At 40.6% G+C, this 103,259-nt stretch overlaps 1 protein-coding gene across 4 annotated transcripts; it reads right to left on the bottom strand.

The window, feature by feature from the left end:
• Positions 1–10,261: 10,261 nt before the first annotated feature.
• ANO5 (anoctamin 5) lies at positions 10,262–72,115 on the bottom strand. Of its 4 annotated transcripts, XM_056353389.1 has the most exons (22): positions 71,871–72,115; positions 60,164–60,208; positions 57,355–57,425; positions 50,643–50,690; positions 43,451–43,564; positions 37,766–37,834; positions 36,363–36,647; positions 35,894–36,007; positions 33,693–33,808; positions 32,747–32,881; positions 31,437–31,542; positions 31,287–31,347; positions 29,527–29,678; positions 25,444–25,518; positions 24,533–24,755; positions 21,871–22,040; positions 20,641–20,738; positions 19,192–19,322; positions 17,289–17,494; positions 16,032–16,213; positions 14,805–14,910; positions 10,262–13,960 (listed from the first exon to the last, which is right to left on the bottom strand). In XM_056353389.1, exons 1-22 carry the CDS (start codon positions 71,929–71,931, stop codon positions 13,739–13,741), a joined length of 2,790 nt encoding a protein of 929 aa, XP_056209364.1. In that variant the 5' UTR covers positions 71,932–72,115; the 3' UTR covers positions 10,262–13,738. The 4 variants fall into 4 exon arrangements, with proteins under 4 accessions (XP_056209364.1, XP_056209366.1, XP_056209365.1 ...); XM_056353391.1 differs by lacking the exon at positions 50,643–50,690 and having other exon boundaries at positions 71,871–72,114; XM_056353390.1 differs by lacking the exon at positions 60,164–60,208 and having other exon boundaries at positions 71,871–72,114.
• Between the last annotated feature and the right edge of the window lie 31,144 nt (positions 72,116–103,259).

Raw genomic sequence — 103,259 nt, 5'->3', positions numbered from 1 at the left:
AGTGGTCTATTTACAAGACTTGGAAGTTCAAACAGTTCAAAAGACTTATGCTGAATCTTCAGCTCTTACCAGGCTCAGGGGTTCCTTGTCTGTCTCTTAAGTTGGCGTCTTCATTGTAAAAGCCAGGACAAACTTTTCTGTCTTTTGGGTTTCAGCCCAACAGCCCCCAGCTTAACAGTTGACATCTACTGGGCCTTCACCATGGATTTCACTGTATTATGTCTGATTATTACAAATCATTCTGTAATTGAGGCACCTTCCGGCTCCCCTTGTGCCAAAGATTTTCTGTTTCCCTTTTCTATCTAAAGGGCACTACTTCATGGGCACTTCTTAACTGGCTTTATTGCCCTCCCTCTCCCTCCCAGCTGGAGAAATGATCAGTATTACCATTAGTTCTATTTCTGTATGCTGTGGTGTATGATCCATGAATCCCACTCTGTTTGCCAAAGCCACGCACTAAAGTGTAGATAGAAGGTCTTATAAGGCAATGCTACTTATTCTCCTTTTTAGTGCTGCAGAAGCTTCTCACACCATTAGAAAAATAACAACTTAAAAGAGGAAAAAGACAAATGTCAATGTCCTTGCTTGGGCTGTATTCCTACCTAACTGAGCAAGAGGCACGTCTCTGCAGAATAACAAGAAAGGAATTAGCGATTTGGTCTTCTGTACGGAACTAACTTTAATGTGCACATCCCATTTTACCAGCGGTCTGTCTTAGCTGAGAACCCTTCCACACACAGCTTCACATCCTCTGTGCTTTCCTTTCAGAATTGATGCCAGTTCCTCAAAAATCATCTTACAATTTGGTTGTTCTAAAGCCCTGTTGAGGAACAGGTATTTCTTAGATACGAAGCCTGCTTTATCCCTGGAACATATGCATTATGCTACAGCCAAGCAAAGATCAAGACTGAGATGTGTATAAATACGTAAGAAAAGGTAGGTTACAAGCACGGTTCTATTGCTATTTGCCAGATGTCCTGAGATCACACCCTGGGGGCTGCAGCTGGGTAATTAATTTCTGCAACACATAACTTGTTAAATTTAGTTGTTTGTTTTCTTGTTCTCTCTCACTTAATATTTTCTTACAGTTCCAAACTGTAGTTCTTACTTTATATACAATTCCAGTAAAATCACTGGGGCTATTTCCAGAACAAAGGATCTAAGTTTTCTTACAAGGATCTGAATCGTGGCATAAATTTTCTGTGCCGATCATTTTTTTCCCCTTATCATCATAGGCTGACTTTTAACTCAATAAGGAAGGTACTAGTTGCACCTACTTTAGTTGTGGTTTATTTTATTTTAGAGTGGTCCGTGTGTCCAGTAAGTGGTCTGAGATTGCCAATTCATTCACCCCTATCATGTTGTCATAGATTCATTTTTTTCTGGATGTCTTCTGCTTTCTGAAGGGCTGACCACAGCACAACCATTACGAAGGCTAGCTTCTTTGGCCTTTGGAACAACAACGTTCACAGTTTTTTTTTAATTTCTGTTAGGAATAATCATATAATAATCAAAGGTCTGAAGTAACTACATATCCCAAAACTGAATGGCTGGAAAGCAAGTCATCCTTAAAATCCATTCTGTCAGTCTCATCTTCTTCACTTCCAAATTCTCCTTTACTACGAGGCCCCCACGGCTTATGGAAACACCTTTCCCTGGAGGTAGCTTATCTTCACGAAATATCTCCACTGAATCCATGAGGTCAGTCAGTCTCGTATTACTGAGTCACTCTTGGTGAATTGAGTTGGTCTTCTGCTTTCGCAGACAAATTTATTTGGCAGGCTGCCAATTTCTTTCCGTTTATGACAAGAATATTAATCACTCTCTGAACGGTGCATGCTCCATCATCAGTGCACATCATAAATCATTGAGAGGTACTTTTGCATCTGGTTAACATTACACCTAAGGGCTTCGTGCAGCGCACGCTTTCCTGGTCTACATGGGCATCTTTCCTTTACTCATTTCTTCTACCTTTAGTGTTCTCCAAAAGGCTTCATAAATCAATTGCTTGTCTTTCAAAAGCTGCCCCATATTCTCCAGCACTTCTAATAGACTTCAAAATGATCCTCATTAATCCTTCTTCACTAAGAGGATGGGTGACCAACCATACAGCCTGACGGAGATGGAAAAATATGACCAGTGAGGGAAAGAGAGAACAGGATTCTCTCCTAAGTCCGTGTGGGGCACAGGGGAGGTCAGACAGTATAAAAAACAGCCCAAGTTTCTCTACTTGAACTTGGTCTCAAGGAGTAGGACTTTAAATACAGTAGGACTTTCTCACGAGAACTAGCATATTTTGCAGGAAATCTCACAACAATTCATGTTCTGGAATTACTTTCCCATACCACAGGCAGGTTATCAGCCTGAAAGCAGACCACAGCCAGGCCTTTCGTGGTGGGTGGATGGGGTTTCTGTTTCACATATATTTCTTTTTTCCAAAATATTCTACGCCTCATCTGCCCATGCCTCAACTACCCCATTCCCTCCAGTAGGGTAACAAGGAGTTTATGGATCCAGTGGTTCCCAGTGTTTGAATTAATGTCTCTTTATCAGCAGAAGTGGGATGGCAAATGTACGGGACAGCTGAATCACCTTCTCCAAGTTTTTTCTTAATTTCATCCTCATTATTTTACAAAAGGTTAGAGGGACTCAAATAGGAAAAGATCACCTTCATAATTAAAATAATTAAAAACAGTTGATCATGTTGCTAAACATTTGGGCCCAGTTCCGATACTCTTTTAACAAATACTTGACCAGAGTGTAACTTCTTCATTTTTTTCTGCTAGCAGCTGCTGCAAGAGAAATCGGGCTCAGAAGTTCTCTGCTCTCTGTGCATCAGGAGGGAGGGCTGAGTAAACTGAGCATGTGCAAGAACTGTTTTCTTCTTGATTACATTCAAATACCTGATACTTGTCAGGATTTTTACTGATTAATTACCCTGAGATTAGTTCTTCAGCTAATATGAGTAGGCTACTAATCATATATGTAATCTGTCTGATATTATGGCCACATGACAACCCACGCATGCAAGTTGCTGAAATGCGATGTGGATGGGGGAACTGGTAACTCAGTCTTGCAGAACAAGCCGGAAGATCGAGAATCTCAAGAAGCAGAAAACTTTTTGCCTTTGATGATAACAAAAAATAACAAGGACTCCTGTTCTTAATATTTTAAAATATTCCCAAGAGCATACTTAACAACCATTTAGAAAATTCTGCATGATTTAAAGCTTTTTCAGATTAAAAACTGTCCACATAGAAGTTTGTTTTTCATGAAAAATGCTAGTTTAGAAACACTGGGTTAGCAACCAGGAAATAAAATCAAGGGAATAGTTTCATTTGCCAAAAATATGGGGTCAAAATGTGATAAGTCTTTTCACTGGTGTTCTTAATAGTACATGGGATGTATTAAAGCAACAGAAGAAATAAAGGAACATACCTTGATGGAGAGATCAGTTGTGAGTCTTCAAAAGAAAATTTCAAAAGCATAATTTTAGTCAGGGTTTTAGTTTTTCTGCTATCTCAGTTCATTGCCTACATCGCTTCATGCAAAATCACTGAATATTCAGGGTTGGAGATAGACAGTTGTGGTGCCTAAAGCCATTTCACATGATCCCTCAAGCTGCCCAAATAAATAGGAATATAGCATGAGTGTGTCAGTATATTTTCTACATATATGGTGTAATCCCATTTTAGGAAGTCGCTGGACCTTTGCTATTGGTTACAATGGCATAAAAATTCCAAAATTCACAAAAAATTCCTTTCTTCAGCTAATACTGTGGGAGGCTGGAGTTATACTGGTTATACAGATGCCCTCTGCTGCTGACTTCTTGGAATTGTCTGTTACAAAATGAAGAGGCTACCCTGAGAGCAACCTGTTCTCAAAAATCCCCACCAGCTAAGAAGCAGAAGAAAGAACTGATGCAAGTACTTAGGCTGCATGCCGCTGTCTTCAGAAGTATCCACCCACCTACCGGGCCTCCTGGCAGTGGGCCACCAGGATCTCAAAAAGACGCCAGTTTTTCTTCACAGGGGTTAAGGAAAACAAAGGCAGGCAATAACAATCAGAGTGGAATACCTAAATTTGGTGATTGTATTCCTCTTAAGAAAAGGGAAGGAGGGCATCCTTCTGGTGCTGCTGTTAACCTCAGCAAATACCAGCGAAGGCCGGTAAGCAGCCAGAAACTACACTGCTCAAGGAAAGGGGGCAGGCTGAGTGAAGCTGAACACTACACAGAGGCAACAAATAGTTGCAAAACACGTCTGAGCACTGACAACAGGCAACTGGCACACTGGTCAGGGTAGTCACTGTCCGTACAGGGAGACAAATCAGAACCCACCACTGTTTAACACCCTCAAGGATTTAATTGAATGCATCAGGGCCAAATAGCAATCCATGCTCCAACATGTGACAGAATAGATGTTACTGTAGTAGCAAACATGGTGACTGTCCGGGTTATGCACACAAAACATCTCAAAAGATACAGTGCAGCTGGCTCAGAAGGTAGTCAGAGAGGGAAGGGTTGGGAGCAACATGGTTTCAGGTAAAACCAGGCTGCGAAGGAAAATCATGCTCTCCAAGTCCAGCATCTCCCCCTGAAGATGAAAATCCATATAACAGAGATGTTCACTCAGCCTCACGGGTGGGATGTAGAAAACGTCCTTGGAAGGAGAGTCTTGTGAACAGTGTCCAAGATGGCATCTGCATTTCCACAAAAATCTGTCTCCGTTTTCTATCCAAAGGCAGAGACATAAAGCACGATGCTTCCACTTTACGTGAGAGACATCTCCTCTCTGGGCTACAGTTCACATGAACATCTTGTGAGTGCTTATATCATTATTGCCAGTACAGAGAAGACATTTATGTGGAACTGTCTTCATTTTTTAGGTGTTTGACATTTTACTGACCAATCACTATGGTCTGATTAAAGGCGTTAAAATTGACAGAGAAATTCCTACCTACTGCTTTGGATTGGCCCTATCAGAACACCTCAAGGCCCAGATGCTGTTCCAGCATGCTTTAAAAATGCAAGGAACATACTCTTCAAAGACAGTGATCCCTTATCACTGGCTTCTCTTATGCTAAATAATATCAACCTTCTGCAGGACAGAGGTTTGATTATAAAGTTTCAGGATGACTGAGAACTCTGTGCCAAACACATGCCAAAAACTGGCATTTATTGCAGAATGAAGAAACTCGCCAAGGTAGCCTTATAGGAAGTCATAACTGTTCTCTCCAGAAAAGAAACTGAAGTTACCTTGGCTAGCATTCGCCCCATCCTCAGCAAACATCCCGAGCTCTTTGGAAAAGAGCTTGCTCCTGTGACCGCCTTTGTGCCCAGGAATGAGTCAGGTCCCTGCAACGACAGATGCGGGGATAAATCACTGCCGAGCAGTGCGTGCGCAGGAGGAGGGGAGGCTGTGCTGTGCACAGGGAGGTGTCTGGTTATGCTGGATCGACATTTGAAGCAGGGTTGAAAGCGAAGCAAATGCTCCAAATGATTTCTTTGCATTTAATTTTTTCCAGGTGCAAAAGCAGAGGAAAGCCCGCTTTTTCCTTCCCCACAGAATCAACCTCTTGGATGGCCCATTTCAGTTCCTGTATTAACTGCTAATAAAATTGGCTCCTCTCTCCTAGGCAGGGGAGACTTGCTGACAGACTAGCATTTACATTTAAAGGCTTCTTCTACAGATCTGAGTATTAGCAAGTCTCTATAGCAGTTTCTCTGCATGGTCTGGCTTCAGGCCTGTCTGGTGCCTCAGTTTTTCTATCTTCTCTGGTTCGTGAGCCCTTACACTCCCATTTATTCACCCATCTCCCTTTTGAAGATAGTCATTAGAAAGGACTTCATAGGTCCTGGCTAAATGCCGCTCCCTCCACATACTCAGCAGGTAACTCTAGCACTTTGAACTTACAGTGTAAGTACAAAGCAGGTTTCTTTCTTGCTTTGATTTCCTCTACCCATGTCACCTCCTTCAGCGTTAATCACAGTAGTGACCACATTAACTAGGTCATCACCCTTGTACCAATTGCAGAAAGCACACTTCCATCTGATAAAAAAGTTGGATGTCTGTTGGTACATGGTGACTCAGCACATTGCGGCACCTAATTAAAACACGACTCATTGTGACAGGCTGGTTGTAGCCACAGTCACTTGCTATTTTCACATGAGTGCACAGCAACAATAATATAATGAAAAAGCATTGAGCCACGTATTGCTTACCATAAAACACACAGGATCTTGTTGTTCCCTTACTCAAAACATGAGATTTTTTTACATAGAAATTTGGAGAAAAATCCCTTCATGATGATGTATCAGACTGTCCTATATATATATAAAAAAAATAATAGGTAGAGTGCTGGGATGTTTTATCTTTTCCCAAGGAAACACCCCTGGCACACCCCACAGCATCACATCTCCTTGTTTCTCTGGCCTGAACTTCCACACACCAGCTTCAGTGGAGCTAAGTGGCAGGAACCATCACTGACAGAGCACCCTGAGTTCTTGGCTGAGACTGGAGGAATAATTCTTGAAATGTTCATGCAGTGTGGCATCAACACAAATATCCTTCTTCCCAGCACAATGCTCTGTTGGCTGTCATGTGCCCCTTCACACTCTGCAGCGTCTTGGGAGGATGTTCGGGAGGCAAATGAGTCTCACTTAGAGCTGAGAAACTGAAACCCATGCAAGGCAGCCACTGTTCCCACAGGAGTGGAAGTGTGACCTGGCACCTAGGATTGGGTGTTTGGTACTACTGCCACGTTACCTCCTGCACTGCTTCTGAGCAAGCCAAAAAACCTGTCATGGCACAGAGGCAATCCTATGTGAAAGGGGAAAGCAAGGGAATCCTTCCTGACTGCAATGCACTTAGAGCAGCATAAAGTCCAGACATCTGCACGGAAATTTCCCAGCCCACCTATTCCAGCTGGTTTTTTTGGGTTTTTTTTACCCGGTTCTTTGTTACAGAAATGCTGAAGTCTTGGCCCCAACTGAAATTATCAGTACAGTTTCCATCAATAGAGACGGAGCCAGGATTTTGTCTGAATAATACAGATACCACAACCAGAAAACAGGCTTAGCTGTAGCAATAGTGTTTGCTGACACTCTACCAGCGGGCTAATGTCAACAGAAAAGTTTATTTAAGAGAATCTAATAGTAAAACTGGCTGTTATGATGAGGTTGTAACATGGCAGAGAATCCAGCTATCAGTTTCCCCTGCTAAAACCTTCTGTCTGGACTATTTTTATTCCTTTTTGAAAACTGATTAAAAGAGCCAGTAAGCATGCAGAGCGTGCTTCTTGAACACTGGCTTCTTAATTTGTTGCACCGAGCACTAGCCAAGAATAATTAGTGAAAGTCATCAGCATAGGAGACACACGGAACTAGAGGCCCTCCGAGACAGAACTTCTCCACCGAGGCTTTTCACTGCCGAGGAGGGTACGGTTCAGATGTGCTAGCAACATCAAGCATTTCAAACCTACTGTGGTATGGAAGGGACAACATACCAGAAAGGCTCATTTATTTCATACCTCTTGACTACAGAAGTAGTTGTGATGTTCCCTACATCTTTCAGTACCAAAACTGAAATGCTGAATAGTGCTGGATGTTTGGAACACCCAAGGTCAAAGCTAAGTCAGTCAGTAATTTAAATACAAATGTGGTTCTGACTAGCTAACAGCACCCGTTTGCTGAGGAGTTGAAAAAAAGAATTCAGAAGCATCATACCCTAACTACATGTTTCAGACTGACTCATTTCTGACTGAGAAAGCATAGTCACAAATTATTGCACAGGAATGTGCATATGTGCCTTCCAAAAATTGATATGGCTGCTGAATTTCACATCCTACTCATCCCCCAGCAGATTTCTCAGTATGCGTACTTACATAAAAAAACCCTTCCTGAGCTGCATCTGAATGATGTAAGTGCTGGGTAGAGACAACTGATTATTTAAAACCAGAACAAGATTTAATTTAGCTATTCCTTTTTAAGGACACCAAGACTATGCCGCAGAGTTGTTGTGACCACCCTGCGCCCGCAGGAAGACAGACAAGAAATAGTAGCTGTGGCTTAATGAGGTTACAACGGAATTTAAACGTTGTGGAAATTATTTTGTTACCGTTCCCACAGTAACGATCACCATCTTACCTCTTTCCATCTGTTTAGGGAAGGAAGGATTATCATGTCTAAATGAGCCCTTTGCGAGGGCTGCCTTGGCCCACTCTTGGTACAGTTCTTTGCCACACCAGCCATGAGGAACCCCAACCCCATCCCGTGTCTCGCAGCTGTGTGTTGCTCTAAACCTTCCAGTTAGAAGCCGGGCTCTCAGATTGCAGGAGCTGCCATTCGTACAGTCATGCTGACCTCAATGTATTTTCAGTGCCACATTTAAGGTGTTTTCAGAAACACTGGTTTTCTTTTCATTTTGAACATTTTGAGAAACATTAGACAAGATTTGTTACAGAGCCCACACTTGCAAAACAGACATGAAATGTGCAGACTTCAGATGTTGGGATATAATTTCTTCCACATCTTGCTATTCTTTTCCACTGATCTACCAGGGAAGGGGGTAAATACTTTTCTGCTCCTGTAAGTCAATGTATTTTACACCAGTTTGATTGAGATGTCCAGGTTCAAAACATTTCTTCTATTTCAGTGCTCCCTACAGTTCTTTGCATAGAGTGAACACAGATTTATTTTTAGAAAGACCCTTTCAGCTGGGTAGATGAAGACACTGAGAAAATCAGATGCCTTACCTATTTTTCCTATTTTTACCAGCCAAATCTTGGTGCACCTCTTCATTTACTGCAGAAGATAAATGAGTTAAGAGTTCCGAAGGGTAGCTACAATTTCTGTTCACGGGGAATGCCAAGTGTGTTCCCAGATTTGTGAATGTCTCACAAGCGATCATGCTACTTGTAAAACTTACTTGGCTTTGGATGAAGTTGTAACCCCAAATAAACTTTATTATCATTTACCCCAGGCCTCAGTGGCAGAAAGGTTTAAACTCCAAGAGCAAAGCTTGAATGCACCTGAATGCTTTCGTAATACATAAATATGCCCTATATCCTGCATAGCAACAGCACCTTCCTTTGCCTTCCTCCCCCTCTCCTCCCTTTTCTCACTTTCCTTTTGTACCACTTTCTTCTCCGGTTTTCTTAATGCTTCATTCCTCCTTTTGATACCTAAGTAAGGTATCTCACCTCAGTAACCAGCACAGTGGTAGTAGCATTAATACATAATTTACATAATTACACCTTGCTTGTTTTGGTCTTTTTTTTTTTTTTTCATATAGACACGATCTTTTTAATCATATCATATGTTTCTTTAATTTGGTTACTGCTATTGCATCTCTTAATTTATCATTTCAAAGTTACAAAAGAAATGACCTACCAAGTCTAGCAGGTGATCCTGTTCCCAGAGAAGTTCTAACACAATGTAACAGGAGAGGTAACATGTGCTGATGCTGTCAATTGAGAACAAGTCATAAACTTGAATCCAGATTCTCTGTGATTTAATTCAAAGCCCTGCACTGGTGCCAATACTGAGTTTTAAGAAAGATTAAAATATGCAAAGCTATCTACAAACAGTAAGACTTCACCGGTCCCTCGGAAAAGCTTTAGCTCTGCCATATTTTCCAATGCATGCGCTCAACGCTATTTGAGTGTACATGTGAACCACTCGCGCTGCGTGTGAAAACTGCGTGTGTGACTGACTGAGAACTTGAGAAGTCACCTCAGGCCCTGGCATCGCAAGAATGAAAACTGTATCCCGAGAACGAAGAGAAAAGCTGCCTGGCTGGAAATGAATGTGTGTTAATATCCTGTTTGCACCGTACGGAAAGGAAGGTGAAAGTCCTGGGTCTGTTACACTGAACTGTGGTCTTCTAACATAAGGAATCTGCAAAGTTCAGTTCCCTCATAGGCTCTCACACACCTGTGCCATCTCGCTCCATGTGTGCTGCCTACAGCACATCCAGAGCTCAGTACAGGTTTTCCTTGGTAATTTATTCTTAAGAAAATGCAGGAAGACAGAAGAGACAGTCACACTGTGATTATCAAGTGGAAGACGGCAGTCAGATTGAGGCTTTCTTCAATAATCTGAATAAGAAACCTGTAAAGTTACAATTGGAGGAAACATACATACAACATCCAAATATCCTGCTGTAGGAATAATTTTCTCCATGAGACTCTGGGCATTTAACTTCTAATACTTCAGCTCCTCTCTGAATTCTTGAGATTTCAAAAGCAAGTTGACAACACATTAAAAATAAACACTGCTTTATTTGCCAGATTTAGATCTTATTAAATGTAAATATATGTTAGCTGAACACAATGTTTACAAAATTTATTCCAACATTAGTGTATCCTATATATCAGCAACATACATAGAAAACAACGCCACTGAGATCGCATGACGGTGCAAGTCAAAACAAGCCAGGACACAGAGAACAGTAGGAAAGTCCATCTATTTTCATTCTGTTCTGTTGTCTCAAACTGACAGTATTACATAAAAAAGGAAAAGCAGACTAACAAAATCTTCTAGAAAAAAACAGCATAGCATCTTAAGAGTAGCACTCTTACTTTGCAGTCATTTGCTTAGAACATACCACACTAAATCTTTCCAAGGTAAAATTACTAAATTTTAATGGGGGAAAAAAAAAAATCCCTGATTTTATTACACTTGAAAGGCCAATTTTCTTTTTGTAATTCTAATGAAGCAATCTACTCTTGCTTACAGTAGTTCCAACCCAGAACTATCTTCACTTTGGTTAAAGGACACTTTCAGATACTTATATTAAACAGATCAAAATCAAAGTATTACAAGAATAAGCACGTCCTCAAACTGACCAGTCCATTTCTCTTATTTTTGCCACTTTCCAAGAACACTTCAGAGAATGAGTATGTATGTGAACCATTATCATCCTAATCATACCAATAATCTCTTGTGAAAATACTGCTTAATGACAAATAAAGCAAACTATTATGTAAAGAGGTGTTACTTATTTTGTTAGGTGACATTAGCTCTTAATATGAAACACATTCTCTTTTCAACAGTTTCTATATACAAAGTGCAATGATATATTTTTAAGATATATATATTTCTTTTCAAATAAGCTGATCCCAGATTTTTTCCACTTTCTATTGTATGATACATTTGCAGAACATCTGTTTGTATAGCAAAGTACAAAGTGATCTCAAAAAATAAGTTTGAAGGAAGCAAGAAGTAGGGGTCAAAACATCAACTGAAATTCAGAGTCTGCATGGGGAGCTTCTGCACATCAACGCCGTATCCCCAACTAAGGTATTTCCTTGTTTTCCTCCATCTTGCTGTTATATAGCATTGTTCATTCACAACACAACTGTTTTGCTGACATCTTTTCAAGTGTAGTGTATTAGGACACTTTATTACAGGACCTGAAGAAACTAACATTCTGTACGCAGAAATAGTGCATCTAATGCTGAATTTTCCGATCGGTTTTCAGCTTCAATTAGATTGTACATTTTGCATAGAAACGTCACTTTGCATCACGTGACTTTACTGTTTGAAGCAACTGCTTGCATTGTTAACAGCAGCAAAACCATAATATCTAAGTTAGTTTAGTTAACAGTATATGTGTAAGAAAGCAGCAGCACAGTGCTTGCATTGTGTTAATTCTGGTGTTGCACAGACAATTATGGTGACTGATACTCTTCTTTGGCTTATACATTAAGCAGCAGAGCTAATTTATTTAAACATGTGTTCCTCCAATTAATCCATTACTTCAAATATATCCGAATATTCAAAAACACGGTCAGTTCATCACAAACATGGATTGCCAACAGGCTTGCTTTACCAACCAAACTTACAGAATGAAGCTGAATAACTTACAGTAATGAGAAATGTACATCTGCCTCAACTCCTTGACTGGCAGCCAAACCATGCGATGTTTGTTCGAGGTAGGCACTTCAATATTGAAACTTTTGCTAATAATGACGGTTCTACTCAAGACATCGGTTTTAAACTCTGTTACAACATTAAGGTTACTAGCCAAGTATTCCAAGATGTAGGCTAGGTGTGCAAAAACAGGACACAAGAACCTTAAGTTGTGGATTCAGTAAACAGTACATCATTTGGCTGATACGGAATACAAATATATTTTTTGTGTGTGTGTGTGTATACTTGCAAGGAAGTATAACTTTCAAAGTGCAAATATAGTAAAATTTCTAAACTCTCCAGCTAGTGTACTTCAGCATGAGAGAGCTCAATAGCCTGGTGCAACTTCATCTAAGCAGTCCAGGTACGCTCTGCTCTCCACGAACAGTTCGCATACCACTAAAACAAAAGCGTGCCAGGGCAGGCACCGTTTGGCTAACACTGTACAGCTCCACGCGCAGGTTCACAGTATCACAGTGCCTGCGAGCACGCCTTGGAAACACACATTTCCCCATAGTGATCGTTTTCACATCTTTTGCCAAATGCAAATAAACAAGGCACTAAGCATGGAAGTGTTGATATGTTTTAAATATACAGCAAAATCATAAAAATGCCTAACTGCTTCAAATTATAAAATGAGGGCACATTCATTAACAGCTGATAGCTACTTTGCACAAGTAGTTATTATATATTTATAAACTTGGTAATTTTGTAGAAAAGCCCCATGACAAAACAGAAAAAAAAAATCCTTCTTAAAAAGAAAGAAACACCCCAGAATGAAAACAAAACTCCCAGGATCCTATGTATAAGGACAGTAACAGATTATTTGGCATGCTTAAAATCTTCTGATTACAAATCCAGGTACAAACCATCCTGCTAGATCAACCAGTGTGGCGGTCCAGCTCCCAAGGCACTGCACCACACCACAGTGTGCAGCAAGTACAGCCGCACAGCTTCAGCCCTTTGGTGGCACTCACAGAGAAACCACACAAAGGAGTAGCTTTGGCCAAAACTAGTATCAAGCACTACCTTCCAATGGCAGGTTTTGAGACTGAGAAATAAATAAACTATATTTCTCCAAACTGTATAGATTTTTTTTTAAAAAAATGCAATTAGACGATTCCACAATACTTGCATTTAAAGAGCAAACTCTTTGGCAGATGAGATCTTTATGAAAACAAATTATGGAGTTCTTTTCCTTTGTTAATATGTATTAACCAAATTCTGTGGCTATAAACAATTCCAAGTGGAATTAAGTCAGTATATTTTTTAAAATCAATTCTTTCTAAAAAAGTGTATAGAAGTTCAAAGCTGCAAACAAATGTTTCATAAGACATACTGGACAAAAAAAGCCCCAAACCCTTGTATCTGGAGCGTTCTCCTATTTAAATGATCATGTCATAAAAATAATAATTCTCAGCATTTTCCACAGCAGGAGTCCTCTATGTTATCCTTTTCATTCAGCTGGGATACAGCCTGGAGCTTTGCATTTAGCAAGAGGGGGAGGGCTTGGTGGTAATGACCTTATATCCTGTCAGCCCTTTGAAGGTAACATTCCCCGTAGCTGGAATCCAAATTCTAGTATTACAAGATTACACAATATTAAAGTGGCGGGTAAATAGAAAACAGTGCTGAAGTCATACAGTTAAGTAGACTTATTAAACCTAGAATGCTCAGTAAGACTTTTAAAGAAAAGTCTAAAATCTTTGGACTGAAAGCAAAGGGTTGAAACCATCCTATAGCTTTCAAGATGATGCATACTGAGCAAATCACAGATAAAAAAGCTAAACCAAGTTAAATCCCAAACAGCTGGGTTTTCTTCAACTACATTGCTCTGGATAACTCCATTCTCCCTTCTGTGGCGATGAACTCTTTTTCCGTGGCTCCTTTATCACCTTGACACAGTCTCTCCTTCAGTTTTTCAAGTTCATACTCATGCAGGATTTTCTGTGTTAAATATTTCTCACGTTTTATTTTTGCTTTTACGTCTGCAGGGACATCAGGAATCATCCATGCTACAAAGAATTTGACGATGAATACAACATGCTGGGGGGGGAAATAAAAAAAGGGGAAGACAGGGGAAATGTAACAGCTCATTACTGAATTAAACACCTATTGTTTTATCTAACACAAACCAGATCACAAACAGAACACATTGCCCTTATCTGTCCTGGAACAACACGTAACAAACTAATGTGTATCTGGTATGTGCATGAAGACTAAAACGCTTCCTTTCACGCAGAAACTTTAATTCCAAACCATTTATGAATTAGCAAACCCAGGAGGAAAGGCTCTGAATCATTAGCATCGCTTTCTGATACCTCTGTGTGATTTCTTAGAGAATTCACACAGCTGTGCTGTAACGCTCAGCTATTCAAAAATGGTAAGATACAGTAGGAAAAGTGAAGAGCACTTTATCAACTCCCTTTTCCCTTCAGAACTTGCAAGCCAGTGGCTTAATACTGAAGTGCTCGTTACCCAAATAATTGATTCAGCTATTTTTGGCCAATATGCATCGCTGTAAAACGCTTTCGGGATTTTGAATAGAGTCATCTCACATACAGCTTTTTAATGAAACCAGTAGGAGTGAAAGCACTACTCTTGGTGGTTCATGTCTCTTCCATCTGCATAAAGACCTTTTTTATTATGCTGTTTCGTTTCGATCAAATTTAGCCGACTCCTCAGCTGTTTTCACGGTTCTTACTCTTGAGGTTAACTCCCTAAAGTTAAACGACTTAGTTACAGTAACCACTTAGGACACAAATACTTGGTATTACTTAGGGAAGAAACTATGTTATACTCTCAGCAATTCTGTTTTCTGTAACATTAGCGACTACCTAGAGAAACTACAAGGTACCAATTTCCGAAGGAAATTTTGTAGGGAACATACCTCCATAATAATGATAAAAGCCAGTTTTGCAGCAAGAATGTGCCAGAACTGCATGGTGTGTAAGTATTTCCTCTCATGGTCCGGAGGATATCGATAGTCTCTGTACCTGTTGGACAGAACAACATGCAAAGGTGAAACGTCACATTCAGTCTGAGACAGACTACAAGCTCAGTGACACTTACAGGCAAATACAGCTGTCACTTAAAGAACCTTTTCATCTTGTTTTTAATGGTCTGTTTCTTTTGGCAGAAAAAGGTTGCCTCTCAATTTGTTTCCATCCTATGTTTAAGCAAACACCCTCACGTTCACAGCAACAGAGTAGAAAGGAGGATGCGTGAGGAGTGAAATTTTGTACATAGGTTACTGTTTTTTTTTCAGGCAATGATCACATCATACAGGACAGACTGATGGAATGTATCACACAGCAATGGGCAAGTGCTGAATAAATGTGACACACGTTGACAGTTTATACACTGGACAGATGCAGGGTTTAATGGAAGGACAGTCTTGAGTACGTGTTCTACACTTAAAGGTACAAGTAGGATAAAGACTCCTGGGGCTTTAAAGATAATACATCATACAAATGTAGCTGCTTCTTAAAGTGTTGGAGATTTTTCCTTTGGATCATTTGTTTTGGGAATATTTTTTTTCATGAAATCAATTTTTTTTTTTACCACGGACTTCTCCAAAGTTCTTCTGCAATTATTCTAGAACCTCCAATGCTTCTTCTAGCAAGAAAGGGCTATTTTTTTAATGAAAGCAGGATAGCCCAGATCCTTGGTGTTATTTAGCACAACAACAACTGATTTTAGATACTACCTCTCATTTTCAGCTTTGGAATCTAAACATCCCCTTAATAACACTTCTTGGTCCACTTAGGCATTACAGCCTAAACCCCTTTGAAAATATAGGCTGAAGTTTGCAACTTTAGGGACATAAATCTCCTCCATCACTCAAAGATTAATAGTTTGATTAAGTAAAAAAGCAAAACCAAACAAAAAGACATTAGCAATGAGAGTCTCAAACAACAAAAAGGTGATTTTTATTACTGGCATGACCTCTTACCATCTCAAGCGCTGCCTTGTTAATAGCTTAAATATTACCTCTCACACTTTAGAATGATGAGAACAACGTAATTTAATTTGTAGTACACTAAGATCTGCCTTGATTTCTTATGCTGTATTCTAAACAAAGTGGTAAAATATTTATTATTACACCAACACCAACCTGCATATGACAAAGTTTTCCGGATTCATTTTAGGCTTGTTTCTATATGGAAAATCTGAGATTTGAAACACTGACAAACTATTGTTTATGTATCCAGACATAGGTGAGTCTTCACTTTCAGAATAAGCATAGTAGTAAACTAAACGAGGAATCATATCTGATGTGAATGCAACAATAAAAGCCTGAAAAAAAATCAGAGAAAGAGATTAAGGAAATGGTGCACAAAACTTGTGCTGAGCAGATTCATAAAGAGACTTTGGTACCGTGACACTGTGGCATAACCCAGGATCTTTTAAGCAAGGGTGAGCAGCACGATTCGGGCACTTGACCTTGTAACAATGCTGACTTGCAGCCTCTGCTGCAAACACCAGCACTCAGTGAACAAAATACGTGAATGGCCCTTACAAGGGGCACCTAACACCAAAGATCGCCTCACACCAAACTGCCTTTTATCTGTGATAATGGCATTCCTTCGTGAAAGGGGGGACATGGCTTTGAGTTCTTGTGAGAAAGGATCAACCCAAATCCAGTGTGCGATCACTTTAAGAAAGAAGGGGTGGCATGTTCTCTGGCTGTATTTAAAAAGGAAACATGGCTACCAGCACGTTTTGCCAGGAAACCTGAGACACTGAAGATGCTCAGGCACCTTGCTCACTAGGCAAGTGAAGTGGGTTTGTTGCCTCAGATACTTGCCGATCTGATACTGCTGAATATTCTACACTAAAAAGAGGCAAGTCTTTTGCTCAGCCGTCTACATTATACTTAAGATGAAATAACCAGCATAGCACTTAGTTTACAGTGTATAAAAAGCACTCTGAGACACTGGCCCCACACAGGGGCATCCAGAAGCAGATGAACGAGCAGAATTCCCACAGAACAGGCCTCATAGCGACAAGACAGAAATGTCATCTGGCTGACAGAATTAATCCACCTCTCCTGTCCCCTACGGTCCCCTCTGGGCAATCAAGTGTGCTTCATCAGACTAAGCTTCAGACCGGCTTGTGCCATTCCAAAATGCTGGAAAACACAGACAAGTGAATGAAAGGTTATTGTCCAGCGCAATGTGGACTGGGAGCTGCGTGTCGTCCACACACGGGACAAGCTGAATCACCCAAAGGTTACTCTACAGAGATACGGTCAAACCTTGTGATAACGTGAATACTATTGATGGAGAAAAAGCATCAGCTGATTTTTAAATCTGCAAATTCCGAGTACACGGAAGAATCAAAATTGATGTAGCACAGTTAAGGTACTTACATTAGTGACAACAGACAAGATGGCCATTCCGTTCAGGATCTCCTGCCAAACTCCTATGCTGTGCGCTTTTGCAGCCACCGGTCTCCTGTACTGAGTGGTTAATTTCCAGGAGTCTACTCGAATCTCCAGGATATTATTCATCAGAGCAAGAAGGGGAGCCAGGGGAAAGGACGCCACAAAGAGCGTAATGAATCCAAACTGAATGACTGCAAGGGAGAAAAGAGAAGTGCCAAAATCTGCCCCTACAAAAGTACCCTCAGGACGCCAATGAAACACGCAAGTTGCCTCTAGCAGACTATGGGCAAACTTCTGCCAGGCTGCACAAGTCACCTCCAGCCCTGGCATGCGCTAAGTGGTGACTTGTCCCCGACCCAAGACTTTAGTCTCTTAGGGCTGCCATCCTGCAGCACCCAAGGGACATCTGGGTCCTGTCAGACGATGCTGCCAGCAGTGCTGGATACTGATTCTTTCACGGTGCTGCAGTTCTCTCACGAATGGCCCTAACTGTAGGGGAATTGGAATGTACTCATACATCACATTTCTGCATTATGACAGGAACAAAACCAGGCTATTTTTCCTCTCCTGCAGTTTGTACAGAGCAAGCCTGTTCTCCTTTTACTTACCAGCTACGCTCCTAAATGAAAAAGAGGAACTACTTTTACTTCTATGACAACCTTACCTCCACCTACTGTTAATGCTTCAGTCAAAATATTAATACCAATTCCGTATTCAATAGTTCCACTGGGGAGCCTTAACATTAGTTTAAGAATTGCAAATAGAATACACGAATGATCTCTTTAGTGGGATGAAATGTTTCTGGGTACAGAATGTGACAGTACTCGGTGCCGAGCCAATACTGCCACTATATGTTAAAGATAGGAAATAGAACATCTTATCTGGTTTAGGCAGTGAATAAAAATAAATTCCCATACACCAGTCATCAGCTCTTCCATGATTTCAGTGATGAGTTCTTCATCTTAGACAAGCAACAAAATTCCTGTTAGCTTGGCAGCCCCAGGACATTGCTGGAGCATACTGCTTCAGTGCTGACTGAGGAAGAGTAAGGACATCTATTAACAGGCATGGCTGACAACACTGATTGAGTGCATTAATTTTGTAAGATCCCAGCCCTGTATGAACTACCATGTCCGAAGTGACAATAATAAAACTCCACACCTCTAGGCAATCTAGAGCATTTAGAATTATTTCTGTAGAAATAATACAACACAAAAATCCACTTCTCCACAAATTTTGTCCTTGTAATGGACAAATACTATTTTATGGGGTTTAGTGTCTTTTAGATTTAGTTTGGATTCAGTTTCTAGTTTTAGTTTCTCAGGTTTTGTAAACTCATTCCATACGCTGACGTGTTCACATTACCTTTGAAAAATCCTATTCTGTTACCCATGCTCCCTCTGCTGGTCTGCAGGACTGCAGCAAGGCACTACGCAGTGCAAACCTAAAACTCAGCGGATTCTCCCTGATCCAGTTTGTAGATCTCATATCTGCAGTACCCATCCTTACAGCCTATTTGGCACCCATCCCATACTTACAATTTCCACTGACATCAGCTGAGAATATGCCTGGGAACAAGAACAGAACAGACACCGAGACAGCTGGCTGCACCAAGAAAAATGTTCCCTGTTTAAACAAGGGAAACAAACGGTCTTTGCAGCGTTTCTGTGAAATTCTCTGCAGTCGAAGATGCAAAGGCAGCTTTTTTTGTTTTGTTTTGTTCTTAATCAGGCTGACCTATTTAATGATTTCCAGCAGTTAACTGTCTACTGTTTACCAGATGAAAGTGATGGCATCAACCCATAACTATTAATTGAGAAGCTTTTTTTTTTTTGTGTCAGCACAAGCCGTCTTGTCCTCAATTCCAAATGTGTATTTTTAAACTTACCCATTTCTAGATATTCATAGAACAGTCCTAAGGCTCCAAATATCTGCAAATCATGGTCTTGCTCCCAGCGACTGTATAAATTTTCTGGATTATTTCTGGCTTTCCGACGACCCCACCAGTTACAAATCCAGCTGTATATGCAGAAAAAAGTTACAAATGAAAGAAGCAGATCAAGTAGCCCTTTCTCTAAGCAAGCTCCTTGCAGCAACATGCTTTTACAAGCATGGCTTTCATAAAAAGAAGCCAAAAGCCTCTACAAAATGACTCTACTCAGAATTTGTGCTTGATTTACAGGGTTTTTTTCTTAGCCTCTTCATATGGCAATAATTTTGGTGGAACTCCAGGAAAAAAGGAGAGTTTACCACCTCTGGAAGAAGAGGCAGGCAACGCAGAATATAGCAGGCAACTATAAGGATGTTGTGAGGTTATGCAGGGTGAAGGTTAGAGAGGTGAAAGCCCAGCCAGAACTCAGGCTGGCCACCGCTGTAAAAAAAACCCAAAAGGTGTTTTTACAAATACAGCAGCAACCAAAAGAGGGCCAAGGATAATGTGCATCCTTTATTGGATGTGGTGGGGAACTTTGCCACAAAGGATGAGGAAAAGACTGAGGTACTTAAAGCTTTCTCTGCCTGTCTTTAATAGACCAGCTTCTCTCTGGGTACTCGGCCCCCCGAGCCGGAAGACGGGGACAGGGACGAGGAGCAGAATGAAGCCCCACCGTCCAGGAGGAAATGGTCAGTGCCCGGCTGCTCCACTTGGACACGCACCAGTCCACGGGGCTGGATGGGATCCACCCGAGGGTACCGAGGGAGCTGGCAGAAAAGCTCGCCAAGTTGCCCTCCCTCATTTATCAGCATTCTTGGCTAACCGGGGAGGTCCCAAAAGACGGGAGGTCAGCCCATGTGACACCCATCACCGCCGAGCGGGTGAGGGGAGGCCGCGCGTGCTGCCCACCCGGAGCCCAGCGGAGCCTTTGGCCCGTCTCCCCCAGCACCCCCTGTGCCAGCGGCTGCTGCCGGCCGGGCGGGCGAGCTCTGCGCTGGGGTCAAAGCTGCCCGGGCGGCCGAGCCCGAAGCGCGGGGGTGGATGGAGCCACCTCCCGGGGGCGCCGGGCACACGGGGTGTTCCCAGGGCTCCGTGCTGGGGCCAGCCCTGTGCCATGGCTCTGCCCACGGCCTGGGCCAGGGGGGCAGCGCCCTCAGCCAGCTGCAGGGGACCCCGGCCGGGGATGGGGCACAAGGCTGGGGGGGCAGCGGGGGGGCTGGGCAGGCTGAGCCCATGGGCCGAGGCCAATGGCACCAGGTTCAACCCAGCTCTGTGACCAGTTGGACTTGGTGGTCTTAAAGGTCTTTTCCTACTGAAATGATTCTATGATTCTGCTTGTTACCACTCATCCCAAGAATTTCTTTTGTCTATAACACGGGCATCTTGCTGTAAGGGATAACTTACGGTACAATGGCCTCTTGGATATTTCCCCAGATCTGTTTGCCAGCCATGACTATGGTAAGCTGTGTCGTCAGTTCTATCAAACAGCCCGCAGGATCGCACTGGCAGAGACAAATTGGGGGTTAACAGACAGGAATAATGGACACTACCCACATAAACTATATTCCACTACTGTATAAATTAAAAAAAAAAAGAGTTCTTCAAACTTATTAGGACAGTACTTAATTTTCATCTGGACTACCAACTAAGATGTCCTCTCAGGAAGGCTGTTATAGAAGGGCTTTCAGTGCTCAACGTGCTTGATAAAAAACACACCAAAACGTAATGGCCACTTAAAAGACAGTGTAATGTAATTCAGAGATGCTTCAGGCTGACCACTGTGCAGATACACAAAGACGGGGCAGCAGCATCTGCGTGCAGCAGCCACCCTGCAGCCCCAGCAAGGTGAATCTATGGCACTCATTCAGCTCAACACCAGACCAACCTGGACCTACCAAGCACCCAAGCTCTCTATTCATAGCCGTACACCAGAGGTATTCAAATACCAGCCAGTATCTGGTCTCTGCTGTTTGCTGACAACACTAAAGTTTCAACTCTTTCTTGAATCCATCTTAAGAATTCAGCAGCCAGACCAGTATTAGGAGATAATCTACGAGCAAGTGCACTGCATTACTTCATTGTGTTTTGCATTAAGTTTTTCCCGTACTACTGACTCCCAGGCAACACTTCACATTAAGTCCTGCATTTCATGTCTGTGCCAACAGCACAATTAGCAATGAGATGAGGAAAAAAGCAAAAGCTTACAGATGTGCCTTTTATCACACCATTTCTCTGAAAATGTCGTCCCTCACACAGCTAATGAAGACACCCAAAAGCCAGAGACCATTTCCATTTACATTAGCTTTCTTCAACCTAGGGGATCACTTTCAAGACTTATGGCAAGATCTACTGGTATTTCAGGAGAACTGAGGGCAAGAAAAGCTTTACGATTTTTCACCCTTATGACTGACAGCCACAGATTTTCTTGTGCACAGATTTGCTGGTGCTTCCTTGACTAGCAACAGCAGGAAGAATCCTTGGAAGCCCCTCCATCAGCCTCAGGACAGCCAGCTGAGGTCCAGCTCATTCCAGACCAAACCTGCAGCTGGCAATTTAGGACTGGGCAGGTTGGAGGCGATAAAGAGTTTAACTAGTTTATTATAATTCAATCAACCGTAATTGACAAAGTCCTACCTCTTCATTTCGCCAGCGATTAAACATGTATGTGTAGGCACCTGGGTAACCAACAAACTTCCCTTTGAAAAAGGCAACGTAGAAGCAGGATGAATAGTAGTTGACGAACTGGAACAAAAACATTTTCATCGTGAGCCTGTTCTCGTACTCCATGTGAGTTCTGGGAATCTCTGTAACGGTAATTTTGTTTTCCTTTACTGTCTTTAGAAGGATACAGATTCATAAATACTCATCATGCACTGTGCCCTTATATCCCAAAGAAAAAGAAAACACCTACAAACATTTGAGCAGATGGTGTTCCTGCTCTCAGATACCCTACCCTTAATTTACAATGCAATTCTCCGAGTAGGCAGGCAAATGAAATTAATTCTTGAAACTTTTATAAAAGCTCCAATTTTCCCTTCTTTGTACTGTCCACTAGCACTTGTCTATCCCCAAATCTTCTGCTATTTTAGCAGATCCAAGATGAATCTCAAAGAGTAACTAGCAGCGTCTCTTGGAGTATGAAAATTTCACTGTTAACAATGCACATCATAAAGATTTTTTTCTTTGTGGTACAGAAGTATGTTATAGTATTGATTTTTTCAATATGCTGTTTGTGTGTAACATTGAAATCAGCAGAAAATGGATGGGCCCTGTGCCCCTAAAAGATCAGGCTCGTCAGGGGGGGAAGAACAGGGAAGGATACAGGCATCTCAACAGTACTGAACATCATCACCAACATCATCATTCAGCACTTTTGCTTAGGGTTTTGCTGCCTTCGTAATCACATTCTCCACAATGTTTACATTTTTAAAAGGTAGCAGGAAGCCCTAAGCACCTTACTGGTAAAATGTCCTGTTAAATGGTAACATATAACCAAGTCAAGCTGGGAAAAGGGGGAAGAAAATACACCACAAGTATTCCAGGACCCTCTGATTTGGTCATGACCTGGCAGACGTGCTGAATTCACCTGCCCTACAGTAAAGTTATTTTATATATACGAGTAAACTAACGTTTCCAAGCTTGGTGTAAGTTTTCATGACAGAAGAAAGTACATTATTTGCTGGGAACATAACATGACTGCACTATAGAGGAGGCAGCACTCAGGTGAGGCAGTCTGCTTAGGCTGTAGTTCATTAAAACATCTTTATTGTCAGTGAGCTGTTCAAAAGTTTCTGTCAGACAGACAGACAGTTCAGAGCACTGGAGGTAGGTTACACCTGCATGTCTGAAAGCAAAATCTGGCCTAACATTTCTAAGGAATTCAAATATGAACAGAGTTTGAACATTTCTTGTCATTGAACTCCTGCCATTTCACGCCCTGGCCCCAAGCACATCTCAAGCCTGAGCCAGGCACGGCTGCCGGGGCCGCCAGGGGAGCGCAGCAGCCCCCCGATGTAAAACCTACTGTCCCTCGGTGACGAGAACCGCAGGTACCGCTGACACTCCAGAAATCAATCCTCCACACTTGGAAGCAGCAAAACAACAGTGCTGCACCTTCTTGCTTATAATTTGTGCTCTTGAAGGAAGATTAAAAAAAAATTACGATTTTCTGTTTGGTTTTGGTTTTGCTAGGGGGAATTTTACTTATTACTTGTTCTGTCTTTCTCTAGTCTAATCTGGCCAAGTGAGATAAGCAATACAGATCTCCAAGATAGGAGATGGTCCATGATAAATCAAAATAAACCCAGCGCAACATCCCATTAAGTGTCTGCAAGAAACACCTTTCAATTCTTGATTCCACTTGTAAGACCTCAAAAAAAAAAATAATCACCCAACCGTTTTTATGACAGCTGTACAAGCTACAAATACTTAATACTCTCAGCTCTCCCTGCCCTCAAGCTAAATATTCTGTGATTATTTCTTTCTATAAAGCACCTGCAGGGACTTGTACATCTAAATCATTAAGGGCAAACAAAATCAAATACTTCAGAAGAGCTCTAGGGAAGGGTATTTCCAGCAAGCAAGCAACATCAAAACATAAAATCTGCTACAAAAAAAAGTAATAGATCTTTCTGGGCCTGCCTGCTGGCTCCTCCAGCTCTGGAGTGAGCCTACTGCAGGCAACGCTACCAACAGCGACAATAATGTATCTCATGCCCAACTTCTCAGCTTGCTCCATCTCTGTCTTCAACCTGTGGAACTCCAGATCTGTAAAGCCATAGCTAAGGGAAATGGCTCAGAAAAAAAAATGAAAAATGGACTGTCCTATCCCATCCCCCATCCTCCTATCTTCCCCCTTAAGCAAGATATTATTCTGTAGTCTTTTTTCTTGTAAAGATGGCTGTGAAAGCTGTGATAGATTTAAAAAAAAAATACATCTTCAGGATTTCTAATTGAAATACTGCTAAATCAAGAGTTTGATCTTGCTTTAGTGGCTCTAATATATTAAAGACATGATAATTTTTAATTATGTTCAGAATTGTGGTTGTCTCTGTAGACTAGTTTGGATATAAGCAAACATACTAAGAGAAACCAGCTTGTGGTAACTATTGAAATGCAAGGAAAAAGTTCGGTATGGTCATGGATACAACTGAGTCACTGCTGCAAGCTACAGACTCGGTAGTCTACAGTCCTAGCGGTCCCATTGTGCCTGAGTTGAGAGCCACGTAGTGCATCTCTAGATGGGTTCTCCCTGTAGTCATTCTTTAAAAGCTTAGTCTTCAAGTACACTGCTTACCCATATCAGTAATCCAGATGGCTATTCTCTCATATAAGAAATTCAATATCATGATGATTACAAAATTCAGGCACGAGGCTGTGACTGAAGTTGCCAGCTGAGGGGTCAGCAATCCGCTGATGGGCTGTAAAGTCTGAGTGTTCTCCATGAGGCTGGCAAAGGCAGCGTACACTGCAAGACGGTACACAATCACAGCGATCATGCTAGCTATAATAAGAGACACCTAAGAAAACAACAGAGATTTGAAATACACTTAGCGCTTAGTACAGCTACAAGCACGCAACATTTGAAAGAAGTTGTAAACCACCACGCTTTATACTTTCTAAATTTTATTCTTTATGGGTATGAGTTCAGCAGATCTGAAATGCAAAGTACACAAGCACATTAAACTCAATAAAATTATTTTGTTAACACAAGCAGAAGATCCAATGCCAACAGGAAAAAAAAAAAAAAAAGAAAAAAAAATAGTGCAGAAGGATACAGACTCATAGAAATGGAGATGGAAGGGTGAAGTTAGTTTATATTGTCCACCCTGAAATTCACTCTGCAGATATTTCAACTGAGGAATGTATAATATATATTTAATGGTAGTTAATAATACTTTTTTTCCCCTCTTTACTACAATTCTTTTCAGTATGGTTTGTTCAGCACATAACCCAGAGAAAGAATTCTTCCTATGCTAAAATGTCCAATCAAATTACTGATTAATAACATATTTCCAAGGTCTGGTCTTTTTTTTTTTTTTTTTTTTAATCTGAATTGAAGTGCATTTTGCATTACAGCAAAAAATCTGCAGGACAAAAATAAAAGCATGTGTTAATATCATTAATAAAACCAGTTTGTGTTAATGTCACAAGTGATGATCAGCAACTCTGATAGATGTTAAAGTGATGATTCAAAAAGATGCTCACCCAGAACAACACTGTAGTTCCTGAGATGCAGAATCGCACAGCCTGGCTAGTTATAGGCAAGTAAGGCTCCATCTCCTGAAACAAGTCAAGCAAGCACAGCACAGTTCACAGATCTGTAATCTTATTTTAACATCAAGCAGCACACAGCGCGCTCATCAGCTGTGTGAAAGTGCCCACATCCAAAGAAAACCATTCACAACCCCGCTCTCTAAAAGAGCAGACAAGACATGATTTTGAATGTGCTGGGGGCGGGAAATAAGGTCAGGACAGAAGTGGCCATAAAAATGCTAAACCTAAAGAAAGTACCTGGAAAGAATGGTTAAACCTTTGCAAAGATCAATCGGTAGCTGAAGGAAAAAGATCAACTTCTTCATCAGATGAGCAGGCCAGAACTGTTTCTGTAGGGCTAGGGCAGCTGCCATTCAGCTCTGAGTCCAAAACCGGACTCAATTTTAAGAAATTCTTCATGTTGAGGTTTCTTAAAATGATCATTTACTTGGATGTGCCATGCTTTTCCACACAGCCAGAGCGCCTTTTCCTCCACTCCTTCAATTTCATTTTTAATTGAAGAAATGGCTGTATTAGTTGCTGTTCTCTGCTACAGCATCAGGCAGCTAGGTCTTACCCAAGAAAGTATCCCCATATAGCACATGAACAACTTTCCATGTTCGTGTAAAGTTCTCTTTTTCACAACCAATTCTAATTCCTAAAATACCAGATTACATGTGTTAAAAAAGGATTATTTAAGAACTAATGCTAGTGGAATAAGACTCAGTAAAAAGTAATCTGAGTTTGATAAATCTTTGGGACAAGGCATCATAGCATGCTTACACTTCTCTTGGACAAAGGGGCATCCACTACTACAGATGGGGACAATATTAAGTATATTATCAATAAGTATATTGAACTAGAAAATGCTTGTTTCGACAACAGAAGATATGGAACCTGTAAAATGGTGTTGAAGGGAGTTTATTTTCTGTTGTACAGAAGTCCAGAATGTGCCAAACACACTGGTATAATGTGGTGTAATTATGCTGAACACAGTTGCTGCCCTGAGCTGTACGTTTCTCCCTGGCACCACCATGCAGGTGCAGTTGTTCTACAAGCGTTGTTTCTTGATGGCGACACCCCTCAGTCAAACAGCGTGCTCAGACCACCCTGATTTCGTTTGAAGTGTAACGTGCTATTCTCTCAGGAGAGACGCACTGCCTGTATCTGCCTCAGTATACTTACTACACGCAATTACCAATACTGCAGTCTCAAGTCACAACAAGTTTTCTGATGATAACAGTTAAAGGCTCTATTAACAGACCTATAAAAACCAGCTGCAGATAAGATACGAGCATAGATATCAGATGGCTTTACAGAAGCTCATAACATTTTATCCCTGTTTTGTATTAACAAATAAGACATATATTCTGTATTAAGAACAAATGTTTCACATATTCTAGGCTATTCCACAAGTTTTCTACTTTAGAACTGTAGGCACTAATGTGCAATGACAGAGCTCAAGTATAAATGGAATGCTTCATTATTTATGTAAATTACAATTGTACTGTAATCAGCAAAACCAGATTTTAGCCATGACCTAACCAGATATATTAGCACCACGAGCAAATGAGGTGTTAATTAAAGCCTCAAGATGGGCAATTTCTGTTTCAGTGCATGTAGAACTTTGAATCACAGCCAGGAATAATGAGGAAATAATTTTAAGAGTGAAACAAAGCCAGCCTTGGGACGCAAGAAACTCAGTGACCTGTGTCCATATTACCTTATCAGTCTGCAGAACTAACTCATTTGGAAGCACTGTCCTTTCATGTGTTCAGTATTGCACATTAGATAATGAAAGGAAATTGCACTACCGTGTGGCTAACCTGTACGGTTTGCTGCAACTGCATATTGGTAAGGATCACTGCTAAACCCTGCCACACAAAAGCTTCTGAAAATCCACCAAGGTAATAAACTGATGTCTCATAAAATAAAGGATTGTACAGTCATAGCATTTTTATGGTAATTGTTGATGCCTGCTTAGAAAGCACAGAGCAGCGCAGTATCTCACTCTGAGGTAAGAAAAATGCACTAAGGTCCAATTTCTGTTTTCTAAATGAAGTCCAAATAAACCATTCTACCTAAGACATCTGCAAGAATTTTGAGAGACAAATCTTCTCCCTCAGGACAATTATACAAATACATCTAACCCAGGCCATCTTGGGCCGTGCCCTGCTCCAGCTGATTCCCCTCGCCAGACAGCAGGTTGTGGTCCATGCTGTACCTAACCACCGTCGGAGTCAGCCCATGACTTCCCCGTCCTGGCACGCTTACCCTCTGCTGCAGCCCGGTACTTCAGAGCACACAGGGGCCGTGAACTGCCCGTGTCACTTCCCCCTGCTCCCTCCTTCAACTGCGGCAGAACCGCCGTGGTTCAGCTGGTTTTGGTCACTGTGCAGCCACATAAGAAAGGGGAGGTTTTGCACCTGAGCGTACACAGGGATGCAAGCTAGCAAATAACACACAACAGGCAGGTATCTGTTTTCAATTAGCAAAACTAGCTAATGAAAAATTGATTTACCTGAAACTGTTTTCCTGAGCCTGCAGAAATCAGTATCTCAGCAGAGCTACATTCAAAATCATGGCTCATGGTTATCAAAGATCTCTGTGTAATCTGTACAGCGTACAAGCTACAGGTTTACGAAGAACTGCATTAACGCTGTATGTGCAGAAGGGGAAGGAGCGACAGAAAAACTGTTTCTCACAAGAGATACCATTACTGCATAGGTTTCCTGCTAATTAAGGAGACAAGCCCTGAAAGACAGGGCTACTCTTATATAACAATGATTCTCCCCATGTTCTGGCCAAGCTTGTATTTCTTTTCTGTTACCAAAGTGTACTTAATGACTAGTGAAAATAAGTCATTTATAGGATGAGGAAGACTGATTTAAAAATACATCAAATTGAGGTGGTAGATGTTGTATTGCAACGTAACCATCTGATACTTAAACTTGTCAAATAAATCCTACCTAAATTAAATTTAAAGACAGACAATTAATTCTAGTAAGTATTTATATAGAACACTTAACAGAGTTAAATAGCGTGGTTAATTGTATCTCAATTAGATTTCAGACAAAAGGCTGCAGCAACCTTCATCTCTCTAGCATTCCCCAAAGCGGTTGTATCAGAAGTAAAAGCACAGCTAGTCCCACTACGGTATCTTCAGATCAAGACAACTGGTTCTGCATATGTTATATGCATATGCATACATATGTATAGGGATGAGAATGTGTGCTTTTAAAGGTGCGAAGATTTCAGAGACTGCTACCTTGAGATGTGAAGGACACTGTAAAGATGGTGTTAGCCAAGTGAAAGCTTCAAACTTTCCCTTTGTATTCCTGATTTAATGTATCAGTTTCCAATGGAAATTAAAAGCAGAGGATAACCGAAGTTATGCGCACACCCCAGGGGCAAAACCCCCATTTCTCATTTATTCTGTGTCAAAAGCCTAGATGACAAAATACATCTGCAGAAGAGAGCCACGGGCCAAGAGGTGGGGCATGGCTGTCACCTGCAGGAGGCCATCGTGCTGATGGCCTCCACTCACTGCTACCTTCAGACTGGAAAGCAGGACACCCACCCCGCAACGGCTGCGCCAGGGTAAACAGACCCCTGGATTTACCGACGCTAGCACAGCTATGCTGCTTTCAGCAGGTGAAGTGTTTACCTCTGATGCCAGTCAAAGGGCACACACCTCAGCACTCATCAACTGGATGCCTTCAGCAAGAAAACCATGTGCTACCAAATTCTGCTTTGATATTCAATGCAATCTGTTGTGTTCAGTGAGGGTGTGGTTGGCATCACGTTCTACACGTTTCAGCCAAACTCCCTGCTGTCACAGACACTGCTCCGTGGAGGTGGAAGAGCTGAGGGCCTGCCCTGCTCCAATGTAAACGCAGTATTGCTTAACGTGTGTCACACAAATCTTTACCTAGCCATGAGATACAGACTTGTTCCTGAGACAGAACTCACACGTTACCAAAATGTCAGTGCACAATTACATTTGCATGCATGTCAACCCAGCAGGCTCGTTACCTGAGTTACAGGATTCTTCTTTTTTTGGGTACATTTTGCCTCATACTCAGGCCTCAGCTGGAGTTGTTGCTGTTCCTCTTCAAAATCAACTAAATCCCACTCATATTTCAGTCGAGCTTGGCGTCTCTTCCAAAACTCCAAGAAAAGCGTAACTGCAGTATGTTACAACACAGTTAAGGGAGAAACAAACGAAGTTAAACTTACTTCTGCACTGGCTTCTATTTTGTGGTCTATTGTTTACCCTCACAGTGTGACCCATCTGTTTTTGACTACCTATTAACAGTTCACAGCCAAGACCATAATATGGATTAAGTAACTTATTAGCTAACTGAACTTCCAAAGTGGATGACAAGAGAGATGCCAAGACAGGATACGAGCATTTCCATGGCTGCAACAACCATGTTCAATTACAGTTTAACTACTTTTCATACGCAAATAGAAAAACGGAATTAACAAAGGAACGTGATAATTCAACTAATTGCTTGTGTATAAACCTGTAACACATGGACAACTATTAAAATAAGCAGAAATGTTTTCAAGTAGTAAGTTTGAAGATTTCTGTTGCTTTTTGATGATTATTTGATATGACAGTCATTTTAAAGACAGCGAATATCTGATGCTTTTCATATGATCAAGAATGAGGCTGGCTTAAGGCATTTTTAAAACACTAGAGGGAACTATTTCATACATAAACCAAAAAACTATAAACATTGTAATACTATATAACATTTACAAAGCCCTCTATAAACTACTTTAACATGTAAACTTTTAGTAATCTGATTGTTCTTGTTTGAACTGGAGAGGCTTTACAGTTTTACACAAAGACAGGAAAGCTTATCTTCTGCGGTTCCAAAATCTTTTGCTGGTACTTCCTGAATGACTAATCCCTGTCACTCAAACACTAGTGCTTAAAACCAAGGAAACTTTAGTAAACAATCATACAACATCATCCGCTTTGATATTTTTTTTTCTGAGAATTCTCCATGAAAAATGTCAGTATCTAGATCATGCGACAAAAAATACACAAATAGATTTTCTATTAGCACACGGATGTCCGTGTGCTAACAAAGTAGCTATAGTCAAACCGAAGAGTTAATCGGGATATTTCACACAACTGGTATGAAACAGGATACAAGGTATTTCAAGAAATAAGAAACAATAACTACAATATCCTGCATCTATGAACCTTCGCAGACTTCAGGAACATGTATTCAAGACAGTACGATCTTAAGCCTGAACAAGTATCGCATGGAGTGAAACCATGCTCATAGACAGAGTCAGGAAATCCACCTATTCCTGCATCATCCAAACATACTACAATGTATGAACTTCTTTGGAATAAAAGCCAAATAATTCTCATTCTAAAAGCGCTGCTAATAAAGTGGCAGTGACAGACCACCATCCAGTGAAAGGCCTCTGCCCCCTCACAGGGACACTGATAATGTGCAGGGCTTAGTAGAGAGGATTCTTATAAGGACTGCGTAAGGTCAGACTGCTCCATCTTAGGTTACGAAGGAAAGGAACAAATGTTAGTAGTTAAGAGTATGCAATGCTACGATATCCTAGATATCTGCTGGGTTTTGTTTGGGCTTTTTTTTACTCTGTAAATTCCTATTATTTTTACTCTTTTATCACTTTTGCATCTGTGGCAGGATATTATAGCAAAGTCATTATTCCCTTTCTTCCCACTTCCAGTGTCCCTCAGCAGTTTGGCCAAGATCTCTTTATTGCTTGACGTAAATCTTACCAGATGTACTCACCCCATATGCCCATGAAAATGGCAAAAAAAAGAGTTGCCACGTTGTCAAACAAATGGGAATACTGTAACAGAATACACAGGAACAAATCAGTACCAAAGCAGCTTTCAGTACGAACAAAAATGAGAAGTGGCTGGAGAACCAGATACAGACCTCTGAGGATGCACAGGTGGTGTTTAGCCTCCAGTACTCACACTCTCGGTCACAAAGAGGGCACATGATGATCTCTCCTCCAATTGCAGGGTCACAGATTTCTTTGCTGAGGAGGAAAACATTGTACAGTATCTGTTTGCACAGCATCTTAAGAGCTGCTATAAGAAATTTTTTTTTTGAAAAGTAAATTACAAGGTTCATTTGTTCAAAGCTCAGCATTTGCAGCTTCACAAAGAAGATGCCAAGTCCTATCACATTCACCAGTGGAAACCTGTGGCTGGTCAGGGCAAGCCAAGAAACGTAGCAGTTGCCAGAAGGAGAACTAGCAGCTCACTTGGTGTGGGCTTTCTGATTCTATCAGTAACGAATCACAAGTCTCCAAGGAGCTGTACTGCACCTGCACTGCTTCCAGGTGAGATATAAACCATCTTATTTCTCATGAGGTTAGTAATGGGTTCAAAACACCTTTTCTAAAAGTAGAGGTATTAATTCAGCTTTCCTATCTACAGTAAAATGTGCTACTTAAATTCCACTACTACAGTGGGCTAAGTTCTCAATCCTACAGTCGTCCTCTAGTATCCAGAGAAATATGAACATGTATAGCAGTATTCCCGTATGAATTCTGACCCTAGCTAAAATCAAAGTCTCAAAATTACATTATTCAATAGAATGGCTGAGAATTTTAACCTGTTATTCACCTTTACCGGTTAAAATTTCCTGGAAGCCTTCTCACAAAAAACAGTGAGCAATGAAATGTCAGCCCTCTTCCCCACCAAACCCCTGAATACAGTAAATCTTGGGACCCTTGAAGAAACAAATACAATGCTTATTTAAAAAGAAGCAAACTCTGGCTTCCGAGGTACCCGATCACTCTTTGATGGAAGAACACTGCTGCTCTGTCCTGTACTCATGTTTCTGGTAGCTAGTACAAACGATGACGTACACAAAATGGTCAATGGACTACTCCGTAAGACAGATTAAAATAGAAAAGCTTAAGGCAATAATAAACACTTGAAACAAACAATTCTGAGATGTCAGTGGTACTCTTTAAGACTTTATGTATTGCAGGTACTCCAATATAAAAAGCTATTGCCAAATGGCAATAAAATACTGCTTTTCACCTACAAATTGTCTGACTAATTAATAGTCACAAGTTCTGCATTAGCTGTCCACCACCATTTTAGTTAAAGATAGCTGAAGAACAAATTTGTCAGCTCTGACAAGCTTTAAAATCTTGTTACTTGCTTTTCTTTCTACATTGCTTAGCTTTTCCCATTTTAAGTCCAGGAGATTGTCAACATTACACTCACCTGCTCATATTTTCATCCATTGTAAACAAGCCATAAAGAAAACAGATTAAGCCAACTACTGCTGCAAGGAATAACATCTCAGTGTAAAATCCTAGCCAGGCAAAATAGATCCCAATCTTCTCACCATAGTACTTCCTGAATGAAAAAAAAAAAAGAAATTGCAATTAATAGGAATACAAAACAAACTTTAAGATTGCAATAGAGCAAACTGGCCAGAGTCAAAATGAAGAATGGCAAAATTCTCATTTAGCAGAAGAGTAAATACATTGATGTACACTGGAAAAATGAGATTTGAAGCTAGCTGTGAGAAGTTACACAAGCTGAATAAACAAAATACATGGCCTCTTCTGACTCTTTTTTTTCCTCCCAGCAGAAGCTCTAGTGCAAAAAAAGTCTATAAAAAAACCAGTCACTCTCCTTCCCACAGAATAATATAAACAAAGATTAACTTTTTGATTTCCCAAGGAGTTATACCAATTATACAGTTCTGATTATGTTGTTAGTACGAAAGGGTAATTCACAGAAATACAACTGCTTGTGTACAGGGCAACTGGAGCCTGTGAATAAACCAACGTTTTTGTTGTATCATATGAGCTGAATCAAAGAGATCTTGGGTAAGGTCAGTTTAAAACTGGGTTCAGCACTGAATTAAGAGACAGGCTTCAAAATGGATTCTATCAGTGTTTTTTCATGTCTATGTCGAAATTTCAGAATTAAAAATAAATCTTTAAAAATTGTGGCAAATACTGGTTATAAAATGCAAGGTATTCTACATAGGTGTTCCTTTATAGCTGAATTATCTGTAATGTACCTGACCCCAGGAGCACTGGCTAGACTGAAAGATGCTGCTGAGAAAACCATTTTTCCAGCTGCTAGTAAAAACCTCTGGTGGGTCGTATTACAGTGAAAACCAAGAAAACATAAGAAAACACAGTCAGCATTTTACCTGATAAGGTCCAAAGGCTGTTCTTTGTAGAACCGCAAGAAACGGGCCCACTCCATGTACAGCGTATACCTCTCATTGTCACAGTTCGGATCGTTTGCCTTTTTCCAGTACTGGCACTGCGAGCAAATCAGAGTAAAGCCAAAACAGCTCATCGACAGACTCAAATACTACATTGAAAGAAACAAATATTAATGATGACGCATCCCTCTTAAGATTGCGCCGATGAAACTGATTTGAATTTCAAAGTTAGCACTCTACTTCACTGCTTTATTTAAGTAGAACCCTCTTTTATATGTGTAATGTTTTAAGTAACATACATTTTCAGAAAACATCTATCCGTCTTAGACATTAAGTTAGTCTGGCCTGTAACCACATTATGTTGCGTTACACCAGTGTTGTGGTGGTACAACATACTCATTTGCACTGGTAAATTACTGCAGTGAATGGTTTGTTCCTTCACACTGGTGTAGCGTATGCAATTGCAGAAGTTCAAGCTTCCCTGAAGTAGAAACCACTATTTTACTCGAGTAAAAATAATGCAGATTTAAATTCTGTTCTCTGTACTTCAGTCTCATTGCAAATTGCACAGCCAAAAGCATTTTACTGAGAGATGTAAACTAGGGGATATAAATTAAGTTTCCTGACTCCAGCCATAGCACTATATATACTCCATGCTGTGGCTTCTCAAACTGTAAGGTAAGGACATGTAAAATTAAATTGTGACACTAATTAACTTCAGTAGTTAATCACCATCATGTATCTACCTGTCAAACAATAAGAAAATTTTGGAACTTCATCAGTTTCCTAGAAATTGAACAGCACAAAATAACCACAGTTTCTGACAGCTCTTGTGATTTTATTTGGTGTTGCAGAACTCTGCCTTTACAAATATTTGGCTATGTCAAATATTCAGCCTGATCTTGGTTTTCATTTTTTTCTGAACGTCTCTAAATCACAAAGAAAAGCACGAAAATTGGTTTCTAAATGGAAATCAAACAGCCTAAAGCTTACCATTTAAAAATATTTTAAAAGATTAAATAGTTATTCTTTAGACAATGATCTGTGAATCTGTCTCATGATTTTTGGAATTTTTTTCATATGATTTCTTAACATTTATGGTTGGTTGTACTTGTATAGAATAGATTCTTGTACAACTGTTTTTTATTATCTGTGGTTTTGGTAGTTCCAATAGTATAAAGTACTTTCCAGCTTAGACTAGTCTTCTACAGTGTAGAGACTGATCAGCTGAACTTCCCCCTGAAAACCTAAAAAGTTCATCTGTTTCTTTTCATTCTCTAAGGAAGGAAAAAATTTTAAAAACATTTAAAATATGTATCTATATAAAGTTTTTTAAAATACCTTGTGGTAGAATTCACAAATATAAATAAGCAATTTAAGGTCTCTAAAGCATTGTGAGAGATCTGAAATAACTATTAAAAACAAGCAGAGAAATTAAGATTTAAGCAACCACTTAAAAACAATATTCAGAAGAAAAATAAAAAAAGAAATATGAGAAACCCCTGTAAAATACAGTAACCCATCTCTCTCTTGTTTTCTCCAAGGGATTTCAGGGTCAAATCCACATTCGTTGCACTAAAAAATTGACCCTACAGTATTTACCATCCTTATCACACTTCCAATATTTGCAGTTGCTCAAAGCTCACTAGGAGACTGACAAGCAATCACCCCACGCTGAACACGAGGGCTCACGCAACTCATCTGACTTCAGTCCAAACATGGTATGATCCCAAGAGTATTTATCTAACTACAGGTAGTATGCACTACTGTGTAACTACAACATATGTATGCACACACCCTGTATACACACACACTGCCGAATGAATGCATCTACAGTAGGCATTCACACCTTATTATAATCTTTCGAATGTGCTATTGGATAATCTGTACCATAGACATTATAGGACTATACTATGGAATAAGTCTCTTAACAAACTGTGTGACTGACACATCAGTATATCCTACAAACTCATCCACAGGAAGAAACATTTCAGCACAAACATCAAAGCCAAACAGGAGGGCTGGCAGATACATCTTGTGTATCATCAACAACAATCTACGTCTGGGACAAATGGAAGGTTTGAGCACATTTTCATTTCTGCTGGAAACAGCAAATGTCATAGTAGGTAAAAGAGAAAAAACATTTGGAAATGCTCAAGGGACCAGAAAGCTAAAATACTTACATCATGAAGAGGGTATGCAGCTGAATAGGTGCCATTATTTAGCAGTCTCTTAATCCCGAATTTTTTTTTCCCTTCTTCTGTTCCATATGGGCAACGTGTAAGAATATAATTAACCTGTGATTCAAACACAGAATTTCAGACCTTTCCTGCTTTAAGGCCATTTAACAAAAACCTAGAATGGTTGTGCACTGCGTGTAGTCTGCAGGAACAAGACACAAAGGCAAAAAGCATTTCTCCAGAAGGCCCTACCCTGTACGAGACCGCTGAGCGGACACTTACCTTGTAGACATCCAGAAGATCCATTACAACAAATATTATTCTAGATTTCTAGTAAAGATGTCCAGACACCTACGCTCCCTCATATTTACCCATGGATATCACAGTTTATATACTCTTTCCTCATATAAATATTCCAACAGGACCATGTAAATCCCCATGTAAATATAAAGTAGGCAAATTCACTACGTACTATTCTGTTTCTCATGGATGGTGAGAAGAAAGTGCTCTCATCATTAATGAGGTACAGCTCCTGCTTCTCCTTGCTGAACGGTGCTGTGAAATAGTCTGGTTCAGGGTGCATCACCTCCTTGGGAAGCCTGAGCGGTGCAAGCATACAGTCCAGGGGGTTCTCCACCATTGAGGGAATGTCATTTTCTTTGATCGGAACTTTAATGTTCAGCACTTCTGCATACGTGATCAGAACCTCCCACGGGGCATGGATCTTGACAAAGTAAATCTTGCCATCTTCGGATTCCTGCCCCAGGAAAGGTAAATCAGACATCAAACTAAACTGTGTTTTACGGCAAGATTTATAAAAATAGTTGTTATACAAAATGTATTGCCTTTTACATACTTCTGAAAGCTTTTTTTAAAAAAAAAAAAAAGAAGGGGAGGTAGGGGGATTTTTTTGTGTGTGGGTATATATAAATATTTTATTATTATTATTATTACATATCTCTGAGTGCACTGGAAACACCAGGGTTTGCAGTGCAGGGCTGGCCACCTGGCAGCCCGCGCATCCTGCAGGCCACCGTGCTGGACTGTCAAGCTGTTCCCTGTCCTGGAGGCGGCAGTTTTCATCCAGCAGATCAGAGATTACGAACCTCCTTGCAAAAAGGATTTGCCAACAAGAGCCAAGATCCATTACAGCCTCACACCTATAATAAGGAATAATCTTATCATAGGCCTCACCCAACAGTGCATGTTCTTCTAGCGTCCCTTTTCACACGCAGGAGAACACAGCGATCCAAGTATTTCTAACGTGTTGCTCAGTGAATCCCCATCTACGGATGTTACAGAATCTGAACCTCATCAGGGCTTTGCCCCACTCGGGCAGAAAAAAAGAGCACGCTGACTGAGGAAGTCAGCGTCCCGTGTTCTCCAATTATTAAACGAAACAGTAACACTAGTCAAACATCCTCAAGTTGTTACACCAGGGTCCTTCCTCAACATGACAACATCCAGCGGGCATACGCTAATCCATTCACTGACTTCCAAACATGTTACCAGTTGCTAGGTGGGATTAAATTCAGCTGTGAGCATACTTCCCATTGACATGGGTTTAAATTAAGTCACCACTGTTTTGGAACTGCTTTCTTTTTGTGCTGAAATCAAAAGCCCTCACTCCCTCCTGATTCAAAATTACTTTGCTTCCACAATTCTTATGAACATATCTGGAAAAATAAACACATTAAGCTTGTTTCACCTAAATTAGTCATACTCCGCTGGAACCCGCTAGAATAATATATAATTCTTCTCAAAGAAACAAAGTGGTATACATTAATTAGTAATTTGCAGGTCTATTTCTTTGGTCCTGATTTTTCTGGGGTTTGGGGTTTTTTTTTGGTTGTTGGTTTGGTTTGGTTTTTTTACCTTCTTGTCTTCTGTTTCTAGTTCTAAACCAGCCTTTTGCAGATTGCTCTCAAATTCTCTTCTTCTTTCCTGAAGAGAAATAAACACATTTTATTAACTGATGAAGTCAGCAACTAACTGATCACTTACTGAAGACTTCACTGAGTTACGGAGTTTCACTCCTCCTAACTGCCCTGATGACAACCCCTTAATGCCATGTGACCTTTGTAAAAGAAAGCAGACCAACAGACAAAAACCAGCTGATGCACACCCTGCCGCTGCTGAGTGTGGGCCAGCCTAGTGAGGACAACACGTCGGGAACTGCATTGAAACAGGAAACCTATTTGTTAGGAATAGGCTCAAAACCTGTGCCATCTTGTTAACCAGCGAAGTAGACGAAGTCATGCATCTTGAGCATTTCTGACTCATCAGGAGGCAGTGTCTGTGGTCTGTTACCGTTCAAGTTTAGCTATAATTTTAAGAGAAGGTTAAAACTAGATGAAAAAATCTGGAAGCATGTGGTAGGCTGACCGCTTGTAGTGATGTCTATTTAGCAGTTTAATAATCATGCCCGATACAGATGTTCAGGTACTGATTACAGACAGTTCAGTGTGCTTCACAAACAATGGAACTGTAAAACTAGGTAAGACTAACAAGTCATCTCGTGTAAGCTTACAAATGTGTGGCTTGCATAAAGTCAGTGTAGACTCCTTACAGACATAAATGAACGTGCCCGTGGCAGTGAACAGTGGTTGCATGACCTCGGTAAATTTCAGACTCTCCTTGAACTTTGTATTTTGCCAAGTAATTCCTAGGTGGTGTCTTCAGGTAAGAACATTTTCTTCCCCTTCTTCTCTGCAGAATTTTTGCTCCTATTGGGAGACTGAATTAATTTCCTTTTAATTACATAACATTTGCTGAAGAATTGCCAGAATAACTACCAGTTAAGCAAAATATTGTGTCCTAGCCTCTTCAGAATGCACTACCCTAGACTACTGATTTATTTCTAGCTAAAACCTGCAGAGCTGTGTAATGTTTTCTCTACTGAAAAGTCTTACGTGACACTTTTCAAACACACTGTAGTTTTCAGCCAATTTTTTTTTCCTGCATGTCTGTGAGGAGCAGGCTATCCTATTTGCATTTCAGTTTGCATAAACTACTTGGATAAATGAATACAGACTGAAGAGTAGCTTTCAGGGCCCTTAAATCTACGTTAAGATGTATTGATATATTTTCCTGTGTTAACAGCCTTGCATTTTTACCTGTCACATCTGATTTTCTAAACGTTATTAGATATTAAATTAGATGCTGGCCTAAATAAACTTGCAAATGTGATAATCCCTGAGTTCTAGCACATGCTGGGGGCAGATGCAATCCCATGCACTATTTTTTAATTCACCCATTCCACAAACCTGCCTACAAACACACCACAGCACTCGTTTGCAGACCTGCTCGTCTAATAGAGAACAATACAATTAAAAGGTGATTTGTGATTACATTTGAAAGTGCTACATGAAAGCTGAAATTCAAGCCTCGTATCCAAAGCTACGTGCTATTCTGGATTACATTTTCTCCAAAGAAAGCATACTGGCACGTGTTCTTTCCCCAGCAAACACTGGAGGGAGCCAAGTGAGTCAGCTCAAAGGGTTCTGTGCCCTGCTCCTCCTCTAGCTGTGCAGCTTAATAACAGACAGAGCCAAAGGGTCAGGCCTCATCTTACTTATCTTTCCTTACTATAGACTTGGTGTGATAAATCGCAGTGCTCTAATACAAATTACGCTCATTTTCCCACCTTGCTCTCTTCCCATAAACCACCTTCTCTGAAACCATGAGAACGCACTGTACTTTCTAGTCACTTAAACCAACCATTTTAAAAAGGAAATCAATGTACCCCCCTTTCCCTGCCAAATACTGGATACCTTCGTGATGCCAACAAAGGCTTAAAATGGACAAAACGTACCCTTAGAGCAGTACTGTTTGTTTCTTGGTAGGGTTTTGGTTTTTTTTTTTTTTTTAAATATGTACTTGTAAGAAATTCAGCTTACTGTCCAAACCTAAAAGGCTAGACCTGGTGCATAAATTTGTGACACCACCGTAAATGCCACTATGCAGTCACAGAAGGAAGCGGGAAGCAACCTAAGTAATCACATTAGTGAAGACCAGTAATAGCAGCCTAATGCCCTTCCTCGCATTTTAAGTACAGTTCTTAAGCCTCTCCAAAGCACCTGCACAAGGGTGAAACCGTATTTTCCAAGGCCGCTGTGGCCTGTACAGGGAAGAGGCCAGCAGAGCATTCACCTCTGCAAACACTACTGTGGATATCCCACACACCTTTACAGAGTAACTTTACTGTCTGTGTATGCTTGGCTGTAACAAACCATCCTGATAAGATTAACAAAGCCAGATCCAAAGTCCAGCGGTACTAACATGCCCAATGCAGATGCAACACTGCATAATTAGGTACCGAAGACAGACAACTGATAAAAACCTGTTCCTTGATAACAATGTAATTAGTGCTAGTGACAACATTCCATAAACAGGAGAATAAAATAATTTTAAGTTTAGAACATACTATTCCTGAAACTAACTCTTCCTCCTCGCTTTTCCCCTTCCTTTAGGAAGGGAGCGCCAAGCTTACAAAAACCTTTTACATATCAAGATACTTGAGCTGCTTCTAACTACAGTCACGCGTAGGATATTGGGAAACAAATATGGCCTTTAGGAATAATGCCATGGTACTTCAAAGCATAAAGAACTCTGCTGTACCCTAAGAAAACACAACTCACTTCACAGAACTAACATAGCTGGGCTCAGTTTGAGCTCAGGTTGCTCACACAGCTTCCTAGCAAGAACATTCCAGGTGAGATGAAGCCTGTGTAGATAATGCCTCTTGTGCTCTCACCTGGCTGCAACCACAAGAGCGGGCAGCTGATGAGACAAATGAGATGAACTGCCCTAACTGCAGCACCACAGGGACTGCCCACATGCCCTCCACTTTGGAGGAGATGCCAAACACCTGCCTTCTGTACATACCAGCCAGGCTGCTGTAAAGCACCATGCAGAGGTGCCCAGTTCGGATCAAGCCCAGTTTTCAGCTGCTCCTGCAGGGCTGGGGACACAGCTTCTCACAGTCAGCAGCCTAACTGCCTGCAGCAGGAGCAACAAGCATCTGGTTTTTTTGTTGCCCCTGGCTCCCTAACATTGGGCTATCTGGTGCCTGTTAGAAAGCAGAAGTTTCTGTCTCAGCTGATGAGAAGTGGGAAAGGGCTAGATAAAATTTCTTTCTGTACCTCCATGACCCACTAGGGTCAGGGGGACTTTGCTTCCAGTAAACACAGGAACAAGTTACTTTGCACAGAGAACCCAGAGTCCTAATGCTCTGGAGTTTCTTTTGAAGAAATACACTTATGGACAAATGAAGATCATGCCCTGATAATACTCGAGTAATTTGTTTGGTATTTTTAAAAATTGTTATTTATTTTCCCATGTTCACATGTATTTCACATGTGGGTAAAATACTTCCACTTGTCTGCTTAGACGCTTAGAGGAAAAATGTAAAGAGACTTGGAGGAAGAAATGTGAAGTATTGTCTCACAAAAATATAATCCTCATTTTTTTTTGGAGACACTTTGTGGTTAGGATTCATTGATGCAGCTTAGAGAAGGCAAGTTCAAAACAGTGTTTTAAGCTGGAAAGCTTCTGGAGAACATCAAAGAAGTTAATGCATTTGTTCTGCATGAAGCTAAGGGGGAGAATATGAACAGACCATCCTTTCATCTGTATCAGGGCTATATTGAAACACAGAAAGAAGTTATTCATCCCTTTCTTAGGACGCAGAATAAAGCCGTTTCCTTGAGACAAGAAAACAAAACCCTCTGTCACAACTGTTGATCTCTTCCTATGAACGTTTCTATTCCTGGCTGTTTCATTTCGCTGTGTCATCGTACTACAGTGAAAGAAATTCATGTTTCCTGCCTGTGATGACTGTACAGCAGCAAGGACAGTATGCCAGATGAATTCCAAAAGCTGCAGTGCATCAGTATTTAAATCTTGTTCCCACAGACAACCACACGGTACTTCTATGCTAAGAAGTCTGTGTTAATTTATGGGTGTATTCTTTGTACAATACAGGGCAAATTTCATTTTCTTAACAGATTCCTCAGCAACCGTGTGAAAACTGACGTGCTGTAACATTGACATCTTCCCCCCCCCATCCGTTCTGAGATGGCAGAACCAACCTACAGGGCCACAGACCAAACGCCTCCTTCCAGTGGGCCATTAACTCTTTGGTGAGTAACAGACATATACGGAATCGAATCTCACAAAACTTGATGCAGATGTTCTAGCCTTTTGCAAGACACGGATGTTTCTTCCTAAGTGCATTTTTACCTCAAAGAGAACCTACAATATTAGCTACTAACTCTTGGGTTCTTCCTGACATGAACCCTTCAGCCAATAATGACACCCAGGTACATGGCCTCTGGCCTGGCAGAGATTCCTGCTACCCCCTAATGACCCATAACACCATGAGAAGAAAATCACTGCACACAATGCAAATGAGTGACTAGACTGAACATCTGGTTCATTTTCCTTCCACTGGAAAGATTACCTAAATAGTCTCCATTTCTTTTCTCATGTTGTTCCATTATGACTAATGGAAAAGTTTATTTTAAGATTTGCTTTCACATATTTTGCATGGCTATCGTTCTTCTCTCTGCAGTGACTGCTCTCTTCTTTTTTACATGCATTTTGCTTTATGGGAGAAGAAGAAACCTAGCTAGGATTACAATCTGATGAAGAGTCAGTGTGTGTTTGAAAACGCATGCCTTGACATAAACTTCTGGTACCATAGCTATAATATAACCCCTGTCTCCCAAGTAAGGCCAGCTGAGCAAAGCTGACCATGAGATACTTAAGCTGGGAAAAGCACCAAACAGAGAAAATGAGAGATTATGGCTTTTTTAAGGTAACACGAGTAAGATGCAGGGGCTGTGTTCTACACTGGATCACACTTGGATGCAAGTACAGGCAGCATGTCCTGCACGAACACAGTGCTTCCTTCATAAAGGAAGGAAAGCAGTAAGCAATTTTTTTGAACAGCCCAATCTTGCAGGTTTTGTTTAAAGGAAAGTTTTAATTACGAAACACTTTAATATGACAAGATATAGATACGCTGTGTTTGTTTTAATCAGAGTATATATTTAATGAAAAGTTTTAAAAGGAAAACAGCATGGATTCTTGGATCCAAAAATCTACTTCTGCTCTAAATGAAGTCAAAGGATGGGGGTGGGGGGTAAGTTATTCTTAAGTCTCATTTGGATAATGCTGTGTTTATTTAGAAGAAACATTCCTTTAAGAGTATTTACAGATATCCCCCCCAAAGCCACAGCTAACTATAAGACTGTTAAACGAAGAAAGCAAAATCATTTCAATTACTTTGCATTGATTGTGTAATATACTGACCAACCCTAAGTAATGGAGAGTGATCAATACAGTAAACAAAGCCCCAAAAATGTAATAAAATTGGGTCACAATGTACAACAGCAAATAACACAGAGATTTCAGTACATGGAATGGCTTTTCACACAGCTATAAAATGTTTAGCAGAGTCCTACTCCAGCTGAGTGTAGTGATTTGAAAGGCTTTGTAACTGATACACAAGTTAAATAGACAAGAATTAAGAGCACCTCAAAAAGACAAACTTACCAACTTCTTTTCCCAGTCCTTATTAAGATCATCCACATAGGAGAGAACAAAATCAATTCTCCTAACACCATCCCTGAAGAAAATAGAATCTTTGCTTTGATGTCTTTTATCAATCTGTGGAAGATACAGGCACATGATTAAAAAAACCCAAGTACTGCTGCTGTTCTAGAATTTAACAGAAGACAAAGAAGTTTCCCCAAACTGCCTCAGTTCTTCGGTTTCTTCATAGCTGAAGTTATAACTTGGGCAAGTTCTCGTAAGGGCTGTATCCATTTACAGTAACTTCAAAATTAACTGCTTATATCCACAAACACAATATGTAAATAACTGGTACACGATGAACAAATATGTTAGCGTAGCATACCTGTGAACAATGCTGCCATTTATTCTTTCACAGTCTTTACAGTGCATCATAAATCATCAAGACAAGCATTAGTTTACAGCATGATTTTTTTCTGCAGTTAGTCAGAACACCACTCTACACAAAAGCCTGCTAAGGCACAGTTCATTGACTCAAAGCAGGTAGCATGCATTTTCTGCTCCATAACAAGATTCACTAAACCAACCGCACAGAGGAATATGTCTCAGCAATGTCCACATACGAAAATAGCACACAAACAATACAGGGGTACTGGGGAAAAGAAAAAACAAACCAAAAAATACTAATAAAAGGTATCAATGCAACAGAGTTATTAGTATTCCAGTTGATCTTTTAAAGGTCATATTTTTATTTATCAGCATGCCAGAATGTCATAGTAACAACGTTCATTTTTTTCACTGATTAGGCTACAACAAGTAAACAAATATAAGACTATTACTTCACCCTCCTGCAGAAGTTAACATAATATGGTAATATTGTTTATTAACAGCTCAGTATTCAGCTCTACCAAATTGTTTACAAGACTAGAGGATCATACAGCAAAGTGCTCCCCACAGAAGCTAACACTCTGGTCTAAATTTAACTCCGTGCTAAGGAAGGCTGGTGTTGGCTTTTTTAACCACACCCATCAGCAAAAGTGTATTTGTATAGGACTGAATTAGGTTTCCATTGTATTAAGAGTAGAAACAGTAAGAACAGTCATTCAGAGGGTTATGTCTCTGTCTTCTCCCACTTAATGCAAGAACGCACATGAAAAAGTTCTCGGCGAAAGCACAGAATATTTATCACTGTGAACCTTGCTCCCAGTTAACAAAAGGCATCACACAGTGAAGCATGTTATTACTGCAGCCATCCAAGCCACTTGCAATATCATTCATCACCGTTTTACCCTGAGACGTCGCTTCAGGAACAGATTGTATCTCCTTCCGCTCTGCTGAAATAATCAACAAGTAGTTAGCAAGCCCACCGGTCCTCTCCAAGAGCCAAACAGACTGCTTCCAGCACACACCCCCAGGCAAGAAATCCACCTCCTTCAAAAAGCCAGGAAAAGCCTCCAACAATTACAAAAACACAATCACCCACAAACTTCATGACTATAATGTCTTTTTTATTAAAGGCATAGCTGTCCGGGCATACATTTTGATAATAAACTCGGGTGTTTAAAAATGACTCCTATAATACTAATTGCTGTCACTTGGATACTTCAGCAGATTTGAAAAAACCACAAGAAAGTTCCTTTGAATATAATGCAAAGGCAACAAACAAGCACTGGCTTATGAGTAGCGCACATGTTTGTTATGCTCATGTTAGACCTAAGGGGACACAGAAAGATGCATGGCAACCACATCATTCCAGAGCTGACAAAATTACGAGCAGTAATAGCCACAGTTTCCAGCACGTGTCTATCTTCAAAGAGGTTCAAATTTAAAAAGAAAAAAAAATAATTGAAAATCTCTATTGTTCCATAGTGTTGCACAACTTTATGCATCTTCACTAGAGACACTGGTAACGGCTGAAACCAGACAGCAGCCTACTTGGACCATCCATGCATTGTGGAGAACTCCTGTGCTTCTGAAGCTATCCTACAAATCAAAGTAACACAAAAAAGGTAAAAGAAATTATTTCCTTAAAATGCTGCAATCCTCTCTTCGCCTTTCCTCTTTGACAATTCTGTTGTATTTTCTGTTGGTTTTCTTCTTGAGAAATACTTAGAGCAGACCAATTAGACTAGACTACTTTGTAAGACTGAAATCAGGACAGTTCCCTCAGAAAATGTTTTTGCTATCAAATGCGGTACATAATGATGCAAGACTTAAGAGGCTCAAAAAAATCAGGGAATCCAACAGAAGAAGCAAAGAGTATTTTCCTATTCTATTACAAGCTTACAGGGGGTTGTGGTTTGTATTTTTTTTTTAATATGATTGTGACTACAAGCGAACTGCAACTGTTAAGATAACAATTTAATGAAATTAACATAGTGCATAGAACCACACCGACATCTACACAGCATCTACAGTACTGCAATTATTTGACTTTACAGTAAGTGAACCCTAAAGCGCATTCTAACAACTTACAATATTGGGAATCTGCCTAAAAACAGACCACCACAACCACTAATTGAAAAAGACAGAGACTGTGTAAGCACAGATGTTGTCTTAGTGAGCTAGGAAAATCCATATACAGAAAGCAAAGAACTTTTTTAAGAAAATCAATAAATAACATTTACTTCAAAAAAAGCTCCTGCCAAAGGAGTGTCCCAAATTCTTTGCATAGCACAGTTATAATTAGATTATTCATACAATTGAAGTAATACTTTATCTTTACTGCCATCAAAGTTTGCTCATTTTCTAGGACTTATCGGAATGTTGCTCAGTCTTTAGAGGTCTGACTATCAATTTAAGATACAGTAGTCATCTATGTCGGATTATTCATCATGGATAGCAACAGGCCTACTTATTAAATCCATAAATTATTCCTTTCCATTTTGCTGCAATTGGAATTTCAAGAACAAGATCAGTCTTGCACCATCATGCATTTCTGTGCGTACATGTGCACCGACAGGTTTAAAATACATAAAGTGTTAGTAATTTGCATTGGTTGCATCACTGAATCATAAAACACTACGGATATAGCACATTTTATTTCTTAACAGCTCTTTCCAGAACTGTATTCAAATGAATTAAACTTAAGACAACATGCAATTATTAAATGAAGTCACACCTCATCAGAGCAGCTGTTTTGTGATACGTACCTTCTGGAATACAAGTAACTAATCTAAAGCTTCTGAATAATTGAGTAAAATCCAATAAGGAATTAAAGGAGAGATGGCACCCCAAGGCATACGGTGAAAACTCAAATGGCAACAGCCACAAGCTGCAACAAGGGCAATTCCTACTGGATGTGAGGGTGCGGTTGAACAGGAACTGGTACAACAGGTTGCCCAGAGAGACTTACATAATATGCACCCTCAGAGATCACACAGCTCCACCAAGCAAGGCCCTAACTGAGCAACCTGGTCTAAGTTCAAAGTCAGCCTTGCCTTGAGGAGGAGACTGGCCAAGGAAACCTCCAGAGGTCCCTTCCAACCCAACTCACTGCATGGTTCTATGAAATGGTGTTACTGCAAGCCTCCAGCACGCACCAGCACTTCCTAAGAGCTGAATAAATCCACCGGCTACAAAGGAAACCTACAAAACCTGCTTGTTCAAAACCAACTACTACCCTCCTGTTGTAAGTTTCTGGTTTTAATAGTCTAATCATTTCTATAAGAACTAAGCGACTTCATAGCCTGCGGACAGATGTGCTGACTGAACGCTGTAATGGTCTATCACCAAGAGCTGAATTTTCACATGGTTACAGAAGTGCAAACTTACTGGATTTGTATGAAATTACATCAATATTTGGGCTCAGGTGGCTAAAAAGTCCAATAGCCTCCTGGCTGGTAGCCGGACTGGCATGGCCAGCTGGGCTGGGGCAGTGCCTGTCCCCCTGCGCTGGGCACTGGGGCGGCCGCCCCTTGAGCCCTGGGCTCAGCTCTGGGCCCCTCGTGGCAGAGGAACACAGAGGGGCTGGAGCGTGTCCAGAGAGGGAGAACAAAGCTGGGGAAGGGGCTGGGGGTCAGGGGGGAACCTGATGGCTCCTGACAGCTGCCTGGCGGGGCTGGGGGGCGGGGGGGCAGTCTCTGCTCCCAGGGAACAAGGCATAGGGCAAGAGGAAATAGCCTCAAGTTGTGCTGGGGAGGTTTAGATTGGATATTAGGAAAAATGTCTTCACTGAGAGGGTGGTCAAGCACCAGAACAGGTTGCTCAATGAAGTGGCAGAATCACCAGTCCCAGAAGTGTTCTAAAAACATGTGTCTGTGGTGCTCAGAGACATGCTTTGGCCTACTTGGCAGTCCTGGGTAAACAATTGGACTTTGTGATCTTAAATATCTTTTCCAACCTAGGTAGATTTCTAGTTACCTCAAAATTAACAGCTTCTCTCTAGACATCCAGCAGAGGCCAGGGTAGTGGACCATGTCCAACCCAACAACACTCCCCGTACCTAGACCTGTAATCCTCATGTTAGACATGAACTAAAGCCCTGCAGGAGGAAATCCCGACTCAAACAGGACACGTTACAGGAAAGATCAAGATGTCACTAGGGAAAGAAACAATGCACAGCTCAAGACAACGTAAAGCTAAACGAGCCCATTTTCAGTTCTGCCTAGACTAAGTTGGGTAAAGCGTGGAAGTGCTGGCTAGTGATCACACGCTACATTTAAATCCATCAAAACTCTCCCATGCTGTTAAATACATGGGTGACTCAGGCATCCCTCTCCATGGCCAAAGCAAACAAGTCAGTCACCACGAACAGGAGAGGGGAAAGCAAGCTGCTGGATGTGGCATCGACCACTAAACACTAACTGAAAGTGCTTCAGAGAAACGACTTAGGATTGAAGCTGAGGGACCAAGTCTGTGGTAAGCATTTCTGTGGCCTTGCTCCCCCACCAAAGCACACAGACAGCTGACCTCAGCCAGTACCGTCAGCCAGCCCTCGGTGGTCTAACGATATCACAGTACTTAGAAGCAAATATATTTTGCAGATTATACCTGAATGATTTAAGCCAGTATATTTTCACAGGACAGGGGGATTTCTATTTCTGGTTACCCACCTAACAGGAAATTTATGTTCTTACAGGCCACAGAGCGCAGCCCTCTCCTTGTAGGCAACAGAGCTTCCTCCAAATACACCTTACTGCTATGTATCCTAGCACTCTCCAAGTCCATACTTCAAAGACAGAGGAACTTGGCTTAGAGCAATACTTTTCAGATGAATAATCAGTCAGAAAAACACAAGTTGCTTCGGGGCCTACATTCAGAAACACCCTTGCCAAATTCAATTCCCCGGACCTTGAGGTTTCACAAGTGTCCAGCTTCACAGAGCTGGGACTGCAGGTTCACACCTCCGCAGCCTTCCCTTTCTGCTTTTTGTACCTCAGAGTGGGAAGGTAGTTTTGAAACCCAGTACATGCGCTTCATTAGAGTTACAGCACAGTGAAGACCTCTGGCTGTGACCAACATGTATGGTGAGAAGTACATTAATAATATGATCCCCATTAGCACATCTACATGTTGTATCACCACAGTCCTACATTCCCAGACAAGAAAACTGCTTGAAATTAAAAAAAAAAAAATTGCAACATTTTACTTAGAAGATACGGTTTGCAAACCAAGTATTTATTTTATTTACAGCTTACCTCTGATAATCATACAGATATTTTTTTTTTTAATCACAGACAATGTAAAAAAAGCTAACTACATTACAAAGCAATTAGTTAATTTACAAATTAACAATCCACTGCAGAAGAGTTTTCACAATACAGAAAAGGACAAAAATACAAAGGTTGGAAAGCTGAATCAAAATACAGTAAGTCTCCATAAATGAAAGGGTAGGAAACATTCAATGGCTTAAAACAAAATTATCACCCTCACTTTGATCCCCAGTTTGCACAGAGTATTTACATGCCCCCCCCTTTTCACGGAGTTAAATGTGCCTACAGCTGTAGGAAAAAAACATGCCAATTTAAGTGATGCTATGCTTAAATGTAACTGTTTGGTACAAATTTCCCAAAGCAAAAAGCTCCTGGAAATTAATTTATACAACATATGCAAATATATAGGCACTTTACTGAAAAATAAGAAGGCAAGCTCCTGGCTTATGCACCATAAACTCAGCTCCCATTATATCAGAAATCCCCTTTGCGTGAAATTCTCTTCAAAATTCATCCTTGGAGGAATCCATGCAACTGAAGCGCTTCCTAAAGAAGTGTATTACCACCACACAACCCAATTCCCAATTATGCTTCATGCAGGCTACAAAGTTGCATACAAAACTATAATCTTTACCATTCAAACAAACACAAAACACCACATATTTCTTGTAGCTAAACCTTGCAAGCTGCGTTTTGCACCTTTACCACACTCGTGTTCCAGTTTTGAACCACATTAAAATCGGAAAGCTTGAAAACATGCATTTCAAAGCAGTTTAAGACACCAAGATATTTGCACTCAAATTTAAATGCGCAGAAAAAGCCTCTCTGGATAAAAGAACACATTAAACAAGAATAGAACAAAGAAAAATTAAAAGTATGCTAAGAGAGCATATGTGTTAATGTAAGACACCAGAGCTTAATGTAAGCAAGCAGACAGTTTTAATATACCTCAGCATGTACTTCTTCAGTTATCTTGAACTTTTTAAATTTTTTTCTCCATAAAAGAATAATGGCTATTTTAAGTTTTCTGATATATTAGACAATTAATACAATTATCTTGTCTGAAAATTTCACTAAGTGGATATTTTGAGCATTTCCTTATTACTTACTACAATAAGAAAAAAAGGCAACACATTTCAAAATCTGTCAATGTTTGTTTCTTGCTATTTAAAACTTTTTAAAGTATCATGCTGACTCACAGAGCCTCCCACATTACCATGATAAAAGAATCCCACGTTTGTTAATAACGCCACAGTCAGAATATATCCTATAGCCCACCAAACCAAAACAATGATAAAAAAAGCAAACTTTCCAGTTTTCTCCACCAATCTTTTCAATTTTGTCTATTATCCTTTTTATTTGAGTTTATCATTTAAGCCATCACGAGGAACAAACGCAAAAACCACATATGTTTTTATAAGTAGAAAAAAACGATTCGTTTTGGAAGGATGGCATCCTTGAAACTGGAAAATTTTCTGGTGAGGGACTTTTTGGCATAGGGTAATAGAAGACGCCACACAAATTCATGCAAGGAAGCATGAATATTGCTCACTGCTTACCACTTGATGCTCAGGGATGAGTAAAGTAGTCTCAGTGCTGTTTAGGCCCTGCCAGTGTCATCACGGGAAAAACATAACCTTGTTAGCAATGATGCAAAGGATGCTTTAAAATAAAAGGCTATTTCAGAAGAAACAGTGTAGCTTTTGGTTTAAGCTGCTGAAAAACTATTCTGAGTGATAGCTGGATTTTCAGTCTAATAACTCAAAGTTTAAACAAACCTGTATTTCCTCAGCTGAGCTGGGTCTGTAGCCTGTACCACTGACTTTTACATGGCCCATATCAATTTTTAAATGTTAATAACAACTTTTGATAAGAGCTGTACAGTATTCCTCAGCATTTTCATTATTAAAAAAGTAAAGTCTAAATAACTTGGCACAGATCAGCATTTACAAGCTTATGAAGAACAACTTCTAACAGTACTTTTTTTAATATCAAAGAGAGAACACATACATAGCATAGACAGCTGCACTTGCATTCCGAACAAATGTGACTCCCTATATTTCACTATTTTTCCAATACAAACTGAAGTTATACTATGTGCACTGAACAAAACCAAATGCAAACAGACAAATCATTAATCTCATTGTGTAGGCAAGGCAAATTGGTATCAGAAATTGTAGTAGTTATGCCTAATGAGACTAGCGAGAGCTTCCCAGCTTCCAGTCTTGATCCATGCCTGGTGAGGCCCTACTCCGATTTTAATTGCACAAGATCTGGGGGTGCTCATTATCTTCCTGCATGTGGGCCTGGACGGTGCTGCAGGTCCTCTGGCCAGACTCCACACAGGGATGACAGGAACACCAACAGCAGGGGACTCTGCTATCCTAGACAAACATGTCCATATGCTATCTGGGGTCCTGGCCCACACCTGTGGGATTGCATGAGCAAGGGATTTGGGGACCAGGCTTCACTATTGGAATGAACAACGGTTTGCAATACTTAAGATCTTTTGCACTAATTCTGTTAGCCAGTAGTTTCTCACACTCCTTTTATTTTGCTTCTGAAAACAAATGACGGGTTTAAAACAGCACAAACAAATCGTGCAAGCACGTTACAGAAATATGACAGCTCTCTATGATTAAATTAATTTTCAAAAGAAGCAGAATATAAACTTCATTTCGTTACTCAATCTTTATTTGTTGGTTTAGAGCTGTAATACTTCAAAAAGTATATTCTTAAAATCCACTTTTCATGAAGTACTGTCTGTGATTTTTTTAAAATTACAACTGAATATTTTTCACTTTTACTACAATTTTATTTGAGACAACCCACTGAGGTCCATTCCTACAATTTCGTCAAAGAAACATGCTATTTTAGTTCCTGTTTACGTTGCAAGTAATACATACACGCATCTTGATGTTCTTTCTTAATGCTGCCTCTCTGAGTGTTTGCTTACCAAAGTAAGATTAAAATGTCCTTTTCAGAACTCAGTCAAATAAGCACATAAAGAATGATCTGTTTTTTTGCAAGGAACCCACATGAGAAATGATGTAAATATAAATAGCTGCACTCTGCTCTTAACCCTGAGATAGTCTGAACTGGGTTTAGAAGCCTAATCCTCATGTCACTGAATGCTACTGGAAAAAACTGTACTGTTTTAAAGAACTAAGGGCTGAGACACTTAAGCAGAAAGTTTTTCTCCAATTATACACTGAAAACATCTGCCTTGTACTGTACAAATCTTACATCAATGAGAAGTGCAGCCTTGCTTTTCATTGCCACCGTACAGCTCCTGACCTCTCCACTGCACACCTGCCCCCTCATCCAAGCTGGTGCCCTTACACCTGCTTTTCTTCCACCTCTCTACCCTGTACTACTCCTACCTCCTCCACAATTAAATGTAAATATGGGGTTTAACCTCCCACTGGTCCTCATATGCTGCCTGCACTGTTTCACTCGGAGATAAAATACAAGTAATTTTAGTGAAACATTAAACTGTGAGATGAAGGCACATCTAGCAGAGTCCTTGGTACATTCCCATGCATTTTGTGAAATGCTTTCCTGTTACTCTAGGGAACTTCTGCTCTCAGTACAACTGCCTGAAATTAGCTCAAGTCACAGGGGTAAGTAAGGGTAACTATTGTAATTTTGGCCATCAAACCTTCTCCTGCACATGTGAGGTTTAACAGCTCTGGTAGAGAGACACCACTTTTTCATTACGTGCTGTGCATAGATTTTGCCATAAAGGGGCTCCAATCTTGTTTGGGGTGGTCATACATTATCAAGAGCTAACCAGTGTTTTCACGAACACTCGAACAGTCCAACTGTGATGAGTTCAAAGCCAAAACCAACGAAGGCTGGCAGCAGTGGAAGCAGTGTTGTATGCGTCATTCATACTTTGGAATCCCCTCTGGTAACTCTTTGATGCACTCTCTCCCCAAGAGATCCCTCAGATTGTTTTGTAGTTACACTTCTTTGAAGTCTTTTTGTATTTCCATCTAGATTTTGGAACTGATTTGGTCTGTCTTCACAATACTAATAACAGTGTTACATTTCTCTCTCCCTGAAAACCCACAGAACTGAGAAATGAACAAGCAAGGAAAGGAAACTTACACTATGATGGTGTTTCTTCAGAAAAAAAACAACAAACCAATTAATTTCTAACACCTGCAGCACCTGCTGCTCTCCAAAAAAACCAAACAACAAACCCCTAAGTGTAAATATCCCCGATTGTGGTAAAATGCATTTCTTTTAATACATTTTATCAAGCTCTGTCAATTTACTTCTGCTAACCTGGCTTAAATACAGACAGCTTGTTCTCAGGTTTTCTCACTGTCAAGTTACAACATAGAAAATGCTGATAAAGAGGAATTTTCAGTGAGCATATTTCACTGGTGTGAAATTCGCAAGAAAGGTGAAAATTTAGTATTTAACTGCAAAATTAATTCCTACCGTCTGACAGCTAGAATAGGGCACAACCCTGCAGCTTTACTCACAATAGTGCAGCCATCTGCCTTTTATGAGGGTGAGAAACTAAGGGTATACATATGTACAAAGCAAACATTTTAAGTTACTTGGTAATTCTTAACTGAAATAGCAGACAGACAAATAGTCCTCTGTATATCTAAGAGGTGTAAACTACCAACTAGTGACATTCTTCCACAAAACACGTACTACTTTTACAGTTATCCCACTTCAACAGTCTACAATGTTACTACCAGGAAATTTAATATGGATTCTATATTTTAAACTTTTCTTCAGATCTTGAATAATTTAACTGATCTCCTTTCCTCTTAAGAATGTGAACTCTTGTCAGTGGGCCTCATCCTCATTTGCTTTAGAACTGGAACAACTGACTGAATAGAGATGCACCATGCTATCAGAACAGAATTGTGCCATTACATATTCTTCTAGCACTCTCCGCATAAATATAAAGCACAGAGGAAAAACAGATTCTCAGGTTTTATTTAATTTATTTTCCAATTTGCTTGAAAAGACTTTCAGAGGCATTTATGTATTTCTTCAAACAGGAACTCCACTAAGATTGATTCAGGTAGATTCTACATGGAGGCTCAATTAGGACAGTTGCCAATCCCTAACAAAGTGACCGTCTGTGAATTACTGATTTAATTTGAAGCTGCTATGAAGCAGCACCTATTTAGAAGCATCCTTCTCATAGCCTTTTTTTCCCCTCTCCAGTAATGCTGTTAGCTGAAAGTATCTCCTTGTCTCCCTGCATGACAAAGCATCTAGAAACGATTCATGCTGTAAGGCTTGTAATAAGAAAAGCTGTCAAACTCCAAGTGATCTTTGTCCTTGTGGGAAATTAAAAGAAGAGGAAAACTAAGGGGACTCAACAAGCAGTACATAAAATAAAGAAAAAAGCACAGGGTAAAACAGTCAAGAAACAGTGGATTAGAGCACAAATGCAAAATCATGGAGGAGGAGCAAATGCACCATTGATGGCAGACTCAATCGCTTCACGAGTCCTGAACTTCACCTGACTTTTGCATACATGTTGGCAGGCTTCACTACAGATTGGTTTTCACCTTTTTTTTTTGTTTGTTTTATTTGCATCATTCCTTATGTCCAAGTCACAGACTCCTTTACATACCACAAAAGAAAAAAAACTAAAAACCCACTGAAATTTGGATAGGTAATGTTTTCCACTTTCTGTATTTACGTCTAGATTTCGATTGTTCCTTCCTCTGTTGCTACATCAGTGATACGGCCTTCACTTTTTCTCGCTACTGCTGAAAAGAAGCATATTGCTATTGCATGTTATGCTGCTTTTCTGTAAAGAAAAAAAACACAAAAAAGCCAGCCTAAGCATAATGAAGTTGTGACCTGAGTGTACATTCATTTAACTCTTTCCCAATGGTCCTTGTACAAATGAATTCCAACTTTGCTTTAAAATTACTTGTCTTAAATAGTTTTAAGAATTCCAAGTGCTCATTATTTTCCAGCTACAGAAACAAAGTTAAGTACATTGCTAAGTAACAAGAAAATTACCAACCTATCACAGGAATGAAATCATAAAATGAGGGAAATGTGCTATGTGACAAAACAAGAACAAAGCACGTTGACCTGAGCTCAGAAGGGTCTTGGTGAAAGTAGGAGAAACCATGGCTTGTTTTTCAAGCTAGGACAGATGACCCTTGTCAATTCCTTGATGTGTTCCCAAAGGATGACAAAAGGCAGCCTAGCAAAGAACTGAGGGAAAAGGAATTCTTCCAGTTCATACAAAACTGAAGTCGTGACAACACACGAAGATAAAGGATTAGCACTTTAAGAAGAAAAAAAAACACACACCCCCAGGGCTATCTTACTGTTGGAATGAATTAATGGAAAAACTTGAAGGATAAACTTAACCTGAATATCTAGGACATTAATCATCAAGAAGTAAGCCCGTCACAGCTGACAAGAATGTGAAACTGGGCAAAAAGATTAAGAGTAATTCTGTAACTTTGTGTCTGCCTAATGCATAGAAAGCAAAAATCAGATAAATGAGACTGTATTAGGGGACCTAGGGTAAGATAATGCAAAGCACAGGAAAATACCAACTTAAACGTAAGCAAACATCAGATAACCATTGATCTGGAGAAACAAACTAAAGCCAAATAAGCCACCTCTTCTAAGAAAGAGAGGGGAAAAAAAATAAGAAAATCAAAGCGTCAAGTCAACTACAGACTAATACTGCCAATATGACAATACTGTGTGATATTTAAGAACAAAAATTATGTAAGGAACATGTGTAAGTAGAAAATGAGAAAAGGCAGCATTAAGTTACCAGTGAGAGATTTTTGTGGGTAACCAAATATATTTTTCTTAAGGAGACTACCCCCTCTCAGACAATGAAGTGCTGAAGATCAAAGCTGCCTTTCCCACCCCACCATGAACCCTTCACCCTTCAAGCAAAAGTTCAAATCTACATATACGACACGTGCATTGCACCCTTTCTCCCACGTTTCCTGCCTTTTCCTAAGTTCTAAGTCATGAAATGAAGTCTATCAAGCTTTGGTGAAATAGGTCATCTACATCCACTTGGACATGCCCTAAAGGAACTCAGAATAAGCTCCAAACTCTGGTACTTATGGTATGATGATTCATATGCTGTAATTGGTGATCACATCTATTCAGGGTTCACAGAAGTATTTGATATGGCTGTTCATTGAAAATTTTCCTGGAGAAAAAGATTACTACTACTGCCACAACAGACTCAGAAAGTAGCTGGTTAAGCATACTAACAATTTTTAAGGTGGAACTGGAAGATTTATGAAGACGTTACACGATATGGTTACATGTGCTGACAGAGTAAAGATGTGTGTAATCTAGGAAGCACTTCTGAGTGCTTCACATGACCATCTCCAAAATTGCCTCTTCAGAGGTAGGTGAGGACAAGCTTTACTCTTAAGAAGCTCAGTAGAACAGCTACAGTTTTTCAATACTCAATTCAATAGACATCTTTCTGATGAGTGCTTGTGGCCTGTATGAGACTACTTCAGAGCAACTCTTTCTTTTCCTATCTAAAACTCTTTCTGTCTTCCCCTAAGCATACCGTAATAAAGAAATCAGATAATAAAAAAATAAAATACAAATTTCAAGAATGCATATTTTCAGTGCTCTTTAAATCTGGTTCTTAACGGAGTAATAACCACACCCACCACTATTTATTTAAGATATCGTGTGCTGTATATAGTAAGCAATGAGGTACTGTGAAAAAACAAATAGCTGATGATGCTCTTTGTATTGCTCATGTTGCAAGGAAGAGGTATTCTTATAACACAAATCTTCACCTGTTTTGTCATAAATCTTGCTGCACTGTCAAAAAGTTACTAGAGCAGAGGAAAGCATGAGTGCCTTGATTTCCCTATGAAGCCAGCAATATAATACACAGCATAAAATGAATTGTTGGGTCCATGCAGAAGCATTATGTTTCTCCAATTGCCAAAACAATAAATGATCGTATGATTCTCATTTCAAGACTGATACTGGAAACACTGTTAAACCCATACTGTTTTCTACTACTACTGCGGTGTACTACTAACACTGGTAAGTTTCTTGTAAGACTCAGAGAGTATTGCTGTTATATTCATGGTTTTGCTCCTTCAAAACACTAGGGGAAGAAAATGTTTACATGGATAAAAAAGGAGGTATAAGGCAATCTCAAAAACCAAAATACTGTTTTTTAAACTAATTCTCTCTTTCCAAACCACCGTTCCTCTTTCCTCCTTCCACTAATATGTTAACGCCATCGGTACTGTACCTTACCTCAGAGCTGCTTGGGACTTCTGATCCTGAAGTTGAAATAGTTTCACATAGAGGTCCATTGCATTCTTCCCCTAAGGGACATAGAAAGAAACACAGATTCACATAAATACATTCCGTATTTTAAAATATTATTGTATCTGAAAACAATGTGAACCTTGAAGGCACGGAACCATCAACAAGCAAAAGCAAAAGCTGGCAAATAATGCTCAGCTACAGAAAATCTTCAAAAATGGCACTTTGAAGGGAAAAAAAGGGCTGTGAGATAACATACTCAGTCTGTACTACCTAGTTGTAACCTTGCAGTCACAGAAACACATTCTTAACAGAGACAAACAAAAATTTGTCAGCATCACATATCTTTCTTGTCTCAAGTGTCTGCTAGGTTACTGTCTGCGAGGGTCTCACACCTAGAGCTTTGCTGCCTCAGCTGTAAAAGTTTAATTATCTCTGAGGTTGCTTGCTAGAAATTGAAGAAATTGAATTAGTTTCTGTGTTGCTAAGGGATTAATGATGCATAACCTCAAGATTACAGATGCTCACATACCAGAGATATGACAACAGGATCCAAAATAGCAGTATCTTAAAATTACCAAGCTTCTTGATCTTTTTTTTAAAAAAAAAGAAATCCCACAAAACCATCCCACCTCCATTTTAACAACAGCATTCTACTCCAGCATGACTTTCCCACAAATATAGTCAGTTCACCAAGGGCACTTACTTAAATGTTAACATTACAGGGAAATATCACAGAGAGTATCTTCAGATCCCTCAATCATACTGAGACATTGGCGGGGTTTGTGGCTCTGAACTTACTCTGTCACCAGTTTCCTCAAGAGAGCAATTCAGAGCCCATAAGCTAGGCTCCTGCTCCAAGAACTTTTTGTAAACAACCAACCCTCTGCTGATCAGACAGACTGGTTTAAATCGGGCATCTCCGTAACTCTACCACCAATGGAAAAAAAGTGGTTTTAAAAACAGCTCATCACAGTCTAGAGCACGCATCTAACAATGGTGCCATTTTCTTCCAACAAAACTATTCATCATACTCCCTTCTCCATCAAGGAAGTGCTGCTGTGTCCAGCTTAGACTGGGCAGACGGACTAGCACATTTTAGACTGGACTGCTGTTAAGACAACTGCAATATGATTATTCCTACCAATGAAACAAACCTACTCTTTTTTTCCTTTTTTTGGTAACCTGTAAATATTTCATGTCAAAATTGCATCCAGGCAGGATATAAACTGGTTCTTGAAACATCTGTAATAAGCTACTTAACTAGAGCTTGAGAACATTTCATTTCCTATAATTTCTTTGTCTAAGTTCACTTATAGAAAATGGTATCTGTAATTTATAAGTGTACATATGATATTATGATAAACTGGGCAATGTTATATAATGGTATAAAACATAAAATGAAGTTTCTAAATGCTAAGACATTTTCAAATGTTACGTGCCATCCTGCTAAAACAAACTATGCCTGCAAAATCTATATTAGTAGATAGAAATTGAACACTGAAATTCTACTTTATGCACTCGTAGAAAGGTGCTTCCATATTTTGATACAAGTGTAGAGACCAACATTAAATTACCTCTAAAAAGCTGGCATGTAAGTAACTAACTTGGGATAATTCTTCCTACCCAAATGCATCATAAATGCTGCAGGTACTACACCGTAAGGGAGAACACTAAACACAGGAAAGCTTTACAGGAACAGCTTCAGCACAGAACTGAATTCAGTTCACATGCCAACGCAGCAAAAGTGTTTGAGATGCACAAGAAACAAACGACACACAATAGCAGAGTATCCTAGTAAGAACACTTAAGTCTTGACTCCAAAAACAACAGCTATCTAAATATTCAGATGAAATTACATGAGAAACTGTTTCTGCAAGGACAGAGAGGCTCTGTCTCCATACAGGGCTGGCTCTAAGCTTACGCAAACTCAGTAGCTGCCCAGGACAGCAGACCGCTGCCTGATGAAAGAAAGGCAGCATCACCATCCCGCTCTGCTGCCTGCTCTGCCTGCAGCCCTGGGGAGCAGGTGGCTGTTGCAGCTTTGGCCAAAGGTAGCAAGCCCAGGGCCCAGGAGCATAAAGCCCAAATGTTCTGTCACACAGCCTTCCGTGGCACAAGTAGCCTGGCACCTTTTGCCTGGAGCAGTAACTTTCAATTTGCCTATGCTGCTGAGAGGACTTGAACCAATTCTGTGGCCTAACAGCCGCCTTGGTGTTTGACTTTTCTGGATTGTCCTCTCTGTACTTGCAAAAGCTTAACCTCAGGGACAAGCACAATTCAGAGTTCTGCATTTAAAATTTTCTTCTAGTACCATAGCTGATTACTTATGGAACTAGGGGAAGGAAATTCTTTCGGTATCTCTGAGGATCCAGGGGAATAAAACTGAAGAACCCTAGAGAAGCACAGAAGATGACAAAGAGAATGAAAAACATATTAACCAAGAAGTACCACATACTTAATACATTCACTCCCTGAAAACACACAAACAGGTTCCTGAGCAGGAACAGCGCAAGAAATGCACATCCAAGTCCTGCAGGAAGGCGTGAAGGAGCCACAACCCACAACTGCAACAAACACCAGGAAAGGAGATGCCCAATTAATTCTTAATGAAGAGAGCTGCCCGCGGATAGCTAAGAACTGACTTGCACATCACATTGCAAAAAGCCTGGCTCATATGTGATACCAATGACTCATATGAACCTAAGTCTAATTTCCAAGAGGCTCTCAGCAGAGAAAAAAAGGACACAGGATGCACACAAAAGGGAGGAAGGCATAACACTGGCAAGTACGATACCTTCTGACTGCGATGGCTTGAACTTGGTGAGAATCACAATGTCATCTTTAAAAGGAAAAAAACACTTCAGTAAAAAACAGAAGTAATATCCACTTCTAACATGAACTTATTTAATAATTCCCCTCTATTCTTTACAATACAGCCACTGTACGCAGCAAAAGAGTAAGCCCTGGAAACCAGAGACTGTGACCTAGACAGAAAGCACAGAGCAGGTTCCTCTCAAAACACCAACATTCACCTTTTTGTCTGGGCACCTTATTTGACACCACAAAGATCTACTTTGCCATATCAGCGGCAGAGAGACCCGTAGTTTCTGCTAGCCAAGAGAACACCTTTAAAATTCTTCAAGAAATTACAACTTACCTAAAGATGGAGGTAAAACAACATTCTGATAAAACCAACGTATTTAAGGCAATGGTTTTGTTCTTCAATACTAGATGCTCTACTGTATGTACAGATGTAGAAACATCTGCACACCAAGAAGAATGAATGAGAACATCTAATAAATATAAGTGGCCCTACAATACAAAATTCATTTGCACAAACTGCTGTCAGCCCTTGCAAATGTTTTATTCAAAATTAACTCCAGAACAACACTGTGACCATCAAAACTCATTGTTTCAGACATACGATTTTAATGGTTATTCAAATCATTGGCCTTTCATGGGCAGGCACATACCCTAGCTGAAAGAAATTCCTCTTTCCTAACGTAAATATAATCTCCAACAGCCTTACAGTTCTGTACACAGCTATTTGTAACTCCTTAAAAATGTGTGTCTTGGGGTTTGTATATTATTGGAAAGAAGCGAGCTTAACACCGCCTATAATTTTGTGGTATTAACATCTGCTGTCCCAAACTACACCCTGCCACAGGGCAATCTATTTACAAACTTTTGGTATGCCACCCCTAAGAATTACAGACTATTTCAATTACAGACCAGGATGATCAAATTGATAGTAATCCTAACAGTTCATAAAAATCAACACTCAAAACTGAAGACTGCAAAATGTAATTATGACTGATTTTGCCTCTTAAAATACAAGTAGTTTATCCCACAAAAAAGGTCATTCTATTAGTGCAATCTTATGATTTCTGCAACCAGCATGAAAAATGGCTTTTTGTGTAATGAAATGATTAGTCACTCTACAATAGTTTTAACGCTGTCCACAGTGCCTGAATCACTTTCTTTTTCTACACGGCAAAACTAATGATTTAACTAAAAGATGAAAGGAATTTAACTCCACATCTGGACCCATTGGTTAAAGAAGCACTTCAATACGATGAATATTTCAGGAATCAAAAAAACGTCTTTCAAAAGTTTCTTATTCATTCCATAATGAAAAATCCCAACCCTTAGTGGTCTAGACACCAACATGTTCAGTATTTTTCAAAGATGCTACCATATCTGCCGTTTACAGAACCGCCATGCAAGCTGTTCACATATGACTGGCCATCACATATTTAAACTCGGATAGATGGGTTGGAGACCATATGCATGACCTAGTGACCAATTCTCTTCGATGCCTACCATGGTAATACAGACTTCATAAAACTAAAAACAGACATTGCCTGCAAGTAAAGCAGCAGTGCAAAATACCTTGTTTATTTTGACAGCTGCTGTTTTAATTTAATTGTCAATGATCTCATAAAACACAAGTCAATGTATTCAGTCCTGTCACAAAAAAAGTAATGACGCCTTTGTAAATCAAGGTCCTCCGTAGCCCATTTTCCAATAGCTGGGCAAGGTAAGCAGCACAGCTCGATGACACCACAGGACTAGTGACACATCCCCCTGCACCAAACACAAGCCGCACATTCTCTGAGAGACACACAGCCTGACACAGGCCATGTCCTGCTCATGACAGCTGTGCCTCAGCTAGGCAAATACAAGGTGCAAATACAAGCCCAGCCACAGGACTGCTCACTTGACTTCATTAGTAGTGCACGTTGTGGAATGGTTTTTGGCTTCTAGCACTCTCCCGGACAGAGCAGAAACACACTCTGGCAGACACCACAGGCCAGGTGCTGGTCTTCAAAACAGTATGGAGAAGTCTGCCCTGCTTGGGAAAGAAGGGAGTTTAGCCATATGGACATGGCTGGACCATGCTACTTGTCCTCCAAGGACAATGAAAAAAATCTTTGGTCTTTTTCATTACTAGCACAAGCACAGCCAGGGATAATCGAGCATCTTAAACCATACCTAACCTGCAATTTCCCTGGAAGATAATGAACTCTGTCACTTCAGCATCCTCAGTAAGCTGGGATCTGCTGGCAGATGGGAAGAAGAAAGCTTGGCCGATGACACCACACTCAAGGTACAGCTAGGCATGGAGCAGCTGGCGTGCTGCAGTCTGGCACTGTGCAGAGCCACTCCACATCAGGAAACAGCAACAGAAAGCAGCTCAGTTTTCCTTTCTTTCAACTGCTGTCACCCTGATTCAGCTGCACCAAGCAGAGCTCTTTGCTAGCTGCATTACTACCAGTAAAAATGTTAATATATTAGAGGCTTCTAAAGCCAAGTGGCAACTAAATAGACATTTTTAGGGATCAAAATGTTCATTTTGCTACTAAAACTAGAAAATCACCTGCACTTGCACACTTTAAAGACCTCTGACAGAGCTATTCCAAAGGCCAAGTCAGAACCAGGACTCTCAGGCAGCTGTTGATAAACTGTTTATTGTTTAGCTGCAATAAGACAGTATTACTATGGGTCCTGCTATTATTTCTCAGCATTGTTTCCAAACTACTGCTTCCATTTATTTCCACCATTTTCTTAGACACAGTAACAGCATCCTTTTCAGCCAACAAAACCAAGCAGGTAGAAAGAGCTTCCAGAACTGTCATACTGTTCTGCATATGTCTGACACCTTTGATGTATCAGTTTATACACATACATATCCCCAGAGGAAAAAGCTGATGGTCCAGGTAAAATGAAAAAAAAAAAACAAACCAAAAACCAAACACAAAACAAAAAAACACAACAAACAAAAGCCACCCAAACCAAAACCCCTGAAACTTACATTGCAGTTGTTATGAGGCAGCTACTTTGTACTATAAAGAAAATTCCTAATATTCATTCTTACCAAGTAACGAAAGAAAATTTTATTCCTACATGTCTTGATGTTACCATCATAATTAAGCTCTGCCATTATTCAATAACCTCTCCTGTCTGACAAAAAAAATCCATTTAAAACATGATTATTTATCACTAAATCAATGTGCTATTTACAGGACTGTATTCTTTGCTCCTAGAAGATCACCATGGGATTACTGTTGTGGGATCGACTCTGACCCATTTCCACCTTGATAAGGAGTCTGATTTTGCCCTGAGTCACTAACAAAAACGCAGACTGAACAAAGGCCTCTCCAGAATAAGGTCACTCGTTCCAAGTAAACGCCATAATGACTGTATTCACCAGTTCCATACCTAATAAAAACATACCTTTAAAATGACATATTAACCAATTTATGTGTATGTCGACCGTAACCTCCCAGAGCTGGGTGACTGAGTTACCATGGGGAACTGAGGACCCACCTAGTATGCTGGCTCCTGAGCAAGTAAAATAAGTATTATTACTTCACCTGGCATCGTCTGAAGAGTAGTAACTGTGCTGCTGAGCCAAAGATTCAGTCTCAAGATTATCCTTGAAGTGGTGGTTTATGCACACTCAGACATGCTCCTAAAAATTTAGAACTATTTCTTAACAATGAAAACATTAAAAGTTTCAGTAAATCCAATAAAATTTATTGGGAACATGTTAAAAGAATGTTATTATTCCTTTAATAAAAAATATTAATTCAAGTATAGGCTGTTTCATGGACATATTAATTCTCAGCATATGTTTAATTTTTTAAAAAGCGATTCCGCAGAACAAATATTTATTAACAGGTAGGAAGTAAAAGAAATAACCCTGTTATATAGACATAAATATATACAGATGAGAAATCTGCTCCTAACAAGAAGAAAATCTCATTTAGCATTTGGAAAACACATTAAGTCCTCAGTTCTGTTCTCTATTATAGTAAATGGATATTTAAAATCACAGCTTGAGGTCTACCCTCAGCTGCCTTGCTTCTGAAGAACCATAAACCTCCCCTTTCAATTAAAAGCACTGGGCTAAAAAAAGGGGGGGGAGGGGCAGCAAAGAACTGTGTAAATCTGGTTTTAGCAAAAAAGCACAAGCATAGTGTTGTAACACAGAACCTGAATGACATTTTAACGTGGGTAAGGCAATAACCACTACCATATTGCATGTACCAGCACAGACAATACTTAAAGCATGCTATGAGCACTGAAGCTGACACTTACACCTTTCAGGTACCATCATTTTACAGACCACTTCACAGAAACTGATTAACAGGTTCAAACACAACTGAAAAAAGAAACCCAGCCCAGTGATAGCTGGGAAAGACAGGTATTTTTAAAATCGTGTAGCATTTACATGCATTTAAGTAAGGGGGAACAGGATGGCAAATAAACCTCTGAAGAGCAGGGTGGTAACATGCCAGACTGTGGAAGTCCCAGCAACTCATGAAGCACTATGGCTGTGTTTGTTTGCACTTAAGACCATTTATACGTGCAGGGCCAGGTTTCATAGCACTATCTGACCGATGATGCAAACAGCTCAGGCAATGCACATACATGTGGCGGGTGCTCTCACATCTCCGTCAAGAAAAGATAAGGAAAACTGAACCACAGTATTGCTTTTCATCACAGCCCACGGGTATTACAAGCACTTCATTAAGTGTTAGGTATAGACTTGTTTTCCTAGTGTTCCCAGAGACACACTTAAAATTTCATAGCATCATTCATTAATGCATTTCTCCAACTTGCACTGAAGTCACTGATGTCATCCTGAAGCAACACAAACTCCGATTTCTTTTGGCATTAGCAACACCCAAGTTTTTAAAAGTTGCAGAGAGCCCTAAGTACTATGTGTTCTATGGACAGACGTTATATTCCCATCCTTGTATGAGAGATGTTCCATAGATACCGAAAGACAGAAGTGATGCATGAAGAGGGAACTAACAACTGAGAAATAGGGATGAGGTTTAGCATAAACTAAAACCCCATATAACTTTTACTTTTATTAAGAAAGTAAAAAGCAATATATAAAACACTACACGTTGCGTTTACTGTCCTCTAGCAGTATTCCTCCGTTTCATTCTACCCAGACATTTCATTTCCGATGGCCAATTTCATCTGCAATTTCTTGTTCCTCCTGGTCCTCATGCTCTACCTAGTTCAATACTATTTTGGCTACGCCTCCCATGAAATGTGTCATTGGGGATTCTGCTCGTGTCTTCACCAACCATTTAATTTTCTCATCTTAAACAACATAAAAATACACCAACATAGGAACATTTTTTACAGACAAATTCCAAAAACTTTTTTTTTTCTGCCCAAATTAAAGACAATGGAACAAATCTGGAAGTCATATACTGACCTCAGAGAGAAACAGTTCCTATCAATCAAGAAAATGAGCAGGGCAATAGACCCTGGCTTCTTTTTATGTAAGCACAAGTCAACTAACGGGACTGAGGCAGACAAAGACATCCAACTTGCCAATGGCCTCAAAACCACATCTGCTAGTCATTACTCATTAGCATGGTATATTTCTAGCACACTATAAGTTCTGCAAACACAAGTTTGCTGATTTCCAACCTGATAGTTTAGAAAACCCCTTTCAATAACAAACCAGTCTAATTTAGGGCTGGTGCAGAGAATTAAAGGGCAGCCATTCACATCACGAGCCCTACCCACATGGCTTGCTGGGGTTCTGCTGTCTTGCCAAAGGCCTCAAATTTCACGTTTACCCTTGGGAGCCTGCTAAGGAAGATGAGGGGATCCCATGGGATTTCTAGTTATAAGACTGTACTTCACCCAATGATATACTGATTTTCTAAAAAACAGCAGTTGGAACTTCCCTACCTCTACTGGCCCTTGCTGACCAGTGGGGAATGGCTCTAACTGTACCAAAAGACCAGACAAACCAACAAGATGTAATAATGAGGTGATTATATTATATTGTTATGTGTAAACGAGTGATCCACGTGCACTGGGAAAAGAAGTCTGACTTGAAACAACAGCTTAGAATGAAGTCTTTAAACACAAATAACATCAAATGTTGGTCTATTAATTTATTCTTAGTGGTCAGATCTGTAACAGACTACTACAATACAAATGCCAAAAAAACAAGTAAATCCCATAATCCTTTATAGGATCTACTGAAAATTCCAGATTACAACTGTGCTAACAGGATCTAGGACAATTTGTCTCCTCCTTTCTTAGGCACCAGTGACAACTAAAGCAGAAACCCTACATTAGCAGAACGCAATGATGAAAATGGAAGCTAAAGAGAGACTGATGGTAAGCCTACAGTGTGTAAGAACGTGCTAGCTCTGCCTTGCTGTGGCGTGAAAAGAGTGATCCAAAGCTACATGCATGTATTAAGTACACAGAAATAGACTCAGAAGCCTTTACTGGATTACTGCAATACAAGTACAGCTGTTCTGGAGAACTACACGTACACATAGATTTTCACATTACATCCCTCAGCCTACCCAGGCTAAGGCAAGTTAAGAATTGTAGTATATTACGTAAAGAGAGATAATTAGCCCTTACAATGCATGTCAGCACAGTTGCACAAGTTGTGAAGCTTTCAGCATTGGTTCAGGCATCGTGCCTTATTCTGCACTTTTTTACCAGTGGTGGCCAACTAGCCTGCTAGCACACCGTTCCTTGGCATGCCTCAGACTGAAGCAATGAACTTACACAGGTTTAACAGCTGCAGGTTCTTGCAGGAGGCCCTTCAAAGAAAAACACACCTCTCTCCAGTATAACCTAAGTAACCCAGTCCCAACCTAGCATCAACTTCTCCCCCACACAATGGCTTAATCTATTAATTCCTGGAGTATTACTCAGCTTTCTGCATAGCCGACACCTCAAAATCCTTCCATATTTACTTATAATTGCAAGAACTATCCCTAGCAGTACAACACAAGGATCTTCCTGCCCCTTTGTGCATTTACACACATGTGCACATAAAGAGCTACCGCAAAATATGATGAATTTACCACTAGATAGTGAAGCACAACCTGGCAGCTACAACTGCTCTTCAGTTCAACCCACACATAGCAAAAAAAACAAACAAAACACCACAACCAAAAAACTAGTGGAAAAAAACCAACCCTGCATTATTACCTCGCCACTTAGTATCTGGCACAGCAACTCTCACAACTTTTTTTACATCACCTATATCTTCTGAATTACATGTTTACATTAGGTGACTGTACTTCTCCACATATATACAACTCATTTAGTATCTGTAAACTAATTAATATGAAGACAATGCTGTTTGGTTTTATGTTGGGTGTGTGTGTGTGTGTTTTTAAGGGGGTTGGGGGGCATAGTTTGTTTGTTTTATAAAGCATTTGCCAATAGTTCTCAGCACAATTTTAAACACACCTTTTCAGGAACACCCTTATATCTTACCCTACTTTCTCATTGCATCATACTAATTATCAATCGTTTGTACCCAGGTGTTAAAGTGCCCTTCCATTTTATGATACAGTTATTTCTGTATAGACTTTACTGGAGTGCAAAAACTAGCATTTCAACACAGCTTTCCATTCTTAACACATGATGCTAATGCACCTGTTAGATAAAAGCTTGAAAAGCAAAGTAACTTTTGATTTTGTTTTTAAATTAAGAAGAATTACTTACAAAATCCTTCCAGGGTGTGACAACATACTTAAGGCATAATTTCATTGACCAGCAGCAAAGACTGGGAACTTAGCAGCTGTAGTTATACTTTCAAAATATTTAATCTTACTCAGATCCAAAGTCAATTTTTTATTTAAAAAAAATTAAAATCAAGCCCCTATGCACTGGAAACCTGCCTTTCTATTAGTCCAATAAACACCTCTAAATGGGACACCACACCAGAACGTACCTTATGTGCAAAGCGCCAGAGAGGAAAACCCTGAAAGAACATCACTCTGCCCTAGACTGCAAGAGGATTTCAGCAACTTCCTCAGCTTTTACTCGGTATTTGCAGTCCAGAACCTCTGTCCCCAGCTGGAACCAAGCCCCTCCTCCCGGAACCGGTGAGAGGGATCAACAGCTGCAGAGCATTTTCTTTCATTTTCTGAGAAAAAAGGTGAAGCTGAAAACAGATCCCTTATTACATAGAGGCTAAAAAAGCATTCACCTGCGATGGGCAGGACAGTCACTCAGCTCTTCACCTGAGGGAATTCAGCTGTGTTGCCCAGCTCTCCGAAGACGGGCTTAAACATCCCACATAATTGCTACTGGGTAAAGGTGGCATGCCAAAGACTTAATCCCTCCTGTGGAGCTGCTCTGGTTGCTGCTCACTGGGCTGCAGAGAGCCCAACTTAAAACCTCATATGCAAGGTCCTCGTGTAAAAGAAAACTCCTTTAAGTCTCAGTCACCAGTCCAAGGCAATTTTATTTATTTTTTTTTTAACTAACACAATCTCTGGATGAAAATTCGTATTTAACAACTGTGATGTGATGGGCTTGACACTTCCATTTTCCTTATTAAAGGCACCACAGTTATAAGGCTATACTGTGCAAGCTGTTGGGATCAGTTCCCAAAAGCAAGCTTTCCTACTACGAACTGGAGTTTGCCGTGAAAAGGAGGTTTACCTTCCAATAACCAACCTGTATTTACACTGCACCCCCGCAGTGACGCATTGCTGCCAGGAAAGAAATTCCACTCAGGAGCTACACACTGATTGGTCTAAGGGAGTATTTTCTTCCCTGCCTTTTATATTCTGAACTATGTCTAAATCTCTTGGAGCTTTTATTTCATTACCTAGGAATAATCCTTCAAACAGCTTTAGGGTTAACAAACCCTCCGTTTTAGCCGGGTGGGAACATGATAGCCCAATTCAGTGTTTCCACAAATAGATCAGAAATTGCTACATACATTGCTCCAGTAATTAGACACAGATGTAGTTTTGAACAGAGGCCTGTATTTTATGTTACTAGTATCAATCACAATAATTCTGATTAAGTAAGTGAAATATCACTCTATTAAATGACAGGAGTATATGGCCCTGAATGCTGAGGCATTATGAGAAGCCAGCACACTGCACAAGAGCAGTTTGCAAGTCATGCCATCAGCTATACCCAATGTTTTGCTGCCTTTCTCAGGTGGAACGCGAGGAAGATGACAACAGACCAAATAAGCATTTGAATTCCCATCAGTCTTAGAGCATTTCCAGGTCAAACCAGACTCCTGGAAGTTTTAGAAGGGAACCATGCATATCAGGGCAGCATATTTCAAATCATAGCACAGAACCAATTACAGGTTTCCAGAAGATCCACAGTCTTGGGATATACCCCACACCCCAGCTACTGTAGCATTTACATTTCATGCTGGAAAAAAAGACTGAAAGAGAGCACAGACACGAAGAAAGATTTCTAACAACATACCGTGGTCTTCTTCCTCTGATATTTACATTCCAATTTTGCAAGTTCAGTTTTCTTCAGTTTTAATATTGGAGGTAAATGCCACACATCTTACAACAGAATGCAAAGTCTCGTACACTGAAATGGACATTATTACCTCACGCGAGTGTAATTCAACAGGAACCCAGAAAGCTTCCTTCAAGGTAGGCGTTCTGGTGCAGTCTCTGAACAGAGTCTGCAAGTTAAACTTTCTGCTGCTGGTAAACCGTTGTTCATTCCCAGAACCTGTTCCCTCAGCATTCAAATTTCATGAAAAGCAGTAGGAAACCTGAATTAAATACACATATACTATCCAAATATGAAGACGTATTTAAGGAAAGTAAGTAGCAGATGTTTTTTCTTCTGCCTTGCTCCTCCTGACTCACACAGACCCTGCTTGAGCACATCAGCCATCTATAGCTTGGAGCCTCCTTAAGAGGCTATCTTCTCCTTAAAAGTGCAGAGCAGATGTTTAGATCTATGAGAAGTCCCAGCGGCAATGTAAGCATACTGTGAAGTTTTTCTAAATCATTATTTAAGGAAGATTATTTTTTTTAACCTTGAGAGATTTTTGGACAACAAATGAACATAAGATTTTAAAAAGCCTACTCACTTTATCCCATATTCAATTTGTTTCTGTTTTAGAAAAGTGATTAATGAAAAAAATTGAACTGGTGCCACATTTTATATGTATAGTTATGTGCCAGTATGGTAAATCCTACTAAATCATCCTTGTTCGTTGAAACCCCTCGAATCTCCTTATCCCCAATGTTTACGACTATAAAAAAAAACCCAAGACAGTCATTGGAAAACTGAACACTGCAAAATTATGTTTACAAGCATCTTTCCCTGAACAGTTATCACCCATTTTGTAAATATAAATAGTCTCAAACTACTTGAGAACAACCACAGCAGCTCAGCCCTAAGCACTTTTCATTGCTCACAGGCAGCGGGATGGGCAATGACTCAGGCCTCCCCACAAGACTCTGGAAAAGCACTGCTGGCCAAGAGGCTGGGACACCCATCCGACATCCATCTGCCTGGGTGCCAGCGCCCCCGGGCTCGGAGGGCAAGCACGGCTGGCACTGGCTGTGGGCGCCCGCCTTGCCACAGTCGGACACCTCTGCTTCCGTCACGTAACCACCTCCTTTTGGGAGATTTCCATAGTCGTTGCCTGCTGGCATAGCTCTGAAACAAGACTGTCAAGTATTTTGAAAGTCATGATTCTACACTAGTGCTCAAGATGTTTAAGGTGGCATTATATGTTTTTCTACAAGACAGTGTAGTCAAGCGGTGAGAGAAAACTCAGAAGCCAAGCAGCCAACCCACCCGCTTAGTGGTTCTTCCCTGCTTTAGGATCTTCACTTCTAGGACTGATGGCAAAGCGTGATTCCCAAAAAGAAATGTTTCTTTTAAGTAGCTACAGAATCTTTCTGAAAATACCACCGGACTGTCTCCCATCGGACTGTTGATTCACGTTGCCAGATGAGACACTGATAAATACACCCAAGTGTCTGCGTCATGCTGTTTTACGAAATCCTAATACTACCACATTTATTACGAGTAATTACATTATATACTGACACGAACTGAAAACTGTACCCTGGTTATTGCTAAAACAAAGGCAGGCGCCAGCAGCAAGGCCCGGGCCGCGCTGCAGCGGGCGGCGCCCCGGCTGGCCGGGTACCGGCGCCTCAGCGGGGGGGAGACCGGGGGGCTGCCCCCCCCCCCGCCCCGGCCGCCAGCTCCGGCCCAGCCGGTGCTCCCTGAAAGGCTGGAAGTTTGCTGTTAGGCTGAGCGACCTCTATATCTGAGGGGTGTTTAAAATTAAAAACCAAGGGCCATCCCTCGGTTTTGTTGCGAGCTGCGCGCTGATGGAAGAACCATTTTCTTCAGGGTTTCTCTGGTGTAACGCCCTCACCCAGCCACCCACAGGCAGAGGTGTTCCAGTGCAAACCGCAGGATTCCAGACAGTCAGGAGGCGTCCGGAGTCAGCCGGGACCATCCCCACCGCCCAGCCGGCTGAGCTCCGGGGCGGCACGGCACCCCCAGACGGCCCCCAGGTCGCCCCGCCGCCGGCGCGGCCGCTGCCTCCCACCCGCCACGCGCCCGCGGGCCCCGAGCCGCCACGGGCAGGAAGCGGCGGCCGCGCCCAGCCCCGCAGCACCCCCCTCTCGGCGGGGAGGCGGAACAAAGCAGCGAGCCCCCCGCTCCCCGCCATCTCCTACCGTCCGCGGACAGGGCCATCTCGATAAGCGTCTCATTCGCCTTCTTCCCCAAACGATTCATGGTGGCCGCCTTTTCTCTGCTCCTGGCCCGCGGCGGGGGCTGCCTCCCGCCAGCAGACGAGGGAAGCGGGGCTGAGTCAGGGGCTGGGGGGCCGCCCCATGCATGCGCACAGCCCGCCGAGGCGGAGCGGGGACCGGAGGCGGGAGGGGCAGGCGGGGGCCGCCCTGCGCGGGTGCGGCCGGTGCCGGGGGCGCTGAGGGACCCGCCCGCTGGCCGCGCCCGACGGGGGCTCCTGGTTCCCTGGCGGCCGGGCTCGCCTCGCTCGGGGCTGCCTTAAACCCTTCGCCTTTCCGCTACGTAGAGAGAAACGCCCGAAGGAGAAGTGGGATCACTGCCAGAACGAGCCGTTACGCACTCGCTCAGTCCTTCAGGGGCGTTTGGGAAAAGCAACCCCTTTGAACAGTTTGATCTCTCCGTTTAGGTAGAGCAAAGGGTTTGCTTTTTTTTTTTTTTTGTGGGGTTTTTTTTTTTTTTTTTGGTCAGTCTACATCTTTTATAGTACTTGATCTTTCATGAGAGAAGAGGGGAAGGAAACAGGGGTAAAGTAATGCTCTGTTTTTGGGTCAGTGTTCTGGTTTAACAGTAGCTGGCAGAGAAGTCCCACACAGTCCCCAGCGTGCATGCCCCCAGTGGGATGGCGCAGAACCAGAAGGGTCAGACTGAGGAAAAAACATGTGGATTGATATAAAGACCGTTTAATAATTTTTAAAAAGAAAATGATGGCGAGGAAAATAAAACCCAAGAAAAACAAGCAATGCCAAAGAAAACAATGGCACGCCACCAACCCACTGATACCCAGCCGGTTCCGGAGCAACAGCAGCCCCTAGAAACCTTCACCCCCCAGCAGTTTTATTCCAGAGCATGCTGTCATATGCCATGGGGTGTCCTGTCAGTCAGGGGCTTGGCTGTCCCGGCTGTGTCCCCTCCCAGGCCCTTGCGCTGCCCTGCTGTGCTCGCTGGCTGGGCAGCCTGGGGAGCAGGGAAGGCCTGGGTGTTGGGCAGCTGCTGCGCAGCAATAGCTAAAGCACCCCTGGGCTACCAGCACTGCCTTCATCACAAACTCAGAACACAGACCCATACAAGCTACTATGAAGAAATTTAACTCTATCCCAGCCAAACCCAGGACAGTCACTGATTCTTTTTTACTGAGGATTGATTTGCTCTTCTTGATCCTGCAGGGATGTTAAGAACAGCATACAGTTCTCCCAAGTTCAGGACAAATTTAAGCTGGTGTCAGGCAATAAAGGATACTACTGTTTGCTGTCTTGATTACAGATTCAGAGCTAGCAAAAGCGTCATTGTACCTATTGATTCTGGATTCTTTTAAAGTAGAGCTTAAGAGGGAGAAAGAAGTAAGAATAAAGCCTGAGGAAGGGGAAATGAGGCATGAAGAGGCAGCAGATGAAACACAGGTCTTTCATTGCCACTGTTGGATTGAGAGAGATAAGAAATGCTGCCTTGATCCCTCAGACAGGCTCTCCGAAGCAGAGCGCATCTCCCAGGACCAGCACCCGCTGGTGCCGCCGAGGGCGGGAAACTCCCGCTGCGGCAGCTGCCCCTTCTCCCAGGGCTGGCGCCATTTCCAAGCCTCAGGCAGCCCCCTCTTCTCATCGCTCCCTTCATAATCTGAGGTAATTTCCAATCAACTGCTTGTTCAGTACGTGGGTTTCACGTATTTTTTTGTTCATTCATGTCATCTCAGGCCTTCTTTCAGATTATCTTTTTCTATGTTTGGCTTTTACTGCCTAAGTAATTATTTTATGCACCGAACTGATAGCGAGTTTCATTACTTGGGTAACTGTAACGCAACAGCAGTTTCATGACAGCATTTCTTCATCAGAAACTGAAGTACAGTGAGTTGCTGGGCTCCTGTTAAAGTCGACATGCAGAATTAGGCTTTTATTTGTGCTGGGCGGCATTACTGCTTCAAGAAGTATATTTTTAGTCAGCAGCAAGACCTAAAAATGTGTCTGATGGCCTTACAAAGCCTGAAATGTTTAGTTTCATGATGCAGGATGGGTGGAACAAAGATGATGGGCACAGCACAGCAAAAGATGCCTTTAAACAGCTTGTAGCTGCACACAATGCACCAGATCACAAGGTTCAATTTAAAAGCTGTATTTTGTAAGCCTTTAATTTTCTCACAGCATTATATATCTCAGATAAATGCTTTTATGCCCACAGAAGATGCAATTAGAGCCGGTATTCAACAAGAGCCAGAAACAGCAAGAATTGCAGAGGCCGTTACTGAGTTTTGCCTTCTAATTACATGGTCGCTCTTCCCAGCTCCACCCAGCATGTGCAGCAGCAAAGCCAACCATACTTAAATCCGTGTAAGTATCACATCCAGAATGCCAAAGAGGATTCTGCAGGTCTCTGTAATTGGACAGGCTCGTGGTTTGTTGAGGCACTGAATTTGTGTAAATTACACAGTGGCCTGTGTTAGCTCCAGAGGGAGCTATCTCTGGAAGGCCTTGTGCCAGTGGTGGGCACATGGGAGGTCCCGGCAATAACCCATGTTAACATTTCTTGCATGTTCAGAGTTTAACCAGCCATTGTCTGACGTGGTGATTTCACAGTATGCCTAAGTGATCCAGGACCACGCTTCCTTCAAAAGGCTTTTTCCCTCCCACCTTCCATTTTCACTGCTGATCGATCATAAGACGATACAATGACTCAGGTCAACCTGTTAAACTGATTGATCTGTATTTTCCCTGGGCTTTTATTTCCATGAATCACTGCAAGCAACAGGTACTGGTAAAACAAAGGAAAAAATGGGCAACCACACAATGGTAGGACCATTTCATTCCTGAGATATCAATACAAGAACCAGGTACACCATAATATTTCTGCTTTTGGTGGCCTGAAGTTCAAACACTGTTTCTAATACAATGTATACACAAAAAAAAACCCCAAAAAATTACCTAGAAGGCTGTGGGTGTAGGTAGCAAGCATTACCAAAAATTACTGGCAGTGATTACACTTAGGATATTCAGCAGCAAAGCGTAATCCTTTATGCTAAAGGAGAGTAGGTAGTTTATAGCCCTTACATAGTCTTGCTTTCAATTGATGGGCTTTTTCAAAAGCATGGAGCTGATTTACAGGCCTTCATGTTTTTTTTTTTTTTTTAAATATTATTTAAACACAAAAAACTGGTGGGATTGGAGAGTCAGATTTCAAAGATATCTCTGCACCCCACATTGTCTCAGGTAGCCCAAGGCCTGTTCAAAACAACTCACAACTTACAATCGGAGATCCCAACTGTTGAAAGTCCTGTTTGAGGACTGTATAAACCTTACAGCACTAAAACATCTTTGAAAATATGACCTTGATTCCTAGATCATGTAGAAAATTGAGCTTTTGTGTCTATTGGTTAGATGATCTGAATAAATTCATTCTTCATTATCTCTCCTCTGCGAAGGAATCTAATATATACAGCTTTTGCATTTACCACTTGGGGACCTACCTGTAGGTTTTTCAAATAACGTATGCTTTCAGGATTCCCTATGCTATGCATGTCATATATCCATGTCACTGTCTCAGAAAGTGCAGCAACTTGCTGCTGTTGAAGATCTGTGTATTGCGTACACTCCTTTTGTTTAAAAAAGTTTATATATATATGTATATATATTTAGAGTTCTAGTAAGTTTTCAAATCAGACTGTGAGCACAAGTTAGAAACAAAAAATCACAAGTTTGAAACAGATGCAGAAGCAAAAGGGAAGGAGTGTGTCTCCTTCCCAGCTTCTTCAGCTGGCTCTTTCTCCTCTGATGACTGAACAACCTCACAGACAGTCGCTTTACTGTGAAATTTCAGCACACATGGGCTCCATCTCAGAAACAAATGTTGCTGCCTCCCACATCTTCAAAAGTGTGCTTTTGTCAACTGATTAAAGGCCACTTAGGCTTTCTAGTTGAAGAACTAACCTATTTCTTTCTCTGTCTTTGATGAGCCCTTTAGAATATAAGCAACCATGTCATTAGGAAAGAAATTAATCCTTTAGAGACCAGTAGGGCCAGGTACCAAACAGGCTTAGAAAGGTTAAGTGGGACTCAGATGAAAGTTCGGTGCCCAAACCCAGCATTATGATGCCCAGAACTGCCATTCATTTCTCACAGGCTTTTTTTTTTTTAATGCTGCCACACAGCCCTAAAGCTGTCAGGAAATGAAGAGAGAGTGCCATAAAGAGTTGTGGTGCAAGGCAGCAGAATGGAAACAGTTCTTAAAGGAAGTAAAAAAGTTTTGTGTAGTGTGCAAAAGTTCATCGTTGCTCACTGCATTTTTTTCCTACTCCATCACTTTTCAGTTAGTCAGCTGTTTGCAGAAAGCGGTAGAGGTAAGAGTAACACCTATGATATCTAAACAAACAGATAACTTTACAGACTATAATCTACGTTTATCTTGGCCAGAGTTACTACACTTTTGCGACAGCAGAGCTAAAATCAACCACCCGGTTTGCACTCTCCCCAGGGCAAGGAAACTGTATGGGTGCGGTCCCAGCTAAACCCAACCACGTCCCAGTGGAGGAAAGCCTGAGATCGGACAACGACTCTGCGCCCTCTGCACGAGGAACAGCAGTTTTGAGAGAGCTGCTAGAGATAAAGGTAATCTTAACAGAAGCCTGCATCCTGTTTCAAGCGCAAGCAGGCATTTTAGTTCTGTAATCTTGCAGTTACACTCCCGTAACTGCATTGTCAGGTTTACAGCTGCCATCAAAGCCTTCTTAAAAAAATAATCCAAAGAAACCACAAACCCACCCACCCCCACCCCCCAACAATAAAAAATTACTTTGGTGTCTTTTGGGGAGTAGAAGGAATGCACCTCTTTCCTGCTGCTACAGACATTCTTAGGGATACTTGAATATATACAAAATCTACTCACTAACAATGTCTGAGGTATGGTTCTTCACTCTCATCGTGTCTCTGTGGATATAGTTCTATTGATTTTGCTAAACTGCTCCTAAACAGCGTGAGTGAAGATCAGTATTTAATTCTGGTAGGTTGTGCGCTGATAGGTATGCTCACATAAAGTATTATTGAATGCGGCCACTTGATCAGTTCTGGCACTTATATGACAATGTTAAGGTAAGAAGTTGCATCATCTTAGTAAATTCCTGTGTGCTTCTGGTGAAATCATCCATTTTCTCTCTTGTCCTTTTATACACGATTTAGTTTCTCAGGGTTTAGTGCCCTCTGGTGGGAACAGTGTTTTCTTCTGTGAAAGCAGATACACTGATATCTCATGCTTCATTTTGATTTTTATCTGTATTTATCTGTTGATCTCCCAGAGTGATAAAGAGATAACATAAAGTCGGATTATATTCTTCTTTTTTTTGACATAGAGGATTCTGGAGTGAGTAAATGAGGCTGATCTGTGAAAGCCAGAGCACTGGGAGGATGTGGCGACTTCAGTAGCTCTAGCAAAAATATTAAAACCAGTTCAGTTTGGTGTGCATTAATCAGCTTAGATAGTAAAGCATAACTGAATGATGAATACATCCTAAAAATACAAGTGAACAAAAACTTGCAGTTGCATACAAGGTACACACAAATAATATTCTGTGTCATCACAAATGAATTTGTGCTAACCATACTTTTAATGACTTGTGCACCTCTCATATATGCACATTTTTAGCTGTCCTTGATTACGTATTTTGTTAAAAAGTATGTAAAATTATATCAAGAGATCAGCAGCTTTGTCAAAAATTCTAGAAAAAGGTAAGTCCTTCAATATGCATATTAATAAGACAAGGTGTTCAAGCACACGTCATTTTGTGCAAGATATTAATTCACATCTTATTTAGCTGGCAGGCTGGTGACAACAATAGAAATAATGGTACAAGTGATTGTATAATCCTATGGGCAGTATTGAATGGCCGTGTTCCTCTCTGCTGTTTGTAACACCCTCCACGAAGAATAACAGTAGTTATAATGAGAGCTTTAAGAAAATGTTCCACATTTGCTGTTAAAAATTATTGTTAAGTTCTGCATGTTTGGTAAACCTACACCTAATTTTCAAAGCTTCCATTCATTGCAGTGCACATATACAGCACTCCTATGAACAACTTAAAGGAAGCATCTTTCCATGTTGGCTTCTCTGATATCAAATAATCAAGCTCCATGATCTCTTCTCAGCTCATCTCCTTGGGTAGGCTCTGCAGGTTAGCTCCAATACCTTGGCTGAAAGTTTACATCCTTCACAAGCTTGTGCATCTTCCAATTCTGCCCTTCTTTGCCAGCAGTCCCATTCTCCTCTTCCCATGCAAAAGCAAGAGAAGCAGCCACAAAGGCCTCTTACCTTAGAGAGTGGTCTGGGTGTAGGGCTGCAGGTAGAAATGAGTGAATATAGATGGGACAGGAAGGAGAACAATATGTAATTTTCTACAGAGACAGAAAATATTGGAGAGAAGGAGAAAAAGTTAAAAAATAGCATTTCTAGGAGCCAGCAAGATGAGGATGTGTAGGGCTGTCTGCCTTAGGGAAGGCTGTGTGATGGTCCCAGGCAGTTTCTGCAAGAACCAAGCCTAGCCAAGCATACACAGCCTTTCCCACAGTCTTGGGGCTGTGCACTGGCTGATACCATCTCACAGCCCAGCTGCGTGCGTCAGGGTGCTGTTGTCTGGGGTTGTGGATGCCTGTGCTGACCTGCACCCCAATGGATGTAGTAACACTAACATATGCTGGAAGGGAGCCTTTCTCATAAGAGGTAAATTAAATAGTGGGTGACATCAGCCTTGATAGTCTTGTTTTTAATACTAATAAAACTGATAAGTGAGCTGGTAGCTCTTGGTTGTTGCAACCTTTCAGTTTCCTTCTCATTTTCACAGCTTTTCCACACACTGTGTGAGATACGGTGACTGTATGGTTTCCAGCCTTTCCCCAGTCTGTAGCCCTCGTTGATCCTTATCCCAGATCCTGTCTGCATAATGTAGTGCTTATCTCCCCACCCAGGGGAACCGTTGTGCAAAGTTGTCAGGGCTGCCCCAGCTGGCCTGTCCATCCGAGCCACAACTGAGGCTGGGCATACAGATTAGTTGTGTGAGCTCTGCGAGCATGATAAGCATCCAGGAGCAGCAGGAGCCACGAAATGCATGGACACCTTCAGCCACGTCAAACAGTATCAGAAGGATCAGGTGGAAAGTGAAGTGACAAATTTAAGCAGAAAAGATGTATCTAAAAATCAGTATTTAAAAAGTAAGATAAGTATGAATAGTGGGATGAAATCAATATAATCAAGTAATTTATGTACACATTCTAAACAGGAAAAAGCAGAGCCTGAGGAACAGAGTGAAAAAGAATAGAAGAAATAAATACAAAAAATATAATATCAAATTAAAATGTTCAGTTGCAGGGAAGTATATTTAAAATTGAAGGAGAATAGATAAAAGTTTTCAAAATACAAGGTGCTACTTTGTTTCACCTGGTTTACAAGAGGCCTATCAGTACCAACAACATAATTTCTTTTTTTGCTGTGTACCTCTGGCTTCAGGTAGGAAGGACAAAGTGTAACACAATTAAGCCAACCCATAATTCTGTATTTTCTGTAGAACAAATCTCCCATCTTAACATTTCTTCAGTGTCTACCTCTCAAAATATTTATTCTCGTTTCCTGATAAACTGCTGAATTCATAAGAGGTGGTATGCCATCTCTAATAAAAGTCAAATCTCTTTTTTTGAGATTGTTGCTATTGTCTATAATACAGTTGCTCTTATGAATTACAAATTGTATCATTTAGCAGAAGACAAACTAGTTGTGCTTTCTAACTATGCCCTCCTGGATATCCATGCAAGCACATTATACATGAGAAAGAGTCTAATTTGTCATTTCTTATTTCCCTTTTTTTAAAGTTGCTAGTGTTTTACACTTCAGTTCAAATGTGGAAAGAGGGAAAAAGATACCATAATTGTTTTTTATGCAGTAACATATGGATAATTTCTGAAATCCTCAAGTCTTACTGTATTAATTGTGAAGATTTTTCCGGACTGTTGAAGTCATTACTTCTTCTATTAATGAGCATACAATATATAGTTTTGGATGATTCCCTTTAAGTTAAGTCTTCAGGTAAGTCAGTCTGCTAAGACAGCTGGTATTAGCATACCTGTCAAACGCTTGAAATTACTGGGCTTATCCTTATCGTCCAACATAAAAGATGAACACAGACATTTGTTGATAGCCCTCTATAGTGTAAAGAAGAGAAAGTGATAGTTGTGTGATCTTGTACATAAACTGTGGTACTGCAAATATATTGTAAGTCTGTTTATCAACAACTCCCATTGCTGTTTTTTTCAAACTAGACCCTTAAGTCTAGAGTAACCTTTCCTTTTCTGGGATCAAACCCGGTCCTCAGTTTTCTCAGTTTTCCAGCACAATTATAATCAGCTTCTCAGAGGCGTAGTCTGTGCTTCACAATTTTAAATTGTGCATGAATCAATAAATGAGCTAGTATAAAACACACAACGCTTTTTGGCCTGGCTTTTAAAACCAGTCAGTTGCACGAGGACTGAGTGATTATAATCTTTTCCTTCACGCCCTTCCATGGGTTACTGAAGAAGCTGCAGCATTAGGATTTGCAAGTGTAGTGGTCTGATCCTGAATCGCCTCATACCCTGCCCCACCAGTTCTAATGGGTGCATTAGTGGAGTGAATGTGAATTTACAGAAGAGAGGTAACACCAGCTTGCCTGATCCATCCCTACCTTAATTAAGACAAGTGATGCTACTTGATTTTTCAGTTCAAAGCACATCTGTATGTTTTGATATGCCTTGAATGGTATTACTACTATGAATATCAAGGTAATTTTCTCTTTGATTTCCCAGTGATCTTTGGAAATAGAAGCAAAGCCTTGAGCAGTATCTATAAGTACAACAGTTCTTAGTCCATTTCTGCCTGATGTTCTCCTAAAACTTGTCTGACTCAAGTTAATGGATTAGGCTTTAGTTAATCTCTCTGTTAAAATTATTGAGGAAAAGTTTCATAAAAATTGGCCTTTCAGTAATAGGTCTGTGGCTTCTGATGTGATTTAATTTTCCTGGGTCTGACAGACTGAGAGTTAAAATAGAATGACATTTTTAAAAACTGTCAGTAATCGCTGCTGTTATCAATCATTAGCCAATGAGTCACCATCTTTATTAGCTAACTTTGCCTTGGCCTGCTGCACCTTTTTTCTTCATTTCCTTTGTACTTTCACAAAGTTATGAAGTTACTAAGCTTCATCCCTCTGTTTCTGTTTTAAAATTGGTGTCCTCCCCACACATTTCCTGTCATGCTCAAATGAAAGCTGAAACAGGCAGAGCATTTCTCTTTACCTTGCACTCATGAGCATCCGTGATGTTTTTAAATATTTCTGACTGTCTGCTTATGGTTTAACATCTCCATACCACAGCTGTTAAGAAATGCTGATGATCTAAGAGTCCATAATTTTTTTTCCATCTGCATGCCCAGAACTCATGTTTAAAATCTCTTATTCTTTTGCTGTTATAATGCTTTTTAACCAGACATATGATAATCTTTGTTCTGAATTCATTTTCAAGATCATGCTTTGCTGCTAGATTGGGGCTCTTATTTTCTAATTCAGTCAACCTTTCTTAACACTAATCTTTTTAGCGATGTTATCAGGTAGTGGAGAATTAACTGTTAGAATGCTATTACTATGGTACATCTTACTAAAACATACAAGACAGCTTCCTCCTCCAAAGACCAGCAACTTTCATACAGTCCTTTCCTGAAATATAGTCAAGAGTCCCATGCTGCTTCATGAGCCCTTCTTTTATATTTTGAGAAACCCATTTCACATGTCTCCCATAGGCTTTCACTCATCTTTTCTTGTTGCTGTCATTAGATTGTTTTAGAGCTGGGATATGGAATAATGTCATTCTTTCTATTGCTTTTCTCACAAGAAACTCTGAAACACAGGTAGGTTCCCTGCCATGGTTCCATCGTATATCGAGTGCAACCTACACTGCATGCTACATGCATCGACTGCATACTATATGAGAAGCTAGATTTGAAACTCTCCCTGTGTGGATTCCTAACACTGACCCTTTCAATGCTGATTTAAATTCAGATAAAAAATAAGCCCGGACAGTGATGGGATAAGCATGGCCATCAACTCCTCTTTCAGAACAGTTGGCCTTGTCACTACTCATCATTTTTGATTGAAGCAGTCCTGTGATGATCTATCAATTCAAGTTTCAATGATAAAGTTATTAACAACAGGAACTTTGCTCCATGTTTTTATACTACACATCTCAGAAGTGGTTAGCTGGCAGATAAGGGGTATGTCAGGAAATAGGGCCATGGGTGAGTTGTATGAAAAATGTGCCAGATACTTTCATAGAATCATTTATGTTGGAAAATACCTTTCAGATAGATCATCAAGGCCAACTGTTAACCCAGGACTGCCAAGCCTGTTACTAAACCGTGTCCCTATGCACCGCATCTACATGGGTTTTGAACACTTCCAGGGATGGTACATCTTATGTTCTACCACCTCCCTTGGCAGCCTGTTCCAGTGCTTGACCACCATTTCGGTGAAAATTTTTTTTTCCTAAAATCCAATCTCAACCTTCCCTTGTATAACTTGAGGCTGTTTTCTCTTGTCCTATCCCTTGTTACCTGGGAGCAGAGACTGACCCCCCCTGCCCACAGCCCCCACCAGGCAGCTGTAGGGAGCCATCAGGTCCCCCCTGAGCCCCCAGCCCCTTTCCCAGCTTTGTTCTCCCTCTCTGGACACGCTCCAGCCCCTCTGGGCCCAGCCCCCTCTGCAGACCCCCCGCAGGCCATGCTCCCCGGCTGGCTGGGGTCCCCTGCAGCTGGCTGAGGGTGCTGCCCCCCTGGCCCAGGCCGTGGGCAGAGCCATGGCACAGGGCTGGCCAGCATGGAGCCCTGGGAACACCACTTGTGACTGGTCTCTTTCCTTATTTTTTTTACACCTGTTGTGAACTTGGCCAAGTGAGCTTGGCTTTGTGCAACAAATAATTTCCAGTGATAGGTTTCAAGCTACTGTAAATTTGCCAGTGATATCAGTTGGTTCAGCAGGGTGTAGACATATCTGAGCCAAAACCAAACAGCTTTGCTGGAGCCCCGTTTTGCTGTTTCAAAATTCAAAGTAACCAGCAGGGATCATGAGGAGGTAGAGGATTCACAATTGCTTTAGTGTTATGGTTCATATTAGTGTTGTATTTAACTCCTGCCAGAGTAACCTGACCTGTGCTTAGTTTTTCTCTCCTACTGAAGTTTGTACATTGCTCTTTCCCATCTTGTGCCTATCTAGATTGTCCTAAAACCTGAACTACCTCACATACAATTTAACGGCTGTCAGGTATAGAAGCCTAACCTATATTCCTGCTAATTCTTTTCTAATTTTTCACTCTTGAAAATTCAAAAGGCGCTGCTTTGATGTGGTTTAGTCAGCCTTGTCCTTTAGGAGCTTCCCTTTCAGACCACCTTCCAGTTGGCCTGCTGTGTTGTGGACATGACTAGAAGTAAAGCTTTTTTCTGATGGAAAGAGGCATATATAGATATGTCCCAGTACAGAGTCTGAGTGAGACTTAGGTACCAGAGTTGGCAGGGTGGTGATTCTTATATGTGACAGGTATACTCAATAGGTAGGGATTATTAGGTATATACAGCTGAAATACAGATTTAGATGTTGAAAGTGTAGTTGGGAGAAAGAAAAGCAACAGGCAAGACAAACCACAGAACAAGTTATTAATTAAGAATATTTTTTTAATGGTAACTTTCTCTTTTTTTAATTTTCTTAATATTTCAAAATAAATATGTTTTCTGCTTCGCTCTGTATGTAAAAAACATAACCCGAGAAAAACAAGTTCTCCGCTCTCTACTTTCTTTCACACTTCACAGCTCATATTTTGTTCTTTTCATGTTACAGTCTCACACTTCTACACAGAGTGACAATTATGTGTAATCTGAATAATAATTCATGTAGGTTTACTGCTTATCATGTACAGTGTTTTATGTCAGTGATTCCCAAACTTTTTTTTACTAAGCATTCCTCTGGCATGTAACTAAACTTCCCAGAGCCTTTTAGTTCTTCACCTCTGCACTCTTTTCTTGTCCTGCTGGTGCTACCTAGCTCTCCTTACCCACCCTACAGATCCCTTCTCTTTCCACTTGATTCTGATATCCCCCTTTCTTCCATTCCTCCCCTAATCAGCCTTCCCTCCTACCCTCAGGTTCATATATCATTCTCTTCCCAGATAGCTCAGAATATCTTCTCCTCAAGAGTTTCAGTGTTTTTGCCTTAAGGACACAAGTGTATGACAACAACACAGGATTTTTGCTGCTTCCATGGCTGGCCTTCTGCTTTTCCTGCACAGCCACATATTTTCCCTTTTCCTTCCTAGCAAAACTAGATTGCTGATGTCTGAAACAGAGATTGCTGGTTCAGGGGATAGGTGCTGTCACAATAGTCTCCCAGTGTCCAGCAGTTCCCCTTGGGGAGCAGCAAGTATTTTATGTCTCCTTTCAATGAATCCCTATTTCTTTCTCTGCAAGTATTTGACATTGAACTTTTGCGTATAGAGGAAGTTTCAGCATCAGACTACTGTGGACTGTTGCTGATACTCTTGTCCTTTGTTCCCAGCATGGTCCCTTTGGAAGTGTTACAGTATCATTCATGGTGAATAAATATTTATCTATTTGAATCTAATGACGGTGTAATTATATGGCCCTAATCCTGAAATATTTAGTTTGTGTATTTTTTCTGGCAAAATTTGCACTCAAGTTAATGGCTTAAGATTTTTTCTCACTGTTATCATGCCACTGAAAAAGAGAAAAAGCTTGTCAGAAGCATTAATTTTTAGGTAGTAATGTATCTCTTTCTTAGATGAGGAGAATCAACCAGAAAACAAATATAATTGAGAAGATCTTTAGGCATTACAGGCATTACACAGTGAATGGAAATGCTTTTATGTAAGGGTTTGATATGACAAGTTAGAAATCATTTTAATTTCTTTTAAATGAGCATCTTACATTCCCAGAGGCTTTGTCTGGGGTTTAAAGAGCACAAAGAAGAATACTGTCCCCAGAAAAAGCTATCCTATGTAATTTCTTTCTTCTTTGCTTGCAATCAATCATTCTTTCAGTGAGGCTGATGTTACGTGCTGCTCCTTGGTTGCAGGATACTTCTGACAGTATGATACCCATGGCTGTAGCTCACCATAATATGATCATCCAATTTGCTAAGTTTAGTCATCTGTAGCTCGGTTCTTGAACATGGTATTTTGATTTGGTTTAATGTGAAGAAGTGTGTTCTTCCTTCCCTTCATTGTTAAATGATTTTCAAGAATCATTTGTGCCTTGTCTCTGGCTTTCGCAGTGTAGAGCAGTGTGTAAGGAATGGAATTGCACTGCAGTACCTCACGTAGCTCCCTTGAATTGCTCCTGCTGTAAGCAGGCCAGTTAGGATGATGTGCAAAGCTCTCATTTGAGGAACATCTGGCAATTTTTTTTTTGGTCTATTTTACCCACCATTTGGAGATTTGTAGCCACTGACTTTTTTGGTCTTAGAACTGGAACAACAGACATATCATTTAAACTGAGAGTCCAATGTTGGTTTTCAAGAGCTAATCATTAATCATTTGAAACTGACGGTTTTAGTAAGAAGATTACTATGCTTGATGCTCCTTTTGTTCTATAGAAGGGATTTCTCTTGTTCTAATCAAAACAAGAGAAAATTAGCCCAAGGTAATTGTGTAGGTCAGTAACAAGGATATAAGAGAGAAATGCCAGATCTTCAGAAATGGTGAGTCAGAGCTATTATTTGTGATTGTCTCCTACCCCATGGAATCTCTTGCTAGTAAAACTGTTTTGTTCTATAGACTTGTTGATGAGAGTCAAGCTTAAGGAAACTGTCTGTAACCCACTGGCTTGGGCATTCACCTGGCATATTGGAAAACCAGCTGTGTGTTCCAGCCCCACAGGCATAAAGCTTTCTGTTACAAAGACAGGAGTGAATTATGGATGACTCAAATTCAGTACAGAAAATTACATTAGCATATGTAACATAGAGAGGGTTAAGTATAATTACAGTAGCTGTGCACAGCAAAGTATAGATGGGTAGAAAAACAGTGGGACAAATGCTATTCCTGCTGAGTAACCTTGGGTTGCTGGGAGAAACAGATTCCAGGCTTCTTTTGGCTTGTATAATCTAAGTATTTGCCTGGCTCACTTTTTTTGCCAAAGCCCAGTATGTAGCACAGATGTAGGGCTAATGATTAATTCATATCATACCTTGAATGAACTCTAGGACTGGACAATTCAGATCTGATATGCCCCCAAATGCTCACAGACTGGGTAAAAAACGTATACTTCCTTCATGTGGTAATTTTTCAGGCTCTCAGTGATTGCAGGTTAGAATTGTAGGGATGATCAACCAGGTCACAGCAAATACTTATTGCTGGGGGACTAGGGGGTGGAAAATAAAAACACAAGGCTAGGGAATTTTTGGAACCATGGTAGAAAGGTATCTTAGAGCAGTTCTTAGTCTAGAATATGTATAGTTGCTGCCCATCCAGCAGATACTTCATCTGAAATTGAAACACCTCAGGCTTTTTGAGGCATTTTTTTAAGGACATATTTTAAATTCTTTTAACAAATCTTCATCTTTTAGTTTAAGCCTCGGATAAATTGATTTCAACCATCTCTGAGTACATTATGTCCCTCCACTACCTACTTTTTCTTGGTGTAATAGGCATATTCACCAACTGTTTCATTGCAAAGTGAAAGCCATTTTGACAGCAACAATACAACTTTTGACTACTGACTAAATCTAAAAGGAGGGATTTAACACGTTATGGCGATTACCGAACAATGCTGGTAATGTAATCATGTAAACTTGATGCATTCCTGCTTTTCTAGAAGTTCTTATCAACATATTGGAGGAAGCTGGTGTCTTTGTTCTATAAATGCTCTAGTGTCTGGGTGTATTCATTAAACTTATGGTCTTTCCTGTCTCCATTTTCCTAGACTCTGTTTTGCTCTTAATCCCTCTAAAAAAATAGTTCCAGTCTTATCGGTGCTTAACCTTGTGTTTTGTTACTTGTTAGCTAGCCTTGTGTTTCCTATTTTAGTACCAAGAATACCTCTGAAACTGCATGACTGCATGACTCTAATTCACCCTGTGTTTGTATTTGCTGGGGTGCTTCAATTGTTTCAACATCCTGCTTATACAAGAATGTTTCATGCTTCCTTTATATTTATGCTGGAAGAAAATTATTCATGAGCTTTAAGGTGATAGAAATCTTCCCTCTCGCCTTCTCTCTCTCCCCACCTCACAGGCGCTGGAATACATTAATGGAATGGTTCTGTAAAAATCAGGTGTAGAAGTTGTAGGGTTCGGCCCCTAGTGCTTCCTCCCCACAGTAATCCAGCTCGGTAGAATAATCTTGCTGAAATGTATTGCTTACTGGGGCAGCAAGAACTGCGTGCACTGTAAGGCTCCAGGTTCTATCACAGCCCTAGTCAGACTCCTTTGTGCATACACTTCATATAGTTACTATTCATTCTATAAATTAATCCAGTATATTCTTTTAACAATGACAACTAAATGCATTGTGCTAAAATTCAATCAATGTCATCTGTATCAGTCACCAGGGGTCTCTTGATCTCTTTCTAGCAAGGATTTTGTTATTCAGACATTTCCCACAAGCTGTCAAATGGCCCAACTCAGTAACAACTAATAAAGCAAGCACCCCTTTAAAAATTTCCCCAGGGAATCTTTTTAAATTGAACAGGGAGTAATAAATCTTGTAGTGTCAATAATGGTGAAAATGTTAATTTGGTTGACTCTACTATGTGCCTTCTCAAGTGAAATTTCAAATGCTGTTCTGGGAAGATGGCTGCTACTTGAATTCACTCTGTTGCTCTCTGTCTGCAGCACCAGTTTTAAATCTGTGGCGAGGGCTATCTGAGATGGGCTATATAACAAAAGAGTGTTCTGGTGATCTGATTGCTTTCTCAACCTTTTAAATCTCAGCTACTGATTTTAGTGATGCCCTTAAATAAAAATTAGATGACAGAGGGGAACGTGCCGATAAGACTTTCTCAGATGCCTAGCTGATACAGTCCCTAGTACATAGCAGAAATGTGTCCATCTGCTAAGCATAGCATGAGTCTGATTTACAATACCACACAAAGCTGGTTTAACACTAGTATCAATACTGTAATTTTCTTTATTGTACAAACTGGGTAGAAAAGGGGTTTTGTGGTGTAAATGTCGTCTATTAAGGGCATTTCTGTGAATAAATTGTACTAGATGTTCTTTTTATGCTTTTTAGGACAGATTTTTTTCACAGATGTCATTTTTGGGCATTAGACAAGTTTTTTTCTCCTGCTGTTGTGAAAGGAGAACTGCAAGTACTGACATTAAACATTTTGGGAAATTTGTTCTGTTCTTATTTTATAATAAGCGAAAGCAGTCCTGCCAGAACTCAGACCTACCAGTGACTTAAATTCCTGTTTCACTGTGTTATTTCTTAGGTACTTGATACCGTCCTAAGGAAACTAAGGGACTATTTCTGAAGTCCAAGTTGCATATTTATCCAATATAATCATGATTCTATTTTTTCACAATTTCAAAAAAGTTTGTATCTGCAGTGGAAACAAAATGGCAGCTTTAAGCATGACTGCTAAAATATGTGTTTTCAATATCAATTTGTGACACGAGGTAACAAGTGCTAAAAATTTCTGATTATGAGATGTTAATTTCTGGGCTTTGGTTGGGCACCAGAGCAGCCTGGAGATGGCATGGTTAAGGACCTATGTGCCTGCTTTGAGATTCTCCGTCATATTTTTAAAAACAATTTTATTTGTTCCATTGTGCTAAAATTTCTTTTTTTAGGACATTGTCCTTTGCTTAGCTGCTTAATCCACTTCAGGGTTTGTTTAAGCTCTTTGGGGGTGGTATAGGAAAGTACTTAATTTGCATACCAAGCAGGCAAGGAGACCTAATAGCCTTTATCTGTCAGCTTTAATAATCAAGAACCAGCGCAGCACTCGATACAAGGCAGACCTGCCCTCCGTGTTGCATGCGAGCCCAGCTCCCCTGCCATGTCCAGGCTGATGCACTGCAGACCTGCAAAGGACCCCTTGTAACTGCAGAAGAGAAACCCGAGATTTGGGAGGAATGTTGAAGCAGGAGCTCACAGAAGACGCAAGACAAGCCTGCCAGGGTCTTGAGAGCACCACCAGCCCTGCCTGCCCCTGCCCACCTCCCCACAGCCCTGCCCTGCCTGGCCATGGGCCTCTCCGAGTTGAGCCTGGCTGGTGTCCCATACCTGGCCTTGGTCCGTCCCCATCCCCAGGAAGGTGCCTGACGCCGGGAGCTGGGGCTGTCCCGGTGCCCTCAACTGCCCTGCTCCTGGCTGGGGCATGGGACTGGGCTGGCTGCCAGGCCCTCTAGGTTGCACAGGATCCTCATGCTGCGCCTCAGACGTAGCCGTGCAGGTAAAGCAGGTGTTAGAATCCTCTCCTCGCAGGCAAGGAACTCAAGCAAGAAAACATTGTCTGTCTGCATGGGCATTGGCAGAGTCTGGATGCTGACCCAGATCTCTCACTTATGGGTGAAGGTCGCCCTTCCTCACAGATTATCTGTCATGGTTAGCATGGGCATCTGTTGTCATGCGCACGGTGCCAAGCAAGCTGCCGTGGTGAGTGACTCAGGAAATTGCAGAGCATGCACAAACATATGACATTGTGCATATATGAAGTGAAAACACGTGTATTTCAAAATACACATAGATAAAGCTATTTTTACAGTAGGTAAGCCTTAATAAGAGGGACTCTCTTCTTTTTGGTTTGGTTTGGTTTTTTCACACTGAGCCAGTGGTTATCCCCACACTGCTCTGTGGTGCGGTGGACCCATCCCATGGCATGGTAGCCCAGCCTGCAGCGTGGTGGCCCACAGTACTGTGGGCCAGGCCACGGTGCAGTAGCCCATTGTGCTGTAGCCCATCCCATGGTGTGGTGGCCCATCCCACAGTGCGGTGGCCCCATCCAGCAGTGCCGTGGTGGCCCCAGGCCGCTGGCGGCGGCCCCATTCAGCGGTGCGGCGGCCCCATTCAGCGGTGGCCCATCCGGCGGTGCGGTGGCCCCATCCGGCGGTGCGGTGGCCCATCCCGCCGGCGGCGGTGGCGCGGGCCGGCAGGGGGGGCTGGCCGCCCGCGCTCCGCACCGCCGCCGCCTGCACCGGCAGCTGGGCTCCGCCGGGGCGAAACGCGCCGCACCGCTTAAACAGGGCAAGTTTGAGGCGGCTGGAACGTAACGTTACCCCTTACCTGGCAAGCGTTAGACTGAAGGTCACTTTTAGGATTAATGGTTGATCAAGTGCTCATAAGGCTCGGCCTTTGCAGGGTAAACCCAAACACTCCCTTTTGTTTTAAAATATTTTAAAGGCCTGCGGTGGCTCGAGGGTGATGAATCATTCTAACTGCAACAGAAACCCTCTAATCTTGCCACGTATTTCAGACTAAGAAGGGACACAGTTAGAAAAAGTGAACACTGACCATCATATGCAAAGCAGGTTCCATGTCCAGAAAAGGCTATGAAAAATGCCAGAGCTGTGTGCAGTGCTGTTTGGTGGGCTTGTTTATTTATTTATACATGCATTAGAGAATCCCAGAGTCTCAGTTACGGAGTGAGACTGCCTTCTGCTCAGTGTTGCATAATGAAAACACACAGAAGAACAAGGCGGTCTCTGCTGCAGAAGCTCACAAGTATCTGTGTGCCAAGTGGGCAATGTCCCCAGGTAATGACCAGCTGCTCAAGAGGAGGGTGTCGCAGGTACTGCCCTGCGTACTTTTACATTCAGTTTGTCTGTAGGTGGCAGTGATGTGTATTGCCTTTGCACAATACTACTCTGAGGTGCTAAGTTGTAATTTACCTACTAGTGATGTATAGCATTCAGGATGTACAAGTTTTTTTCCTGTTTTATTGCAGTTTTTATTGATGGGGGTCACAAGGCTTGAGATTTTAAACTTCTGTTTAAGTAAATATAAAACCAGGTAAATCATATTAAGGCTTCCTTTTTAAATACTTTATGACCATCTGTAGGAATGTAGTACTGGAGGGAAGTCCCTACATCATTGGTTCCAGCTATCTGCTATCACAAGCAGGTTTGTTTTATCATCTGTTTTACAAAGTAGTACGGATTACTGCATGCTGGTAGTCATCTTTTACTGATGTAGCAAAAGCAGCAAGTCGGAAAAAAAGATTTCTAGAGTGCTATTTTTGGCAAGAAAGTTTCATATATAGCAAGGGAACGTGTTGGGTTTCTGCTCATTTTTTTCCTATGTTGTTTGCCTATAAATGAAATCAGCATTGGTTGGCATTGCTTTTCATGACAGGCTTTGTAGTGCAACGCTCCAGCTTTTGCACACAGGGTACTCACAGAGATGTCACCAGTAATAAAATATTAGCAAAACATTTTGAGAAAGAATGTCCTAATTTTCTGGTAGCATGATGCTACAGAAGGCTTCCTGTTTGTGTCCTTACCATGAAATCATCAGCTTGAGATCATCATCCGTCTGTTCCCCCAACCTCCAACCTTTCATCTGAGACAGAAAAATTTTACTCTATACTTTCATGTAGACCATGGCAAAAAATCAGGGTTAGTTGTCTATCTGCTGTTGTAGAAGCTGGATACATGCGAGGGGGAAAAATCCAACAAAGAACAAATATTTACTTTCGACTGGTGGAATCTTACATCTGTGCATGGACTCTTGTCGATACTTGATTATTTTTTTTAAGCAGTTATTTGCCCTCCATTTTAATCCTATCTGAGCATCCCCCAGATGTCAAAATGTCTTTATGCTTGTAATGTGCATAGCTTTCTCTTGATTTTGGTTCTGCAGCAGAGTTTTGTCAAAGTTTTATTGGTTCATTTTTGAGAAATCCTGCTGTACATTTCAAAGAGATATTTCCAGTCTTCCTCAGGTTGTTTCATCAGGAGCCTGAAGTATAGCAACAGCAAAGATTACAGGCTCTGATCAGATAAAGCAAGCACTTCAAGCACGTAACGTCAGAAATGGCACAAGCATCACTACATTTCAATAATTAGCAGTTTATTGATTTTAAATATACTATTGTCAACCATTTTTTGCCCCACACTTACTCTCAGGAGTATTCTTCAATCTTATTAATTTACAAGTTTAAGATCCCTTACTGTGTATTTTTATGCCCGAGTACCTTAGTGCTTTGAGTGATCCTGTTGGGTTTGCAACCATTGTGTCCTGAGTTTCTGTGTTCCAAATTCAGATATGAATACTGGTATTAGTTTATCACAATAGAAGTGTTATATGAAATGGGAAAAGGTTATAATCAACAGGTTAGATCCATGCAATTCTTTTAGACAAGGTATCTGATATGGTCTGGAAACAAAATGTGAATTCATACAACCAGATTGGTTTCTGTCAGTTGATATAGTATTGTCTCAAGTAGATCTTTAGTGATCTGATAGATGCTTAAATGTTGTTGTGCTTTAGGGATTTTTTCTTTCCTCCCCCAGAACAGTAGGTTATTAGGGGCTTGGCACAAATGGAAAAGCCTGAGTATCTGAAATGACCCTTTCCAGTTACAGACTTTAAATGCAAAGGACCATTAACATAATTAGCACCCTATTGTGCAAAGCACTGTACAAAAATGATGAAAAAGGAAAGTCTATGTTGAAATAAGTAATCATCTGCTCCGAAAATCAGCAGATTACTGAATGTTAGAAAATGTCTGGGGAATTTTTTTTTTAAGTATTTAGCTGATGGAAAATCCTCTTGAGAAATTCAGGCACTGAAGATATTTCTGGATGCAAGGTAAAAGCAAAATTGAAAGGCAAGTCCCCAACAGGCAGCTTCCTGTTGAGGTTGAGGAAGCAGCGAGTTGGACCATTTATCACACAGCATGGCAAGGAAAGAAAGTAGAGGGTTGGGTGCATTGCTTTCCTTGCAGCCCTCTTACCTGGCAGAAGGGGAGAGGAGCTTCTGCACTAAGATTTTGGCAGACTACCAGTGGGTCTGTAGAAAGAAACTAAAATTACCTTTTTTTTCCCAGCTACCAAGGGGTGTGAACACATGTATTGCCACCTTCTTCCTTTTCTGGCAATCCCTTCCCATGGAAATACCTATTTAATATATTGCCCTTGTTCTAAATGTAAACATTTTCATAGTAAACATCTGTATTTTCTAGTTTGGTTTTGATGCTCTTTGAGAAGTCTACTGCAAACTGCCCACAGCTATGAAAGTGATTGGGTTCAAATTGCAAGACAGGAAAGAATTACCCTTAACCAGCTCCAAGATGAAACCATTTCAGATTCGGATGTGAAAATAGAGTCTGTAGAAAGTATACATAGTCTCTTTATTTGCTTGAATATCAGTAGAAAAGTAGTTGCTGTAATTCTGTTCCTTAAAAGATAAAAGGCTTAATTCACATCGGTTATGTGCATGAGAATTGGGGAATTATGGTGTTGAGTCACTTATATTTTCAGAAGTGTTAAGCTTGTCGGTGCCTACCTCAGTTTTAGAAAGGGAATTTAGATTCCTAAGTCATTGATTTGCTTATTAAAATTTTACTATAAATGGCTTTTCCAAGCACTCAGTGGCTTTGGAATGCAAGCGTCTATACATTACATCCATATTTCTGAAAATCCTAGAAAAAAGCAAAGATGGCATGTAAGTGGACTACCTGCCTATCCTTTCCCCCAGGAAGCTGAGCTGAATTGTTTTTGATTAGATTTGATTTTAGCCTTTAAAAAATTTGCAACATAATCTCCTAAGTATTACTAGGAAGCATTTTGTACAATCAAACCTTAGCTACTTGACAAGGTATTTTCTAATGTAGATTAATGGCTGTCCTGAAATCTAATCTAGAAATATTCTGGACAAATATGTACTTTGTACTTCTAAAAAAGTATGCCCTATTAATAAGACAAAGGCTTTCCAGTCTTTTCAAAGTCAGAAAAAGGAGACAGTAAGTCATCTTTTTAGATGTGGGATCGTTTTGTCACTACTGTTCCCCATTATACTGAATTGAGAAAAATACTTGGTTCTGACAACCTGCAATTAGAGTTTGCAACTTGCTTCTTGACTCAGGCAGTGGTGATTTACATGGCAAAAAAAAAATAATTGTTTTTTATTATGTTTTGTTCTGTAGAATAAACTGACCCGTGCCTTTCTTCAGGCAACACAGAACCCGAGACACTGAGGGCAGGTTCTCAAGGGGGTTTCTGCTGCTGCAATACTAACCTACATAATTCCTAACTTTTCATACCCAGAAGGCTAGATGAGTTCACGACCCAGAGATACGTTTATAAATCCTTGGATCTAATATTTACCTAAAAAATGGATTTATAAAAGTCAGCGTGCAGAAATGGTAAAACAACTGGGTGATGGGGAAAGGCTAGCAGAGGGGACGGCCCAGTTGTCTGTTCCTTTGGGCAGCTTGTGGCCCTCTGCAGCTTCTCTTTACTTTTAAGAAACGAATAGTAATTTCCTCAAGGAATTTAATTAATTTTGCTTTTATCCCATATGAATTCCAAGAATCGATCTCAAACGAGTGACAAATATTTCAAATTCTTCTATGCAAAGAAGAAGAGCTTCACAAGGAAAGATTAGGAACCAGTCCTGCTGGTGGGGTCAAGAGGTCCGAGTTTTATAATGTGATGAAGCTTCGGGTTGTCCAGGACCTAAATAAATATTCTGATGACTTTATGGAGGGTTCCTCTGCTCTCTTTCATTGGGTTGAACATGCTCAGAACATATAATTTATGTTGTATAGGTGGGAGACAAAGGGGAATGTCTGTGTTATGAATCGCAGTGTTTTTTAAGTGTGAAGTGTCCACAGACTTGTACTGGAATATGGAAACAGGAAAATAGAAAGGAATTCCAACTTCAGGGTGGTAAGAAGAATCTTTATCCACCGTTCACTGATGAAGTGTAAATGCAGCCCAATAGACATCACATATTTTTCTGATTGGGCCTTGCAGTGATAGAAGATGAAACAAAATATCAATACAAAACCCCTCCAATTATTTTCGACACCAAGAGACTAACAAAGACGTTTTTTTCAGAAGCGCCTTATTAACTGCTACTCAAAGCCTTGCCATTGTTAAAATTACTGAAACCTGATATTTTATTTAGTCAGTGAAATGACATGGTTAAGTAATTTGCTCTTTCTTACTGTGATTGGTTTTGCTCCTTGGTAGTTTATGTTGTTAGTTTGGTGCTATTTAAGTCTGAACTATATCTGAATTACATCAGTTATGGGTTTGGCTTGGAAACTTCAATTGAATTTACACATCTTAATCCATTAAGTATAACTTAAATTCCATGTCATTAACATGAGGGGGAGAAAACACACTCCATGCCTAAGAACATTTATTCCTTCCTTATACTCTAAGTATCAGATTTCAGTGTTGGTGAGTTCTCAGTATTTTGTAGGTAAAATGGAAAATCTAGATCAGATTGGTACCTTACCCTCATATTTTGGGGATCTGAGATCCAGAATCAAATTCAGGTGCTGACCTTTTTAAATAATGCCCTCTTTAATTTTGCATTAAATTCATTGAAGGGAAAGGACTATCGATTGGATATTGCTGTGTATTGCTACAGTAGATATGTTTTCTGTGCTGTCTGTGGTGATTCCTGTGAAATGCTATTAACAGCAAGAGATTGCTCTGTGAAGTTTATGATGGTAGTCTTGCTGATACAAGCAGATACTTTCTATTACATTAATATTCCATTTAAATAACAGATTGCCAGCCACAAAATTTATATATCTTATTCCCCATACAGGCAATGTATGGGTCTCCGAGTATGGTTTTGTACATTCATTTAGCACCTAATGCACTTTTAATGAAAGATTTTTTTTCAGCATATCTTTGTAAGGCTTGTGATGCAATGACATTTCATAGTGCTTCATTGAAGAGGTATTTATAATTTTCAAAATAGTCATGAAAGTCAGATATTAGGTTTACTGAAGCATACTGCTGGGGGGGGGAGGGGGGGGAGGGGGGAGGGAAGAAGGAAAAATGAATGTGAATTAGGTCAGGAAACCTCACATATAATCCAGTACAGCCTCATGACATTTCATCCTGCTCTTTCTGCTGAAATATATGAGCTAAGCTGATGAGCTGTTTCTGCTGGAGAGCACAGATGCAGAGCTAGTCATATATCCTTCTAGCTACGCATCTCATCAAAACCTATTTGACAAAATACCTAATCAAGGCCACTGATTTTTCACAATTCCAGAATAATGGAAGTAAGCGTGGGGAGAAATCAGTTCTCCCACACACTGATGTTGAACAGGATGCAAAAAACAGTTGTGTGACTGTCTGTGTTGGGCTAACCGGTGTGAAAACCTACTGCTTATGTTAAAAACCCATGCTTCATTTCTGGTTTAGGAAACGTTAACGGGGGTGGTGGTCATGGGGAAATTTATCTGAGCAGAGCAGTCAAGAAAAAAGGAGGCAACCTGAGGGATTTGCATCTGACTTTGGGATTCTAAAGCGAAGCAGACTGACATCTGTTATAACAGAAAGCTAATAGCTTGCTCTTCAAATGCAGTAGGTAGTTAGGGTGGTTTGGAATATTAGACCAGACTGTGAGCCAAAATAAGTTTAACTGGAAAAACTGGTGGTAATGGTTCTTTAGCACTTTATTAAAAAACTCTTGAAATATAGGATTTTAATATAATTAATGTATTAGATCACATTTTTTGGTAGCAGATGGAAAGCAATCTGTTTCTCAATCAGTTTCACTCGTGTGATGGTGAACTAAGAGAATGCAGTACAGGAGTGAAATATTGTTTAGGAATATGAGTTGAAACGGTCTCAGTGTTATCAAACTACCAGAACTAAAATTTGAAAGAACTGAGAAATATTAATGGGATATAATATTTAAGTGATTATAAATCATCATGTTTCAGGCCATATTCATCCTGAGCTTAAGCCAGAATTTTCTTATTGAGCCTGCTATTCAGAATTTCTAGTTAGAACTTCATGTACCTATTCCATCTGATTCTATATCAGGCAATTCATGTTGACCACCACTAAGGACAGGGCATAAAACCACATGAACTGTTGGTTTGATTCAGTATATAATATATATTTTTCCTCTCCAGCAGCAAATGCTTCCAGAGTGTATGGAGTGAAATGGCAAAAAAGACAAGTAGAAAAAAATTCAGCCAAAAGTCTGTAGCAAGCAGCACTTCTTCCTTTTCTATGAGATAAATTTATCATGGAAAGTTCTTGTGTCTCTTTTAGTAGACCATGAGACAGCAGGTAGGTGTTATTAAGATGAAATGTTTAATAGCTTCTTCCTCTATTAAGATCCTTCATAACCATCTACAGTAGGTCACAGTGCCTAATGACTATTGTTCCCAGTGGAATTTTGAATGAAGAATTTACTTAATATATTAACTAGTGAACCCACACTTCAGATAATACTGACTTTGCTGGACCACACTTACTTAATAATAAACCTAAAAAGGTGTACTGCTCATGACATTTTTATTATATATTTTCCCTTTTTTTAGTTACCTCTTTGTGTGTGAGCTTAAATACGCCATGAAGTCATGCTTTTCCTTCTGTGTGTCAGGATCTGGATGCTGGCCCTTTGACTGCTGTTGGCTTTCAGGGAGTAGCTGCAACTGGTTATACATACTTTAGTATGTTTCTTTTCCCTCTTCTGCCAGAGTTCAGATTTACTCAGCCTTGTCCAGATACTGAGCTAAAGTAACAATGCCTTCACATTCAAGATCCAGTAATTAGATAATCCTGTGATTAAATCTCAAAGGGATTGCACCTCGTTAAGCACCTTATGAACTGGAAAGACTGGACAAAATGCAGCAGGATATGTCATTTTCCTTCAGAAGGAAGATAGCCTCATCCTAACATTTCTTTTAAATGTAGTAGCCTGTAATTGCAAAAGAATGACCTTCACCTTTCTCTCCTGTCTTCAGAGTTGAGATCCACATGGCCCATTTTCTTGCCTACTTTAGGTGTCTGTGGTTAATGGGGTATATACGTGGGCAGTACTCTTCAGCCGTCCTGTTGAATCTGGTTTGTTATATAGAAATGAACTCAAGATTCACTAGGCCAGTGAGAAAATAGGAGTATGAACATAGCTTCATGGGTAGGGCACTACATGATAGATGGATAGCTTGAGTTCTGCTCCAAGGATTCATATTTTATTCAATGCTGTTTCATCATCTCCCCTTTCAACTGTGTTTTAAAAAGAAAAGAATAGGCCCTGCTTAGCGATTTCAAAGACAGGTCACAGATCCCTTCTTTCAGGAAAGGGCTAAAAGCCATGGATCTGCAGTAGATAAAAGCATTTTCCTGCAAAATGTGAAGCACAGAGCAGGTCAGGGTCACATTTCAAACACATCCTTGTGCTTAGTGCTTCCTATAACAGCTGTTTGCAGAAAGCACCTCCTTCCATGCCTTCTCCCACGGCACAGAATAAATTCTTGAAATACATTTCTCAGGAGCATTAGGAGGCCCAAGAAAACATCACGGAGTCTGCCTTTCCCTTTTTCCTCTGTCTTTCTCCCTGGTAACCATCTGAAAAATGTACACTGTTTAGTGTGGGCTAATTATTCTGGAGGAAGAAGGCATGAAGAGGACTCAAGGCTCCAGCGTGCCCTGTCCTTGTGGCAGCAGCTGGGTGAGGATGGTCGGTCTCTCCTGCCCCTCTCCAGCCTGCCTGGCTGTGCACTGGCTGCACCACCAATGGTGCTTACCCAGTGAGCTAAGGTAGCAATGAAGCTGGACTGTAAGGAAATTTACCCAAGAAAAAGGCAATTTTCCAAGAAATCTCTTTGTGAATGGGGATGCAAGGCCTGAGGTTAGCGATGGGAGTTCATACAAGTCCCCTTTAGAGCAAGTCTAGCATGAGTTTTGCTCTCCCGATCTCCAGGTAGGCAAAAAGTCCCAGATGAGAGCTGGTGTGCAAGAATTCTTTTGGCCAGAGCTTGGGCATGTAAGAATTTTTATGCAGGATAGAAACTGGATGATGATGCTAGAGCAGGGCTGGTAAAGTGGAAGATGAGGTGAATAGCTAGAGCAAGCCTCAGAAGGGAAGTGTGTGAATTTGTGAGAGTGGACAGAGAAAACAAGAAGCTGGAGACAAGAAGGACTGAATTATCTTTTGAACAACCATAATGCTAGTATCTATCTTTAGTACCACATATGCATTTTAAACACCTTTGGATGCCCATTTTGAAGTACTTCACCCTCTTTGTGCACCTCTTGTGAAGCAGTGGCACCTCAGGCAGGCATCTGGAGACCTTCTGGAGAGCTGGACACTGGCAAGTGCGTGCAAGTTTGGTTGTGGAATGCCTGACTTGCTGGTGCTTACTCTCCTTGTTAGCCTTCGCTTTGATAACACAGAAGAGGAGAAAAAAGCTAAAGGTAAAACACAAGAAAACATCACTACTGTAGCAGCACACATTTTCATTGCCTGTGTGCTATCTAGTGCTGGTTGCTGTTCAACAACTGGTTGCTTCCTTCAGGTTTTTGTTTTCGCTAAAACTCTTTAGGTGCTGCCCAGTGCTCTTCCTCCAGCCTTACAAAACCCAGTCATGGTACCCTGTATTTGTGATTTGTGATGGAGAGCAATTTTTTTCTACATTTTCTCCAAATCAGTCCTCCCAAAATCAGATATTATGCCAGCTAGCAGAGAGGATAAGGCTAATGTGTCATCTTCAACCTGATAGCTGACCTACATCTTGTAAGCAAGCAAAGAATATCCATTTAATTGACTTTGTTGGTGTGTTGGGGAGTTCTGGCTGCACTGCAAAGCAGTATGAGTGGTCTGAGAAAATGAGTTGAAAAGTTCAGCTGACATTCATGTGTGACTGTGTAGGTCATCAGGATATTCAAATGAAAACTGGATGTCTTGAAGTGTGATAAATAAGAAAAGGTTATTTTATTGAGCAAATTCTAACATTGTTGTGCTTTGATTTAGACTTTAAAATAGTTATGGTAGGAAAAAGTGCATGGTAACAGACAAGGGCAAAACTACAGATTTTGTCTAATTTACTTTGTATCCCAGAATATTTACATTATCACATGAAACAGCACAAGGGGATGTGATGGCCTTGCAACATTTTTGTGATACTACCAAAGATATTTTCTCATAAATTTTATTCTTATATGTGAAGGTCCTCTGACAGAAGTGTAAATATATAAATTCAAATATTGATATAGGCACAAGCGTAGTGATAATGAAAGTCTCTGTCAGGACTGCACTGTTTTTGAAAGCTGGTAGAACTGTGGAAAGACATTTGGGTGATGACAATCGAATCCCATCTGTCTTTTCGCATAGGGCTGGAGGAGAGTCTGAAGTGATATAATTTAGCAGCTGTACCACTAGAGAAGGGTGTTTGTGTGAGCTGTGCTTGTTCTTCGGTTTTGCTCCCTTGTAGGCTTTTCTTCTTATATTGGAGGTCAGGAAAGAGGAAGGAGAGTGGGAAAGGAAGCTAGACATTTCTAACTTCTTGGTGTCAGTGCATGTTAAAAGAAACATAAAATATACAGAAACTTTTTTGTCTGAATATATGTATTTGTAAAGATTTGAAGAACACTTGAGTTTCTGGTATCCCAGTTTCCATACAGTCATAATGTATTTCCAACTTGGCTTGATGAAGATATCTTCATAGGTGGAAATAAACATACATGAAATAAAATCATGTCAAATACATGGTCCTGTTACTCAGTGTGTAGATAATGACCCGGATGAGAGAACATCAACTCTGAAATCTGCTGTGCCTGGTTCATGACTTTTTTTGTGTCGGGCTTTTTAACTTTTGCGGCAGCTTTTCCTTTTAGGGTGCTGTATTTTAAGTATTCACTAAAGTATCATTCAGTGAATCCCTTTCAGTTTTAGTGTTGCATTTTTATTCACTTGCTTTCCTTCTATTTATAATTTATTTTTTAACAGAAAAGCAAATGCTTGATCTCTTTTCTTACCCTAATTACTAACCATTTTTGATACTAAAATTGTAAAAGGGGAGGAAGGGGCAGATTTTATGATACTTCATGAATATTTGGCCTGAAACTCAGATAACAATGACAAGATCAAAATACAGTTTTAACATATTTCCAAAATATTTGCAGCATGTCCTTGATCCTGTCATCTGATATTACGGCTGTCTCCAATGAGCAGAAGCTTCTCACGTTATTGTTTAAATAATGTATTGCCTGATCCTCTGCTTCATTCCTTTTCTGTACACGACAGGGTATCTGAACCACTTAATTCTAGTTCAGGCTTTCAAAGGCATTATAGGACTTGTAGTACCACTGTACCTCAGGTAATGTAATCTTATCTGACTAATGGAACTGAGAGAGGAAAAGATCCCTTAGGTCATCTGGGTTTTCTCACGGCAAATACAGTATTGTCTTCTTATTTTGAAGGAGTTTTTTCTTTCTGGTATTAAAATTGCCAAGCAAAAACGCCTCTTAAGCTTTTCTTTCTGAGATTATGCTGTAAATTAATGCAATTTACAGTCAGGATTTTTTCTCATGTTGGGCCTAAATTTTTCCCCATTTCAACTAGAAACCTTTATTATGCTAAGTTTTACTTTTTCTTTTCAGTAAATATAAATCTACCCATATATTAACAGTGATTTCTCCATTCACCCTTCCCTTACTCTTTTCCTGAATCTGATTAAGTGGCAACATTTTGAGCTATCGTTCCTCGCGTTTTGCTCAGCCCCAGTGCAGATTACATTCTGATAACTCCCTTGGCCCCTCTTAGGACTTGCTGCTCAGTTCAAGCCAGACAGCCACTTGTTTTGCACAGTTGTATTTTATACTTTTGAAACTGAGTCCAGCCCAGGTCTTAATTAGCAATGACATATTCCCTGAACTCTTGGTTGGTAAGCAGAAGATAAACAACCCTTGGTTGGTAAGCAGAAGATAAACAGCAGTTGCAGCATTCTTGGCTTTGAATCATGCCCTCAATGCCTGTGCTTGATATGCAGACATAGTCCCTAAGCTGCTTATGCTCATGTCCATCTGCTGAGATGGCAGAGTGCCTTCTCACAAGTTGTTTGGACTCCTGCCTTGAGGGCAGAGTTGCCAGGCAATGATCAGCAGTCTGCATGACAATGCAGGCATCATTTCTTCTAAAAGAGCAGCTCCTTTAAGCAATTACTGTATTACAGGCTGCTACTATAGGCCTCTTAGAGCATAGTTACACCTGTTGAAAATTATGTGCCAAGAAAAGAATACATGAACCATACCAGAGAGCAGTCCAACCAGTGTAGTGTCATTTTTAGCTGCCAAGGAGACAGGTTGCACTGCTGCAGGGGTACGAAAACTCATCAGTAGTTCTCAGGGTGTCAAAAAAAGATCTCAGCAGGCCAAAATTGCCCGGAGGCTTATCCAAAACAGACAGTACAATGGCCCCAAGAAGCAAATGAAGCAAAGTAACAGTAACAGAACCTGTCTGAGTGCTTTCCTCACAGAACTGGTAATTAAATCAAGAAAAGGCAGGATACCTTTGTGTTACCCTTTTCAAAGAAAAATAGAAGACCCTGACCTTATTCTTCCTGCTGAATAAACACTTGTGATATGGCCTATAAAAGCAAAGATACAGTAGGAAAAGAAGGTAAAATACATTTTTCGTAGGCATAATTAGGTAAGCCTACAGAGTGATGGGACTCAGTACAGCAGTACTAAACTACTTGGCTAGCAGAAACATCAAGGACAAAGCGGAAATACTGAACATTGCTCTATGCAAGTGCAATAGAGAGGTAAGCACTGAACAAGCCTGGTGGAAGGCAAATCCATTTTCAACTCTTGTTTTGTCCCAGGAGTCCAGAACTGCCCCTCGGCTTAGGGTACAGTGGCTGCATGACAGGAGGTGCAATTCTGTCAACTACAGTTACTGAACCCACTTCTCTTTTGTCTTGAGATGTTTTTAAATCACTGCAAGATGCTTGTTTTGGGAAGGAGTCCAGAAGTAGCTTGTGATCCATTTTGCCAACCTTATGTTATCCAAAGGTCAGATCTACAAAAAATGGGCCAGGATTCTTGACCAAAACTGTTTTAGGGAAAATTAACTTTCAACAACTTCTATAAGCATTGTTCCAATTAGCTCATGTCAAAGACAAAAAGCTCTTGTAAAAATTTTTTTAGTAGATTTCAAATTAAAATTAATTTTGTTGAACTGAATGATCGGAATGTTTTTATTTTTAAACTGCATTGTAAAATATTTTACATTGAACAGGTTTTGGCTTGGATAGTAATTTTAGAATTTTAATTGTCTAGAAAGTGAATGAAACACTCATCTGAGAGAGTCATAAAACAATATTTG

The sequence above is a fragment of the Falco biarmicus genome, chromosome 10 (genome assembly GCF_023638135.1).
Source record: "Falco biarmicus isolate bFalBia1 chromosome 10, bFalBia1.pri, whole genome shotgun sequence".
In the NCBI taxonomy this organism is placed as follows: Eukaryota; Metazoa; Chordata; class Aves; order Falconiformes; family Falconidae; genus Falco; species Falco biarmicus.
Note: the sequence above shows the minus strand (reverse complement) of the source record. Positions and strands in the feature narration are given on the sequence as shown.

Coding starts and splice junctions, on each gene's coding strand:
- ANO5 (XM_056353389.1), bottom strand. CDS start 71,931: ATGAATCGTTTGGGGAAGAAGGCGAATGAGACGCTTATCGAGATGGCC. Junction 24,756..25,443: donor GAACTACAGTGTTGTTCTGG/GTGAGCATCTTT, acceptor TTGTTTTCTTAG/GTGTCTCTTATTATAGCTAG. Junction 14,911..16,031: donor GAAAACTTTGTCATATGCAG/GTTGGTGTTGGT, acceptor TCTGTCCAACAG/GTACAGAGACTATCGATATC.